The following is a 144,179-nucleotide window of genomic DNA, read 5'->3' on the forward strand; positions in this document are numbered from 1 at the left end:
CCAAATGCATTTACCTCACGACCCTCATCTTGGATAGACTCCCAGAGCTTTGGAATAACAACCAGGTCACTGTTCAACCACATTATATGATCTCCTGCTCCCTCATTAACATCACGTCGCAAGCCTTATTGTTGGGGTATCAGGGGTTGTGGACTGTTAAGATACTTTACTTTAATAAGTGTTCTTTAATGATGTGAAATGTACATTGTGTAAATGTTTTTTTTTAACAAAACGTAATGACGTTATTAATAATTTGCGGGGTTTGAAGGAAAGATTTTATTCCTGATGTAAATCTCACGTTGACCCGTGTGGCGTTTTGCCCAGCGGAAAACGGGACGGTCGGTAAAGCTGTTGCTTTCGGTATTTTTCTGACCTTTCCCGGATTAAACGGCAAGTTTTGTACTGCGAGCAGTGCGGAGGCAGCCTGCAAGCTCTAAACAGGTTATACATTGATGTACAGTTTGCACCAGTGATGCTTCATGAAATAAATACTGTAGCGCAATGCAGTGTCTGTCTGTCTGAGTGTCTGCCCCTACGTCAGTTGACTTAGAGCACCCCCCCACCCATGTTTCCTTACTCCACGTTCCTCTGCGTCCCACAAACAGTCATGGATTGACTGACCAAACGATCAAAAGATGTTACTCAGCGTTTAGGTCCAAAATACACCGCGTCATCACATATAATTACTCATTTACCACATCGTCCACATGCTCACAGACCAAGTCACAAGCATCACAAGTTTAGTTTAGTGTAGAACATCACCGTTTCCTTAGGTTCGACATAAAGGTGAGGTTATTTTCATTGTTAATGTTAAACTACTGTCAACCACTCCATCCTCATACACTGCCTCTCCTCCTTACGTAATCTTCGCAGACCTGCCGTTGCCTGGTTCGATTCCTATCTCTCTCACCGTCTCCACTTTGTTGTCTCTAAAGGTTTCTCCTCCAGCCCCCGCACTGTCACGTCTGGTGTCCCCCAGGGCTCTGTCCCTGTTTCCTCTTTAATATCTAATGCTCCCCCTCGGGGACATCATCTGCAGACATGGGGTCAACTTCCATATGTTGCGGATGACACCCAACTCTATCTTTCTGCCTCCACCCTCGACTCCAGGAGCACTGCTGTCCTGACAGACTGTCTGTCGGACATCAAGTCCTGGATGAGGGCAAACTTCTTACAGTTGAATGTGAACAAGACTGAGGCCATCCCGATTGGTTCACACCAGTGCCTCTGCACCTCAGGCTCTGGCACCATCAACCTCCATAGTTGCACACTTCAACTCACCAGCCAGTCAGGAACCTGCGGGTCTTGTTTGACTCTCAACTGTCTTTTCTCCCCCACATTCAAGCCATGACCCGCTCTGCCTTCCCTCACCTCCGTAACATCACCCGACTCCGCCACTACCTCACCCCTCAGGCGCTGAAACTCTTGTTCATGCCTTCATCACCTCCAGGCTCGACTATGCAAACCCCCTGCTTGTGGGCCTTCCCAACTCCTCCCTCCACAGACTGCAGATAATCCAGCACTCTGCAGCCCGTGTCCTCTCCCGCACCAAACTCCGTGACCCCATCTCCCCCACTCTCGCCCGACTCCATTGGCTCCCTATCCTTCAGAGGATCCAGTTCAAGATCCTGGTCCTCACCTACAAAGCCCTCCATGGCCTCGCCCCACCCTACCTCTGTGACCTCCTAAACCCCTACCAACCCGCCCACTCCCTCCGCTCAGCCGGCTCTGGCTGCTCCACATCCCCCGACCCACCCACCCCACCATTGGCGGGAGAGCCTTCAGCTGCTCTGCCCTCAACCTCTGGAACTCCGTCCCCCAATCACTCTGCCTCGCCCCCTCCTTAGCCTCCTTCAAGTCCCACCTCAAGACCCTCCTCTTCGACCACGCCATTGGTTACCCCCCTTCCCCTCCCCTCCCCCTGGCCCCAGCTCAGGTCTGAAATGCTGTCACTGTCCAGCGCCTTGGGACGTCCTCCCGATGTAATCTTGTTGTTGTTGTACTGAAGTGGAGGAACGAGGATTGTTACTATAAGGACAGGACGAGATTAGAAGCAATTTCTTCACTCAAGAGAACGTGACGTTCATCGCCACAAGTGGCAATTGTGCCTCGAAACATAAAACAAGGAGTTTAGGGAAACACAGGGAATAAAAGGGGGAATAATAAAGTGAGATACTTACACCCGTTGGCCTGTGAGTGTTGCTGAACCGTGGACTGGAAGATGATAATAATAATAATTCTTGTATTTGATATAGCGCTTTATCAGGTCGTTGAAACGTCTCAAAGCGCTTCACAGGATATACTGTAAAGCGAATTAACTGTATATTTTGTGGGCGAAACGCACAATAACCGTCACGTTGGCAGAGACACGATGGACAGAAGGACCTGCCCCTGAACTGAAAATTTGCTATGTTTCTCTGACGCTCAAGGACTTGTGTTCAGCTTGCGATGGTTGAAAGAAGATCTGCGGGAGACATTTCTGCTCGAGACGCTACGTTAGCAGCGACTGTCCTACATTGCGTTTGCGATCCAATCGCCCTTATTCTTGTCCGGCTTCCCCACACCCCCCAACCACCACCGGATCAAATTTGAGATCCTTGTGTCTGACATTCAAATCCCTGCACCACCTCGACTCCACCTTATTAGACTCCAGCAGTTACCCCAATGCACACTCTGGAGCCCCCAAACCGTGACTCTTGCCAACTTGTGCCTAATACTCTCTGGAATTAGGTAATCAGGATGTGTCCTTCCAGGGAGAGAGGGAGAGTGCATTCCATTCCAACAATCTATCTCTGGGATTTCCATGTGTAGGTGGGATGCAGGGAATTCCCAGCTTGGGTTGGAGACTCTTAAGCACGATGGTGGGTTTCCGCATGCGTCAGACACCCGGCTGATAAATGAGATACTACACAAGGATTGTTGACAGCTGTTATTGAGAGACGACTGAACCTGTTTGTCTGGGCTTCGCATTTGAACTTGGGTCCTGGAGTTAACAGAGCATTATTATTATTATCATTATTATTCCAGCTCCCTGGAGCATCTCAGTGTTATTCCAACACACCGCACCACTCCAGATCCCCTTCAGTTTATACCATCAGTTTATATCATTTGACCATCACATCAAATGTGACAATTTCCAACCCTATAGAAGCTGCGTTCTTCAAACCAATGCTCTTCTTGGGTAGAAAATACACAGTCACTACACTTTATAGTATATTTTGTGAAGCGCTTTGAGACAATTTGAAGTTGCGATCAGGCGCTACATCAAGCGCAAGAATCGTTATTATTAATAAAGAAAATCGCATTTACCGAGAAAACCTTTTTGTTTAAATACTTTATTTTGAAAATGCGTTAAGAACATGATTTCGAACATCGAAAAGCACAACACAAATATACACGGCAAGTCTCTACGAATGAATTATACACAAATGTATTATATACAGCTTTTTTTTTGTCTGCTTTCTCCTAATAACTTAATCACGCTCGCTACAGCAAAAAAAATTCCCATTTGTCACAAAAGGGTTTTCGTACATAAAAATCTCACACCCGTTTCTTGCTAAAAACGGTTAAGGCACTTCTCGGTGCAAATGACAGTGCAGAGGGTTGGTTCACTGGGCAATGGAACATGGATAGAAACTCAATCTGTGTTGATACATCAATACGGGGGGGTGGGCAGCTTTTGGATTAGTGGAATGTAGTGACAATTGATCCGAACATGAATATGCGTTAGGGTTAGGATTCCAGTGGTACAAGGTGCCACTATTTTGGATTGAGTGACCAGATTTTTTTTTGGAGGGATTATTACCCCCGGAAAGCGATCCAATTGCCTAAATCTTTTACAGATTGGGGGCAGGGGTCGAAGGGGCCAGCTCACACACTCAGACTAGATTCCTTGTTTTTTTTTTATTGTTGTTGCTGATATTAAAAGTTCTGGAAAGCAGGCCAGCTGCAGACTCACTCGTATACTTTGGCAACTGCGAATGGAACGGTCACATAAATCATTCTCCTGTCCATCAATATCAACTCCATCCACACCACTGGCCGTGTCAACTGCTCGATTTTCTCTGTTGCTGATTTTTCAAATGATCTGGATATTCTGGGGACGGGGGACGGAAGGAGAGAAACAACGCCACAGAGAATCACTACAGTTTTCTGCTCACTAGTTTTAATAAAATCTAATAATAATCCTGGCATTTGATATAGCGCCTGATCACGTCTTCGAGACGTCTCAAAACGCTTCACAGAATACTGTAAAGCGAATTGACTATATATTTTCTGGGCGAAACGTGGCAACCAACTGCACACAGCAGTGTCCCACAAACAGTCATGGATTGAGTGACCAAATTATTATTTATTCATTTATTTTGAAGGGATTATTACCCCTGGAAAAGTGATCTGCCAATCGTCCAGCAACCTGGTTCCTACTTACTACTAGGTAAACAGAGGCGTGCGGAGTAAGGAAACTTGCCCAACATTTCGCCCTCCCGGGAATCGAACCCGAGTCCTCTCTCTTGTGAGGCGTGTTCTCTAACCACTCAGCTACATGCTCTAGCCACTGAGTACAGGACACTAAGCTTTCTTCAGCTAAACCACTTGTGATTTCTTTGTGAAATTGAAGGATATGAGGTTTAATTATTAAGCAATCGCTGAATAAATATCCCTTTACCTGGAGAATGTCTAGAATTTCCTTACCTCAGTATGACTTCATCTAGATTTGATCCTTTAGTAGTCAGACAGCTCAGAGTCCCTGAAAACAACACAGAACAATTCAGTCTCATTACAGGTTTAAAATGCTCTTTGGGAGTCTTAAAATTGTACATCTGCAACAATCACACAGTTTCTGCAGCGTCCTCTATAAATATTCCAAATCAATCATCTTGGGTTCCTTTCTTCCGACCCATTCATTGCCTGACAGATATCTTTGCTGACTAGGACAAGGACGTCAGTCAGTAGCAAAGCGAGTACCTGGGTGAACCAGTCACGTGTCAAGACTTTAAGCTACGGTCACAGAAGAAGGAAACACACCACCAAAGCACAAGGTTAGGAGCCGTTCAGCCTGGGACACAGACAAGCAGCAATATAAGGGAGCTGATGGCAGGAGCCATGCAGTGAGGCTGGCGTCACCACGGTTAGTTCTCACTTAATCAGCTAACCTCAGACGTCCCACCATCGTCTTGAGTTCAAAGACTATTGTTCAGATGGTGAACCTGAAATATGTAACAAGCTGATTTCAGTCCAACAACGGTCTCGCTATTTAACAAGAGTTGTCAAAAGAAATCCAACTACCAAACAATAGTACTAAATGTTTTTGTGATTTCAGCCATGTTCCAACATTCAAGGTCATGGTATACTTTAGGTCTTGGTCAAGCATGAAAGCCACAGCGCATTATCCACAGAGGGTTATTAGGACATGAGGAACTATTAGCAGCAATTCAAGCAGAGGCCATAACATTTAAAAGGAATTGGGATAAAAGATAACTTGAATTTATATAGCATCCTTTATGTAACTTAACATCTCAGAATCCTATCATCATTTATTATAATAATGCTTATATTTGATACAGCACTTTTCACGTTGAGAGGAAATCTCGCGTTTCACAGGATATACAACAATAATAACTTGCATTTATATAGCGCCCAACACATGGGGTAGCGGCTGAGTACTGAGCAAAGGCGAAGATACACACCACACTGGGAGAAAGGGCAGGTGACCGTGGGTATGATTGATGAGGAAAGTCCTCAGGTGGGATGTGAAAGTGTAGTATAAAGTGTAGTGACTGTCCATTTTGTAGGCTCAGCAGTGTCCCACAAACAGGCATGAATCGAATAAGCTTTTTAAAACTAGGTGTACATTTTTTTTAATGTCTTTCCCCTCCCTTGATCCCCCTTATATTGTTCTTCATCAAAATGAAGGAGATTTCCCCCGATGTCCTGGTCAACAATCCCCCATATAAAATATAAAGTTTGTGGGACACTGCTGTGCACGAAACTCACTGTTGCATTCACTTACAAAATGCAGTCACTGCACTTAACAGTAAATCCTGCAAAATGTTTTGAAACAACCCCTCAACGTGAAAGTTGCTCCTCAACGTGAAAGTGTTATTGCATTATTATTGTATTAATAATAATCCTTGCATTTGATATAGCGCTTTTCACATCTTCTCGACGTCTCAAAGCGCTTCACAGGATACACTGTAAAGTGAATTGACTGTATATTTTGTGGGCGAAACGCGGCAGCCAATTGCGCACAGCAGCGTCCCACAAACAGTCATGGATTGAAGTGACCAAATTATTATTGTTTTTTTTTCTTGAGGGATTATTATTAGGCGTGTGGAGTAAGGAAACTTGCCCACGGTTTCACCCTGCCGGGAATCGAACCCAGGTCTCTCGTTTGCAAGGCGAGCGCTCTCACCACTGAGCTACAGGACTCCACGTATTATTAATTGATTGATTGCTTTAAGGGTTATGAAAGGATGGAAGAAGGAAAGGCCATTTGACTTATCAAAGCTGCTCATCCAGCCACAAAGCTACCTGATCATTTTCACGCAGAACTTCTAAAAGGCAGTAAAGAAGTGCGCGCAGCCCGCACAACATAATGTAACCCTGCAGCAACGTCAGTGGAATATTCCAGGCACTTTCTTGTACAGAAACAGCAGTATTGTCTCCGTTAGTACTATCTTACCAGCTAACATCTTCTCAACTTCAATAACAGTCACAGGCAGGCGAGGCTGTGGACAAGTCTCATTTACCAACATTAAGACAGCCATGGACAGCCTCTCCTTGCTATTCAAATTGGATTCAAATTGATCTCAACACAGAATGTGCCTACACTAGTTTTGCGAAACAACAGTCCCCGCCAAGGTCTAGATATTTTCTTATCCCAGAATATTTGTTGGAATTACGCAGAAGAAATGTCAAACTTAAAAGCAGATTAATTTTCAATAAGTAAAACCCTGGATCAGGCTTTATTATAAAGTAAGCTACACTTTGCTGCTTCCAATAGTAGGGACAGTCAAGGAGGAAACCATTTGCCTGAAGTTAGCACCACTTCAAGGAGAAAAAAAATGTCGTCACTCAATCCACAACTGTTTGTGGGACGCTACTGTGCACAATTGGCTGCCGCGTTTCGCCCACAAAATACACAGTCAATTCACTTTACAGTATATTCTGTGAAGCGCTTTGAGTCGTCTCAACGATGTGATAAGGCGCTATGTTAAATGCAAGGATTATTATTATAGACTGAAGTATAAAGTAGCAATTTTTTGGTTCTGTCTTTATAATATGACTGATTATATGACTGCAAACAGGCAATGGAAAAACCTACGTAAGTGTAATGAAACAATTTAGTGATCGGTATAGAAGACTCCAATTCGAATGCATGAACCTGTTTCACCTTTCACCATTTCTTCCCAAGTAGGGGATGTGAAAGGAAGGCAGAAAAATGACTGAGGAGTTAGAATGGAAAATTGAAGAAGAGTCTTTGGGCGATTAAATTCTTTTTGGTTTTTAAAGTACTTGTTTTGGGGTTTTAAGGTATTTACTGATCAAAACAAATGCAAAACAAACCGATCAATTCACTTACCCGTCATTCCACTGATCGTTGGCTGCTTCTTCAGCCACCAGGTTTTCATACTCAGTTGCAGCGAATCTCTCCCAGTCAGACAGCTCTGGGCCATCACTTTCTACGTCCTGCTGCACAGAAGAGGCAAAGCTTACACACAGCAACAACAGAAGCAAATTACATTTACACAGCGCCTTTGATGTCTGGAGGACGTCTCAAAGCGCTGGATAGTCAGGAATTTGGACCCGAGCTGTGGTTTAAGTATTAAGAGGGTTGGAGAGCAGGGAGGATTTTGACTGTATCCTCTGGGAGATGGCGAGCCAGTGGAGCTGGGTGAAGATGAGGGTGGTAGGGTCACAGATGGGGGTGGTAGGGTCCTGGTGCAGGAGAGACCAGCTGCAGAATTCTGGATGATCTGCAGTTTGTGGTGGGAAGAGTTGGGAAGGTCGACAAGCAGGGATTTAGCGTAGTCGAGCCTGAATGTGTTGAGTGTGTGGATGAGGGTCTCGGTGGTCTGAAGGGAGAGGCAGATTCCAAGTGTGGATTGGATCTTTTAAGACGCTGCATTTAGTTATGGCTGCACAAAACAATATTATTAGGTTGGTGAACTTTGCCCTACATTGCTTACATTTAACCTGTTAAACAAACCGTGGGAATCATTCAGTAATATTCCTCCAATCTCTGTCCTAATTTAGTAAGAGAGGGCATTAGTCCTTGCTGTGTTATGGGTGTATTGAGAACATAAGTCCCTTGAGTTCATGAAATCCTCAAAAGTGGTTGGACGACTGGTAGCATCTGATCAGTCATCAAAATAGGACTTGCACAAATAGATCTGGGAGATCTAGGCCCTGAGAGTAGCTCCAGTCAGCATTAGACCAGCTCCCATTCCATAAGCATCTGGGTAATCGGTTTCCCTAGTTAAGAGTTTGTCCCAGGATGGACAAGTTTCAAGATGGCTCTGAAATATGTGGTGTAACAGCCTTACGTCCATTGGGTTTATGCTGTGCAGATAAGCCAGGTGTAATGTGGGTGAAGGATTTTGCTGTAGCCCTCTTGAAGCACGCATTATGTTGATGTGCCAATAGATAGAAAATCTATCTGTCCTCTGTCTTGTTCCCACACAAGACACTTCTTTCGACATTTCTGTCCGTTCCCCTTTAAATCACAACCATTGCCCTCTATACCTATCAGTGTAATCAATCGGTTATCTACATCAGTGGATCACAGGGAACTAAATCATTTGGTGATCGAGACTCAAATAGAATATCTACTGCATTGAAGTGAAAACAATTTACATGTCCACTGCTTACACTTCAGTCGGTCAATTATAAGAAATCAATTAGAATTAGAAGCAGCAATTTAAAAAAAAATGTTTTTGGGGTCAGTCGTGTGTCTGACATTTGCTGAAAACCACCACCGGTGCTTAAGGGTATCCAACCCAAACTGAGCATTCCCTGAATCCCACCTACACATGGAAATCCCAGAGATAGTTTGTTGGAATGGAATGCGCTCTCCCTCTCTCTCTCTCCCTGGAGGGACACATCCTGATTACCCAATTCTGGAAAGTATTAGGCTCAGGTTGGCAAGAGCCAAGGCTTGGGGAGCCCAGAGTGTGCGTTGGGGTAACTGCTGGAGTCTAACCAGTTCAAATCACAGCTCAAAATCTGGATGAGTGTGGAATGTTTATACTCCACACAAGCCTCCACCTATCCTCATTTCCTCTCCCTATCTCCTTCCTCTCTTGTGCATGCATCTAGTTTCCTCTTAAATCCATTCACTTGCTCTACTTCAACCACAGCTTCTGGTAGTGAGTTCCATATGCTCACCACTCTCTGGGTTCCTCCTAAACTCTCAGATCTGCTAGTGACTGTTATATTTATACATTTATAATGATACATATACAGTGGGGGGAGCAGGTGTAGAATTTCAAGTTCTTTTGGATTAGGTAACTTCTTAAAAAGAATGTGGACTCCAATCGTGGAATCCTGTAGCTCAGTGGTAAGAGCACTCGCCTCACAAGCGAGAGGACCCGGGTTCGATTCCCAGCAGAGCGAAACCTTAGTCAAGTTGCCTTACTCCACACACCTCTGTTTACCCAGCAGTAAATAGGAAACCCGTTGTTAGTCAATTGGCGGATCACTTTTCTGGGGCTAATAACCCTTCAATAAAATAAATAAGATAAAAATATAATAATTCGGCCACTTAATCCACGACTGTTTGCGGGACACTGCTGTGTGCAATTGGCTGACATGTTTCGCCCACAAAATAGTCAATTCACTTTTCAGTATATTCTATGAAGCGCTCTGAGACGTCTTGAAGACATGATAAGGCATTATATCAAATGCGAGGATTAGTAATATTATTATTTGCCACTTCAGTTGAAACCCACTGTGGTGGTTTAACTAGGAAACAATTACCCGTTGGATAGAAAACGGATCCTTCTGCTCGTGCTCCAGATATTTGTCGATATTAAAAAGCGTATCGAAAAATACGTTCGCCATCTTACACTTCTTCAGGTCGTGCAGGGTGATTTTTCCTGTGTAAAAGATTTGCTTCAGTGAACGATTTGAGAGGAACAAAGTTATCATTCAGTGGCAGAGCGTGCAAAAGAATTTACAAAAACACACATGGATTTCATTTTGCCCTGCCTATGAAAACACTTAGCCTGTGCCACATGGGACAGCTGTAAGAGATGAGCGAAGACATTTATCAAAACAAAATGAATTGGCGGATGTGGGAAGGTAAGAGAAGGAGCCAAGATCCAGCACAAAACTAGTGCTGTAAATATAGAAACAGACGCACCACATTTAACTTGCTTCACATGAAGGAAAACAGTTACTCCATTCAAATTAACAACTTGCATTTATAGAGCGCCCTTCACGCCGGACGGCATCTCGGAGCGCTTAACAGTGGCGAAGCCCAGAGGGGGATGGTGACCATAGGCACAGTTGAAGAGGAAGGTCTTATTTGGGATACATTATATGAGTAACCTGAGACATGACATATGGTAAGTGTGATATGGCTTGGAAGAACCAGGCAACTTGTGATATAAGGCTCCCGAAGCTTTCACTGTGTTGCAGACTAATCCATACAGAATGAATTGCTATTAATTGCTCCAGTATTGTAGTATTCGACTACCATATTTCTAAAGTTACTCAAGCGCTACTAACAAATCGCAGCAAAAACAGAGATAGAGTATATCCTCTCACAAGCTGCCTCCGTCAGTATTAGGCTTGTGTATACTTTTGCAATGTTGGAAAGGTTTCTGAAAGTGACTTAGGAAGACGAATCATTTTAGAAATGATTGAAAATGTTATAAATCATTAAAAAAATAATACTTTAATATGAAAATAATAGAAAGTGAGATAAAAAGAATGATAAATCTCTACTTCCACCGGTCCATTTTTAGCAGGCAGGAGCGACCAAGTGGTGAAGGAAACCTATTAGAAAAGTGTTTGGTTAAACTTTCAGCACAAGAGGCAACAATTCAACTCATTGGGTCTTTGTTATTGCTGCTTCTGAATTAACCTTATAAACGTCCCAGCGTTTTCCTCAAATCTCTTAATATTTTTATTCAGCCACTGAGCCTCAACTCTCTGCCTCGCCCCATCATCACCTGTCTTCAGATCACCTATGGTCACCTTCCCCTTTCTCCATGCTCGACCTTTAATCGCTCTGAGATGCTACCCCATGTGAAGGGCACGATATAAATACAAGCTTCTGCTGTTGTTTATATTGCAGGTGTATATATTGCACTGATCCAGCCCCAAAAAGCACGTGTGGTAATGAACGCCACATCCCCAAACCCACAGGTTGCAAAATTTCTTCCGGACTCTCCCAATGGGTATAATCAATTCACTTTACAGTATATCCTATGAAGCGCTTTGAGATGTCGACGACGTGATAAGGCGCTGTATCAAATGCAAGGGTTATTATTAATTAAATTCTTAAATAAATTCTTAATAATCCTGAGTCTATGCTCCCTCATAACCATTTTCCCCAACAACGAGAAGTCTCTCACATTTAATTTGTTGCGTCCCTGAAAGGCCACTCCATATAAAATGATCCTTTGTGTTAATGTGCAACTGCAACTTCAATTTAGGAGTTTCTTTGTCAAGCCGGGCGTCTGACACATAAACACCCATCATCATGCAAGCCAACCGGGAGTATGTCATTTTCTGTTCGTCTGTATGTAATGTACATTCACTTCATGGCTGTTTGTGGGACTTTGCTGTGCACAAATTGGCTTCAGCATTCGCCTACAAAGAGACAGTCACTACACTTCACAGTAAAATCTTTTGATGCGCTTTGAGACATGTTGATGAGGCGCTACGCAATAATCCTTCCTTGTATTTGGTATAGCACCTTTCACATCCGGAGGACGTCTCAAAGCGTTTCACAGGATTTACTATGAGGTGGAGTGACTGTGTTTGTAGGTGAACGCAGCAGCTCAACTGCACACAAGAACGTCCCACAAGCAGCCATGAAACAAATGACCAATTTTATTCCTATTTTATATCAAATTCAATGATGATTATTAATATTGCTACGACATGAGCATCCCAAGACAGTAGAGCATTCATCATCTTCATTTTGTTTTAACTGCAAAACGAGATCAAAGATATTAATGACTGCTTAACCATGAACGAAGGGTATAAAAGAAGGCTTACCTTCACATACTGGCTTGACAAGATCAAGCAATTGGCAAAGGCAGTCCTCAAAAGGCAATGGCTCAATGGACATGCACTCTAGTTTTTTGCACTGGTCCTCATAGAAATAGTTCAGTTCATACATGGACAGCACCCCATCTCCATCGAGATCCATGCAACGGAACCAGTATTCAATACTTTTGAGAAGGGAGAGAATACAGGTAATGGTCACCACAAATTATCTAAATTTACTCGAAAAGTTTGCACAACACAAAACAGAAGCAAACTGAAGCAGTTGTCGGTATATAATCAATTTTACTATTCAAAATTTGTGTGCAAATTGGTTGCTGAGATCAGCTCGAAAAATACACAATCACTATACTAAATCATGTAAAACACCCTGAGGCGTCTTTTGATGTAATAAGGTGCTCTATCAAAGGCAAGGATTATTAAATGCAGGCAGATGTAACGGTATAGAAGACGTGATAAGCGCTATATCAAATACAAGGATTATTATTATTATTTTGTTATAATAATCATATAAAGTTACATTATTCCCTTAAAGACTCAAAAATATCACTATTCTCCCATTCAAAATGATGCAAAGCGAAATAAGATGATCAACTCCAATCCTGTGCGGATACAGGATTTTACCTTGTTTGTGTCGTTTTATCTTCTTCTGAAATCAAGAACCACACAAAGTCGGCATAACCGATTTTTCTCTCTTTGTGAGGTTTCTTGTCCCTGTAAATTAAAGAACAATCTGAAGGTCCTGGGAGTTAAACTTGTATAAACCTTATTTTCTACTACTGAGAATTTTAATAGCAGATCTCTTTCCAGGGGTAATAATCCCTCAAAAAAAATTGGTCACTCAATGCATGACTGTTTGTGGGACACTACTGTGTGCAAATCGCATTTTGCTCACAAAGTACAGTCAATTCATTTTACAATATATTCTGTAAAATGCTTTTGAGACATCTCAATGACATGATACATTAGATTACATTGGAATATACAGCACAGAAAAAGGCCATTTGGCCCAACTGGTCTATGCGGTGTTTATGTTCCACGTGAGTCTCCTCCTGCCCTTCCTCAACTAAGCCTTCAAGCATAACCTTCTATTTTTTTCTCCCTCATGCACCTATCTCGCTTCCCCTTAAATATATCAATGCTATTTGCCTCAACAACTCCTTGTGGTGGCAGCTTCCACATTCCCACTACTCTCTGTGTGAAGACATTTCTTCTAACTTCCCTATTTGATCTATTTGTGACTATTTTATATTGATGGCCCCCGGTTTTGGTCTCCCCCACACGTGGAAACATCTTCCTTATGTCAACCCTATCAAAACCTTTCAGCATTTTAAAGACCTCTATCAGGTCACCCCTTACCTTCCTCTTTTCAAGAGAAAAGAGTCCAAGCATGTTCAGCCTTTCCTGATAGGTATAACTTCTCAGGACATTGTGCAGTACTGTGTGCAGTTCTGGTCACCGCAATATAAAAAGGATATTGCAGTGATTGAGAGGATACAGAGGAGAGCAAACAGAATGATTGGGGGGGGTGGAGAGGCTGGACTATGAGGAGCGATTAGGTAGACTGGGCAGGTTCACACTGGAGAAGAGAAAGTTATCGGGGGATATGATTAGGGTCTTTAAAATTCTAAACGGAATAGTTAATGTAGACTATGAAAAGCTGTTTTATCTGGTATTGAGGACATGGCCTGCGATTGAAGTGGGGGAAATTCAGAACAAATCCGCAGAAACACTACTTCAGTGAGCAAGTAGTAAATGTATGGAACAGGCTCCCGAGGGAGATGGTGGAAGCAGAAAGTGTTGATTATTTCAAGAACAAATGAGATAGATGTGTTAGGAAATAATATCTTGGGATACAGTATGTAGTTTGGGACATGACACGTGCAAGCAACTGCCAGGATGGTGGAAGGCGAACTGGATAGACCTTGCAGCACAGAAGCCATTCTGTACACCTCATCTGTGCTCGTCTCCTTTACCCCCTCGTGACTGAGTCCGCTGGAGCAGTCTACATTAAATCGTATTAGGACTTGGAGCTCATAGTCTAGGCTGACACTACAATGCAGTGCTGGAGGGCGCTGCATTGACAGAGGTGCTGTTCTTCAGTTGAGGCATGCAACCAAAATCTCATCTGCCTGATCAGGTGGATGTAAAATAAGCAGCAACTTGCACTTACATAGTGGTGTAGAGTAGCACTTAACAGTGGCGGAACCAAGCAGGGGGAAGGTGACCTTAAGCGCAGTCGAAAAGCATAAACATTTCCAAGCACCATTTGGAAAGAGAAAATAATTTCTCCTGGCATCTTGACCAACAATCCCCAGAGGAAAAAAAATGATCGTTCACTTGATAGCTATAATGGGACATAAAGCTGTGTATAAATCGGCTGCTGTATTCACCTACTAATACACAGACACTGCACTTCGCAAAGACTCTGTGAAGTGATATGGTGTTTCAATGTGATGAGGTGCTATATTTAGGATCGTTATAAACTTTAAAAAGTTTTACCTTGTAACTGCTCCAGAGAAGATCCTCTCAACCATTCTATTGGATATAGCTGAAGGCAAAAGAGAAACAATTTATATTAAATAATATTCATTAAAATCTAGTTCTGGCCACTGAGGCTTCAGATCAGACATCAATCAAGAATACAAATCATAGGAATAAAGGAAAACAGGAAAAGGGGGAGAGCAATCAACTCATCGAGCTTGTTCTACCAATTTATTTGATGATGGCAGATGTATTAATCCCAATATTTCAGCCTGTCACCATACTTGCTGTGTGCAATTGGCTGCCATATTTCTCCCATAAAATATACAATCAAGTCACTTTACAGTATGTTCTGAAAAGGGCTTTGAGACGTCTAGAAGACATGAAAAGCGCTACATTAAATGCAAGGATTATTATTTGTTGTCCCTTTCAGTTCCTTCCTGGTTAAGTTCTGCCCGTCTGTGCAGTATATATTGGCAGGACATTGCATTTTATGCACCGAACTTCATTTGCCAGCAATCCATCCCTGCTGTGTTCTTTTGGTAATAATGTGATCTCCATATCCACCTTCTCCCTAGCTTCCCTCAAAGTACTAACAAGCGAGTACGGGAATGTAGTATAGAAACCATCACGAGTGAAATATAACAATAACAACATGTATTTATATAGCTCCCTTCACGCTGGACTATTTCTTGGGAGTGCTCCACAAAATACAGAGCACTCTGGCACACACATATAAGTGTGTGGGCCAGGAACAGAACAGAAATCAGCAGAATACATCATTTTACAACATCTGGTGAGTTAAACATTAAATTGGTGCTTAAGAGATTTCCTAGTTCAGTGAAGGTCAATCATATTGAACAAATATGCGTGTACACTTGAAGAGCCTTTTTAAGTTGAGATTTTGGAGCCATGTGCAAAGCAGCAAATTACATTTGTAAAGCACCTTTCACGTGGGGAAGACGTCCCAAGCCGCTGGACAGTCAGGAATTTGGCTGACTGTTTAACAAGACAAGCAAGTCTGATTGCCAATTTGAAATATATTGCAGAGAGCAAATTAATTTGAAATAGACAAGTGTCAACAAGGGTGAGTCACTGACACTCCAGTCCTCAACATGCTGTCACTATGTACCTCAGAGATGATTAAACGCCCTCCAGCGGGTTCAGTGACTGTTTTGAGACCGAGCAGGTTATAAACACTAGGAGCGCCAGCAATTCAAATCAGATCACTTTGGTCTTAACTGGAATCGTTGAATGTTACCAAAATAGGCTACTTGGCTCATCAAGTCTATGCTGGAGCTTTGATCCATGTTTGTGGTGTGCTGTAGCATAGTGGTTAGAGCATTCGTCTCACAAACAAGATGATCCAGGTTCGATTCCCAGCCAGGGTGAAACCTTAGGCAAATTGCCTTACTCCACACGCCCTCGCTTATCTAGCAGTAAGTAGGAATCGGATTGTTAGTCAATTGGCGGATCGCTTTCTGGGGGTAATGATCCTTCCAAAAAAAGTAATTCAATCCACAACTGTCTGTGGGACATTGCTGTGTGCAATTAGTTGCTGCGTCTCGCCCATAAAATATACAGCCAATCCTCTTTACAATATATTCTGTGAAGCACTTTGAGATTTCTCAACAACGTGATAAGGCGCTGTATCAACTGCAAGGATTATTATATTTGATTATCCGCTTAAGCTTATCGCACTCTCCCCTACACGTCACACTCCGTGGTGAATTGCCTTTGAAAAGGAGTTATGAACTCTGCTTTAACAACAGCTTGGGACAGAGAATTGCACATTCCAATCACCCTCTATGTGAAGTCACTTTACTTACAGAGGTAGCGTTGCATTTGACTTAAAATCAGCGCTGATCTTTTGAAAAGACAGTACAATATTGATTTTAGTTCATGTTCCAAAGAGTCAAAGAAGCTTTTTATAAAAAGGACTAGCTGCTCGCTATTCATTTATGCGTGGCATGTCATTCCAACCATCGACTCCCAATGATCTGCCACTTCATGCTACTTGTCTTACCGTCATCATTGTGTCTTGCCAGGTCTTTCTGATCAATGTAGAGGTCATGGTCGGTATCGAGTTCCCAGAATTTACAATAGATCACATAAAAGTGCTCATAGGAGAAGAATTCTGTGAGTTGATTGATGTCTTCTTCCTCTTCCAGCAAAGCTATGTTCTGCAGGAAAGCAATATCTACCTTACGTTAGCATTCAGAAAAATTATTCAAGCTAAATAAAACTCCACATTTAGTCAGGTCCATTGCTCAACTTGGAAAGATATTCATACCCAGACTTACAGAATCATCAATAAACATTAGTAATAAGTCTACTATTTGTTTCTTTGCTGTTGGTTTATGAAGGGATATATCTCTTCAGTACATCTCTTCATAAAGCGAATGCTTTGAAGAAATCTATCCTGCAGCCCAGTTATATCTTTACCATAATATAAATTTGCCTGTAACGGGGTTGCAAATGTGAACCCCATTCATTGCTCATGCTTGCAGCCGACCTGTTCACTTCCTGCATGCTAGCCGACTCTTGAGTCATTAGGTCATCGTCGACCTCACGTCCTGCTGCTTTGTGCCTCAAACCAGACCTGACATTGGTGGTGACCTGAAAGTCAACCATTTTTTCCTTTGAGCACCAAACTGACCAGCTGTGTGGGCTCACAGTCAAATCCACTAATTGTGTGGAGGTCTGGTAGCCTACTACAGCAAGGATATTGTATCAACGGAGAAAACACAGCGTAGATTTATTAGCATGTTCCTTGGGATACAGCTATCAAGAACGTGTTTCTCTCTGGAGAAGAGACCTCACAGAGGTGTTCAAAATTATAAAACGATAAAGCGGACATTTGAAAAGTGTTGTGAGTCCAAAACAAGGGGGCATCATTATTACTGTCACTAGTAGATCTAAAAGGGAGTTTAGGAACGCAGACAGTGGCGAGAATATATGTAAATCACTGCTGGGAGCTGTGGTTGAAGCAGAAACCATCAATGTAATTTAAGAGGAAATTTGATGCATGCGAGAGGGAGAAGGAAATGAGAGGCTCATGTAGATGGTAAACACTGACATGGATTAGTTGGGTCAGATGGCCTGGCCTGTTTCCTTGCTGTATAAGTCCATGTAATTCTATTCTATGCAGGTTGGGATTTTATGGATCACAAATGCTGAATGATACCAAGGCTTCACTGTACTGTGCACACATCAGCTGTAACTGTCAGACTGATCTCTGCGGTTTACAATCCAATTGTGGTTTGATATTGAACATCTTCAATGATTCTAAACACAATTCCAGCGACTTGATAAAATCCTACCTTTCAACTGATATAGAGGAAACCGCAGCTAGAACAGTGATCTATACTGAACCAATAACAAATTACATTTACACAGCGCCTTTCATGTCTGGAGGACGTCCCAAGGTGCTAGACAATCAGGAATTTGGAGGGTTGGGATCAGGAGGGGTGGACCAGGTGAGTTCGCAATCCTTCAGGGTATTTTTTGATGACAGACCAGCCACAGTCATCAGTAGGACTTGGAGGGCCAGATCCTTCGACTCAGCCACTGTTAATCCCGCAAGCCAAAGTCCTAATGGTAAGGTGGCCCGAGCTGGATAAGCAGCAGGAAGTTTGACAGTTAGCACTTTCGCTGGCATATTGACATGAAAGGTGCTAAATAAATTTAAATTGTATTGCATTTCCAATTGTTTTTTAAATAAGTTAAAAAATACAGAAATGTGGCAACAAATCTGCCCAGAATGAAAGATAAAAGGGTCAAACGAGCCGGCAGTGAGAAGCTCCCGAGCTCACAGGAGAGTTTACCTGAAGAAGGCAGCTTCTCTTAATTTCTGTACTAGTTATTCGTCCTGTCCATGATCTGTTCACTGTGTAAAATATCCTCTGGATGACCTGCACAATGACATAAGAGGTTCAGCCAATATACTGCACGTTTTCAAAGAACATTAACCCTGAAGGGGACTGCGCACGTGTGTGAGGTTAAAAAGCACGACTTTCCCCCAATCTATATTTGGTTGCAGGTCGATGGACTGCCCCTGAGATGTGACCCTCCCCTTCCTGTGACCATCCACCGTCTGCGATCCAGCCAGTTAAAAAAAATAATTTGAAAACGTTGCACCCGCACTCCCAAATGACTGCAGAGATTTGGAAGGAGAAAAAAACATGAATCAGGGTGACGTGCCACAATGCACTTTACAGCAATTACTGTCAAGGCTAAGCAGCAATGGGTTTGGTAGTCCTAGCTGGACAAGCAGCGGGAAAGCTTGCCAGACAGTACCGTCGATGCAGTAACTGCTGGTTAGACTCCAGCAGTTACCCCAACGCACGCTCTGGCCCCAAGCCTTGGCTCTTGCCAACCTGTGCCTCATACTCTCCGGAATTAGGTAACCCGGATGCATCCCTCCAGGGACAGAGAGAGAGAGAGAGCGCATTCCATTCCAATAATCTCTCTCTGGGATTTTCATGTGTAGGTGTAAAACAAAAGATTATATCTAAGCCTTTGGTGTTCGGAAATGTTTAAACATTTCATCTTTCAGTTTTTTATAGCAATTTTCAAGCTCACATATAATAATAATAATAATAATCCTTGCATTTGATATAGCGCTTTTCACGTCGGGAGGACGTCCCAAAGCGCTTCACAGAACACACTGTAAAGTGAACTGACTATATTTGTGGGCGAACGCGGCAGCCAATTGCGCACAGCAATGTCCCACAAACAGTCGTAGATTGAAAATGACCAATTTATCATTGTTTTTGGTTTTGGAGGATTATTATTAGGCTCTGTGTGGGGTAAGGAAACTTGCCCGAGGTTTCGCCCTCTGCCTGGAATTGAACTCAGGTCTCTCACTTGCAAAGCGAGTGCTCTAACCACTGAGCTACAGGACTCCACAAGAGAAGGAGCTCAATAACTGATTGACGTAGAAACATAACTTGTACCTCATTGGAAAGGTCTTGTAACTGGGAGTGACAGGGGCATATTTGTTTCGGGTATCTCTTATCGTTCATGACTTACGGCCTAAAATGTATTTCAGTTTTGTGATTTCTGCTGCAGTTACACCTGATGGCCAAAGTGCGCTGAGGTATTCAGCACCACAGAGCACGCATAACCAAGGGCCAGGAACAAAATAATGAACACGACGGAGCTAAGCCGCGGAAACAACAACAACATGACCTGTTTAAAGCGCCGAGTCCTCCCACTGAGTCCTCGCTCAGGAGTCCTCACAGATGCGTGAGATAAAGATGAAATGTGTCTGTGTATCTGTCTGTGGATCAATCTTCATTCCATATTGGATCATTTGGTTGCAAGTGAAGCTGCAACGGGTACAGCTAGTGTATATATATATATAATATAATAAAGAGGGTTTCAGGGCTTTCACTTTCTTGTAATGTGGCGTCCTGTAGCTCAGTGGTTAGAGCACTCGCCTTGCAAGCGAGACACCTGGGTTCAATTCCAGGCAGGGCGAAGCCTTGGGCAAGTTTCCTTACTCCTAATAATAATCCCTCCAAAACAAAATAATAATAAATTGGTCATTTTCAATCCACGGCTGTTTGTGGGACACTGCTCTGCGCAATTGGCTGCTGTGTTTTGCCCACAAATATACAGTTAATTCACTTTACAACACATTCTGTGAAGCTCTTTGAGGCGTCTAGAAGATGTGAAAAGCGCTATATCAAATGCAAGGATTATTATTATTATTATTATGATGATTCAGACTCACTTGCACACACAAAGGGGAGAGAGGTGCCCTCATGCATGTGCATTGCCTCTCTCCTCTCACAAACACGTCACCAGACACGCCTGCACACATGGAGGGTAGAGAGAAGCGTGGAGAGAGTGAGTAACACATGTGGAGTTGGTGTTAGGACAGGTAACTGTTCACAATTTTTTCTGGTGTTTATTGGATTAAAACTAATAAATTTTTTTTTATCGGGAGTGTTAAAACCAAAAATCCGAAATCCTAATTAAATCAAAGGATTGAAACCTGGCCAAGTCTTATTTCTCCCATTAAATTGTGTCTGAGAAAGGCTAAATGATTCACTGACTCAACAACTCGCACCAAGCAAGTGATGCATTCAACATATACAGTAATATATAGTAAGTTCCGTACACACACACACACAGAAATGCAACCTTTATAACAGAAACAATTGCATCTGCTCCTAACAGCCCTTTGCTGGGTCCTTAAATTAGAACCTCTTACACCTTTTTTTTAAATTGAAATGCTTTTGTTCTGAACACTGAGATCACTATCTTTCAATACACGTGGTGTGCAACACAAGATGTCTGTAAAATTCATTAAACACTCAAGAAGTGAGCCAAACAAGTGAGATGAGATGAACTCCATGTGGGAAAAGGATCATAATAAATGTATATAATTTTGTTTTATGTGCGAGGCCATTAGATGCCAATTCGTGACTGGCCAATTCGGACCGGCACTGCCTACCACCACCTCCGCAACATTGCCAGACTCCGCCACTGCCTCACCCCTCAGGCTGCCGAAACCCTCACCCACGCATTCGTCACTTCAAGGCTCAACTACGGGACCTCCCTCCCCATTGGCCTTCCCAACTCTTCCCTTCACAAGTTGCAGATCATCCAAAACTCTGCAGCTCGTGTATTCTCACGTACCAGACTCCATGACCCCATCACTCCCACCCTCGCCCGACTCCACTGACTCCCCATCCCCCAGAGGATCGAGTTCAAGATCCTCGTCCTCACCTTTAAGGCCATCCACGGTCTTGTCCCCTCCTACCTCTCTGACCTGCTGACTCCCTACCAACCTGCCCGCTCCCTCCGTTCAACGGGCTCCGGCTGCTCCATGTCTCCTGCCCGACCCGCCCTACCATCAGTGGCCGGGCTTTCAGCCTCTCTGCCCCCACACTCTGGAACTCCATCCCACGGGCCCCTCACCTCACTTCCTCCCTCGCCTCCTTCAAGGCCGGTCTGAAGACTCTATTCTTTGATCGTGCTTTTGGTCTCCCTCCCACCTCTCTGCGTTCCCTCACCCCTGCACCACCCCTCCCCCACGCTCGGGCCCCGACACCTGACTGTTCAGCGCTTTGGGACGTCCTCCCGATGTGAACGGCGCTCTATAAATGTAATTTTGTTGTTGTTGTTGTTAAATTTCAAGAGAAAAAGAGATTTACTCTTATGCCTCTCGCTCTGTCTTCCCTACACCCTCCCCTTGACAAGTGATGTCAATCGATGATTTCCACAGTAAGGTTTTCACTTAAAATCATTTCCAGTTCTTCCTTCCGTTATGCAACAGTTTAATACACAACTGCAATTCCTGTACATCTTTCACTCATCCTCTCGGTTTTGTTTTTCTTGCATTTCCGTAGGATTCAGAACGGTGGTTAGAAACAAAAGATAAGGTCCCACACAAAAAAAAGTAAAGACATTGGTTACAGGGTTAGGTTTGTCAGGCGGGGTTGTAGAAGCTAGGTCACTGAGGTTAGGAGTGAAGAGGAAGTGACAATACCTTTGTTAAAATCGGTTCTAGACTTACTGTGGTGACATATCTAGTGTGAAATTCTGCTGCTTCACGAAGAAACGTTAACCCAGGGTGTGTGTTCACCACATCCTGCAAAAGGAAACAAACAGCTGTTCAAGATACGAAGGCCCATTGCTATAGAATCATGGAATCTTACCGCACAGAAGGAGGCCATTCGGCCCATTGTGCCTGTGCAAGCTCTTTGAAAGAGTTACCAACTAGTCCCATCTAGTTACCAACTAGTCCTTCTCTAACCGCATAGCCCTGCAAATTTTTCCTTTTTAAGTATCTATCTAATTCCCTTTCGAAAGCTCCTATCGAATCTGCTTCCACCACTGTTCACACAGTGCATTCCAAACCGTAACAACCTTTTCCGTTTCACATTTTAAAACAGCGCTCGTCCAGCGTATGCCCGTGATGGATCAAACCGTACATTTCTTCCTAACCTTCCATAGAAATGGATTTGGATAAATTGCACTGCATGTTACCATGCTTCTACACCACAAGTAGATTCAACAAAATGCAAGACTTCTAGCTTTTGGGATTGTGCCAAACAGCTCTGGAAATCTAATTTTCTGGTTGATTAATATTAACCGTAATTTCAATCAGAAAATCAAACTCATACAATTACCAGCTCACACAGGAGCCCATTAGTTTAGTCCCAGTTTGTCATTGAAAATGTGCATGATTAGGTTCTCTTTAATGAATTAGAGACTCACCTGCTGGAAGGCGAGAGTCTAGTCTTCAGTAATGCAAACACACATTGACATACGTTTCAACCCCAATATAAATGTTTGCAGGGCTGATAGCAAGGAATGTTGCCTGGTTGAGTGGCTAAATCCCTTATGATCCTCCTTATACAGGGGAACATAGCTACGTCATTACACATAGCCCTTTGTGGAGGTTCCAGATATTTTGAAAAGACAAATGCAACCTATTAATATTTTACAAGGGCGAGTGCTATCTATGGTAAATATATATATTTTTGAAATCTCCAGTAATTTACCCAATTCCTGTGAAAAGAAGAGATGGTGAAAGTGCCTCATTCTCTAAAAAGGGACTATTCTAAGTGAGGGGTAAATGTGCACTTGATGTCAGTGTATTGCTTTCATGTCTGAACTCTGACAGCACGTTTAGTTTGCCGCTGCAGTCACAAGACAAGCGGTGTCCTGGAAAGTGCCTCCACATTTACTTTGCTGCATTCACTACCAGCTCTTGGCCTGATTATCCTTGCACACATGCTCATGGGGGCAAAGTCATCATGAAACACAGACAACCAATGGCTGGAATGGGGCTACACGGAAGGATGGTGGAGTCCAGGACAGCAGATGATAATAATATAATAATAATCCTTGCATTTGATACAGATCCTTATCACGTCATTGAGACATCTCAAAGCACTTCACAGAATACAGTGAAGTGAATTGACCGCATATTTTGTAGGCAAAACGTTGAAAAACTAAAAAAAACACTCACATTACTGTAATGGGGAGATAGTAGTGTGGGTATACTACAAGGAGGAGATAAATGGATCTTTTTTTTTTACTCGTGGTGTGCAGCAGAAGGCTAATAGCCACGCCTGACCCACTTACACAAGGCAAAACACATTAGATACTATCATCTTTTACAAATCAATTTTCTTCTCAACTCGCAATGCCTTTTTGTGGTTTGTTAAATAGTGCAGAGGAAATCAGAGTTACTGTTGGAATAAACAATAAACCCATGCCCACTCTCTCAGAACCATAAACCCTACCCTTCCCATCATGTCCCATAGCATTTTTACTCCCCAAAGATTTAACCACAAATCTTTTTGTGGAAGGCTCTGCTTTTATTGAAATGGCAAGTTATGCAGTTTAGCTGATTAGATTCCAGCAGTCACCCCAATGCACAGCACACTCGAGGGTCCCCAAGCCTTGGCTCTTGTCAGTCTGCGCCTAATACTCTCTGGGTTTAGATAAGCAGGATGCATCACCATTGCACATTCTAAATTATCTTGAAATCTACAAACCAGGTGGCCACGCACATCTCAGGAGCCATCACAGAAATACCAAGATTAAAACATTCCATAAATATGAGACTGACTGAATTAAAAATAAGTCCAGCCACTATGTCTTGGTAGAGACCAACTCAGGAATCCAAACCCTTGAATTAAACAAAAACTCAATACAAACAATGCTAGAGGTTTGTTGAGAGGATTACATTCAGTAATTATCTCGGGGTTCAGCCAACCACGTTGAGTTTTTTGCTTCATCTGAGCCCTATCCCCAATTGAATTGTTGCCTTGTGAGTAAAGTGCCTTGTAAAATGCTACCTGTCCTGGCAGTTTACCACAAGTCAAGAATCCAATTGAGGAAAAGGGTTTTGATGTCGCCACAAAAACAACGGTGGCTGTCTGAACCCTGAGATAACTTGCCTGGCCTGGCTGTTGGGGGCCACTTCTTGATGATGACCTGGACCTTACACATCTTAGCTTTCTGCACATAAAATAACTGAACTCCGGGTCACCAGCCACTACCAATGTCACTTCCGACTGCACTTTGTTTCTGAAGCACTGGATCGGGGAGTGATCTGACTGGCTGCATGTGTGTAATGAAACTATCAACATGTCTCGTTATACCTGCAAGTTGTTCTTACAGTTATTTAGCCTCTCCTCAGGTTTCCACCTATCATCAGTCTACATCTGCAAGCAAGCTTGTGCACTGTTTTTCACAGCTCGCAGGACCTCTGAGCTTTGTATGATCTGTAAATTTGGACATACTACCTTCCAACAACCAGGTTAAGAACACTGATGCATCTGAACATCTATGCATCTCGCAACAGTCTCTCTAAACTCCACTTGTTACAGCCACACCAACTGCAAATCTTTGACATCTTCCCGAGGCGAAAGGCGCTATACAAATGTAATTTGTTGATGTTGGTGACAGGCTTCTACCCTCCAGACAATCCGTACAAAGGGAGATGTTCCAATGGTATCCACAATTAACAGAATAAAAGGAGAAGCAATACAAAAAAAATTGGTCTGTTATGTAGTCAATAAATCATATTTACGCATCACAATGAAACGCAATCCTGGCATTTTTTGGCGTAAGAGTGCTTTTGAATGTACAACGCTAAACTGCACTTTCTGATGTCCTCCCGACATGAAAGGCGCTATAGCAAATGTAAGGATTAGTATTAATAAATTAGAATAAACATGATTTAAAGCAGATAATTCTGGGAAATGGGCTCCTCTGAAACTACATTAATGGAGAACAACAACAAAAAATTACATGAGAGAAATAAATTATATGAGAATGTTCCGTCTCTACCTCACTCCTCAGCCGCTGAAACTCTTGTTCATGCCTTCATCACCTCCAGGCTCGACTATGCAAATGCCCTGTTTGTCAGCCTCCCCAACTCCTCCCTCCACAGCTGCAGATAATCCAGAACTCTGCAGCCCGTGTCCTCTCCCGCACAAAACTCCGTGACCCCATCTCCCTCATTTTCGCCCGACTCCACTGGCTCCCTATCCTTTAGAGGATCCAATTCAAAATCCTGGTCCTCACCCAACCTCTGCATGAGAGCCTTCAGCCACTCTGCCCCCAACCTCTGGAATTCCATCTCTCAATCACTCCGCCTCACCCCCTCCTTAGCTTCCTTCAAGTCCCTCTTCTTCGACCATGCCATCGGCCACCCCCTTTCCCCTCCCCTCCCTTCTCCCACTCCTGACTCCAGCTCGGGTCTGAAGTGCTGTACACTGCCCAGTGCCTCCCGATGTGAAAGGCACTATACAAATGTAATCTTGTTGTTGTTGTTGTTTGGGAGATGATGAGAATAAAAATGTATTATATTCAGCTCATGTATTTCAGTACTTTGATCTAAATGGTTTCATCCATTGAGATTCCCCAAATACTTGATTAAAGGAATTGTTTTTTGATAAAAGGAACATTTAGTTTAAATAACGGAAATGAAACATGGAGCGATTTGTTACCTGAGCCTTATCAACATATAGGAACATAAGAATTGCTGGATGAAAGAAGACCAAGGTCCAGCCTGTTCGCCTTCCACCACCCTGGCAGTTGCATGCAAGTCATGTCCCAAACTATATACTGTATCCTGAGATATTATTTCCTAAAAGAAATCTATCTCATTTTGCTTTGGAAAGAATTGACACTTTCTGCTTCCACCATCTCCCTGGGGAGCCTGTTCCAAACATTTAATACTCGCTCACTGAAATAGTGTTTCTGCAGATTTGTTTTGAATTTACCGCTCCTTCAATCGCAGGCCGTGTCCTCTGCTTCATCACTTTCCAGAATTAATCTGGGGAATGAGGATCACCTGGTTCGATGTAGGTTTAGCCCTAGAATTCCTACGTCCATAAATTGTTTCATCTGCCAAAGAATAGAGACTAAACTCTAAATCTTACTAACCAACTCTTACACTCAAAAAACACACCTGGAGCAAGGCACCAGCTCAACATTGATTTACACAGTAGGTGTGATATTGATAAGAACAATAACCTTAGCCTACGTCACTCATTAATACACGTTAACAGTTTAAATAGTAAAAAATGACTGCAAACAAGCAGCTAAATTCAGCTCATCTTGCCAGCAATCTTCGGTGTGGATTAGTTTTACTGGCACAAATAAAAAAATACTTTTTTCCCTTTAAAAGATAGTGTAATTTGTGCAGCACTTACATAATGTTTTGTAAGGATGACTCATTGCCACTTCATCGCCTTCCAAAAAAACCCTGCTTTCTCACTAATTACAGGTTGATTTTACTAGAAAGACAACAATTTACAGCTCGGTTGGTCTTTGAAAGGTATATATTTAGTCTCACTCCCTGATCTTTTGCCTCAATAGATTTTCATTTTACATAGAATTGTTGAATTCTCTTTTAAACGCCATTATATAAAATCTGCTCCAACCTCCAATGTAGGGTATTTCTATTTCCTGATAAATCTCTGGCCTAAAACAAATGGCCCTGAACCTCTCCCCTTATTTTGGAGTCCCGTAGTGTAGTGATTAGAGCACTCGCTTCGCAAGCGAGAGGACCCAGGTTAGATTCCCGGGTGGGGTGAAACCTCAGGCAAGTTTCCTTATCCCACAAGTCTGTTTACTGAGCCGTAAATAAGAACCTGGTTGTTCGTCGATTAGTGGATCACTTTCCGGGGGTAATAATCCCTTCAAAATAAAAAAATAATTTGGTCACTCAATCCCACAATTGTTTGTGGGACACTGCTGTGTGTAATTGGCTGCCGTGTTTAATCCACAAAATGCACTTTTTCACCTTATCCACATTTTGTGAAGCGCTTTGAGACGTCTCAATGACGTGATAAGGTGCTATATCAAATGCAAGGATTATTATATTATTATTTTTGAATATTGAGGGTAGTTACCAAGCTGTTAACCAATTTATTCCCTTCCCTCTTTTGTACAGTACAACTTTAAACACTTTTATTCCTTTGGTATTCAAGCTGCTAAACTAAAAGTTTGCTTTAAGAATTGCCAAGGAAAATTTGACCTTGAAAGTGGCATTGATATTACAGACGATATGTTTACTTATAAACCGTTTCCATGCATTTTAAATGGGGAACCATTCAAAAGCCTAAGCACCTCGAATCAAGTAATATATAGAACACATAAATCAATGCTTTAAGGCATACAAGAAGGAATTGATTTCACTCTAAACACATTTTTATTTCATTTATCAAAACAGTCAGATCAAATGCCACTGTCGGATGATGCAAAAAGAAAGATCAAACGCCACAAGTGATTACTTCTATGTAATAACTCCACCTGGTTCACCATCAATTGGTCACATTGATGGAAACGTCTGGATCTAAATAATTTGGAAATGCAATGGCGAAAAGAAAAAGTAAAAAAGGATTTACAAGAGGGCAAATGAATTCATCTCGCAAAGCAGTCTGTATGTTATTAGTGTTGGCTCAGGGTCACCAACTTATAAGGAAACAAAACAAGTTGAAGGTAAAGGAAATAATTGCGAATGCTAGAAATCTGATATAGCAGTTACTTTCGGATGTAGAGCCCATATCAGAAATAACAATAATCCTTGCATTTGATATAGCTAGCTCCTGATCACGTCTTCAAAACGTTTCAAAAGCTCTTTACATAATATACTATACTATGAAATGAATTGAAACAGTCATGGATTAAGTGACCAAATTATTATTTAAAAAAAAAATTTTTTTTTGAAAGGATTATTCTCCCTGGAAAAGCGATCCGCCAATCGACGAACAACCGGGTTGTTACTCACTGCGAGGTAAACAGAGGCGTGTGGAGTAAGGAAAATTGTCTAATGTTCCCCTTGCCCTGGAATTGAACCCAAGTCCTCTCGCTTGCGAGTGCTCTAACCACTACGCTACAGGTCTCCAAAAATTAACCAGAGCAAACACTTCAGCATTGCTTCTGTGTATTTAAGCTCACTTGACAATATAGCCTAGTATCCCATTGGTGTGTTGCTGCCTTGAACTGGGGAACAACAAGTCAGCTGAGGTCCTCAGGTCTGTGAACGGTGCACAAAACAGGCAACAATTAGCACAAAGTACAGAATTTGTAGTAGTTATTGTTCAGTCCTGAGATGAGATCGAGACTGGTTACCACACTGATTTTCTGGAGAATGGTTTCTTCTCTCAAGCCTTGAGCACTAATTACTACATGACATACCACACATTTTATCTAACCGTACCAATAATAAGATTTCACCCACAAAATATATTATAAGATTAATTCTTGCATTTGATATAATGCCTTATCATGTTTTGGAGACGTCTCAAACGCTTCACAGAATATTATTGTACAGTGAATTGACTACATTTTGTGGGCGAAATAGTCAATTCACTTTGCAATTTATGCTGTGAAGGGCTTAGAGACATATCCAAGACGTGATAAGGCGCTATATGAAACGCAAGGATTATTACTATTATTACTCGAATATCTTAAGTGAACATGGGTGAATAGGTCAAAAATCTGAAATAATTAAGAAAGATTGTGGAAAATCTATAGGGGAAAACTGGGGAAGATAACTTTGAAATTAAAAGAGATGTTGAAAGTAAAAAAAGGACCCAACAGCATAGTTAAATACGCTAAGTATACAAAATTCTTCAGTAACTTGCTGTAAAAGCAGTTAGCAAGGACATTACACAGAGAGCCACAAGAGAGAGGCAATTAACTTATCAAATAATTTTTTTAAAAAACGTATTCACTTCACATCTAATTTCTGTACTTTACCCAATATCCTAGAGCACTTTACACTGCTGTGCGGAACTGGCTGCCGCATTTCGTCCACGAAATACATAGTCAATCCACTTTAAAGTATATTCTGTGAAGCGTTTTGAGACGTACATCAAATGCAAGGATTATTTTTAATTTTATGAAGTCAGTGTAGCACAATTATTTACTTTGTTTGCCCTGAGACGGCACACTAGATAGGCTAGGGTGTTAAGAACAACAATAAATTACACGTTGGGAGGATGTCCCAAGGCGCTGGACAGTCAGGGATTTGGACCCGAGCAGGGTGTTGGGATCAGGAGGGGTGGGGGGCAGGGAAGTAGCAATAGGAAGGTGGCTGAACAAAATAAAGATGAAGGGCAATGGCTTTCATCAAGAAAGAATCCATCCATTCCATAGCGTTTTTGCAAATGTTTTCAGTACAATAGCCAACATAAAACCAAGCAAATAATCAATGATACCTGTATCAATGGAATGAAATCCTCTTGCTCTACATAACTGCACCCAGGCTTCGCCAGAAGACGTAGGAATTTAGATGCATCGTCGTGGCAATTCTGCAAGATTCTGCAATTTATATAGACATTATCAAACATTTTGTAACTTAATAAATTGTGTGTTTTTTACTGTGCGGTTGCACGATGATTAGTTTCAGAATTAAATGAAAAAGGAAGTGGAAAGGCAGTGAACACAACACAAATTGAGACCCAAACTTCTGGTTTCCTAACTCACAACTGGAAAACACTGGGAACATTTTTACGGCAACAACAACTTGCATTTTATGTGGTGCCCTTCACATGGTGTTAGCATCTGAGTGCTTAGCAGTGATGGAGCTAGACATTGAATTGTGGAGAGAGGGGGGAAGTGACTGTAGGCACCGTCAAAGAGAAAGGTCTTCAGATACGATCTGAAGACGGGCAAAGAGGAGGCAAAATGGAAGGATTGAGGCAGGACATTCCAGATCCTAGTGGCTGAAAATATGGCTATCAATGGAGGAGTGGAGAGGACAAGAGACGTGCAGATGTCCGGAGCCGACTGAGCAAAGGGGCAAGTAGAGAAGTGGGGTATGAGCAAGTGTGACCTTGTGCAATGAGGGGGTAATAAAAAAAAAGTGGTCACTCAATCCACGTCTGTTTGTGGGACGCTGCTGTGCACAAGTGGCAGCCCCGTGTTTCGCCCACAAGATAAACAGTCAATTGACTTTATAGTACATTCTGTGAAGCACTTTAAGATGTGATAAGGTGCTGTATCAAATGCAAGGATTATTATGAACAAATCATTTTTGGGGAATCAGATAAATGCAGTGCCCCCATTATACGAGCTAATTTTAAAAGTGAACTTAAGAACCAATTTTAGAAGCAAAACATAAGAGAAAAAGAGGTGGGGGTGTGGGAGAGAGAGAAAAAAGTTAGCATTTCCCACAAATCTAAGTAGAAAAGGGTTTTTTCAATAGTTTTTCCTTGTGTAGTTTTTTTTTCCTGATGACTTAACTTTACTGGATGTCTAAATAAAGCAGAAAATGAGATAAGAGTATTATTCAGACTCTTTTCGACAGCTGTCTATAATTTGTACCATCACATACTCTCTAACATAGTTAACCTCAAGAGAGATGAATATTCACACACCTAGCTTTGTAAAAACACAAACCTCAACAGAAATCTCTTCTAGACTCCCTCACCTCCCAGGCAATCAAACAAGAAATGCCGGGCTATCAATCTAACATTACAACCTACAATAATGAAAGCTGACTAGATGCGTTCCACAGAGAAGTCCCATGGCAACACCCAAAATGGAGTCTATAATGTTTGATGGAGAATCTGATCAACTGTCCATACTTATGAATGTATTTTTAATCCAGGGATCCCTAATGGTTAACTGGGTAAATGCACAACCTGGCGTGTGGTACTTCACCATGCAGACCAGCAAGGTCAAACCTTTGATCAATAGAATGTGCTGATTTAACCAATTTGAGCTGGGGCAGAGAAACTGAGCTGTGTGTGCGTGTGTGTGTGTGTGTGTGTTGGGGTGGGGGGTTGAGAAAGAGTAGGGAAGAAAAAGGTGAGGAAAAAAAGCTTGGTGATTGGTGCGTGTGTAAGGACTATTACTGCATTAGTTTTTTTTAATTGATTTTCGAAACACTGACTGTCCAGCACCTTGGGACATCGTCGCGACGGGAAAGGCTGGTTAAACACAAGCAGTATCCCAAAGCAGTAACCCAACGCACACTCTGGGGGCCCCAAGTCTTAGCTGTTGCAAACCTGCACCTAATACTCTCTGGAATGAGGTAAGCAGGGTGCATCCCTCCAGGGAGAGAGTGCACTCCGTTCTAGACACAGGGAAATTTCCATTGTAGGTGTCATACATATGTGGAACTCTCAATATGATATGGACACTCTTAAGCACGGTGATGTTTTTGGCATCTTGTAAGACCACCCGGCTGACCAAAAAAAACATGCATATGTAGGAATGGCTCTGAAGATGCCATGGATGGTATAAAATCTGCCAATGCTCACTAGTTTGACTCACTTTGGTACTGGAAGGCTGCTGGCACATCTAGTGCCAAAGTATGAACTTTGAGAAGAAACAAGAGGAAAGTGAACAAGTCTTAAAAAACAGACCTATCCCAAGTTCCTCTTGCTCTTGAATGGAGAATTAGGAAGCACTATGCCATGAATAGACATTGCCTCTAATTTTTCCACTCATTATGTGGAAGTGACATTTAAGCTGGACATCTCCCAGATTGGACACATGAGAGCCATCAGCATGTTAAATTAGGTTAGCCAATTATATTTTTAGACATGGGGTGGGAAACGATGAAACCATCCAGTCTGCAAGTCAGCTGTCACAGCCAAGACATCAGCACGTATAAAGTGTTCAAGTAGCAATTATCTAGTCAGGAATAGATACAAGAAGTGTGGCATCACAGGGACTACTGACTTATATGGCCCAATAGGCCCAACTGTGCATAGGTCAACTGGCAGGGTGCAATGGAGGTCCGTCAATAGACTGGGACAAGTGTATTTGTGCACATAAGAAGTTGCTACATGAAAGAAAACCAAGGTCCATCTAGTTTACCTTCCACCAAACTATATAATGTATTCCCAGATATTGATTTCTATCAAAAATCTATCTAATTTGTTCTTGAAACAAGCAACACTTTCTGCTTCCACTATCTCGCTCTAGGGAGCCTATTCCATAAATTATTTGGTTAAGGCCCAAAAGCGCTCTGGGACTCTACCCTGTGTGAGGGACTCTATATAAATGCAAGTAGTTATTGTAAGAAAGCAGGTTGTTGATGTTGAATGCCTGAGTGTATTTCTAACTGTTTAAAGAGAAGCAATTATCAAACCAGACCACCATGCTAACAGCAAATCTGCTGCATTTGTTTCTGTAGCTGGGTAGGTAAGTTTTTATTTGAACAAAAAACACGATCGAAGCCTTCAGAATGGTTTTATAGGAAAAAGTAGGTCAAGCGTGCAAGCCTGGAAGTTTAAACTACTGCTCAAACAATGGGAAGTTTTTACACAAGTTGTGGCTTCTTAATACAGGCTGAATAATAATCCTTGCATTTTTTTTGATACAGCGCCTTATCACGTCTTCAAGGCGTCTCAAAGTTTGAACTCCTTATAACTCTCTCTGCACTACGGACCTGCTCTACACCTGCTTTAACCCTGACATGCTGTTTGAAGCCATAATCTTTCGATCCAGAAAGTGCTACTAATTGAGCCGGGCTGACACTTATAACAAACAGTGGTACTTGACAGCTCTGCTGATCACTAGTTAGGATTCTTCCTTCACTTCAAAGCACTGGAAAGGTTGATGTGTAAAACTTTATCCTGATGGGCAAATAAGACAACAATTTGCATTTATGTACCGCCTTTCACATCAGGAGATTATCCAAAAGCACTTCACACAGCTGACTGGGAGCTGGAGGTTTGGGGTGAGAGGGGGCGGAAGAGGAATGTTCTTACTGGATTTAGGTGAATGCTAAGCCACAGAATTTTCCACATAAGATTAAAAAAACATTGGTTTCATGAAAATTTGTGATCTCATAAATTCCAGTCTCCCCATACTGGCAACACAGTACAGCAACAGCGTAATGACTTGTATCGCAGGTTTTAACAAACTTTAACACAACTATGAAGCTGTTAATTCTCAGACTAAAGGTCCATTCATATATTTTTCTAAGAACAGTACCAAGTCCTGATTATTTTTTATTAAATAATTAAATGACAGAACAAACATAGATTAATGATATTGTGAATGCAATTTGTGCATATTCAATGACAGGTTTGTGTCAGAGAAAGGAGGTAAATGAAGCCATTGTAAAATGAGCAACTTTGGACCTGTGAAAATGGCCAAATGCTTACTTTCTCCACATTGCGATGAATTTATGAACAGACACACATCCTGTTCTTTCTCCACCAGCAGCACAGAACAAGGGGACTTTCCAATAAAAAGGACAGTCACACACCTGAGAATAAAGATAAACAGAAATCATAAACAATGTGTTAACAATTTATAATAATAATAATCCTTGCATTTGATATAGTGTCTTATCACATCTTTTAGACTCTCAAAGTGCTTCACAGAATGGACTGTAAAGTGAATTGACTGTATATTTGTGGGCGAAACCCGGTAGTCAATTGCGCACAGCAGTGTCCCACAAACAACCACGGATTGATGTGACCGTTATTGTTTTTTTTTCTTGAGGGATTATTATTAGGCGTGTGGAGTAAGGAAACTTGCCCAAAGTTTCACCCTGCCGGGAATCGAACCCAGGTCTCTCGCTTGCGAGGCGAGTGCTCTAACCACTGAGCTACAGGATTCCACGTGGACTCTGTCTCTGCAAACCCTTGGCTTGTCGGCCACCCCAACTCCTCCCTCCATAGGCTGCAGATCATCCAGAACTTGTCCTCTCCCGCACTAGGCTCCGTGACCCTATCACCCCCATCCTCGCCCGACTCCACTGGCTTCCCATCACACAGAGGATACAGTTCAAGATCCTGGTCCTCACCTTCAAAGCCCTCCACAGTCTTGCTCCTCCCTATCTCACTGATCTCCTAACCCCCTACCACCCTGCTCGCTCCCTTCGCTCAGCGGGATTTATATATTTGTATCGAACATTATTCATTGAAATGTGCAAGATCATTTTTTTTGATATTTCAGCAAGTAACCACTTTTATTGGACTAATTATTGTGACAATGTTGTACATTATAAATGATCAGAATAGGTGAATTGTTACCAATGATGTACATGTTGTCATAATTTTATAAATCATCCACATTCTTCCCAACTCTTTAATATAAGCGCTCTGGGATGCTACCCCGCGTGAAGGGTGCTATATAAATACAAGTTTATATAGCAAGTAGAATCAGTGGTTAGAGCACTTGCCTCGCAAGCGAGAGATCTGGGTTTGATTCCCAGCAGCGTGAAACCGCGTTTTGCCCACAAATATACAGCCAATTCACTTTACAGTATATTCTGTGAAGCGCTTTGAGACGTCGCGAAGACGTGATAAGGCGCTATATGAAATGCAAGGATTATTATCACTATTTATTATAAATTGTTGTTGTTAACGGACATGTATAACAAGTTTCTAGTCCGTTTCGCTCACAAAATAGTCACTCCACTTTACAATATATTCTGTGAAGCATTTTGAGAGTTTCAACAACCTGATAAGGTGCTATAGCAAATGCAACGATTATTATTATTTATATAGCACCCTTCATGCAGGATAGCATCTCGGTGGACAGCGAAGGATCAGAGGGCACAAAATATGAAATCCAATAGATGTTCTAGATATGCATGACACATTCATCAGGGATAAAGCCAAGGAACTCTTCATTGTGACTGGAAAGGCACTAACAAGTCCTTAGAAAAACCCTTTGAAGAGTTTCCTCGATAGCTTCAGTTGTTTTATTCAGCCGGTGGTAGTTTTGATATGATTCCAATCTAAATTCTCAGACACAACTTGTTGATGGTAAACTCTCAAGAAAAGATATTAGGATGGTCAACTTCATTTAAATCGCTTGTGGTGAAGAAGTACTTGTTTTCAAACACATATGATTCTGACCACAATGAGTACATCCAGTTGCTGAAGTTCAGGCCACCAGCCATCACAGAGTCGATCCAGTTTATTGCAGACTGTTTTAACACTGACCTTTTGTTATTAGTTGTGTACAGTCCAGTATCCATAAACCTCTGGATTCAGGTGACCTTCCTTTTGCTCGTCAAAGCTAATAGTAAACTTTGGGACAGTTATTGATGTTTAGTAGATTGGTTTTCCAGCAGGTCAATTGGCTGCCATGTTTCACCCACAAAATACACAGTCAATTCACTTTACAGTATATTGGGTGAAGTGCTTTGAGACGTCTCAACGACGTAAAAAGGCGCTATATCAAATGCAACGAATATTATTACATCACTGAATTTCGATCATATTTCTAATTGAGGCTCACATTTTTCACATTCTTTCATGAAAAACCCCCCATAAATTCGCAACTTTCTACTGATGCTCAGGTGGGAATGCTTGTGACAAGAGTACACTTAGCTGTCTATTCATAAATTCAACACCTAGGTTGAAAATCTGACCTTGAAACCCACAAGGTTTATCTCCATTAAATAGCGTGACTTGGGAGTAACCTATTGACTACTTATCATGTCGTTGAGACATCTCAAAGCACTTCACTGAATATACTGCAAAGTGAATTGATGTATTCTTGAGCAAAATGTGACAGGCAATTGCGCGCAGCAGTGTCCCACTAACAGTCGTAGATTGAGTGACTAAATTATTACTATATTTTTTGGAGGGATTATTACCCCGGAAAGCTATCCGCCAATCGACTAACAATCGGGTTCCTACTTACTGCTAGGTAAACAGAGGTATGTGGAGTAAGGAAATTTGGCTAGTTTCCTCCTGCCGGAATCAAACCCCAGCCCTCTCGTTTCATTATTGATTCCAATTCCCGATATAAAACAGTGCAATGCGGTAAAAAAACAAGATGACGGTATGCAGAGCCAACAAAGCCAGGAACAGAAAACCTGATATTATTATACTTTTGAGGTTGTAATTTGTTTAAACTATAATCCCTCGGGGGATAGTGTAATGTAAGGATACTAAGAACTGCTGAATGATGTAACTTGTATGATGTGGAAAAAGGATTTGCTGTACTTGACCAAGGACACGGACCAAATTGAAGACTAATGCCAAATTTTGAAAAGATTTGTTCACCTCATTTGAGAAATGAAATCGCAGTATTATGTATTAAGAGGGATGAAATAAACAAAATAACCTCCCTATCAATGAGTGGTAAGCTCTAGCAATGCTACTGGTGGAAATGCATTGCCTGACCCTGTATGCAAAGCACCAGTAACATGATTTTCAAAGCGAGAAGTTAAATCCTGTTAATTCACTTCTCGTTCCAACTCTTCAGTAAGTACTTTTAGCCCATTAGTACTCATCCTTCAGGTTACAAGTCACATGCAAATCTTAGAAAATACAATGGGGCTGAAATTCCTCCCATCTGCTCCCCGATTCTTCTAACAACCTTGAGCCTATACCATCCTCGAGCCTATACCATCCTCAACACTCCTCCCCTAACTAAAGGAAATCGTTTTTTCATATATCCTTCTAAATCCCCGTGTCTCACTGAGAAGAACCCCAACTTAGCCAGCCTGACTTTTCATCCGGAAAGATGTTTCATTCACACACTGTTGTAAACTCTGTTTATCTTCACAGCTGCATTTGTCTTCATCTTTAATTCAGATATGAAATGAAATACAGTATTTATTTATACATATATATATATATAGCCATCAGACTTTTGTGCTGGCATTATTTTCTCCCATGAAAGGGAGTATATCAGACAAACTGAATGCAAGTAACAGGCCATCCAATTTCCTCTCTCTTTCATGCAATAAGTGGGAGGAAATATGTATGTGTATGGAGACAGCACGAGAGCTGACTTGTATTAAATCCAATAGTTTAAAAACGTTTACACATTTTTGTAGCATTGAATTTACACAAAGGTTACCTGCCATTTTGTCTTGGACAAGTGATACAACAGAACAGATAGAGCCTGACTAAACATCAATTAGCGGAGTCCTGTAGTGGTTAGAGCACTTTTTTCGCAAGAACGAGGACCTGGGTTTGATTCCGGCAGGGTGAAACCCTGGGCAAGTTTCCTTACTCCACACGCCTCTGTTTACCTGGCAGTAAGTAGGAACCTTGTTCGGTGTCAAACTCTGCCACTGTCAAGCTCTCTGGGACGCTATCCTGAGTGAAGGGCACTATATAAAACAAGTTGTTGTTGTTATGTTTTGTGAAGTGCTTTGAGACATCTCAAAGATGTGATAAGGCACTATATCAAACACAAGGATTATTACTATTATTATAATTAATGTACAAAGAAAATATCAAGTTTACAACATTCAAAATATTTAACATTTTTGAATGTAACAAAAGAAATGGCTGATGCCAGATAGTAATTCAGACTGAAAAGAAATAGCTTGAAGTGAAGATTTATGGTTTAATAAAAGCAAACTTGCCTTCGCAACTTTTCCCATGTCTTCCAGAGTTGCCTTTTCATTCTCAAATTCGGTGAAAGCATTTTCTATCCTGGCAATGACAGCGTCTATGTTATAGTTTAGTTTTGGACAACCTCGGGGGAAATAAAACCTTGGAATAGTTTCCCTCAGTGCTGGTGGTAAGAGATCTTCTTTCTTTGCTTGAACCTACAAGAGATAAACATTTAAGTATTTAGGTTTAGAATGGAAGAAACCTGAGACTCAAGAAAAAAAAGCACAAGAAAAGGCATATCAACACTTTGCTGAATATGGATCATTTTGCCATTAGCTCCATCCTACTCATTTAATCAACTGAGATAAGTGCCGTCTATGTTCAATGTAGTTAATACTCTTTGGGGGAAAAGTACTGTCTCCAGTCTTGCAAATTAAAGTAATGGTCTTGAAGATAAGTATATAAAGTTTTCTTCATTGAGCTTCCCACTGGCTAAGTTGGTTAAGGAATTGTATAGTTTGGAACAGAGGCATATAGGTGAGTAAGATCCCTAGGTTCAATTCTTTGTGTACTTATGAATTATAATACTAATGCTTGCAATTATCACGTCTCAAAGTGCATCACAGAATATACTGTAAAGTGAATTGACTGTATTTTGTGGGTGAAATGTGGCAGCGAATCGTGCACAGCAAACAGTTGCGCATTCAGTGACCAAATTTTTTTAAAAAATTCTTTTAAAAGGGATTATTACCACCGGAAAAGCGATCCACCAATCAACTAACAACCTGATTCCTACTTACTGCTGGGTAAACAGGCGTGTGGAGTAACAACAACAACGTGCACTTATACAGCGCCCTCCACGCAGGGTAGCGTCTCAGAGCGCTGAGATGCCACCCTGAGTGTGTATGAGGAAACTTTGCCTAACTTTTCGCCCTGCCTGAGAATCAAAGCTAGGTCCTCTTGCTTGCGAGGTGAACGCTCTGATCAACACACTACAGGACGCCACAATTAGTTGCTAACAATCAGAAGGCAACAGGATATACAATATCTTTCAGAGAGATGGGAAGTTTTTTTTCAAAGAGGAAGCCAGGGTTCAAGTTAACAAGTCATCATACCAGTTTATACTGAAAGGTATCTGAATTACATTGGCATTGATGGCTATTCCTGATGTACTTTGTGTTTATGGCAGTGTTAATTCTAAGCTCTATTTTGGGAATGTTACGGCAGTTATCAGAGGTCAGATTTTGGGCTTCATTCTCTGTTTACGGCTATGAACATACTTTGGTTACCGTCTTTTCACCTCCCACAACCTTCTGACTCAGAGGTGTGAGTGCTATCAAGTGAACTAGTCTGACACCTGGCAGTTAGAAAGGCAGCCTGTCAGAACAGATATCAACCACTGGATCACCCTCAATGCCCTTCATTAAATGTCAACAAAATCTTACTTTCTCACCTCCAGTGTCAATTGTATCCTATCACCCTATTGTAATCCTATCAACCCCACCTCATCAGGCTCCATCGCCCAGGAGTTCAAAATCCTCGTCCTTGCCTTCAAGGCGCTCTCCATGGCTTTGCTCTTTCCTATCTCTGTAACCTGCTAACCCTATATCAACCTGTCCACTCCTTCCGCTTATCAGGCTCTGACCTGCTCCATGTCCCCCGCCCGCCCCGCCCGCCCTCAGCAGTTAGGCCTTCAGGATCTCTGCCCCACCCACTGAAACTCCATCCCAAATCCCTTCACCTCGCTCCCTCCCTCACCGCCTTCAAGGCACATCTCAAGACCTTCCTCTTCGACCGCACCTTCAACCATCCTCTTCCCTACCCTCCGGCCCTCCTGATCCCAACCCCTAGCTCGGACCCCAAATCCTGACTGTCCATCGCCTTGGGACAACATCCCAATGTGAAACTCGCTGCGTAAATGTAATTTGTAGTTGTTGTCTTTTGCACCTTTGATCGCTTCCCTCCTTCCCCTATCCATCTCCCTCCTTGCTCAGGCTACTGCCCAGGCTCTGTGAAGTACTTCCGAGACATTTTTCTACATGAAAGACCTTATAAAGTGTACAAGTTGTCTTAGAATTTTCCTTGTATTAAGGCGTAAATTCACTTCACATAAGCGGACACTAACTATAATCTGACGAAGGGTCGTGGACCCAAAACGTTGACTCACTTACCTTTCTCCATAGATGTTGCCTGACTTGTGTTTTTGTTTTCAGATTTCCAGCATCTGTGGTATTTTGTGTTTGTTTCTAACTATAATCTAACTTGAATCTAGAAATCCCGTAATGTTGCCATTCAAGGCTAGAAACTCACCCCCAGATTCCATTTAAACTGTAGTCTTATAATAATAATCCTTGCATTTCATATAGCGCCTTATCACATCTTCAAGACGTCTCAAAGCGCTTCACAGAATGTAAAGTGAGTTGGCTATATATTTTGTGTGCGAAACTTTAGTCATGAAGTATCCCAAGCTGATTTAGGCTTTTCCCAATTAAGCCAAGGTAGGTTTATTTGCAGGCTAAAGTAATTTACAGAATATCAGATGCAGGCAAAAAACATTAGCGCTTTGAGAGATCTTGCAAATAAAATTCCAAAAGCCGATTCAATGTGTAAAATTCTTGACAATGATACAGCTAACTCATGAATCGTTCAGTTACAGTTAAGTGCTATTTATTCTCCTCTATTTCGACATCCGACTCCTGGCCAACTGTTCTGCACATTTCAATCCATGGAACAATTGCACATTTGCAGAAAGATACACTGCAAGGCAGGCGGCCTTAAAGAAATCTCTCACTTTTGTGAATGTGCTAAACATTTTTTGTTTATAATACATTTTACTTATAAAAGTTCATCTCTAAAATCACAAAGCACCATTTTTAAAGCACCTCTCAATGATTCCGAGGCTAAGAATAGCCTTAAAAATACTGATTTTGACTGCATTTCACACTTGCATTAGGAGATGCATAATATAAATAATTTTATATCCTTGCATTTAATATAGCGCCTTATCACGTCTTCCAGACGCCTCAAAGGCGCTTCCAAAAATATGCTGTGAAGTGAATTAAGTGTTAGCTTTGTGAGCAAAAAAAATGCAGTGCCTTAGAAGTGATTTGCACAGTAGGACCTGAATGAGGTTATTCTTTGAAAGTTTTTGGTCAGTTTCTCCTTCCTCCCCATCTTCTGAAGGCACTGATCTTTGCGAGGATAAGATTCGAGCATTTTTTAAAAAAATCACTTTACGATATATTCTGTGTAGAGCTTTAAGACGCCTTAACAATGTGATAAGGTGCGGTATCAAATACAACTTTATTATTATTATTAACTGCAGAAAGCAGCAACGCTAATTCTGATCCAGGTATCACCACATGTGTACAGCCACATACTTTCCAGCATGGGTCATGGTAGGGATAGGGATCGCTGAAAATTTCAGACTCACTGCTTTCCTCTCGTTCACTGACTCCACAACCGACTTCAATCTTAACTGTTCTGCTGCCTCAGCTGAGATCGGCTAATTAGGCCCAAGTCAGCAACCGAACTTGCGAGCTTCAGCTCAGCTGCAAATAAATGAAGCAATATTTCTCTTTGCTCTATAGTTTACAGGATTTTTGCAGCATGGTTTCCCATGGTTTGGTACGAAAAAATGTTACCCTTGAGGTTCTTCACTTTTATTCACACGCCTGGGTTAAACCCAGAGCTCAGGAGCTAAAGTACACAAGCTGCTCGCTCACAGCTGCGAAAAATTCCTCAGCATACTTTATTTTTAAAAAAGTGTCTGGATATCGTAGTTGCAGGAAAATGGAAAGTGTTTTAAAATGGAACGCAAAGTAGACTGGCAAAGGACCATTACAAGACTTGGTTTAATTTACCATTGTTTGTGGGACGCTGCTGTGCGAAGTGGGCTGCTGCGTTTTGCCCACAAAATACACCGTCAATCCACTTTACAGTATATTCTGTGAAGCCTTTTGAGATGTTGCAACAACGTGATAGGGCTCCATATCAAATGCAAGGATTATTATTGTTAGTAGTAGTTTTGTGAAAAGGGTAACTTATAATGGAAATATGACCATTTATGGAACCAAAGAATGTTATAGCACAGAAAAAGTCCATTGTCCCATTTAGTCTATGCCAGCATTTTCCTCCACTTAAGCCACCTAACCTATTCTCTTGTGGTCTCTCTCTTTGTACCCTTTAACATTCCTCTTTTTAGGCTGTCCAATTCCGTTTTAAAAGAACATGGATTCTGCTTCAAGAAAATTCTACGTTCCAACTTCTGTCTGNTTTTTTCTAACCTCTCTTTTAAATTACTTATGTCTTATCTACAAATTGACATGTGAATGAAAACCTTCAGTAATGAATGCTTATCAGCCACAACTGACAGTTAAGTGTCAGTGGAATTTACACAGACTCATCATCACCTAAATGTTAACACCTTAGTGGGATTCATTTTGGGGTCTGTAAAGGGTGTGCAACATACTTTATCTGTGGTGAATGCTCTCCGCAGTAGTGTTGTATTATAGTGTAAGCCACATACATTTTAGCTTCCTGTTTACATACACCTTCAGTTCCCCCGCTAACAAGGCGAACGTTCTCAAGCCACTGAAAAACGTTTTTTTAAAAAAAAGAAAGCTAGGACTGTAATGTAGAACTGTTACTTAGTTGATTCAATTCATTTCTACAAATACTATTTTGGTTGTTTGGGAGGGAAAGGCATGTGAAGAGATAGTCAATAGCCAGGATTATTATTATTTTGTTATCAACTGCAAGGATTATTATAAATCATACCCCACACCCACAAATCCGCATGAGCTTAGTCTTAAAGCCATTTTATAATGGTTTTCTGCATGCGTGTGTCAGACACCCAGCTGACCAAAAAGCAAAAGGGGCCAATACAAAATGGTTTAGATATCAGTATCTTAGCTATAGCAGGGCTTCAAATCTTGAATGCACTTGGGCTTTATAGAGAATTATGATTTGTTGAATGGAAAGAAGAAGCAAGCAAGAAGGGCAAACCAAACTCGTCTGCACTATCTTGCACATTCTTCCTCTTCTGTAAATCCTCTACGCTGAAATAAAAAGTTATACCATCTGCGATTCAAACACATTCCTTTCCATTGACCTTGGCACAGGATGAGATGAGAGAATAATATGTTAAGGTTAATGGAAGGAAAATTGTGCGTCATCAATTCTTTTGCCATACACTGGATTTATATCATTTTATCTCTCAATTCTACGGAGAAGAAAAGACTCCACATCATGGCTTCTTTTGAAACTGGGGACGGAGGGAAGGGTTTCAGAAAAGAAAGGAAATGCAGTCAAACCTAGACAAGCAACCACCTCTATTCAGCAACCATCCCTTGTTAACAACCACCCTGAAATAGCTGGATCACACACCAATGAACCCTTACTCAGAGACCACCCTAATACAAAGACCACTTTGGCCCAGCCCCAAATTTGACAGCATTTGGAAAGGGTAATACAGTCAGAGTTCAATAATAATAACAACGATACTTGCATTTGATATAGTGCCTCATCATGTCTTCAAGATGTTTCTACTTATTGCTCGGTAAACAGAGGCGTGTGGAGTAAGGAAATCTGCCTAAGGTTTTGCCCTCCCCGGGAATCGAACCCAGGTCCTCTCACTTGTGAGGTGAGTGCTCTAACCATTGAGCTACAGGACTCCACAATGGAAAAGATGGATAAGTATTGGAAAGATTTAGTTTATCTTCGGGGATCAGCCAGCATTTACGTGCAACATCTGCCAGGAAACTTGAGTGGACTGCGGAGGGTTTATCTTTTCTGGAACATATTACCTTTTCTTGTTCCGTGCTTTATGTTCTAAAAGGCTGATTAGTAAGGAAAGAAAACCACAAGTACTAAATAGAAGTCTGGATCTTATATTACGCTGAATTAGCTGGCAAGTCAAGGAATGCAAGCAGGATCTTCTTGGAACTGAACTGGCTCCAGGATAACACGTTTTGGCAATGGAATGCCGGAATCGAGCCAACCCTCTGTGCCGGTCTCTAGTCTAGTTCCTGAGCCAGGTGGGTCCGCAGTATTCCTGGGCACTCACTTCTGATGACAGCACAGCCAGGCTGGCCCATCGGCAGGACCTGGAAGGGCAGACTAGTCACTGGGGGCAGGGAGTCCTCTCTCTCAGCTTCTGTTAACCCTGCAAACCAAAGCCGTAACGAGTAGGGCGATCCTAGCTGGACAAGCAGTGGGAAAGCTTGCCAGACAGTGCTATCAATGGAAATCTCAGATTGGTTTGGATACTTTTAAGCATGGTGATGGATTACCTCGTGTGTCAGCTACTCGGCTGACCCTCAAACAGCCCCCCAGCACTGCCCTGGAGCCTCAGTCTAAATGGTGATTTTTTTCCTGCCAAATGCCCCATCTTTTTCTCCTCCCTACAAATACACAGTCACTGCATTTCGCAGTAAAATATTGTGAAGTGCTTTTAGATGTCTCAACCACATGATGAGGCGCTATATCAAATGCAAAGATTATTATTTTATTATTAGCTTCTCAAATGGCCCCAGATTCAGTTGACAGCTGAAGGAGTCGTTCAAAACATTCTTTGAATCACACTGCGTTGACATTACAGCAAAGGGTTTACTGCAGCACTAACCACTCACAAAATAAAAACGTTTACCGCGCTTTTACAAAGCTCCCTTAGCAGTTCGTTACTGAATGTGAATTGCTGAAAGTAGAATTATTATGCGAGGCCTTAAATTTTTGTTTCCCTATAATATGCCGCACAAATTTACTGATTGAAAAATAAACGCTGTCTAGTGTTTTCTTGGGCCTTATGTACTATTTACCGGCAATGCAGTGGTTCAAACTGCTGAATTGAAGAAAGCTATTAAACCGTGAAATGAAGCTGGGCTCAAAACTAATTAGGTTGGCTTGAAGGTTCCTCGGTTGGTAGCTCCTGGCAGAAGTCGGGAGCAGCAGGCGTTAGCGCTGGAATGGTTTGCAGGGTGTTAATACACTATATTAAGACCCAGGTTTGAACAAGAGCTAATTTTAGTTCCGGCAAGTGAGTTTACAGGAATAACTGCCGATGAGCCAAGGGCAACTGGCTCTCAGCCCATTCTCATTCAGAGTCCTGGAAAGGATTTATTTTCTAGTCCTTCATCGTGCTTCCCCCCCCCCCACCACCGCAAAAAAGCATGCCATTCATACTGCTTATTTTATAGCTAAGAAATAGTAACATTTTTGCATCGAAAAAGATCCATAAAGATTATTACCGGAAAGGTATTGCATGATATTTATGAGCACAAATGCCTTAAAGCATTGGAATATTTGTGAAGCGAAGGTGGAATTTGCCATTTAAGTTCCAAGTACAGTGTAAAACAAAGTTAAACACTGTCCTGTGTAACTGTACAACCAACACATAAGATTACAGTCTCTCAGGAACACTGAGATGGTGGCGATCTCAAAATAGGTTTTCAAATTTAGCTTATGTTGGGGGAAAACGGTGACATCATGCATGTTTTTGGGTGAACAAATGTTTGAGATTGGCTCAGGTCCTTAATTCACCCAATTCTAAACACTCGTATACATTTGCCAGAAAAACAGACCTTTCACCATTCCACACGTACAAATTTCACGATGTGTCACTGAGTAAAGTACAGGCTAAGTGTTTACCTACCAAAGGAGGCAGAAAGAGATGGCTTACCTTGTAGGGTCTACATTCTTAACATCCTACAAATCACTGGGAGGCTGTGATCCCAGTGGCCACATTTGGCTGAGAAAGATATTGTGATATCCTGTGTCAAAGCGTTGGGGACATTACCCCATTTGCCCTATATCAAGCTCAGCCCCCAAGACATGTGATACCTTGTTTTCATGAACAACAACCTGCATTTATATAACGCTCTTCATGCAGGATAGTCTTAAGAGTGCTGCAAAGTGGTGGGGTTGCATTCTGAGCAACGGAAAAACAGGAGGTGCCCAAGGTGAGGTCAAAGAGGTAGAATTTCATCCATAATCTCCAAAGAGAAAAGGAAAATATTGAGACTTTCCTTTCTCCATTTGCTCTTTGCAATATTATTGCTGCACAAACTTGTTAATTGCAACTGTTTTCTCTTTGGGTGTCCAATAGTGTAAGATAATAGCACAGCCAACGCAAAGCAAAAGTTCCTATCTGTAGATCAACAACATACCTCAAATCCAATCTCAGCCGAACACTCTCTACTGCACCACTGTGAATTGATTTCTCACAGTAGCTTCTTTAAACAGTACTTTCAAATAGACCTGTCTGTTCCCTCCGCTCAGCAGGTTCCCGCCTGCTCCGTGACCCCCGCCCGGCCCATCGGCGGTCGAGCTTTCAGCCACTCTATCCCCTCGCTTTGGAACTCCATCCCACAGCCATGCTCCCTCCTTAGCCTCCTTAAAGGTCTGTCTCAAGACCCTCCTGTTTGACTGCACCTTTCAGTCACCCTCCCTGCCCTCCACCCCTCCTGTTCCCAACCCCCTGCTCGGGTCCAAATCCCTCCCTGTCCAGCGCCTTGGGACTTCCTCCCGACATGAAAGGCACTATACAACTGTAATTTGTTGTTGTTAAGTGCAACTAGTCAGAAAGCCCAAACCCATTTCCAACCTACAGTTGTCGGGCACAGAATCCTTTTCTATTCATCTGGACTATGAGTTTGTACTAAGATTCAAGAGATAACGTGACTGACTAAGCTATTGAACCAGCTCAATTTCTGCATGCTGTTGCTCGTTTAGTTGGTAACATTTTTGGCTCAAAATGAAAATTCAGCAATACAGTAAGCTCTTGGTCCACAAAATAGTCACTACACCCTACAGAAAATCTGACCCGCTTCAAGATGTCCTCCTGACCTAAGAGGCGTTATATCAAACACAAGGATTATTATTTTTATTACTCTGTCGTACACCTTCAGCACACTCCACGTTTGAAATACTGTGAATCCATATTGCAATCGGTAGGTAGAATGCTGTCTGACTGCAGAAATATTCAAGATTCTGAAGGGCTATAATGGGGTAAATAGTAATTGATTCCCACTGCTTGGTGAGTCTTCAAGTGCTCCGAGTGAAAGGCGCTATATAAATGCAAGCTGTTGTTGCGGCGGCTGAATCACAACATCAACTCGCACTTATATAGCACCCCCCAAGCTGGGTAGAGTCTTAGAGCACTTAACAGTGGTGGAGTCTGACTCCGAGCCGGGGGGATGTGGCCATAAGAACAGGAAAGTTTTCAGGCGGGACTTGAAAGAGGGGAGAGAGGGGGCAAGGCGGAGGGATTGGGGGAGAGTGTTCCAGAGTTTTGGGGTGTTGTGGCTGAAAGCACGACCTCCGATAGTGGGACGGAGGGTGCAAGGGATGAGCAGGAGTCGGTGCCAGTTGAGCGGAGGTGCCGGGTGGTGGATTGGAGAATGAGGAGGTCCGAGAGGGAGGGAGGTGCCAGAGAGTGAAGGGATTTGAACACAAGAGTGAGGATCTTGACGTCGATCCGATCGGTGATGGGGAGCCAGTGGAGCCTGGGCCGGAACTGATGAGATGTGGGTACCGAGATTGGTTCAGGTCAGTATACAGCCAGCAGAATTTTGAATGAGTTGATCTTGTGAATGGTGGAGCTGGGGGGGGGGGGGGAGACTGGTGAGAAGTGCGTTGGGAGTAATCCAAGCGGGAGGTGACAAAACACATGCTCGAGGGTTTCGGCTGCATTTGGGGTAAGGTACGGTCACAAATGGGCAATGTGTCGGAGCTGGAAGAAAGTGGTCCTGGTCAAGGACTGGATGTGGGGGAGGAAGGACAGTTGGGGGTCGAACCGGATGCCTAGGTTGCGTACTGGTTCGGTGAGTCTGAGGGAGAGCCTAGTGAGGTTGAGGAGTCCAGATCCACAGGAGTGAAGACATTGACGGGAGTCAAGGAATATGGCTTCCGTCTTGTCCATATTCAGCTGCAGGAAGTTTACACTCATCCAGGCGTTGATGACTGCCAGACAAGCTGATAGAACATCAGTAGACGTGGAGTTGTTACTGGAGTAGGCAAAGTAGATTTGTGTGTCATCCACATACATGTGGAAGTTTACCCCGTGTCTGTGGATGACATTGCCCAGAGGGAGCATATAGATAAGGAAAAGAAGAGGGCCAAGGATGGAGCCCTGGGGTATCCCACAGGTGACCGGGTGGGGGTGGGAGGAGAAACCATTTGCTGAGATGAAATGGAGGTGGTTGGTTAAGCAGGACTCGAACCATGCAAGTGCTGTCCCACTAAGTTAGATGAGAGAGGAGAGATGATGGAAGAGGATGGCGTGATTGACTGCGTTGAACGTAGCAGAGATCAAGGAGGACGAGGAGGCAGAGGGAGCCCTGGTCACAGAGAGAGAGAATGTCACTTGTTACTTTGGCAAGCGCTGTCTCTGTGCTGTGGGCAGGGTGAAAACCAGACTGCAGGGACTCGAGGAGGGAGTGGAGGGAGAGGTAAGACCGAAGTTGACCTGCAACAATGAGAAGGCACAAATTTAAGATAATCATAAAATGAACTAAAAAGGGAAAGAAAATAGAGCTTGGAGTGTGGCATTCTCTGTGACATACTGCTGAAAGATATGGGGTATGGCGAAAGAGGGGGGCATTGAAATGAAAACTCTGTCTGATAAACTTGTGGAAAAGACTTGATGGGCTGATTGGCATCCTCCTGTTCCTATTTTTCTATGTAAACAATGTTGAAGATGGGTATAGAGTATTTAAAAAAAAGAATTAAATAGATGCCTGTAAAGAATATTTAAGATGATATGGAGAGAGGAGAGTGAGGTTACATGAAAAAAACACCAGTGTAGACTTGATGGGCCAAATGGCCTGATGTTGGCCTGTGTTCTGTGCTATAACGTTCTATGATGTGATGCAATCATCTGAATTTTGTCAGGATTAAAAATCAGTAGTGCGTAAAAATTAGGTTCTGCAACAACAACGAGCCTTTGAACACCAAACCGATAAGAGTCATGAGTATTAGTCAACAGATCACTATTTCTTTCCAGCAACACAATTCATTCAATTAAATAGGAGTGAAAAATTAAGGTCAAATCTAAGAAAATTCGAAAGACCTAGCACTGAATTATAAACTACAGCTCCATATTCTCTCACGCATTTTCAAATCCCTTTCAAGCTCTCGCACCCACCCTCCCTATCCGGTTTGCATCTCCCCCCCCCACTCGTCCACCCACTGCCTCAGCTCGGCTGGCTCCGGCCTCCTGTTTGTCCATTCCACCATTGGTGGCCACGTCTTCAGCCACTACGCCCCAAAACTCTGGAACTCTCCCTCAGTCACTCCCCACTTTCAAATCATGCCTAAAGACCTTCCTTTTTGATAGTGCTTACGGTCACCTCCCCCTCCCTCCCGCTCGGGTCAGACTCCTCCATTGTCAAGTGCTCGGGTCACTACCCGGCGTGAAGCCCACTATATAAGTGCAAGTTATTGTTGATGTTATAAGATGGGAAAACAATTAGATGGGAAGACGCTATCTTAAAAAAAAATCATTCGCAGAAAGACAACACCAGCAATGTATTTCGTGAAGATGGGTTTGTGGCTATTGTGGTACTGCATCATCAGCGAGAATATGTAGGGTTCAAGGCCCATAACTTCTATATGATTGCACGCCAGACGTCCGCCTACCTGCAGATGACCACAAGTATCCAACCCACAAAACCCATCCTTGTGCTAAACATTTCAAAACCATTGAGAGACAACTCAAACATTTCCTCTCTCAAAAACATTAAAAGTGGGAGAAATGCAGTTCAGCCCATTCAGCTCATCCCGTTGTTTATATCCAGAAACAACATCTGCTTTTTCCTTTAATAAAAATAATCATAAATTGTTCACTCAACCCACGACTGTTTGTGGGACACTGCTGCGCGCAACTGGTTGCCGCGTTTTGCCGACAAAATATACAGTCAATTCTCTTCAAAGCGCTTCACAGCATATCCTGTGAAGCGCTTTGAGAAGTCTTGAAAACGAGATAAGACTCGACCTCAAATGCAATGATTATTATTATTAATAAAACTATTTACATTTTTAAATTAAAAATGTCCTGGGTTTGGTCAGGACGTGGGTGATGAGGCATACAAAGAAGCAGAAATAGACTAAAAAATGTGACCCAGCTTCAGTTAGCAGAACTAACTGAGTCTGAGTCAATTGGTTGTGGGTTCAAGCCCTACATCAGGATGTTGAACTCATATGGTCTAGGCTGACATGCCACTGCCGTGTTGAGGGTGTGCTGCATTGTTTGAGGTGCCGTCCTTTGGATGACACTGTAAACCAAGGTCCTTGCTGTCTGGCATTTCTCTTGGTATCCTGACCAACAATACCCACAGATAAAATTGATCGTTCACTTCAATGGGTGTTTGTGGGACATCACTGTGCACACATTGGCTGCCACATTTGCCTACAAAATACAGTTGCTTCAGTTTACAGTAAATCCTGTAAGGCACTTTGAGACATCCTCTCTCACTTTGCGATTTTCATTCCAGCACTGCATGCCTATCCCTTCCTTTCTAATATCCTTCCTGCTTAAGGGCATTTATTGAGGTTGGAAGTGGGAGTTGGCAGCAGAAATAAGTAAAAAGTGCCTGGATTGACTGGACTATTATAAGCTACACAACTACCAGTTCTTCAGACTTCTTGCAAGATTTGTGTTAAAAAAAATCAAAACAAATCTTTATGGACATTTTGAACTTTAGAGCAAAAATTACAGAATATTCTCAGACATTGATGAAACAGCAAAAACTGTAATTTAGGCAGAAGATAATCAATGACAATCATTTATAAATTTTATTTCTGGTCAATCATTTTCATTTGCAAGATTAAAACCTAAGACAAATAACCTTTCTTATGCAATTCACTTATATTAAAAGTCTGAATTCAACACGATTACCACTTACTGACCTGACCGGTTACTAATTACCGCTAAACAAATCAAGCCACTTACTCTGACCCTCGCCAAATTTCAGTTGATTAATCGCCGCGTTGCGAATCACTAGTGCACAGATTTACAAAGCTCACACTACTGCCTTTCCAGGCTTCAAAATAAACTGGTAGGAATACAGCACAACCTGCACTTGCTGAAAAGCTTTCAGCCTCTTCTTGAATCTTGATGGAAAAACAAGGTCACATCCCCGGGCCAGAAGAGCTAATTCTTTCCTGAGGTCTGGATCCTGACGCAGTGAAGTGTCCTTTATCATCATCGTCAAAGATAGAAACTGTGCACACACTCGGATCGAAGTGTTTTAACAAAACAAAATCCAGTTAGAAACAGGCCATGAGTTGTGGTTACGGAAAGCAGCTCCCTCGCTTGCAGTTTGAGCAAATCCACCCTTTAACTCGCCACTGCATCTGTGGATCTGTGCTGTGATATTCAGAGTAGGTTTAACATACTGTTCCATACATCACAAGGATCTTGGCTTATTCAACCACTGATCCTGGAAAGTCACTTTGGGGCCTGCCCTTTCTGCAGCCCACATTCCAAAGTCTTAATGGGTGGTTATGAAAAGAAACAAACCTGTTGTTTGGGACCGGGCCGAGCAAAGGCACAAGCGACAATCAATCCAGCCAGAAACTACAGGGATGTAAGAGAATGTTCAGAAGCTCAGCTTTCATAGCCGCTTCATTCACTCTTTCCTTCAGCCAGACTAAAGAGAGGAAAAGCTTGCTTGACTGAAATATCCAGCTGTGGGCCAATGGTTCGGCGAGGTCAATCAAATCAGCTTCACTCAGCGTATTTATTCACCCCTAAAACTGGCCCCTCGCACATTAGCAAAGAGTTCCAACTGCGTCATTCATTCGATCAATAGATCACCTGTTAATTACAGCCGTAGCAGCCCTTAGACGGCAGTTTTCTTTACTCACAATGCACACGGCACTACAACTTATAATAATAATAATCCTTGCCTTTGATATAGAGCCTTATCACGTCTTGGAGACGTCCCAAAGCGCTTCCCAGAACATACTGTAAAGTAAATTGACTGCATATTTTGTGCAAAAGACTGTAGCCAATTGCACACAGCAGCGTCCCCACAAACAGTTGTGATTGAGTGACAATTTTTTCTCAATTTTTGGAAGAGATTATTACCCTGGAAAAGCGATCTGCCGATTGACTAATAACCGGGTTCCTACTTCCTACTAAGTAAACAGAAGCGTGTGGAGTAAGGAAACTTGCCTAACGTTTCGCCCCCTGCCCGGGAATCAAACCCAGGTCCTGTTGCTTGCGAGGCGACAGCTCTAACCAATACACTACAGGACTCCACAACAAGACGCAGAATCAGATCCTGATATTCATTCTCTTTTTTTTGATTCTGTGCCTGGTTAGGCTGGCTTGGAGCTTTACGGTACTGTCCACAGTATTATGTATAAGTTCAATGTCAGGAGCATTTTTAAAAAATACAGCATGAAGGACTGCTGTCCCTTAAAGCAGCGAAAAAACACGAGAAGAAGATAAAAATAGACTGGAATAAATAGGACTGGACTGTGTGGGTGGGGTATTACTGCCTTTGTTAAATTTATACATATAAAATTCCTCCACGTTCAATTAAGCTAGCATATAGGTGTGTTCGAAACTATCCAGTGGGCCAACAGAAATGTAGTGCAGTCACATAGAACAGATGAATGCAGTTGCAATAAGTCTTGTGAAGAGGGTGCAACTGTCCTAAACAGTCATGTACTTTGAGAAGTATTGACGTACAGGGTGCTATAAAAATGCAAGTTCATTCTATCTATAGTATTTCCATTTGCGTCTCCAACACATGCTAACCATCCAGTTACTAGCGCATTCTGCAGGGTGATGAGTACTCATCGTGCAGCTTTTTGGCTGTGCTGCACTATCAAGGGGTAATGGGAAATGAGACCTGGCAAAAGTACAACAACAACTTGCACTTATATAGTGTCTCAGAGCGCTCAACAATGGCGGAGGCTGACTCTGAGCCGGGTAGGGAGGTGACCGTAAGCACGGTCAAAAAGGTCTTCAGGTGGGACTTGAAAGAGGGGGGAGAGGGGGCAAGGCGGAGGGATTGAGGGAGAGTGTTCCAGAGTTTCGGGGCGTAGTAGTTGAAAGCACGACCTCCAATGGTGGAGCGGAGGGTCCGAGGGACAAGGAGGAGGCCGCTACCAGTCAAGCTGAGGGGCAGGGTGGTGGATTAGGGAGCGAGGTGGTTGGGAGGTGCCAGGGAGTGAAGGGATTTGAACACGAGTGTGAGGATCTTGAAGTCGATCCATTGCAGTACAGATTGGAAACCCAAACTAAATTAACCAGAACATATTACGTCGTCGTCAATCACAAATTAAAATACGAGGAACAACGAGTGAGCAAAAAAAAAATGCGTACTTTTAAACTTTTAAGGAAAATGGGGGAGTAGACGGTCCTGGTGGCGGCCAAAAGCATAATCAACGTGATGTGTTTAGACATGTTTTCGAAGTAGAGGGGCAAATGTTGAAGCAAAGAGCTTTAGAAGAATGTTCAGGTGGGTGAGGATAGTAGGAGTCAGAGTTATTAAGTAGCTTCATATATACATTTGAGGAGCCAGAGGGGGAGATATTTGAAGAATTCGAGAATGTTTATAAAACCTTATATAGCTTTGATAGAGACAAGTGTAGTGAGTTTTTTTTTGTAAATAAATCTTTGCACACAGCAAAGTCCCACATAAAGCTATGAAATGCCCAACTTATCAGGCGGATTGTTCACTAGAACACCAAAATCTCCCTTTGTGAACGTCACGAGCATTAGCCTGAAGACCATGTAGATAACACTTTAGTTAACATTTCATCCTCTGTCAATGGATAACACTTAAGTTAACATTTCATCCAAAGGTCGGCACCTCTGACAATGTTCCTGTAAGTGCTTCCCAGGACTGAAGTGGAGTCAGTCCATGATATGAGCTCAGGTCTTAGCGTGGGATCCCACAAACCTCTGAACTAGTAGTTAGAATGCTTCCAACTAAATACTATTAATATTACTGTGTATGAATATCTTCACAGATAGGCTAATATTGCAGGTACACAACTTGCAATGCTTTACTGCTTAACATCTGTTTGGGGCAAGCTATTAGAATCTATAATAAAGGATGAAGTAACCAGTCATCTGAAGAAGCAGTATTAAGAGCAGCCAGCAGATGCTTTAAAAGCAGCAAATGCAGGTAACAACAATAACTTGCATTTATATAGCCTTGAAGTGCTTCGTATTGTGGAAAGAGGAGATCAAGTAGCCAAAGGACTTGTTTCAACCAAACCTCTCAGGCCACAGCTATACCCCATTGCCTTTTCCTTCAATGGATGCACTTTCCTTCATACCTCACATCCGTGCCATGATCCGCTCTGCCTTTCCCCACCTCCGCAACATCTCTCAGCTCCGCCACTGTCTCACATTGCAGGCCGCCGAGATCCTCATACACGCATTCATAACATACAGGCTCGATTACGCAAACTCCCTGCTTGTCGGCCTCCCCAACTTCTCCTCCACAGGCTGCAGAACATCCAAAACTCTGCAGCCCGTGTCCTCTGCCACACCAGGCTCTGCGACCCTATCACCCCCACCCTGGGCCGATTCCACTGGTTTCCCATTGCACAGAGGATATGGTTCTGGAGAAGATCCTGGTCCTCACTTTCAAAGCCTTCCATGGCCTTGCTCCCCCCTACCTCTGCGACCTCCTAAACCCTACCAACCTGCCCGCTTCCTCCACTCAGTGCTTCACATCCCCTGCCTCACCAGCCCCACCATTAACAGGTGGACGTTCAGCCACTCTGACCCCACCCTTTGGAACTCCATCCCACAGTCCCTCCACCTTGCCCCCTCCATTGCCTCCTTCAGGACCCGTCTTAAGACCCTCCTCTTTGACTGTACCTTCGGTCACCCTCCTTTCCCCCCACCCTCTAGGATCCTGACCGCCAGCTTGGGTCCGAAACACTGATTGTCCAGCACCTTGGGATCTCCCCCCAACATGAAAAGCGATATACAAATATAACTGTGTTGTTGTTGACCAATACAACTTCCCAGTCCTTGCATTTTTCAGGTCAGGAACAACAACAACTTGCACTTATATAACGCCCTCCACGCAGGGTAGTGTCTCAGAGCGCTTAACAGTGGCGGAGCAGGGTCGAAGAGGAAGATTTTCAGAAGGGCCTTGAAAAAGGGGAGAGAGAGGTGCAAGGCGGAGGGATTGAGGGAGAGTGTTCCAGAGTTTTGGGGCATAGGGTGCGAGGGACGAGCAGGAGGCTGGTGCCAGTTGAGCGGAGGCACCGGGCTGGTGGATTGGGTGCTAGAGAGTGAAGGGATTTGAACACAAGCGTGAGGACCTTGAAGTCGTTTCGTTCGGTGATGGGGAGCCAGAGGAGGCCGACCAGGACTGGTGAGATGACCAGAACTCATTTACCAATGGGCCTGTCTTGTGGTCCCATACAGATGGAAATTATTGCAGTGAATTGATGAGAATGACCTTAAAATTTTAATTACATTTTGGCAAATGAGTCTCAGTCTAAAATTGAAATAGGGGAATGAGAGAGATAAAAACAATTAGAGGGGGAAAAAAGAGCAGGAATCTAGATAATAATAGGAAAAAATGTAATTAAGAACCCGTAGCAATAAAGCTAGGGATTTTGAATACGAGATCAGTTGACAATCACAAAGATCTCAAACCGGTAAGCCAAAAACATAATTTGACCTGTGCTCAAGTTGTCAAATAGCTTATCCAGGACAAGATTTTGAAATTGAATAGTCCTCGAGATTTGAAACTGGAGTAAGCGTAAAATCAGATTTAACCATGGATCTATAAGAGTTCTCCTGAAAAGAATGATTTATATGGAATTTGCACTCTCCCATAATTTGGAATAGGTTTTTAATATCCATAAGAGGTTTTAAACCAAAAAACAGCAATTCTCAAAATTCCTGGAACAGTAATTGGAAGACAATCTACCATGCAATAAATTGAAATAGAGTATCATCTGCACTACAAAATTGAGTGGTACAGTACCTAAAATGTCAAGCTGGTCTCTCTAGCAATATTACAGTGCTTTGCAGCAATGAACATAAATATTTATTCCTGCCTGAATCTAATTTTCTGTTAGGTTTTGTTTTATTAAAATACATAGGAAGCATTTCACAATGCGATAAAATTGCTGAGCAGATATCATTTTCTAAAATGAAATGGTATTCTGTAAAGTATTGTACTGCACATGAACTGCTTACAATCTCTAGTTGCCATACTCAAAGGAGCTCAATTTGATATTTAGCAGGCGTTGAACTCCAGAGTAGTTTAACAGCATCAGGTTATCGCCCACAATTGATGGTATAATAAAAAAAATTAACAAAAAAGTCCCTTACAAAATTAAGATCTACTTCAAATTAACAAGTTTCAGCATTTGTACACAACAATCACAATGGATCCTGTAGCGTATTGGTTAAGCACTGGCATCGCAAGCGAGAGGACCCAGGCTTGATTGCCGGCCAGAACGAAATCTTAGGCAAGTTACTCCTTACTCCACACGTAATAATAATCTGTCAAAAAAATTTAAAAAATTGGTCGCTCAATCCACGACTGTTTGTGGGACACTGCTGTGCTCAATTGGCTACCGTGTTTAGTCCACAACTTAACAATAAATAAAAATACTTGCATTCGATATAGTGCCTTATCACGTCGTTGAGACTTCTCAAAGCTCTATAACTTATACAGTTAAATCATTTTACAAAATATTGAGATGTTTCAACGATGTAATAAGGTGCTATATCAAATGCAAGGATTATTATTAACAATCATTCATTGTCAATTTTACATTCAGTTTGAAAGACTGGTAATCCAGGACACCATTCTGTCCGATTACAAAAGCAAAGATGACCACCAGCACAATCATATCCACAGCTAGTGACTCGGCTGGATCTGGACTCAAGTGTCAAGGGAAACATCTTCTCAACTGCTAACCAGCCATATCAGTCTGGAATAGGAATATGGATCATAAGAACATATGAACATAAAAATTAGGAGCAGGAGTAGGCCATTCGGCCCTTGAGGCTGTGACCCGCCATTCGATAAGATCATGGCTGATCTTCAGACCTAACTCTGATTACCTGCCCTCTCCCCATATCCCCTAATCCCTCTGTTTTTTAAAAATCTACCAGTCTCAGCCTTGAAGATGTTCAAGGACTGACATCTACAGCCTTCTGGGGGAGTGAATTCCATAAATTCACTGCCCTCTGAGTGAAGAAATGTTTCCTCAACTCTGTTCTAAAAGGCTGACCATTAACTTTAAGACTGTGACCTCTGGTTATAGATTCTCCCACCGGGGAAACAGACCCTCTGTGTCTACTTTATCAGCCCTTTAAGAATCTTATATCTTAAGATCCCCCTAATCCTTATATACTCTGGAGAATACAGCCCCAGTTTATTCAGCCTATCCTCATAGGTCAGTCCCCTCATCCCAGGAACTAACCGAGTGAATCTACGCCGCACCCCCTCCAGGGCAAGTGTGTCCTTTTTTAAATAATGAGACCAAAACTGCACACAATACTCTCGGTGCGGTTTCACGAAGGCCCTATATAGTTGCAGCAAGACTTCCCTACTCTTGTACTCTAAACCTTTTGCAATGAACGCTAACATGCCGTTCGCCTTCTCAGTTGCTGCTGCACCTGCAAACTAACTTTTTGAGACTGGTGTACAAGGACACCCAAATCCCTCTGAACACTAACACTATCTAATCTCTCCCTCTCTAGAAAATAATCTGTTTTTCTATTTTTGCTACTTAGGTGAATAACTTCACACTTCCCCACATTAAATTCCATCTGCCACCTACTCGCCCACTCCTCTCGCCTATCTATATCCCATTGCAATCTTTTTGCATCATCCTCAGAGCTCACTCTCCCACCGAGTTTAGTGTCATTGCGAATTTAGATACGTTACATTCAATGTCCTCGTCCAGATCATTGATGTAAATTGTAAATAGCTGAGGCCCAGCACTGATCCTTGTGGCACTCACTAGTCACATCCTGCCAATTCGAGAATGACCCGTTTATCCCTACTCTCTGTTTTCTACCCGTTACCCACTCTTCAATCCATGCTAATATGTTCCCATTAATCCCGTGGGCCTTAACCTTGTGCAATAGCCTTTTGTGTGGCACTTTGTCAAATGCCTTCCTAAAATCTAAATATACTACATCTACTGGTTCCCCCCTATCTAACCTGCAGATACATCTTCAAAAAGCTCTAAAAGATTAGGAGCTCAAGTTCTACAACAAAAAAAAGTCACTTAATTTAATACAATCCAATTTACAAAGTGCTTTTCATGTTGGGAGGACATCCCAAAGTGCCCTTGATGCTCTTGATTTCCATGAATAGATAATCAAAATGGTATAACCTCATTGCTTACAAACACGAGCATGTTAGAATAATCATTGCATTTGATACACAGCCTTATCAAATGTTGGGACACTGGGAGAAACTCTCTTCCCTTTTCAAATAGAGGGATCTTCAACCTTGACAACTTCTGGCATTTCTGATAACACAGTACTGGACTGTGACTTCAACGTCTTGACATGGGGCATGAATTCTCACCCATTTGACTCTGAGGCAAGAGTTCAACCAACTGAACCAGGCTGACGTTAAATTTAAAACAAGCAATGTCGTAATATTGTAAGTATAATATTGTAAGTGTTCTTGATTGTACAATACAAATTTGATATGGTGATGGGAGATGGAGGTGGGGGAGGGAGAAGCACGGAGATTAAAGAGGTAGATTTACATTTACTGAAGTAGAAAGTAACCTCTTAAACTTTTTTATTAAGCTTGATATGATCACACAGTTGTTTTAATATCATAAAGGGTTGAATAAATAGCCAATTTATCTGGATGACTATTGGCCAGGGCACTGGGGGATTCTCTCTTTTTCAATTTCAATAGGGAGAGAGTTTATCCTAGTGTCCTGGCCATCAAACCACTAAATAAAACTGGTCAATTGTTTCATGACTGATTGTGGGATGCTGCTGTGGGTAAGTTATCTGCTGCTTTCACCTACAACAATAAACCTTGCATTTGATATAGCACTTTATAGTCTTCTAGTGTTAGCCAGAATTGTTAGATCAAATCTCTCGAAGCTGGCTTTGATACTATAACCTTGTCTCCCCCCCGAGAGGTAAGCAGACATGAGCTAAAATTAAAAACATTTCCACCTTAAGCCTCCAATTTTACAATGGATTGCCATTTATCCAAGTGGTTTGGGAAAACCTGTTTATCTAAGTGAATCATTTGAACAATCGATGACTTAATTTGAATGACTTCACTGTATTAAAAATGTTAATTCAGTCAGGAAACTGATGTACAGTATATTGAAATAATTACACGCAGACGTATTGAGATGTCTGGATGATTCAGATAACCTGTCTGTTCAGTTAAATGGGATTTAGATTAACAACTCTGCTTTGACTATTACAGTGAACGGCTTTAGTAAATGGTATTGGTTTCACACAAGCTTTATACTGAAGCTTTATACTTTATACTGAAGACTGATGAAATTCACATCTGGTACTATCATTATCGAAACCACAATCAACCAATGCTTTACGGGATGTAATTCTGTGTTCTACACAGGGAATAATTCATAACCAAACCATTCTTCTGAAATGTAGAAAACAGCTGAATCGTTCATTCTTTAACAAAAAGGAGCATTTAACACAATAAGTGAAAGCACATCTGTAGGGAATGAGAATTTGTCTCCAACTCAGATCTCGAAAACTAGGAAACGATGAAAGTCCAGCATAAGAGTGCGTCTTTGCAATCCTTACATACGTGTTTTTAGCAAATTAATTGATTGCTTTGATACATTATAGTTAATTCAATGAAAGAGCAGGGACGAGATTCACTGGCTATCTTCGTCAATGTCTCATGCATCTGTTACGCACATATACACACCAGCTGTTGTGAACTACATCAGTTGTGATGCAGTTTGTATTTTTAACTAATCCCTTCCAGAATGCACTAGTATTCTGGTATTTTACTGTTTCCTAAATTAGACCATTACTGTATGCAAGATCAGCACAGTATTAGGGTAAGCAACTGGATAGGCTGACCAGCAAGTGTTGTTGGAATGTGCAATAGCATGCCTTTTATTACAGCCTTTCAACCCACCAATGAATTTATAGTGTGAAATCGTATTCTTAATATCATTCAATTTTGTACAACTCACCGAGATCAATAAGGTATGTACTTATACCAACCAATAAGGTACATGTGACCAGATAACAATGCCCAGGCCTAAAACAGAGGCTGTGGAAAGAAATCCAGTTAACAAAGGAAAGAGTTTTTACCCTTTTTTATTCACACCATCCAACTGCAGACAATTGTTCTGAACCATGACCTCCGTGAAAGAAAAACTACATTGCAAAATCGATCCAGATGTTTAATGCCCAGCAAATACTTTTGTGGTACTTATTGATCTGTCGGGAAACTTGCGAAAGCTATTGTTTCACCAAGCCCGTACGCGCACGAAATGGCCGCGTCAATGGCAATGCTCTAATTCTCTTTAAAGTATGTGTATCAAAGAAAAATAGCCCAAATGTATTCCCATTCTATCATCAGCTCAGAGACGTGCAAACTTTGAATACAAATGTTTGCACTCATACACCCTTTACAAATACTCTAGGTGTGGTCTCACGAAAAATTGTATAGAATTCGTAAAAAAGGAGCAATGGGAACAAGATACAAGGTGCAATAATGCCTTTGAAACTATGATAGATAGATATCTAAAAAGGAATAATTATCTACATTTACCCACATAAGTGGATGCCAGGGAACCGAATCATTTGGTGATGGAGATTCAAATAGAATATTTACTGCATTGAAGTGAAAACAATTTACATGTCCACTGCTTACACTTCAGTCGGTCAATTATAAGACATCAATTAGAATTAGAAGCAACAATTTAAAAAAAAATGTTTTTGGGGTCAGCCGTGTGTCTGACATTTGCAGAAAACCATCACCATGCTTAAGGGTATCCAACCCAAACTGAGCATTCCCTGAATCCCACCTTCACATGGAAATCCCAGAGATAGACTGTGGAATGGAATGCGCTCTCTCTCTCTCTCTCTCTCTCACTGGAGGGACACATCCTATTTACCTAATTCCAGAAAGTATTAGGCTCAGGTTGTACAAGAGCCAAGGCTGGGCGACCCCAGAGTGTGTGTGTCGAGGTAACTGCTGGAAGCTAACCAGTTAAAACCACACAGCTTGCCATCGATATCGCTGTCTGGTTATAAATTTAATGCATTCAGTATTTTCTCTAACTTGCTCCCTACTGTCATGGTGCAGTTCCGCGGGCGCTGGTTGCCCTCTGGAAACCGCCTAAGTGACCACTGTTCATGTGTGATCCTTGGCAGTGAGTATTGGCAGCCAATAGACTGAGTGCATGACAGCTGAGCCAGGCTGCCATGCACATCTGTTACCAATGGAGGGGGCTGTCAACTTATGGCTCTTGACCCAAAATTGGGTCAAAGGGTCGCAAACAGATTTTTAAATTGTGCATTTTGCCTCTACAAGGCTCTGCGGGCAGTGATTTCTGACTCTCGACTCTCGACTGGTCATGGAGGCAATGTGGCAGCGACTCTGCTCCTTGGCCCGTCTGTCTCCCCCCCCACCCCAGTGGGATTTCAATCCACAAGCTTCTCACTTAGAGGCTACCACTGAGCCAAACTGATACTTCTCCCCAATCAACAAAAAAACGGGATGTGGCCAATGTTCCAGTGGCGGAACATGTTAAAGGGCCCCGGGGCAGGGAGGGGGCATCCCAATACCCAAGCGATGCTTTCCCTGGGACATTGCTGGGGTGGAGGAAAGCATGTGCGTGAGGGGAGGAAAGAGAGAACGAAAGAGAAAAGAGAGGGGAGAAAAGCATAGAGAGAGAATGTACTACATTTTAATATTTTCTGCATTTAGTACTTATTATGGAAATGTGTATCCAGTGAATTCATAAATGCTACAGCTCGGAAACAGTCCATTCGGCACATCCAGTCTGGCTGGGGTTTATACTCCACACAATTTTTTTAAAAACACACACAATTTAGCACACAATTCAAGTAGCTGGGTGCATCATATATGTAATGATCTAAAAAGAAAAAAAAACCCAGGAGTGGGCTATTTTAGCATGAGAGCTGGTCAATGGGTAGGAAGCAAGTGGTTCTGATCATGTAAACACACAGTTAATCCATCCACGGCTGTTTGTGGGACGCTGCTGTGCGCAATTGGCTGCCACGTTTCGCCCACAAAATATACAGTTATTCACTTTACAGTATATTCTGTGAAGCGCTTTGAGGTGTCTCAAAGAATAGAACAATTCAGTTTTCTATTTAAATAAATATATTCTACATTAAACTTTTCTCTAGTCACCCATTTTTTATTTCCACTTAAACCACTCTCAAGCTTAGTAATGCAAATCACTCAATTGATATATTATAACCTTTATAATACAGAACAAAATGATTATAAACAATCATTATAAACAAAATGATTGAGAAAGGATTAAGCACAATCTAACGAATGAAATTGCTGCAGCTTCAGCCTCATGATGTGACATCAGAACTTAAACTGGATTAGTCTTGGAATCCTTTCCCAGTGTTATCTACTTTACACAACAGTTCCATTAGAACAGCAAAACATTAACCTACTACATTCCTTCATCAAGGTTGAAACTGCATGAGAACAGAAGTGCAGAGGAATCATTCAAGGACAAATTCTAAATTGATTCTCCCTCTCCCAGCTCGCGCCCCATCCTGTTCACCCGAATTCTCATTTTAATTCCACATTCATAATAAAAATCCTTGCACTTGCTATCGCATCTTATCATGTCGTTGAGACTTCTCAAAGCGCTTCACAGAATATACTGTAAAGTCAAAAAATTGACTGTATATTTTATGGGCGAAATTCCAAATTCAACAGATTTCCTTTCGTTTTAATAATAATAATAATAATCCTTGCATTTGATATAGCGCTTTTCACGTCGGGAGGACGTCCCAAAGCGCTTCACAGAACACACTGTAAAGTGAATTGACTGTATATTTGTGGGCGAACGCGGCAGCCAATTGCGCACAGCAATGTCCCACAAACAGTCGTAGATTGAAAATGACCAATTTATTATTGGTTTTGGTTTTGGAGGGATTATTATTAGGCTCTGTGTGGAGTAAGGAAACTTGCCCAAGGTTTTGCCCTCTGCCTGGAATTGAACTCAGGTCTCTCACTTGCAAAGCGAGTGCTCTAACCACTGAGCTACAGGACTCCACTGTTGTGGAGTTCTGTGCAGTTCTGACCTAAGATGATTGCAACTGACAATACCAACCTTGAATTTAGAATTACTAAAGTTATTTTGAAAATGAGGTTAAAGTTTGGAATTATAAACCCAATAAAAAAAACTCCCCCCACCGCCCCCCCACCCCACCCCCGACCATGATCTTGAACTTCTACATTTGAAACAGACCCTGACTGCCATCACGGAGTCCAAAAGTAGCTGGGATCCAAATAACAGATGTAAATTAAAAGGAAAACTCCCATGGCAATTAAAAAGGCACATACTGACAATTTGATTATTGGCTATTCTGTGCATTGGAATCCTGATGAAAGGAAGTGGGTTGATTTTTAGGATGTGTTGGCATGGGTGAATAATTTCAAAACCTGCAAGAACAGTTTGATAGCACGCTGCTTTACACAATAAAATAAGAAGGCGATAAAATACTATAATAGCAAGATTCTAAAAAAAGATTGTATGTTGTTAATACGAGACAAATGGGATCCTTAGAGAAAAGAAACAGCCTCTATTATACATCTGCCTTGCCCCTCCCTCCCCATCATAAGATCCATCTATTCATCAGTGCTTTCAGACACCTTACCCTCCCCTCACCCCAACTCTCCCCCCACCCCCCACCCTTACAAACCCCAGGCAGTTACGTAAAGCACTTTAAGATTTCTTTCCAATTTGACAGCAAATTTTAATGTACTAAAACACTATAAATCGAATATTTTATACATTGCTAAGGGCCCAACTAAATTTTCAGACATATGCAGAAATGAGAAAGATTAAAATGTGCGGAATGGATTAATTGTTTCGCCCACAAAATATACAGTCAATTCACTTTACAGTATATTCTGTGAAGCACTTTGAGACATCTCAAATATGTGATAAGGCTCTATATCAAATGCAAGGACTTATTATTATCATCCTCTTGCCTTTGCTTATTTGATTGAAAAAAATGAGGGAACAGAAAAGTAAAAGAGTATTCCTTTACGTTCCTTAAACCTATCAGTACTTTTAAACGGCTGATGCCATCGATATCTAAACACTGATTGATGTTTCTTATACTGGTCTGGATAGCAATTCACACATCAAAAGGGATAATTCAAATCCAACTCCGATCAGCTGTTCCAACTTCTTTCTTCTTTATAGCAGTGCTTTTGCTCCAGCTCATCACAGTGCAAATATAGTTGAAATCTTGGATGCGTCTGCAGTTCAAATTCATAGAATCATAGAATTATACAGCACAGAAGGAGGCCATTCGGCCCATCGTGTCTGTGCCGACCTGGCACAGACACGGTAAACTCTCGGACTGTAACTTCCGAGTGAGCAGTTCAGGAGAGAGACTATAGATCAAATATAAAAAACAAATCTTACTTGATGAGGGTTACAGAGGTTAATTTTACAATCTTCTGTTCATTCCTCAGATTTAAATGATGGATTGGGGCTTCAATGCGACAGCAACAATTTACATTTTTACAGCGCCTTTCATGTAGATGGGGGGGGGGGAATAACGTCTCAAGGCACTGGACAGTCAGGGATTTAGATCGGAGCTGGGGGTTGGGATCAGGAGGGGTGGGTGGCGGGGAGGTTAGGGGTAGGAGGGTGACTGAAGGCCCGGTCGAATACCAGGGTCTTGAGATGGGCCTTGATGGGCAAAGGTACTGTGGGATGGAGTTCCAAAGGGTGGGGGCAGAGAGGTGGAAGGCCCGACCTCCTTACTGCAACAGAGTATTATGTACAAACTTCTCAGAAATGTTAAAATATAACTGTTTTGTGGTCACATTGATGCACAAGGTTATTATTTGATTAACCAGGTTAATAGAACTGCACAATTATATTGAACAAGTCAACTTTCCATTGGCAAACAATTGAGAGATGAAGAGAGAGGACACTAACAAAGCTGGCACAACAACCTCAATTTTCCACATGCAAGAGTATAAATTTCTCAAACCCATCAATTCTCTCCCTACGTGAGCAAACCTTTTGTGCTGCGACTTTACATGTGTGTTTACAATGATTTCTAAGCACTGTAAATCTCATAAGAACATAAGAATTAGGAGCAGGAGTAGGCCATTCGGCCCCTCTAACCTGCCCCGCCATTCAATAAGATCATGGCTGATCTATTCTAACTCCACCTACCTGCCTTATCCCCATATCCCTTAATCCCTTTATCCACATGAAACCTAACAGGTTCGATGTGTTCTGCAAACTTGATCCAGACTTCAAAGCCCTTAATGAGTGTTTTTTTTATTTGCCGTTTCCCTCCTTCCCCCATGCTTACTAATAATATAATAATCCCTCCAAAGATAATAATAATAGTTTGGTTACTCAATCCACGACTATCTTTGCGACACTGCTGTGCACAATTGGCTGCCGCGTTTCGCCCACAAAATATAGTCAATTATTATTATATACAATGGAGTGAGTGTGACTGCTTCCAGTATCTTAAATTACATCACACTTTACTTTGACTGAGGAAACGCAACTCCAAAAGGGATTCGAGTTGAAGTGATGTCCCACAGGTCAGCTTCAGAGATTTCTGGACTTCCTAATTGAGAAATATTTTTTAAAAATCGACTTCCTAAATGTACGGTGGGTCCACAAAGTCCTGTTACCTCCTGTTGCGAGACTATGGAGGAACTGAAACAGAGATCCATTTTGCCTCCTCACCCCATCATGTTACAGAAAGTATGGCACCGAACATGGTCGATCATTATCTGCCATGAAAATAAGATGGCACTCACACACACCGATCCTCTAGTGTCTAAGTACAGTTAAACACCTACACTGAATACAGTTAAGTCCTTCTAAATACATCATTCTTCCATTTTTCAGTTGTTGGTCAGTGCAGTAGAAAAAACACATGTGGGTTACAGAACTTTGTGGTCACCCTATACATATATATGTTGCTAAATGTTGGAACAAAATTTTTTTATATAGAAAAATTGAATTTCCAAGTAGGACTTACTGTTTTAGTGCCAGATGAGCGCCTTGTTGCTCGTGTATTTGATCCATTTCTGGGGCTTGAACATGTACCGGATGGAAGAGCTGAAGTAGGGTGAGAGGAAGGACTGGATGAGTGCTTTGAAGTCACTAAGGGGCATGTTGAGTGATCAAGAATATTCAGATTTGAATTGGAATGAAGGCTGTTTTTGCTTCCATTCAAAGGCTGGCTCCTTGCTGCATCTCCACTGCCAACTTCAATCCTCTCCCCGTTCTCAATTCGTTTCAAGTAATCTTTCAGCATCGACTGCGAGCTTGTCTCACTCAACCAGTATAGGAAGAGTTCGTCTACTTTCATTTTTAGAACAGGCTGTAGAACTGTTGCCACAGGCATTTTAAAAGTGTGAATAAAGAACCAAGATTGCAGTCAGACTTCACGTTTAGTTGATTATCTTCCAGATCCAAAATAGTCTTCAGTCTTTCTCAGTTTTACTGAAATTCCAATTCCTGAAAGGTATGAAAAATAATTATTAGCTTATAATTCTTGTATTTGATATAATAATAATCCTTGCATTTGATATAGCGCTTTTCACGTCGGGAGGACGTCCCAAAGCGCTTCACAGAACACACTGTAAAGTGAATTGACTGTATATTTGTGGGCGAATGCGGCAGCCAATTGTGCAAAGCTGTGTCCCACGAACAATTAGTTGTGGATTGAATGGCCAAATTTTTTTGAAAAGGATTGCCCCCGGAAAAGCCATCCGCCAATCAACTAACAAATGAGTTCCTACTTAATGTTAAATAAACAGAGGCATGTGGAGTAAGGAAACTTGTCTAAGGTTTCGCCCTGCCCGGGAATCAAACCTAGGTCATCTTGCTTGCGAGGTGAGTGCTCTAACTAATACGCTAAGGACTCCACAATTTTCCACTTTTTAAAATAAACGTTTTCCTGCTGTGCTTCCACCTTTGCCCAATTCATAGGATCTCCCAAAGCCTCGGCCAATTACACTTTAGAAGCAGCCATTTGGAAGAGGAACTTGGCTGACTCTATTGATATTGATGTGTTAGAGGGATGCCACCCCACGTGAAGGGCGCTCTATAAATACAAGTTGTTGTCGGCGTTAATGTTTTACAGCTTGAGTGGGGGATTGGATAGGGGCAGAAGCAAAGAATTACAGCACAGACAATCATTCAGACAATCAGGTCTGATGCTCGTGATAGCTCCCTCACGAGAGACACCTATTCTAATCCCATTTGCTTGCTCTTTTCCGCTCTCCATTATTATTGTTCCTCACGTATTTATTTAGCATCTTTTTAAATGCTATTTTTAGACTCTGGCTCATCTCGTTTGTGGTGGGATATTCCATGTTCTAACAATGCTGTTGTGGAATTTGATCTACTCCAGGTGTTTTTGGTCAAGACTGGAGAAATGGGAGGATCATGGCATAAACCAAGGTCCTCCCATTCTGACACAGCACATCTCAGTGGATTGCCCACCATACTGCATAGTTTCAAATAATTTGTTATCAGGCTTTGGGAGTGCCAGCTACATGTCAAGGGCAGACATATTGCAGCACTGAGTTTCGATTCATACATGGGTAATGTGATTCAAGATAATGGGTGGACTGATTGGACAGGATTAAATAGTCATACAGAATGAAATAAATGTAAGTAGCTTAATGGCATTTTAACTTCAGGCAACTTAATTCGGAAAAAAAATCTGAGCTGTTGGAAAGCCATTAATAATTAACAATTCTTATTTTAAAATGGTGTGAACAGAATTTTAAGGCAGTGTCAATGCTACACTGTACCAACAAGAGCAATACATCTTAAAAGCACTAAAGTACTTGAATTATTTGCTAAAGCAGTACATTCTTATTGTTTTAATACTTTAACATGCCATTTCATTGTACAGGATGATTATGCTATGATCTATCTCCAAGTACAGTTAGTTATAGCCAGTGAATTTATCAGTCAAGCAACACAATAGATCTATGAGTTGACAATACAAAATGAAAAGCTCGGTGTTTTTCATTACTTATGTATATGGCATTGTACAGGTTGTGACTGTATCTCAAATGCATCTTATTCTCAGATATAAAATCCTATAGAATATTGCTAATTCAGTCTCTGACTGCACTCTTGTGCCCTTTGCGTTTCACCATGCAATGCACAGTGTCAGCATGGCTTAGTTTGTTGTTGTTGTTGTCCTCGTCCCGAGTCCTCCGCTCCACCCTCGGCGGCTGTGCCTTAAGCCACTATGCCCCGAGGCTCTGGGACTCCCTCCCTCACTCACTTCGTCTCGCTCCCATTTTCAGGTCTTTGCTGAAGACCTTTCTTTTCGACCGCACCTTTGGTCACCTTCCTCCCCCTCCCCCCGGCTCCTCCCCCTCCCCCCGGCTCGGCCCCGGGATCCGTTACTGTGAAGCGCTCTGAGACGCCGTCCGGCGTGGAGGGCGCTATATAAATCCAAGTTGTTGTTGTTGTTAGTTGGTCATACTCTTGCCTCTGAGTCAGAAAATAGTGAATTCAAACTCTACATTGAGATTTTGAACTTTACACCGATACAACAAGCAGTGCCGGGGGTGGGGGGGCGTCCTTCAGACAAGACATTAAAGCAAGGTCCGTCTGCCTGTTCAGGTGGACGTTAAAAATCTCAGGGGATTATTCAAAACAAGGGGGTTTCTCCCAGTGTCTTGGACAATAATCCCCCAGATAACATTGATCATTCACTTCATGGATGTCTGTTGGCCCTTGCTATGCGCAAATCAGCTAAGACATTCAAAATATGCAGTCACAACACTTCACAGTGTATCCTGTGAAGAGCCCCAAGATGTCCTCCTGACATGAAAGGCGCTATATCAAATGCAAGAATAACTTATTAAAATCAGCAAGTTAAGTGTGCAATAATCCTGTGAGGTTTGACATTCATGATATTATCAATTGGACAATTCCTGGGAATTTACAGGAAAGCAACGAAGTCAAAGGACTTCATCCGTAGGTGTCACTATTATAATACCTTTTGTTTTGTTGCTTGTATGTCCCATTAATGCCCTCAAGAAAGAAAATATGGTCAATATAAATAGGACTTGCATACGGACGTTTTCATGGAGGGTAATGAATAGATCAGATGATAAAGAAAAACAGGCCTGGGACTATTTACATTATATTGTACTGCACAGAGCAGCATTGCAAGACCACATTTTTGAACTTTTGCTCAACTCTCTTGAGGTTTAAAGGTGCTTGAAAGCTCTTCATCCACCCACCTTGTTCCCTTTCGACCTCACCACATAAAAACAGGTTATTAGTATTTGCTGTCTACAGGTACTGAGCAAATACTCAGTCAGTAAATATTATGAGGCGATTTTAAATAACTCCAGAAAAGCCGCAGAAATTCTTGCCTAATTATCTATTTTGCCAATGAAGAGTCTGCGAACAGGGCACATTTTAAAAGGTAACAGTGGATAATCACCAGTGCATTTAGCTTCATTAGCCCTCTGTATAGCAATTGAAGGAAAAATGTTTGCAGCAGAATTTTATTTTAATTCTAAACAGTACACAGGCCACATTTGTAAAAGAACACCTACAATTATATAGTGCGCTTCATGTAGGGTAACTTGCGAATGCTTCACGGGGATCGTGACAGTTGCTGATGGAGGAAAGGAAAGTGGAAAATGGAAAAGAGGTAAGGAGCTGAGTGAGCCCTGCACTGTCAGAGATGCCGTCCTAGGCATGAGCTGGTAAACCAAGGTCCAGTCTGCCTGTTCAGTTGGATGTTAAAGATCCCACGGCACGAATAATAATACTTGGATTTGATATAGTGTCTTAGCAGGTCGTTGAGACATCTCAAAGCGCTTCACAGGATATACTGTAAAATAGATTAACTGTGTATTTTGTGGATGGAATGCGGCAGCCAATTGCACACAAATCAATAAGGGGAGATTCCCCTGAAGTCTTGACCATTTAGTTTAATGGCTTTTGGATGGATCCTGCCCGCTCCCTCTGCTCAGCGGGCTCTGGCCTGCTTCACGTCCCCCGCCATACCCGCCCCACCATTGGCAGGCAGTCCCTCCGCCTCACCCCCTCCCTTGCCTGCGTCAAGACCCTCCTTTTCGACAGTGCTTTCGATCACCCTGCTTCCCCCCCCTTGCCCTCCACCCTCCCCATTCCCGACCCCCTCCTCAGGTCCGAAACACTGACTGTCCAGCGCCTTGGGATGTCCTCCTCACGTATAAGGCGTGATAAGAATGTAATTTGTTGTTGTTGTCTGGGACACTGGTGTGCACAAGTTGGCTGCTTGTGCTCAATTACACATTATACAGTCACTACCCTCGATTGTAAATGCCGCAAAACACTTTGAGATGTCACAAAAATGTGATCAAGCATCCTGGCAAATGCAAGGATTCTTATCATTATAGCTGTAGAGCAGACCATCTTTGCAGCAATATAAGGTGTGCGACGATTTAATTAGAGAAACGATACAGATAGGAGGGGCCAGGTGCGTGTGGGCGCACAAGAAATAAAATAAAGAAAAATAAGAAAAACAGATACATAGGCATTAAGCAAATACCGCACTGAAATGCGAGTACATTTTGCAAAGAAAGCAATTTGGGAACACACACTTCATTGAAACACAAACCTCGGCAAATAAAACAGAACAAACAAAGCCCTACATTTAGAGGATTGTGAAAGTAAATGGACAGCGGTCTAAAGGGATACCTGAGTTGGCAAAAGGGGAAACAAAAAACAGCAGTCGTTTCACCAACTGGAATGAACAGAGATAACGGGACGAACTTTGGCCTCAACTCGTAACACTGGAGGGAAACATCACCCAAGCTTCAACAATAGCAAATTCCATTTATAAAGCACCTTTTACATTGGGAAGCCTTTGCAAGCCCCTGGACAGTCAAGGGTTTGCACCCGATATAGAATGGATTTGGAAGGGGTAATAGCCAAGGTGTATGTGTGTGTGTGTTGGGGAGGGGGCGGTCAGTTGAACAGAGGCACGGTCAGAGGGGAAGGTCTCGAGAAAGATCTTGAAGGAGTTCCAGAGTGGGACAGAAAGGCTGACTGCCAAGAGTGGGACGGGCAGTGTCTGCTGAGTGGAAGGGGTTGTTAGGGTTTTGGAAAGTCGCAGAGGGAGGGATTTAAAAGTGAGAACAAAGAGCTTGAGAGATCTCAATCTTCTGGAGGATGTGAATAATGAATAACAATCCCTGCATTTGACTTAGTACCTCAGCAAATTATCAAAATGTCTCAAAGCTAATCGCAGAACTTACTGAAACGTGTGACTATTTGTGGTCAAACAGTGACGTACCACAAACAGCCCTGACCAATTGCATGTGGGGAGATTGTCAGCCGGGAGAGGGGGAGATTGTCAGCCGGGAGAGGGGGAGATTGTCAGCCGGGAGAGGGGGAGATTGTCAGCCGGGAGAGGGGGAGATTGTCAGCCGGGAGAGGGGGAGATTGTCAGCCGGGAGAGGGGGAGATTGTCAGCCGGGAGAGGGGGAGATTGTCAGCCGAGACACGGGGGGGAGATTGTCAGCCGGGAGACGGGGAGATATGCCCTTCTCTTTTCGAATAGTACCATTGGACCTTTGAAGTCCACCTCAACAGGCAGATGGGCCAACTGTTTATCCAAAGGATGGCAAATCCGCATCAACGCAGTGCTCCTTCGGCCCCGCACTGGAGAGTCGGCCTGGACCCCGAGTTGAAAGTCTGACACAGGGCTTGAACCCTCACCGGACCTGACTCGAGGGCCGGGGAGGCGACCGGCTGAGCCGGGCTGACCGTAACATGACAATAAATCATAAACAAAACAAAAGAGACAATTGAAATAATATATGACAACGCACTGCCCGACCAGCCCGAGCCGACTGGCGGGCATGGAGAAAGGCTAAGGCTGCAGGGGCCACTCCTCCCTCCCTCCCTCCATCCATTCTCTCCTCTCCCTCCTTTTCTCTCTCTCTCCCCCCACAGCCCCCGGCTCTGCCCTCTCTCTATTCTCACCACTCCCCTTTTCTCTCTCTCTCATCTTCCCCCTCTCTTCCTCTCGCTCACCTTGCCCCTCTCTCGCTCCGCCTCCCGCGGTGGCGGGGTAAGACCTGGGTGTGTGTGTGGGGGTGTGTGTGTGTGGGGGGGGGTAAGACCTGTGTGTGTTTGTGGTGGGGGGGGGGGGTGTGTGGGGGGGTGTGTGTGTGTGGGGGAGGTGTGTGTGGGGTGTGTGTGTGGGGTGTGTGTGGGGTGTGTGTGTGTGTGGGGGGTGTGTGTGTGGGGGGGGTGTGTGTGTGGGGGTGTGTGTGTGTGGGGTGTGTGTGTGTGGGGTGGTGTGTGTGTGTGGGGGTGTGTGTGTGGGGGGCAGTGTGTGTGGGGGGTGTGTGTGGGGGGGGGGGTGGGTGGTGTGTGTGTGGGTGGTGTGGGTGTGTGTGTGTGTGGGGGGGTGTGGGGGTGTGTGCGGGGAGGTGGTGTGTGTGTGGGGGGGTGGGTGTGTGTGTGTGTGGGGGTGGGGGGTGGGTGTGTGTGTGTGTGTGTGGGTGTGTGTGGGGGGGGGTGTGGGGGCTTGTGGCCTAACTCAGCGCCTAGAAGCCTAACTCGGGTTGCTATGCCACCCAGAGCCGGGGCTGCCGGTAACACTGGGGAGGGGGGGGGGCTGGCGCTCTGTGTGGGGGTGGGAGTGCGGGCGGTGTGTGGGGGCTGTGTGTGTGGGGGGGGGCGTTGTGGGGGGGGGGCAGTGGGGGGGGGGGGGGTATGTGGGGGGGTGTGGGGTATGTGGGGCAGTGCGGGCGGTGCTGTACCTGTTCCCGGTGTCTCTCACTCTCTCTCCTGTTCCCGGGAAACCATCTGACTCCCGCCTCTCGGGCAACATCTCGCGAGCACAGCCACAGCGGCCCCTGGTTACCAGGGAGACAGGAGCCCCGCCCACAGCCCCGCCCCCACAGCCCCGCCCCCACTGACACCCCCAGCGCCCACGCCCACAGCCCCCCACATGAACCCAGCCGCCCCCACAGCCCGCCCCACTGACACCCCACAGACCCGCCCCCACGACACCCACAGCCCCGCCCCCACTGACACCCCACAGCCCCGCCCCACAGCCCCGCCCCACTGACACCCACAGACCGCCCCCACTGACACCCCACATAGCCCCTCCCACATTGACACCCCCCATAGCCCCTCCCACACTGACACCCCCCATAGCTCCTCCCACATTGACACCCACCCCCATAGCCCCTCCCACACTGACACCCCCATAGCTCCTCCCACATTGACACCCACCCCCATAGCCCCTCCCACACTAACACCCCCAAAGCCCCCCAACACACTGACACCCCCATGCCCCTCCACACTGACACTCCACCCCCATAGCCCCTCCCACATTGACACACCCCCATAGCCCCTCCCATATTGACACCCCCCCATAGCCCCCCACACTAACACCCCCATAGCCCCTCCCACACTGACACCCCCATAGCCCCCCACACTGACACCCCCATAGCCCCTCCACACTGACACCCCCCATAGCCCCTCCCACTTTGACACCCTCCCATAGCCCCCACACTGACACCCACCCAAGCCCCCCCACACACTGACACCCCCCAAAGCCCCCCCACACACTGACACCCCCCCAAAGCCCCCCCACACACTGACACCCCCCATGCCCCCCCTCCCACACTGACACTCCACCCCATAGCCCCCCACACTGATACCCCCATAGCCCCCCCCCACACTGACCCCCCCATTGCCCTCACGCACACATTGACACCCCCCCATAGCCCCCCACACTGACATCCCCCATAGCCCCCCGCCACACACTGACACCCCCCATAGTACCCCCCCACACACTGACACCACCACCCCCACTGACATCCCCCATAGTACCCCCCCACACTGACACCCCCCCATAGCCTTCATGCTCACACTAACACCACCCCCTCCCACACACACTGACATCCCTCCACACATACCCACTGACACCCCCCATAGCCCTCACACTCACACACACTCATCACCCCCCCCCCACACATACACTGACACCACCCCCCACACCACACACAGCCCTCCCCCCCCCCCCCCCCCCGATAGCCCTCACACTCTCACGCACTCCCCCCACACACACACAGCCCTCACCTCCCCCCCCCCCCACACACACACACACAGCCCTCATACTCACACACACAGCCCTCACCTCACACACACAGGCCCCCAACACACACACATACACACGTACATACACACACATACATACACATGCACACATATACACACAGACGTACACACATAGCACCCCCCCCACCACACACATATACACACACGCACACACAGTGATATTCGTAGAGTCTCACACGCGCACAGGGACGCACACATTCAGTCACACATAGTGATATACATAGCAGAGAGTGACACGTACAGACCAACACATGCCCCGGGAAGAATGAAGTCCCCTCCCTCTCAACCCCCCCCCCCCCCCCTCTCTCACCTTCCCCCTCTGCTTTTCTTCGGGAGACGAGGCAGGACCGGGAAGTTCCAACGGACTGGAACCAAACAGATGTTGTTCCTAAGAAGAGCTATGAAACTGAACCTGGCACTGTAGACCCGGCCTGACCTCAATCACGGAAAAAAATTACAGTCAGTCATCCGAAAGGAAGTGGGAGATTACCTGTACAAAAATAATTAATAATTTGGGTTCAGAAAGGGTAATTCTTGCCTGACTAATTTCATAGACCTTTTTGAGGAGGTGACAGCACAGATTAACCGCGGGAAGCCATATGACGTCGATCAGGGTGGTCCAATCTTTTGGCTGCCGAGGGCCGGATGACCTATTTGAGAAACGAGCTGCGTTAGCAATATTTTCAGGTTTCCCTTCCAGAAACATAACATTTACAGGTTATTGAGGGAGTGATGGGCCAGATGAGATGGAGGTGGGGTTGGAGGGAGGGGGGTGATGGAATCGGCCCGAGGGCCACCAGTTGGACCACCCTGATGTAGTATATCTAGACTTCCAAAAAGTATTCGACAAAGTACCAAATGTAAGACATGGCCAAGGATTCAGAATTGGCTGAAGGGATGGAAGCAGAAGGTCTTTGTTAGAGGAGTTAAGTCAAAACAGGGAGAGATACATCAGGGACTGTACTGGGACCCCTCCCCTTTCTCCTCTTCGACCATGCCTTTGGTCACCCTCCTACCTCTACCCTCCCCACCCTCCAACCAGCTCGGGTGCGGACCCCTGACTATCCAGCGCCTGGGGACGTCCTCCTGAGATGAAAGGCACTATACAAATGTAGTTTGTTGTTGTATATATTAATGACCTGGATTCTCAGACCCCAGTGTAAAATAGTTAGCTTTGCAGAAGACACCAATTTGGTAGGAACTGTGGAATCAAAGGAAGTAGTGTAAGGAACTCTATATATATATAATAATATTAATCCTTGCATTTGATGAGCATCTTATCATGTCTTTGAGACGTCTCAAAGAGCTTCTATTATTATTTCTGTTAGTTTTCATGTGAAAGGTTGCTTGAGTTTGTGAAATCCCGCGATAAACCAAGACAGACAACAATATCCATATTATTACATTTCTTCACTAAACTAAAGCAGCATAGTATAACAGCTCCAATATGCTTACAATCAGACCATCAGATGATCATATCCGCTTGCTTGTAGTAACCCTTTAACTGACAAGGTTTTCTTGCTTGCAGTTTGCTCTTCTGACTTCTTGCCAGAGATTCGATCCTTTATACTTCTGGGCAAGCACACCAGTCTGATCTCATCAATTCCAGTCTCTCTGAAACAATGCAGATCCTTTGGGACTGATCTACTCAATCCTGGCTACCAATACCAGACACAATCCAACGCACACTCTGGGGTCCCCAAGACTTGGCTATTGCCGACCTACGCCTAATACTTTCCGGAATTAAGTAAACAGGATACGTCTCTCCAGGGAGAGAGTGTGTATCCCATTCCAACAATCTATCTCTGGGATTTCCATGTGGAGGTGGGATGCATAAAAATCTCAGCTTGGTTTGGAGACTCTTAAGCAATTTTGATGGGTTTCCACATGTGTCAAACACCCAGCTGACCCCCCAAAAAACACAGTCAAGATCCCTAGGGACTGATCTCGTCAATGGTAGATTAACCTTGTTGCCTTCAATCACCATTGTTTTCTGTCCTTGAAGGATCCCGCAAAAAGAGCTTGATAAGATATGCACATGGACTGATAACTGGCAAATGAAGTTTAATACTAATAAATGCAAGGCCCTACATATAGGATCCCAGAATAGGAAACACAAGTACTCCATGGATGGGATTGAACTTGCCAAGAGGGGAAGCTGAAAGAGATCTTGTCCCAGCGCCTTGGGACGTCCTCCCGATGTGAAAGGCACTCTATAAATGTAATTTTGTTTTTGTCGTTGTGGTCTTAGTTGACTCATTGCTCATTAGCTCAAAACAGTGTGAGGCAGCAATACACAAGGCAAACAGGATGCTGGGCTATATTACTAAATCAGTTGAGTTTAGATCCTCAGATGCTATTCTCAGGCTATACAGTGCTTTGGTCAGACCAACAACAAAATAACAACAAAATCACATTTGTAAAGCGCCTTTCACGTCGGGAGGGGGTCCCAAGGTGCCGAATACTGCATACAGTCCTGGTCACCGAGACATCAGGGGCTACCCAGGGTCTAGAAGCAGTGCTGAGGAGAGCAATGAGGATGATTTGCAGTGTTAAAGGAATAAGCTATGAATAGTTAAGCTGTGGGCTCTTTAGTCTTTAGAGAAGATGACTCAAAGGGGACCTCATAGAGGCGTATAACATTTTAAATAGGATTGAAAAGGTAAACCCAGACGTCTCAGCAATGTGTTCAGGCGCTCTATCAAATGCAAGTATTATTATACAGTATGATTATTAAAAAGCAGCTTGATGCTGTGATGGAGGGAATGGTAGGGTGTGTGTTTGGAGGAATGAGATCGGAGGGGCCGAAGAGAATTCTTCATCCAGACTGATCTTGTGATCTTGTGATAAGCGCCATATCAAATGCAGAGATTATTATTTTAGAGGTGACTTTTAAAAGTACGCCATAAGGTTACCGAAATTTATCCATGAGATCGACAGCAGCTAATTATTTAACTCCCAAGTGAGTGTGTGTGTGTGTGTGAGTGTGTTTCAGCTGTTCCTGTAAAAAAAAATCAAGTTGCCCACATTTTGCTTTACATCATTAAAGGAGTCAGGTTTTAATCCCCCCACCCCACAAAAAAATCAATAATATGATCTTGTTAAACAGCTGACTCAAGAGTTAAAATGCCACAGTGATATTCATAGATCCCTCTGGGAATGGGAGCAACATTTTTAGTACTGGCAAAGGTGCTGGCAGACAGATTGAGTCATCTGCGCCTTCAAAGCGGACAGTGTTTTGAACAGAGATCTGTTGGTAAAGTCTTTTTTTTGTTGGAAGGACTGTCAGAGGTGTGTACAATTTTAAATGGGATTGAAAAAGTAAACCGGAACATTACTTTATGAAGCAACAAGATAGTAGAACAAAGTGGAATCCTGCAGCCTAGCGGTTAGAGAACACTCGCCTTGCAAACGAGAGCACTCAGGTTTCAGCGCCTTGGGATGTCCTCCCGATGTGAAAGGCTCTACTCAAATGTAATTTGCTGCTGTTGTTGTTCTATACCCGTCGTTCTATAAGCGCAGCTTATTGTGAAACCCGCGGCAGAATCTGGTTGTCTGTTGCTACTTTAGCGCTGGCTTAAAATAAATATGCTTCTCTTACACAGCAAGGGCGTCCCACTGCGAATGTGTGCCAGGAGGAATTTCCTGCTTCAAAGCAAGAACTTCCTGAGAATGCGTTGGCCATATCACATGCCCCTGCTGCGTGTCAGGTCTTGACTGTCAGTTTGAAGGTCTTTCCAGAGTGACCCTGCATCAAGTTAAAATGTTACACCGACAAATAGACCGAGTCACTTTGGAAACCAGTGCCAGAGTTTTCATCATTCCGAAAGCCTGAAGTATAATTGGGGATAATTCAGTGTCAGCCTGGCTTGGTTGGTAGCCTCCTTCCTCCCCACCGCAGTACTGATCCCTTCCACAATCAGTGGAGTCCTGTAGGGTAGTAATTAACACTCTCGCCTCGAAAGCGAGAGGATCCAGGTTTGAAACGTTGGGCAAGTGTCCTTACTCCATACTCCTCCGTTTATCCAGCAGTAAATAGGAACCTGGTTGTCAGTCGATTGGCAGATCGCTTTTCCGGGGGTAATAATCCCTTCAAAAATAAATAAATACTAATTTTTAAAAAAATGTGGTCACTCAATCCACGGCTGTTTGTGGGACGCTGCTGTGCACAATTGGCTGCTGCGTTTCGCCCACAAAATATACAGTCAATTCACTTTACAGTATATTCTGTGAAGCGCTTTGAGACGTCCCAATGACGTGATAAAGTGCCATATCAAATGCAAGTTTAAAGTCCCTATGGTATTGGGGCTTGAACCCACATCCTTTAACTCTGAAAGCGAGAGTGGTATCAATTTAAAGAGAGTTGCCCTAGATAATAAAAATAATAATCCTTGCATTTGATATAACGCCTTATCATGTCTCAAAGCGCTTCACAGAATATACTGCAAATTGAATTGACTGTATATTTTGTGGGTGAAACGTATCTCGGCATGGTGAACGGTCTACTCCTGTTCTTGTCTTTATAAATTAGCTGGAATTATATATGTTGAACACAATTCTCCTGATTTAATTTCCGTGTGAATGCATGATACATAAATTGCATTGAAACAATCACCATGGGGGCTATTTGCTTGCTGTGGCAAATATTTTGTCATAAGATTGTAATAGGATTTTCGATTTTAATCAGGCAATGAAAAGTAGAACTGACAAAACTGCAAATGATTATTCCCCATATCACTTACATCAGAACACTCGCCCCACATGAGAGAGCACCCGGCTTTGATTCCCGGGAAGGGTGAAACCTCAGGCAAGTTTCCTTGCTCCACACGCCTCTGTTTACTTGCAAATTGCCTGCCGCTTCTCACCCACAAAATATCCAGTCAATTCACTTTACGGTATATTCTGTGAAGCACTTTGAGACGTCTGAATGACGTGATAAGGCGCTATATGAAATGCAAGGATTATTATTATTATATTACCGTAATCCTTCAATTTGATATTGTGCCTTATAACGCAATCAAAGTACTTCACAGGATGTTAACTGCAAAGTGCAGTGACTGTGTATTTGTATGCAAATGAAGCATACAATTTGCGCACAGCAAAGTGCCACAAACCGCCATAAAGTGAGTGACCAATTTAATCTGGAGGATTATCGGTCAGATCGCCAGAAGAAACTCCCTTCTCTTTTTGAATAGCGCCATCTATAATGTCTACTTGACCCGTGGTTTAATGTCTCACCTGAAGGTCGGCATCTCCCGCAATGTAAGCAATAATTGGCTCACTCTTCAATTAACCTCTGAGTAAACAAAACTTCCTGGTGTCCGTCCTGAAATTGCCCTTTACAACTCTAAACCCGTATCCTCCTCTTCTACTGTCTTGATGCATCTGAAAGTATTATTTGGCTTTACTTTTTCAATCCTGTTTAAAATGTTATGCACCTCTATGGTTTCACTCTGAATTATCTTCTCTCAAGACTGAAGAGCCCAGCTTGTCTACTAGTTGCTCAGAGCTCATTCCTCTAACGTTGCCAGCTTTCACCTCAGGAGGACGTCTCAAAGCACTTTGCGTATCAAAGCTGCTATGAAACATTACATTTTTCACTTCCGTTATTACTGGTGCTAGCGGGGGTAAACATCTAAATTCAGTTTATTTTTTTAGGTGTGAATCTTCACCCGACAAGGGAAGAGATCAAAATACATTTCATCACAGAAGGTTGCAAGAATGTGTGAAATGCACTGCCCTGGAGTCAAAGTCAAAGGGTTATAGATGATCACATCTACCTACCTACCTACCTACCTACCTACCGACCAACCTTTTCAGTCAGTTGGGAAAAAGGGAGGTGGATTGGTATTTGGGGAAGCTATTAAGAAAGCATAATAATAATAATAATAATCCTTGCATTTGATATAGCGCTTTTCACGTCGGGAGGACGTCCCAAAGCGCTTCACAGAACATACTGTAAAGTGAATTGACTGTATATTTGTGGGCGAACGCGGCAGCCAATTGCGCACAGCAATGTCCCACAAACAGTCGTAGATTGAAAATGACCAATTTAATTATTGTTTGTGGTTTTGGAGGGAGTATTATTAGGCTCTGTGTGGAGTAAGGAAACTTGCCCAAGGTTTCGCCCTCTGCCTGGAATTGAACTCAGGTCTCTCATTTGCAAAGCGAGTGCTCTAACCACTGAGCTACAGGACTCCACAAACATAAACGAAAGTGAAAAATTAGATGAAAAGATCTGTACCTATTGCGGAGTCCTGTAGCTCAGTGGTTAGAGCACTCGCCCCACAAGCGAGAGGACCCAGGTTCAATTCCCGGGCAGGGCGAAACCTTAGGCAAGTTTCCATACTCCACACGCCTCTGTGTACATAGCAGTAAGTAGGAACCCAGTTGTTAGTCGGTTTGGGGATCGCTTTTCTGGGGGTAATAATTTCTTCGAAATAAAATTAATAATAATGAATCGGTCACTCAATTCACGACTGTTTGTGGGACGCTGCTGTGTGCAATCGGCTGCCGCGTTTCACCCACAACTTATAAAGTCAATTCACTTTAAAGTATATTCTGTGAAGAGTGTTGAGACGTCAAGAATTATTATTATATCTGTACCATGACAATAAATGGATGGAGCAGGCTCGCTGGGCTACAATGCCTCCACCTGTTAACCACCCCGGGACTCGGAACCACATTATCTAAGCTGACAGCCCAATGCGGGGCTCGGTCGGGGGTGTTGCATTGTCGGATGTCCTGTGAAGCGCTTTGAAACGTCTCGATGACGTGACAAGGCGCTGTATCAAACGGAAGGATTATTATTATTAATAACGATAGAACTGAGGCTCAGCTCCAACTTCCAAAAGAGACATTTTCCCATTCCCCACACCGCCCCCTTGTGGCCTCCCCCTGAGTGAGCCGCACAAATCAGTGCTCCGCAACAACAATAATCCTTGCATTTGATATAGCGCCTTATCCCATTGCTGAGATGTCTCAAAGCGCCTCATAGGATATACCGTAGAGTGGTGTGACTGGATGTATTTTGTCGGCGAACACGGCAGCCAATTTGCACTCACATTGGAGCGAATGACCGATTTAATTTGGGGGGATTGCTGGCCAGGACTTTGGGAGACACTCCCCTTTCGAGCAGTGCCACAGGAACTTTAAAGACCACTTGGACAAGCACACGGCGACTTGGTTTAACATCTCATCCGAAGGGGGTGGGGGGAGGTACTCCTGATAATGTAGCACACCCGGAGCACTGATACAGAGCGTCACCATAGATGATATAAATTCCAGGTACTGACGTGAGGCTTGAACTCCCAACCTTCTCGCTCAGAACACTTCACAGGATTTTCCTGTAAAGTGAATTGAATGTATATTTTGTGGACAAAACACACAATATTGCCTTCAACTCTGTGTGCCCCAATTTTATCTTCTAATCTTATTGGCACTTTATCAAAGGCTTTCTAGACATTCATACAACTGACATTCTTGAACAGACCTAAACCCCTGACTGTTCAGTGCCTTGGGACGTCTTCCCGACGTGAAAGACGCTTTACAAATGTAATTTTGCATTGTATTGTATACACTGATTTTCCCCTTTTATCTCTCACCATCTCTGTGGTTCCGTCAAAGAATTTTACTGGATTTGTGAGACAAAATCTACCCTTCACAAACCCACGTTCACTCTCCCTGATCCGTGGCATATTTACCTCGATGCTCAATTATTCTGACTATTCATTTATTTATACAGGAGCCTTTCACATTTAATAACGCTTTGTAAATCTGATAAATTCTATGGCACGCTCGATATTTTAGAAATGTGATAAGTACACTTTTATCATTAGGAAATCTATTAAGCAACAGTGCAAACTAGACCCCATTATTGAAGACTAAATTTGACATGCCGATACTGATTTTATTGGATTGTGGAGTTTAATTTTAGGTTTGTGACTGAATTACCTTTTCCGCTGAATGAGAGGCAAGCCAAACACATGTCCTGAATTGGTTATTGCTTTGTAAGAAAGTAGAAAAAAAACCACAGCCCTGAGCAGTCGCTGTTGTTTTTTTTTTCTCTTTATGCTCATCAGCTCGAACAACCACAGCATTTTAGGTGAAAATGACACGGGTTTGATAGAGTCTTTCAAGTTCAGCTCCAGGGGAAATTCAAGCCATTCAATCCGCACATTAAATAAAATCCCCCTTCTCTACTCAAAGTCTTGTAGCTGAGTGGTTAGCGCGCTCGCCTCGCAAGCGAGGGGACCCGGGTTTGATTCCCGGGTGGGATGAAATCTTTAGGCAAGTTTCCTTACTCCACACGCCTCGGTTTTCCCAGCAGTAAGTAGGAACCCAGTTGTTAATCAATTCGCGGATCACTTTCTGGGGATAATAATCCCTACCGAAAAAAAAATTAATCACTCAGTTCACGACTGTTTGTGGGACACTGCCGTGCGCAGTTGGCCGCTGTGTTTCACCCCCCACAGCACTGGAATGGAGTGTCAGCCAAGACTATTTGAGTTTAAAGTCTCGGCGAGGGGCACTCCAGGACGCTGCCCAGTGTGAAGAGCGCTATATAAATGCAAGCTGTTGAAGTTGAACTCAACCGTATGACTCAGAGGCAAGAGTGCTGCCAACTGGACCAGTCTAACACTGCAAACGGCACCTCAAACAATGCAGCACATCCTCACTTACTTTTTTTGAAAGAAAAGGTATTAAGTTTCGCTTCGACCTTCCTCCCCTCCTCCTCCCACCCCCGGCTTGGCTCCGCCACCGTTAAGGGCTGCCCCACACGCAGGCCGCTATATAAATGCAAGTTGTTGTGAATTTTATTTTAAAACAAGACTTCTCTTGATGATAAACTCTGAGTCTGTTGCAGTTAGTTTGCAATTCCACAGCCTTGAACAAAAAGTGCTGCAAATTCCCTCTGCAGGGAACAGAGATATTTAGAATTGGCCTCAATAAATTGCTGGAAGTACAGAACTTTGCTCATCTGAAAACCGCAGGCTGATAATACGCTCTCAAACTAAGTGCTGTAACATATGTCAAGCGCAATGAGGAGTAAAATTCATTTGGCTTGTCAGGGAGATCACTGCATCTCTGCCAGTTTTAGTCATGATGAGTTCTGCAGCGACCCTTAATCATGTATCAGAATTGCACTAAACACTTCTGCATGTGTTATCCTCCATTCGAATACAGTCACGTGTCTTGTGGTAACTGCACCTCCCAATGTGTGCCAGTCTGGCTCAGTTGGTAGGACTCTTCACCACTAGGTCAGAAGGTTGTGGGTTGAATCTCCGCCTTGAGGACTTGGAACTCATATGGTCTATTCTGATACTCCATTGCAATGCTGGGGGAGCGCTCTGTGACGCTTCCCTGTGCGAGGGGCACCATATAAATGCAAATTGTCGTTTCGTTGTTCGAATGAGAAGTTAAACTGAGGTTCCTTCTGCCTGTTCAAGTGGCTGTTAAATATCCCGTGGCACTATTTGAAAAGAGAAGGAAGCTTCTCCCGGTGTTGTTGCCAATGATCCTCCTTTGATCTCATCATCGCCTGTCCTCCACCTAATTTTTTACTTTGTCTTTCTTTCCCTGCATCCCTCTCTACTTTTCATTATAATCTGCTCCCTTTCCAACATCCCCAAGTTTTGACGGAAGGTCACTGACCTGAAACAATAACTCATTTTCCTCTCTCCATAGATGCTGCCTGACCTGCTGTGTGGTCCTGGTGACTTCTGCTTTTAATCCCCCAAATAGAATTGGTCACTCACTCCATGGCTGTTTGTGGGACATTGCTGTGCCCCAATTGGTTGCCTACAAAATTCACAGTCACTACGCTTTCCAGTAAATCCTGTAAAGTGCTTTGTGACATCTTCTTGACGTGAAAGATGCGAAAGGCGCTAAATTAAATGAAGGATTACAATTATGAATAAGGTGCGGTGGGTTAAGAGTGCAATGATGTTGCCCTGTTACAGATTGTACTTGCAACTAAAAGTGCTTGATTCGTGCGAGGGTACAGTAGATACCAGGATGGATAAAGTAGGTACCATGGGAATGGACTTCCACCTACTCTTAGCCTGTGAGACCATTCTACCTTAAAATTTAAGAAAATACACGATTGTGGAAAATTCTTCAATTCAACCCCAATTACGAAGCTGATTTCGTGCAGTTCCAAAAAAGAAGTGGAGTCCAAATTCAGAGAGAATTTGAGACTAAGTGGAATTTCAACCTCTGTTCTTTTAAACCTTTGGCAAATGGGATCAATTTCATCGCAGTTCTGATCAGCAGCTTGTACTTTTATTAATCATAATCCTTATTTTTTTTGGGTCGTGCTGGAAACTGTCTGACATTTGCAGGAACCCATCATTGTGCTTAAGAGTTTCCAAATCAAACTGAGAATTCCATACATCCCACCTACACGTGGAAATCCCAGCGATAGACTGTTGGAATGGAGTGCGCTCTCTCTCCCTGGAGGAACACATCCTGCTTACCTTATTCCGGAAAGTATTAGGCGCAGAGCCAAGGCTTGGGGACCCCTGAGTGTGCATTGGGGTAACTGCTGGAGTCCAACCAGCTAAAAGCACATAACTTGTCATTGACAAAATACTGCAGATGCTGCAAATCTGAAAACAAAAGCAGAAGTCGCTAGAAACACTGAGCAGGTCAGGCAGCATCTATGGAGAAAGGAAAGTGAGTCAACGTTTCTATGTAGAAAGGAGAGTGAGTCAACGTTAACAGAGAAAAGAAAGTGAGTCAATGTTTATGGTGAAAGGAAAGTGAGTCAACATTGTCTTAACTTGTCATTGATATTGCTGTCTGGCAAGCTTTCCTGCTGCTTGTCCAGCTAGGTCCACCCTGCCCATTAGGCTTTCAATATGGTGGCTTTCACATCAGGAGGACATCTCAAAGGGCTCCATAGCATAGACGTTAAAAGGGCTGTGCACTGTGCATTTTATGGATGGATGTGACTGAATTTGCACACAGTAATGTTTCACAAACAGCCTGGAATAAGTGACAAATTTTATTTGGGGGATTATTGGCCAGGACACCGGGAGAGAGAAACTCCCTTCCCCTTTCGAATAGTAGGATCTTAAACGGCAACCTGAACAGACAGATGGGAGTTTGATTTAACGTCTCATCCCACCACAGCATTGCATTGGAGTGTCAGCCTAGACTATGTGATTCCAAGTCCCAACGTGAGGCTTGAACCCACAACCTTCTGAGTCAGAGGTGAGAGTGCTACCACTGAGCCAGGCTGACACCTAAATAATGCTGACTGCCCTGAAACAAATCATAGATCTTTAAGCACCAAACCAGACACTTAAGGTTAAAGCAGAAGTAATACAGTACTGCTAACAGTGAACTTTCATTTCCTGCAGTACAATGTGGGTTACAAACTAACCCAGGTGTCCCCTCAAAGAAAACAGACATTAAGCTCTCCAACTGGTGATTGTGGAGGTGGGTGGGGAGGGGGGGAGGGAATCACTTTGGAAGAGTAACATGAAAGTATTATAAGAGTAATATGTTTGTAAACACACATTACATGTTAGTCTGCTCATAAGGTTAACTTAGATAATTACCCCACAAAGTAATCTTCTCTTTACAGTTCCAATATTGTGATCCTTAATACTGTAATGATCATCCTTGTATTTGATACTCTCTTGGGCCGTTTGCATTGGGAGGACGTCTCAAAGTGCTTCATACTATTTACAAAGTCTTGGGCTGATGCTAATCCAACGCTGAGAGTGCGCTCCTTTGTCGGAGATGCCATCCTTTGGATGAGATGTTAAACGGAAGCCCAATTTGCCTGTTCAGGTGGACGTTAAAGACCCCATTATTCGAAAAGAGAATGGTGTTCTCCCAGTATCCTGACCATTATTCCACCAAATAAAATTGGTCATTCATTCCATGGCTGTTTGTGGGACATTGCTGTGCGCAAATTGGCTGCCCTGTTTGCCTGCAAAACACAGTCACTCCACTTTTCAAGATAAATCCTGTGAAGTGCTCCTGGTGTGAAAATGTGCTACACCAAATGCAAGGGTTATTATTATTATTAATACAGCAATCCTCTGAAACACTTTGAGACGTCCACCTGAAGTGAAAGGTATTTTCAGCTGAAACGTTGCAATAAATCCTGTGAAGATTGAAGAGACTTCTTCTTGCTGTGAAAGGTGATAAATCAATTGCGAGGATTATTATTAACTATCCATTAATATCTCAGTCACCTCATGGCTGTTTGTGAGAGGTTGATGTGTCCATTTGGCTGTTGCATTTGTCTAAAATACTTAAAATGCTTAAGTGGGGGCCTCTTCCCACTCAGTTCCTGTTAACCCTGCAAACCAAACCCTAAAGGGTAGGGTGGTCCAAGCTAGACAAGCAGTGGGAAAGCTTGGCCAGATAGTGCTTTCAATGGCAAGCTATGCAGTTACCCCAACAGACACTCTGGGGTCCCCAAGCCTTAGCTCTTGCCAACCTGCGCCTAATACTTTCCAGAATTAGATAAGCAGGATGAAAACTTCCAGGGAGAGACAGCGCATGGCATTCCAATAAATATCTCGGGAATTTTCATGTGTAGATGGGATGCATGGAATTCTCAGTTTGGTTTGGATACTCTTGAACACGGTGGTGGGTTTCCACATGTTTCAGACCCCCAAAAATGCAGTTACTACATTTAATACGCTTTGAGACTTCTCGAAGATGTGATACGGCGTTATATCAAATGCAAGGATTCTTATTCTTATCCTTGATAGCAATCACCTCTGATTGTCTGTGAGACAGCTTGACGTGATAGGTACTATCAAATGTATTATTGATTGCAACCTTCCTTCCAACCGCTGTAGCAAATGCCCCGAATCGCTGCCCCTCATGAAATGCATTGTATAAATACAGGTTGTTGTTGTTCAGCTCGGGGCTGCTCAACGATTCAAGTCACATTAATTCTAAAGAAGTGTTGCAGTAGATAGGAAACGGTGCTCTAGACTCCGTGCAGGGACGGTTTCTACCACATCCTGAAGTGCCTCCTCATTTCGCCTCTGGAGACAACTTCACTTGAGCACACCCACACACCCCATTCTTATGTGTGTGTGTGGTAAATTGCCTGGTAACCTGTTGCAAAATTGAAAACAGTAAGAGCAAGATTTGTTATCAGTATAAATATTGTTCATTTGCTGGACTCACAGGGCAACAGCTAGGAATAGAAAGTCCTGTAGCTCAGTGGTTAGAGCACTCACCTCACAAGCGAGAGGACCTGGTTCGATTCCTAGTTGGGGCAAAACCTTAGGCAAGATTCCTTGCAGGTATGGGATTCCATACCATATACATCAGGCTGACTACTAATACAAATGCAAGGATTATTATTATTATTATTGCCAGGGCACCAGCAAAAGCTCCCGTCTATTTTCAAATAAAGTCATCAGGATATTTAGCGTCCACCTGAGCAGGTAGAAGGGACCTTGGTTTAAATGCCTCATTCATAGCGTAACAAAACAACAACTTACTTTGGTAAAGCGCTTTTTACGTCGGGACGACGTCCAAAAGCCCCGGACAGTCAAGGATTTGCACCCAACGATGCAGCGCTCCAACATTCTGGAGCTCACAGTCTTGTTTGGGGCTTGAACCAACAATCATCTGACACATATGAGACAGCGTCAACAACTGAGCCAAGCAGATACAGTTGACAAATCGAGCCTGAGGCAGCAGGCTATATTCTCTGTCTCCGGCTGTGCTGATCTGTGCTGTGTGTGCATGGAGGCAATTGAACTATCCACTGGAGTCAATGAACACATAAGACTCGAATTGAATTTACAATTTGAACCAACTGTTTCCTCAAGAATAATTGATGCCTTCTGCAACCCAATGGGCAGCTGCTTTGTCTTATGTTACAGTCATTGAAGAAGCTATCCAAGTAACTAATAGCTACAATAATATACCTTGCATTTGGTAATAATAATTCTTGCATTTGGTATTGCGCCTTATCACGTCATTGAGACGTCTCAATGCGCGTCACTTAATATATAGTAAAGTATATTGAATATATTGTGATTCACTGTATATTTTGTGGGCAAATCATGGCAGACAATTGCGCACAGCAGTGTCACACAAACAGTTGTGGATTGATTTACCGATTTTTTTTAAAGGGATTATTACCTCCAGAAAGCGATCTGCCAATTGACTAACAATTGATTGCACTTTTCACATGAGGAGGTTGTCTCAAAGCACTTCATAAGATTTACTGTAAAGTGTAGTGACTGCATTTTTGTAGGCAAACACAGAAGTCAGTTTGTGCACAGCAATGTCCTATGAACAGCCATTAAGTGAATGACCAATTTTGTTTCTCTCTGGGGCAGGATAATAATAATAATAATAATAATCCTTGCATTTGATATAGCGCTTTTCACGTCGGGAGGACGTCCCAAAGCGCTTCACAGAACACACTGTAAAGTGAATTGACTGTATATTTGTGGGCGAACGCGCACAGCAATGTCCACAATGTCCCACAAACAGTCGTAGATTGAAAATGACCAATTTATTATTGTTTTTGGTTTTCGGAGGGATTATTATTAGGCTCTGTGTGGAGTAAGGAAACTTGCCCATATACTCAGGATACTGAGAGAAGCTCCCTTCCCTTTTCAACTAGTGTCCCAGGATCTTCAATGTTCACCTGAACATTAAAGGGGATCACAGTTCAACATCTCATCTGAAGGAAGGCACCTCCAACAATGCAGTGTTTCCCCAGCACTGCACTGACTGAGGACTTGAACCCACAACCTTCTCATTCAGGGGGGTCTGTAGCACAGCCCAGTCTGGCTCATCAGCAGGACCTGTAAGGGCAGACCAGTCACTGGGGGCAGGGAATCATCCCACTCAGCTCCTGTTAACCCTGCAAGCCAAAACCCTATCGGGTAGGGTGGTCCAATGACATCCTGACCATCTGCGAGCAGGGCTCCCTCTGCCTCCTCGTCCTCCTTGACCTATTGGCAGCATTCGATACGGTCGACTACGCTATCCTCCTCCACCGCTTGTCCTCCCACCTCAACCTTCAAGGCCCTGTCCTTGAGTGGTTTAGGTCGTACCTCTCCCACCGTCTTCATTTTGTTTCCACAAATGGTTTTTCCTCCACCCCCCGCACTGTCTCGTGTGGTGTCCCTCAGGGCTCTGTCCTCGGTCCCCTCCTCTTCACCCTCTATATGCTCCCCCTGTGGTGACATCATCCGCAGACATGGGGTTAACTTCCACATGTATGCGGATGACACCCAACTCTACCTTTCCTCTTCTACCTTCAACTCCACGACCACCGATGTCCTGACAGCTGTCTGTCCGACATCGAGTCCTGGACGAGAGACAACTTTCTTCAGCTCAATGTGCGCCAAACTGAGGCCCTCCTGATTGGCTCACGTCAGCGCCTCCGCACCTCAGGCGCTGACAGCATCAGCATCCAAGGCCGCACTCTCCACCTCTCAAAGCCAGTCAGGAACCTCGGTGTTCTGTTCGACCCTGAGCTGTCCTTTCTCCCTCATATCCGCGGCACAACTGGCACCGCCTTCCATCACCTCTGGAACATCGCCAGACTACGGCACTACCTCACCCCTCACGCTGCTGAAACCCTGGTCCACGCCTTTGTCACCTCAAGGCTGGACTATGGGAACTCTCTCCTCGCCGGCCTTCCCGCCACCTCCCTCCACACTGCAGGTCATTCAGAACTCTGCAGCTCGTGTACTGTCCCGCACCAGACACCGCGACCACATCACTCCCACCCTCGCCCTCACCCTCACCCTCGCTCGCCTCCACTGGTTCCCCATCCTCCAGAGGATCAAATTCAAGATCCTCATCCTCACCTACAAGGCCATTCACGGCCTCGCTCCCTCCTACCTCTCCGACCTACTATCCCCCTACCTACCTGCCCGTACCCTCCGTTCCTCTGGCTCCGGTCTGCTCCACATCCCCTGCCCCAACCGCCCTACCATCGGTGGCCGGGCCTTCAGCCTCTCAGCCCCGAGGCTCTGGAACTCCATCCCCCAGTGCCTTCGCCGCCTCCTCCCTTTCCTCCTTCAAGGCCGGTCTCAAGACCCTTCTCTTTGACCGTGCCTTCAGCTCCCCTCTCGACTCTCTACCCCCTCCTCGCTCCCTCCCTTCCCTCCCCTCACCCTGACCATTTCCCCACTGCTCGGGTCCTCACCCAACTGTCCAGCGCTTTGGGACGTCCTCCCGACGTGAAAGGCGCTCTATAAATGGAATCTTGTTGTTGTTGTTGTTGTGGTAGCTGGACAAGCAGCAGGAAAGCTTGCCAGTCAGTGCTCTCAATGACAAGCGATAAGGTTCTAGTGTTTAAACTCCATCAATCTCCCAAACCACACTCTGGTGTCCCCACACCTTAGCTCTTGCCAGCCTGCATCTAAATTCTCCTGAATTAGCCAGCCAGTGGCCCGCGGGCTGGAACCGCCATAGCCCTCACCCCCCCAACCCCAACCCCAACCGCCCCCCCGAACATTTGCACAAATCTATGTCATGCTGCTTTCCATTTTTCCCGGCCAAGAAAATGTCTTTTTTATTCATTACTTACATTTATTTCACCACTGCTCGAGGGAGAGAGTGCACATTCCATTCCAGCGCACAGTAATTTCCATGTTTGGGTGGGATGCACGGACCTCTCAGTTTGGTTTGGATACTCTTAAAGGATGGCGTTGGGTTTCTGCATGTGTCAGGGAACCGGCTGACCACAACAGTATGACTCAGAGATGACAGTGTTATGAACTGAGCCAGACTGACACCAACTCTTCATCCACACATACCTTATACATTTAGTACAATTATTCCCTGTTTTTTATCTGGGTCATGCCACAAGGGGTCCTCACTCTCTTTTGCTGTGGATCTGCATCACTTGCCAACACTGGGCAACCCTCAACAACTGGATGGGTGCGTCAAATCCAGAACCTCAACAACGTGGGTCCTCACTCCACACACTTCTGTTTACCTAGCAGTAAGTAGGAACCCTGTTTTAGTTGATCGGCGGATCACTTTACAGGGGTTTAATCGTCCCTTCGATGAAATAAATAAAATCGATCGCTCACTTCACGGCTGTGTGTGGGACGCTGCTGTGCGCAATTGGCTGCCGCGTTTCGCCCACAAAATATACAGTCAATTCACTTTACAATGTATTCTGTGAAGAGCTTTGAGACGTCTCTGATGAGGCACTGTATCAAATGCAAGAATGATGATGATTATGGTGATTATTATCACCCAGGTCACACATTCGCTCTGCAAACTCTCTCTCACACACAGCCACTTTTTGTACAATAATCTACCCCTCTCTAATACAAACGCAGCTAAAACAATCTTGTGACATCAAAGCACCGGGTCAAGCAATGATCGAATGTTGCAACAGTTGACTCCAATCTTGGGTTGCTCAATGCTTCACAATAAGAACGACAACAAACACAAGAGGCGAGGCTGCGGAAAGTGAGAATCAACAGTTTAGTCTCAGTGTTGATCCAAATAGGTGGAGTACTGTAACACATGTGAACATATCTCACCATACGCCACTGTTAATGCAAATGTGGCTCATCTTTATTCACTTTTGTTTCTGGTTTTGTTATAATAATAATCCTTGCATTCGATAACACCCTCAACTGCCCTTGCTCCCCCACCATACCCCTGCCTTGACCCGCTCTGCCTTTCCCCACCTCCGCAACATTGCCCAACTCCGCAACTGCCTCACCTCTCAGGCTGCCGACACCCTCATACACACATTCGTCACCTCAAGGTTCGTCTATGGAAACTNCCCCCTTGTCGGCCTCCCCAACTCTTCCCTCCACAAGCTGCAGATCATCCAGAACTCTGCAGCTCGTGTCCTCTCCCGCACCAGTCTCCGTGACCCCATCACCCCCACCCTCTCCCGGCTCCTCTCCCCTCAGAGGATAGAATTCAAAGGCCCTCCACGGCGTTGCCCCCTCCTACATCTCTGACCTGTTGATCCCCTATCAGGCTGTCCGCTCCCTCCGCCCAGCAGGCTCTGGCCTGCATCAGCGGCCGGGCTTTCAGCCTCTCTGCCCCCACTCTTTGGAACTCCATCCCACAGTCCCTTCCCCTCGCTCCCTCTCTTGCCTCCTTCAAGGCACAACTCAAGACCCTCCTTTTTAACAGTGCCTTCAGCCGCCCTCCTACCCCCTCTGCCCTCCCTCATCCCAACCCTGTACCACCACCCCCACCCTCACGCTCGGGTCCTGATCCCTGACTGTTCAGCGCCTTGGGACGTCCTCCCGACGTGAAAGGCGCATCACAAATGTAATTTTGTTGTTGTTGTGGTTATTGTTGTTGTTACGTCTCAAAGCGCTTCAGAAAATAGACTGTAAAGTGAATTGACTGTGTGTTTTGGGGCGAGACTTGGCAGCCATTTGCACACTGCAGCGTCCCATAAATAACAACAACAACAACAATAACAACAAGATTACATTTGTATAGCACCTTTCACATCGGGAGAACGTCCCAGTGGATTGAGTGACCAATGTTGTTATTTTATTTATTTATTGGAGGGATTGCTTTACACACACACATTGCACCCAAGAAAAAATAGCACAGACTCACATACACGTGTGTGTGCGTGTGTAAAGACAAAAACACACAACTCCCCCTTCCCCTTTCAAGTGCCTATAATTTGTCGACTGCAGCAGAAAAGGCAGAGAAAAGATAGCAAAGGCAGGAAAGTGTATTGTGATCGTTCAGATTGGGTGGAGAGATAAAAAAGATGAACTTTAGCTATGATTACCATAAAGTTTGCAAAAAAAAACCTTTATTTCTTTCCCTTTATATACAAACATAAAACCCCTACCCCGCTCTAACGTAAATGCAGCTAAAACAAACTTGTGGCATTAAGCATTGAGCAACTTTGTCAAACAATAATCCAAATGACTCATGTGTTGATTGTGCAAGGCGTCTTGAACCAGTGCCATGCACACTCACTCACACACTCTTTAACAGCCACATAAAACAGGGGCGTTTCATTACATCCCTCTGTGTGTGTGTGTAGGTGTAGGTGTTAGGAAGGACACGTGTAGAATAGTCAAAAGAAAACCACACACACACATACAGAGCAGACACACACACACACACACACACAGAGCAGACACACACACACACACAGAGCAGACACACACACACACAGAGAGCAGACACACACACACACACATCCCAGGGCAGTGACACTGACTGCGAGGCATCACCATGAAGTTTAGACGATTTGGAGCAAAAAAGAGCATGAAATCGCTTGCTTACCACGGGCGCATCAACCAGAAAGACACCCAAAACCTCCTGGCTCTCTCTGGCAAAGATGGGAGCTACCTGATACGAGACAGCGAGACTGTTCCTGACACCTATTGTCTGTGTGTGCTGTAAGTAAAGTGAGAGAGACCCAGAGACAGGGGCGAGAGAAGCTCCTCCATAAAATGGACCGGGCAGAAGTGGTGCTCATTTCGGGGGCTTAGGTTTTAAATTGTCTTGACAGACATTTGATGCAGTCAACACTTTCTTCCATTCATTTGATTTGAGCTCTTCCAACTGCAAAGATTATTATTGTCATTAGCATTATCGTTATCAATAGTATTATGACTTATTATCATCATTATTGCTATTATATTATTGTTACTGTATTGTTATCATCATTAATATTATCAATATTAATCTGACTTATTATCATCGTTATTGTTATATTTATTATTGTTATTATTTTTATCATTAATATCGCGATTGTTATTATTATATTATGATTTATTTTTATTTCATTGTTATAAGGCGCCTTTATTTTGCAGTGGATTTCATCGTTTCTTTTGAACGAAATATGCAACGGATGGAAAGAGATGATGAAAGCAAGAGTAAGCCAGAGGGGGGGGGCGGGGGAGAAAAAAAGGTGTTTTTTAATTAAATTTTTGATAAAATGCATTCAATTAAATAAGTTTGGAAACACTTGGCCAAGGGAATGAAGCACTAAGTTGCAGTTAAGAGCTATTGCTTGTCCTATGAAGGGTACATTGGTAAGACTGAGTTGGTTCATGTTAGTGAGCAACCGAGCTACTCTTCTTGGCTTATTGTTTGACAGGACAATATAGTAGTCTAGTAAAATACTTGGGGGTAAAATAGTAATTATTCGCTGTTTTTAATACAATATCGCACAATAAGAACAAGTAGCATACATCTGCATCAGCCAAGGCACGACCTCTTATAGACAAAACCCAAAGAAAAGCCTTTAAAACCACATCTATCTGATGATTTTCATTTTATTTCACACATATATATTGTATCTCTAACCGTGTATCTCACGCCATTGCTCCATTTCCGAGAGGTCGCTTCTGGTTCCATCTGCAAACAGACCATCAGCAATAACAATCTTGAGATGGGTTTGGGCTCAGATCTGGGAGGTTTTGAAGGAAAATTATTGGCATTGCTTTCTAAACGGGGAGACGAAAACGCGACCTTTCGTAATGGTTTAGACGTCAAGAAAACCCCTCATTTCGACCCCCCCCCCAAATATGTGCCCGATTTTTGTAATAAATCGTTAATATTTTTGCAATTGAGTGATTTTGCAAGAGAGAAAAAAATAAGGGGAAGCGAGTCGGGAGAGGACATAGGTTTTAATCCGTTTCGTTATTATTTTAGTTCAAATAGAAACCAAATCCTTGACAATTGCAGAGCAATTTATTTTCCCCATCAGCCTCTTTAATCTTTTAATCGTGGCGAGAAAAACAAAGTGAAGGCAAAAGTTAGTCCAACTTTTCGGCAACTTTTAGTCTTAACTTTTGCCCCAACTTTTGTTCCCACGATTGGAAAATAAAATCGACATGACTAACTTCCCAGTGAAATAGACAAGACTCCAAACCCTTAACTCAACTAGTGACACAAAGCACTTGACAATAAGAACAGAGAGAGAGAGAGAGAGAGAGAAAGATCAAAGTCATTTATATATACTGTACGTATCTATCTTGCACCTTCCAGTCGTGACCTGCGAACCAAAACCTCGTCAAAATGCGACTTTGGGGAAGTTCTTGAAGCAAATCGAATCCAAAAGAGAAGGGCACTTTTCATCGTTTTTCATCCTTTTTTGACTCTTCCCACAAAATACACAGACAATTCACTTTGCAGCATATTCTGTGAAGCGCTTTGAGATGTCTCGAAGACGTGATAAGGGGCTATATCAAGGATTATTATTATTAGTAATTGTCCATAACACCTTGCGTTATATACATAGCGCCTTTGCGGATCTGGAGGTCGCATCACATAATTAAGCATTGAAGTGTAGTGACTGTGGGATTGTAGGAGGCTAGGAAAAAGTGTGGTGATTTATGGACTTTGTAGGTGGGTCATAACCAAAATATTATTTTCTAGAAATATTATTTTTCAAAATGTACCAAAATTAAGGATTTTTTTTGCTCCGCATCCTACCTTATCTTATCTTATCTTATTTGTGGCATAATTTGATCTATAATATGGAGAGGGTCAAGTGGTAATAATAATAATCCTTGCATTATTGAGATGTCTCAAAGCGCTTCACAGAACATACGGTAAACTGTGTATTTTGCGGGTGAAACGCGGCAGCCAATTGCGCACAGCAGTGTCCCACAAACAGTCGTGGATTGTTTGACCAAATTATTACTATGTTTTTGGAGGGATTACTACCCCTGGAAAACAATCCGCCAATTGACTAACAACTGGGCTCCTACATACCACTAGGTGAACAGAGGCATGTGGAGTAAAGAAACTTGGCTAAGGTTTCGTCCTGCCCGGGAATCGAACCTGAGTTCTCACGCTTGCGAGGCGAGTGCTCTAACCACACGTCCTTTCAGCTTGGTCTAAAGCACTGTGCCCCCCCTCTCTCTCCTTCACCTCGCTCCCCTCAACCCCGTATAATGCGTTACAATAATGAAGATGGGGTTTCTGGGAGGATATATGAACTAGAATGTCCCTTTAAGGATATCATAGAAAATGTGCACAGAAAAGCACAGTATTATATTCCTTGCCTTTAGGATCCTGTGGATGGCCACAGGGGGAATAAATGTCCAGAGAGAAAGTAATAAAAATGATTTTTTTTAAAAAAAAACAATTTCACAACTGTTTTCACAAAGCAACAGAGCAAATGCGAGCGAGTGGTGAGAGCGTGTGTGTATTAATAACAATAATGATCCTCGTAGTTGATACAGCGCCTTATCACGTCGTTGAGACGTCTCAAAGCGCTTCACAGAATATACTGTAAAATAAATTGACTTGGTATTTTGTTAGCGAAATAAGAGGAAGGGGTTAGGGGGTATATTTGATATCAGCACGCCCGCCCCTCACAAAAAAAATAAAAAAATCAATAACGCTAATAATAATTGCAACAACCATCAAAAATAGTGATTTAATAATAATCAAAAATAATGTTTTATAATAAGAATCTAAAAAAGTTTATTTTACAAAAAGAACATACTAAATACCAGTAAATCCCCCACGGAGAATTCCTCTTGAAAAGTATCAACATCTTTTTTTAAACGATAAAAAGAGCATTGTTTTCTCTCTCTCTCTCTCTCTCTCTTCTCCACTGACGATTATCTTATCCGATGGTTTCTCTTTCCCCCTCTCTGTCTTCCTACCTCTCTCTGCGCTGAAGGACGTCTCGTGGTTTCAATTATATTTGCTTTTGGTGTATGTTTATGTGCATGTTTAGTCCTGTAGCATATTGGTTAGATCGCTCGCTTCGCAATCAGAGGACCTGGATTCAATTCCCGGGAGGGCAAAATGTTAGGCAAATTTTCTTACGCTACCCGTTCAGTTTACCTCGCAGTAATAGGAACCTGGTTGTTAGTAAGTTGGCTGATCGTTTGTCCCGGGGTAATAATCCCTTCAAAAATAAAATATATATATTTTTAATAATCTTGTGACTCAATTCACAACTGTTTGTGGGACACTGCTGAGCGGAATTGGCTGCCGTATGTCGCCCACGAAATACACTTTACCGTATATTTAGTTTACAGTATATTCTGTGAAGCTCTTTGAGACATCTCAAAGATGTGATAAAGCGCTATATTGGAGTTTAGTAGCTCAGTGGTTAGAGCATTCGCCTCGCAAGCGAGAGATCTGGGTTCGATTTCCGGCAGGGCGAAACCTTGGGCAAGCTTATTGACTCCACACGCCTGATAATAATCCTTCAAAAAAAATAAATAGAATTGGTCACTTCAATCCATGACTGTTTGTGGGACGCTGCTGTGCGCAATTAGCTGTCGAATTTCACCCACAAATATACAGACAATTCACTTTATAGTCTGCTCTGTGAAGCGCTTTGAGACGTCCAGAAGACACGAAAAAGCACTATATCAAATAGAAGGATTATTATTGTTATTATATCAAATGCAAGATAAATATTATTAAGGTGGTGTGATACACAGGTGCACATACAATCCAGAGAGAGAGATAGAGAGAGAGAGAGAGAGGGAGAAAAAAGGCCTTGTTTTATTCAATTTATTGAATTCCCCCAAATTTTGCCGAACAGAAACAATCATTGAGAGGTGAGATGTTTCTCTGTTAAGTCTTAAGCTGCAGTAAATTCAGGTGCGAGTGTATGTATGTGGGAGTGAGGAGAGATTAAAGTAAGCAGTATTCACAGTTTGCAGATATAACGATTGACTTAAGCTATTTTTTTGAAGCGCCTCTTATTTGTTATTCACAAGCAAATTCATTTCAAAATCCTGTCTCTCTCTCTCTCTCTCTCTCTCTCCCTCTCTCTCTGTCTCTTCTTCCCCGAGGTTTAATGGGAACAATAATATGAGTCCAGCTAAAAAAAATTAGAAGGATCTTGAACGAAAAAATTGCGTCTTGCTCTTTCAGTGCAACATCTATTGCAGGGGTGTGCGCAAAGTTGGGGAAATATTTCTTGTCGAGCAGATGCCTTGGAATTGTGTTAATCCTGGATTTAGGGGAACTGACTGAACTCGTGTGAAACATTTATCTCGAGTTTTGGCATCAGAAGGTTCTGTGCACACCTGACCGAGTAGATCAGTGGCTGACTCAGTTTTGGCAAGGTTTTCAGTTTTTGCATCATCCACCCTCATCGCTGTAAACGTCCCCCCCCCCTCCCCCCACCACCACCTTTTGAATGATCGTTCCGATCTTTAGAAATTGCCTTGTGTGTAAAAAACACACTCGCCCCTTGTCCTTGCCTCAAATCTGTCAGCGAGACAGAGAGAGGAAGGGTAGAAGAGACCAGATAATAATAATAATAATCCTTGCATTTGATACAGCGCCTTATCACGTCTTCGAGACGTCTCAAAGCGTTTCACAAAATATACCGTAAAGTGGATTGACTGTGTATTTTGTGGGCGAAACTCGGCACCCGTGGAAGTGGAAGGCGCTAAAAAAATTGTGGCTGTGTCGGCTCTTTGAAAGATCTACCCAACTCGTCCCACTCCCCTGTTCTTTCTCCATAGCCTTGCAAATATTTCCCTTGCAAGTATATTTTCAATTCCCTTTTGAAAGTTACTATTAAATGTGCCTCCATCAGCCTTTCAGGAGATGCATTTCAGATCATTGTTGTTGTTGGTGATGTTTAGAAGTCTGAAATAAAACGTTTGCTAGAGGACCGCACGGCATTTTCCCTCGTGGTTTGTGACAAAACCTGTGCCTTGTAAACTATTTTGAACGATGGGTACACTACCCCCCCTCTCTCTCTATATATATATTTATACTGCACGTGCAAACTTGTGCAGCTGGGCAAGCTTTTTGTCCTCTCTTGTGGGAATCTCTCACGTGTGTGTGTGTCTGTGTGGTTGTGTGTGTATATCTGTCTGTGTGCGCGTTATGAAAAGCGACTTGAGTCAAAGCAAAGGAAAGTTAGAGACTATCAAGCAGACGCCTGCTGTGCAAACAGAAAGACAAGGCGAGGTTTAAGGCCGTTTCAACAATAACATTTATTATGATTCATAATGCAGTGTAGGAGAACAGAGAACCGTTTGTGCCCTAACATTATATTTAGGTCACCCGGGTGTCTGAAACGTGTGGAAATTTTTTCGAGTATCCAAACCAAACTGAGTTCTATGCATCCCACCTACACATGGAAATTGTCAGCTTGGCTCAGTTGGAAGCACCTCTCACCTGAGTCAGAAGTTCATGCTATGAATCATGGATCAAGCCCCACGTCGGGACCTGAACTCACAGAGTCTAAGCTGACGTTCCAAAGCAGTGCTGGTGGGGTATATCATTGCTGGAGGTGCCGTCCTTCTGATGAGATGTTAAACCGAGGTCCCTTCTGCCTGTTCAGGTGGACGTTAAAGATCCAACGGCACTATTGGAAAAGAGAGGGGAGTTTCTCTCTCCCGGTGTCCTGGCCAACAATCCCCCAAATAAAATTGGTCGCTCACTCCATGGCTGTTTGTGGTATGTTACTGTGCACAATTGGGCTGCCAGGTTTGCCTACAAACACACATGTCAGGTGAAGCGCTATGGGACATCCAGGTGCAATACTAAATGTGGTATTCGGCCCAGACACCAGGAGAGACTCCTGTCCCTTTTTGAATAGCTCCCCAGGATCTTTAATGTCCTCCTGCACGGGCACAGATGGGACCTTAGTTTTATGTCTCTTCGAAAGGACCGCACCTTTGTCAATGCAGCGCTCCCTCCGGAGTGTCTGTGTGTTCAAAGCCCCGATGTGGGATTTGAACCCACAACCCACAACCTTTTGATGCAGAGGCGAGAGTGTCAGCACCTGACCCCTGGCTAACACACTTTGCACAGTCACTATACTTTACAGCAGATCCTGTGGAGCGCTTTGCGATTTCCTCACGATGTGAAAGGCGCTATAACAAATGTAAAGATTATTGTTATGGATCATTATTATTAATATGATTCATAATGCAGTGCAGTGTCACCAGAATTATATTTAGGTCCGTGGCTGAAACGTGGGGAAATACATCACCATATTTTTGAGTTATTAATATTATTAATAGTAATAGGGGGATGATATCATCCCCATTGATAAAATAATTCATACTAAATAATAATTAATGTAAATACAATAATAATTATTAATAAGTAATGACATTTCCATTCCAGTCACTGGGAAAATGTCTTATGTATGTAATACTCTCAGTCTAGTTGCGATACTCTTCAGCCCGCTGATGGGTTCCCACATGTATCAGGCACCGCACCCCCACCCCCCACCCCAACAATAACATTAATTTGCCTATAACTGCACAGTCACTACACTTGACAGCAATTACCCGTGAAGCGCTTTGAGTATGGTGAAACCGCAGCGACTTACGGTCTAATCATTACAACAGTAATAATATTAACGGTCTGATTATTAGAATAATAATATGATCACAATTATAATAATAATTATTATTGTTAATAGTGGAGGCCCCACTGTGGGCAGTCTTTGTTCTGAGATCTGTGTTGTAACTTGTGTAACTGAAATATGACTCCTGGTTTCGTTAATACAATAATCTTTTTCTCTCTCTCCCTCCCGCCCCTCACCCCCCGCCTTTCAGGAACAAAACATTCGTCCATACCTACCGAATTTCCCAAACATCCCGAAAATGGTCTGTTCAGGTAAGGATTCGATACTATCCACATCATTAGATAATAATTAATTATTACTAATTATATAATAAACACAGTATATAGTGGCACAGAATATACAGGATAATGAATGTCCCCGCGTTTGATGTAGTGACCGTCACACGAAACGTCACAAGGTGATTCTCAGGGAATTGTGGTAAGTGTAGTGACTGTGGAGTCCTGTAGTGTATTGGTGAGAGCAGTCGCCTCGCAGGTGAGAGGACCTGGGTTTGATTCCTGGGCAGGGCGAAACGTTAGGCAATTTTCCTCACTCCACACGCCTGTTTACTGAGCAGTAAGTAGGAACCCGGTTATTAGTTGGCAGATTGCTTCTCCGGGGGTAATAATTTGGTCACTCAATCCACGACTGTGGGACCCTACTGTGCACAATTGGCTGCCACTCTTGGCCTATAAAATACACAGTGGGTGGCTAATTTGCGCAGAGGAATGAAACCTTGAACAAACTTAGTTTAAGGTCTCATCCGAATGACAGCAACAAGGCATCAAAGGTTCCCCCAGCACTGCGCTGGAGTGTCGGCCTAACTACACGAGTTCAAAACCCTGACGTTGCACCTTCTGACTCAGTGGCCTCTGACTCAGTGTTACCAACTGAGAACAAGACTCACAGAGCTGGGCAGTACTAAGCTCTGGTGACATGCTAACCTTTGTACTGAAAGGCAGAAAGACTGTTTAAGCTGGACCTGAAACTAACTGAATTAACAGGTTATGGGGAACCTGCAAACTCTCGAGGTGAACAATCTTGCTGTCATGCAAATTTACACTCCACTGTTACAAATAAAAGCGTTTCCCACCACACGAGCGAGAGATGGCAGGCAAGATGCTCCAGTAGATTAGAAACGTTAGACGGCGAGACACTTAACCACATCAATTCACTGTAGATAATGAAGAGTAAACAATTTTTGTTGTTGTGAAACGTGTTTACCAGCGAAGTGCCAAGAAGTGCCTTTCTCCTGCCAATCCTGAGGGCAAAATCTTGGGAAGAACTCATCTTCTTACGTCCACAAAATATACAGTCACTATACTTTACAGCGTATTCTCTTTGAGATGTCTCGATGATGTGAAAAGGCACTATGTAAATGCAAGAATTGCAACAACAAAACAGACAGAGTTACGGACCTGAGCTGGGGGTCGGGATTGAGGAGGGTGGAGAGCAGGGAGATTGAAAGCACGGGAAGCGAGCAGGATGGTAGGGGGTTAGGAGGTGGCAGAGGTTGGGGGGAGTGAGGCCATGGAGGGCTTTGAAGTTGAGGACCGGAATCTTAAACTGCATCCTCTCTGTGATGGGAAGCAGTGGAGTCGGGCAAGGATGGAGGATGGTGTTGGGGTGCGGAGCCTGGTCTGGGAGAGGATACAAGCTGCAGAGTTCTGGATGATCTGCAGCCTGTGAGGGGAGGAGTTGGGGCGGCCGACAGGCAGGGAGTTTGCATAGTTGAGCCTCGATGTAATGAAAGCGTGTATGAGGGTTTCGGTGGCCTGCGGCGTGAGACAGTGGCGGAGGCAGGCGATGTTTCGGAGGTGGGGAAGGCAGAGCGGGTCATGGCGCAGATGTGAGGTAGAAAGTATAGTTGAGGGTCAAACAAGACCCCAAGGTTCCGGACTGGCTCAGTGAGGGGGAGTGAGCCCCATGGAGGGTGATGCTGTCAGCGCCTGAGGTGAGGAGGCGCTGACGGGAGCCAATCAGGAGAGCCTCGGTCTTGTTGACGTTTAACTGAAGAAAGTTACTCATCCAGGACTTGATGTCTGACACACATTCTGTCTGGACAGCAGTGGTCCTGGAGTCAAGGCTGGAGGCAGAGAGATAGAGTTGGATGTCATCCGCATACATGTGGAAGTTCACCCTATGTCTGCGGATGATGGGGTCAATGATTATTATTATTATACTGGTCTAGATTTATGTCAAAGCTTTAAGCTTTCGCCCACAAAATATACCATCCATTCACTTTACAGTATATTCTGTGAAGCATTTTGAGGCGTCTCAATGATGTGATAAGGCGCTGTATCAAATGCAAGGATTATTATTTTTGACTTTGGTGCTTCAAGCGTAAGGTGTAAAGTACTTTAAAGTACTTTATTTCAACTTCACGTAACTTTCTGCTAAAGTGAAACTCCTAAACTCCACAGCTTTACACAAGGGTTGAAATCTCTGCTGCACTGCTGTCCAACCTCCAGAAAATGTCTGACGCTCCAGTGCAGTGCTGGGGACGGGCGCTGCATTGTCAGAGGTGCCGTCACTGAGATGAAATGTTAAAGCAAGTCCCGTCTGCCTGTTCGGACGGATGTGAAAGATCGCACGGCGCTAAATCGAAAAGAGAATGGAGTTTCTCGCTCCTGGTGTCCTGGCTGGCAATCCCCAAGATAGCATTGGTCACTCACTTCAGGGCTGTTTGTGGGACATTTCTGGTTGACAAAATACACAGTCACTGCACTCCACAACGCATGAAGCACTTTCAGGCGTCCCGACATGAAAGGCACAATATCAAAGCAAGATAGTGCTCTCACTTCTGAGTCAAAAGGTCGAGCATTCAAGGCCCACGTCGGGACTTTGAACTCACACTTATGGTTGAGGTTGACACTGTGATGTAGTGATGGAGATGTGTTCCTATTCCTCTCACCCACACATCTCCGTTCTCTTCTCCAACAATGACACACTCTCCCATCGCTGCACTGGAGTGTGGATGAAAGTCCCAATGTGGGGGAGTTGAAACCACGGCCTTCTGACTGAGACCTGAGAGGACTTCCTACCTCCCAGCACTGCATTCGAGTGTAGTTAAAGCGTAGTGACTGTGTATTGTGTCAACCAGCTTGTGCCGGGTTTTATACATTCTATTCCTAAAATTATATTTTTGGAAAGCTTTTCGTGTCAGGTGTGTTTTGCATGTCAAGTGCTACATAATTATTATTATTATTATTATTACATCAATCCAATTCATTATCATATTCCATCCATCTTTATGTAAATACAATTATTCCAATCTACTCCCACGACGTGAATAATAATAACAATAATCATTGCTTTTGATATAGTGCTTTTCACGTCTTCTCGACGTCTCAAAGCACTTCACAGAATAGACTGTAAAGTGAATTGACTGTATATTTGTGGGCGAAACGCGGCAGCCAATTGCGCACAGCAGCGTCCCACAAACAGTCGTGAATTGAAGTGACCAATTTATTATTATTTCTTTTTTCGAGGGATTATTATCAGGCCTGTGGAGTAAGGAAACTTGCCCGAGCTTTCACCCTGCCGGGAATCGAACCCAGGTCTCTCGCTTGCGAGGCGAGTGCTCTAATCACTGAGCTACAGGACTCCACATGTACGATAAAATTTGTTCCATCTCATTACTGACTCACTGACAAGTGGAAAGAACCTATAACCCTGTTATAGCCGTTGGCCACTCCTTTGGTTTGTGTGTCTAAGGGTTGTACAAGCAGAATTATAAGAAGCCCAAAGACCAGGTTAATTCTGTTTTGCCAGCGAGACTGTGGCGGATGTGGGGAGTTGATGGTGGCTTTAAGAGTGTTTGGCTTGTTTTAGATCATGGTCTCTTGCCACGTAGCCTCAATTATTTTAATTGCACTGTATGAGATAAAAACAACAAGATTACATTTGCGTAAGGCGCTGAAAAACAACATCGCTCTCAAGAACGATTTTAAAAACAATCACGACGGCGGATGAAACATTTGAGCTCACCTTGCTCCTTCTCGCGGAATATCCTCGAGACGTCTCAAAAAGCACTTCACGGGATGAACTGTGTGCTTGTAATCGAACGAGTTACCCGTTGTGTGTGTCAGCCTGGCTCAGTCATAGCCCTCTCGCTTCTGAGTCAGAAGGTTGTGGGTTCGAGCCCCTCGTTGGGATTTGGAATCGCGTAATCTCAGATCACGCTCCTGTGTAAAGATGGGCCGGGGGGTGTTGTTGCATTGTCGGAGGTGCTGTGGTTCGGATGAGTCATTAAACTAGGTTCCCTGTTCAGGTGGATGTTAAAGATCCCACATTGCTGTGTGCAAACTAATTGTGTTTACCCACAAACACACAATCAATGTCCTTCACATTATATCCTATGTAACCCTGGGGGACGTCTTTCCGACATGAAAGGTGCTATACCACTGTCGGGGGATTATTTCTTTTATTATTTTATTATGTTACATTGATAGTCTATAATATTTTATTTCATTTATGTGATAGAGTATCATTATATTATATAACATTTATTATATTAAGTAATGTATATTATTTACACACCTCAGTATGTCCTGTGAAGCGCTTTGAGACATCTCGATGATGTGATAACACTCTATAGGCAAGGTTTTTATTATCATTGTGTATACGTATACGATACTCATTGTATGCAAATCACTCTGGGACACTACCCTCTGTGAAGGGCGCCATATAAATGCAAGTTGTTGCTGTTGTTGTAAATAAACACCTGAGTTTATAAACAAACTTAATTACAAAGCTTGAATGTTTGAAATCTGATGTATGAATTTCATGCCAATCAACATCTAAAAATGATCAGTAGATCAATAGATGATAGAAGATTTGTGAGGAAAGAATAGATTGGAGAAAGTAAAGCTCTCTCAGGCAGTAAATAGACTTTTCGTGGCTTTCCACTGTTCATCTGTTTGTATCTGTAGGGCTGTTCAAAGGCTTCTGTGTTCGAACCATGAAACACAAGTAGATTTCCTGTGGATATATTTTGAGACAAACATACCAATAAAGAAATAATTCACCAGGTCTCTACTAATTTTATAATACAACAACAACAAAATTACTTTTATAGAGTGCTCCTTTCACATCGGGAGGACATCCCAAAGTGCTTAGTAACAATACTACTACTAAGGATCGCTTTCCGGGGGCGATGATCCCTTTAAAACAATAATTAAATAAATAATAAAATAACAAGAATTTTATCACTCGACCCACGACTGTTTGTGAGACACTGCTGTGTGCAACATGCTGGCGCGTTTCACCCACAAAATACACAGTCACTACACTTTACAATATTGCAATATTATTATTAAGAAGTAAGCGAAATGTTTGAGCCAAACTGTTGCTTTGAAGCTGGATTGGTGGTGAGGAGAGGAGAGGTGTGAGGGGTGAGGGGGAGCCAAGGGTTGGTGTTGGTAGGAAGCAAATTTAGATGTGGGAGCAAAAGAGAAGGTGATAAGATAAGACTTGTCTATGTGAGCAGATTGACCGCCAGTTATTTCACTTGACCACACGTATAAGACGTCCAGTAAGCACGGTGGAAAACAATGTGTTTATTGATAGCTCAGTAACTTGCTTACGTCTGACCTTTTACTCTCTGTTCCTCTAAATATAACTGCTGGAGTTCAACTAGTTTAAACCACATAGCTTGCTGTTAAAAGCACAGTCTTGCCAGCTTGTCCCTGCTTGTCCAGCAAATCTGTTGGGCCATTGACTTGCACGGTTAATAGGGGCAGAGTGGGAAGAATTCCTGCTCTCGGTGACTGGTCCTTGGAGCTGACAAATCCCTACATAATCCCTGACTATCCAACGCCTTTGGACGTCCTCCCGACGTGAAAGACGCTGTACGAATGTAATTTTGTATTGTATTGTATAAATACAAGTCATTATTATTGCTTATAAATGTGCAGGGATTACAACACAATGCAAAAGTCCTATTTTTAACCCAGCTCGATAAGACTTATTACAATTCATTTTTCAGTGTGCCATCAATTAACTAAACTTAGTTCATTTTTTACAAGGCCACTGTTAACCACGCAGAGAGAAACCACAATGGTTTCTACCAGGCTTTTACATTCCTATGTTACTACGATATAATGAGAGTGATATGATTCATATTATGTGTAGGTGTCAGCCTAGCTATGTTGGCAGTGCTCCTACCTCTGAGTCACAAGGTTGTGGGTTCAAGCTCCACGTCGGGGCTTTACGCTCACAGTCTAGGAGGCTGATCCAGTGCAGTGTCAGGGGAGCACTGTATTGTCAGGGGCACTGTCCTTTGGATGAGACATTAAATGGGCTCCCGTCTGCCTGTCCAGGTGGACGTTAAAGATCCCATGGGCACCACTCGGAAATAGGAAGGAGGTTCCTCCCTGTCTCCTGACCCAGATAAAATCGATCATTCACTTCATGGCTTGTTGGCGGGACATTGCTGTGCTCTTAAGCATAGGGGGGTGAGTTTCCTCATGTGTACGACACCCAAAAAATCCTATTTCCGCAATCACACACACGCACGCACGCACACGTTTCCTGATCCCTGGGCTCAAGGATTGTCCTGAATGCTTTCTGCTGGTTTTTATTTGAATTGCATTTATTCTGGATGTCGCCTGCAGCAAAACCTTTCACTTCCCCGCAACTGCATTCATCTACATGTTTTGTGATGTGGTTTTCGGACGGAAGATCTTCTGAGTCCCCACAATCACATGGTAGCAATTGTTCTCCTAAATCAGAAGGTCATGGGTTTGAGGTGTCCTCACGGCCAACTGAACCCAGAGTCCAGGCAGACATTCCAAAGTAACTATCAGAGGTGACATCCCTTGGACGCAAAATTGGTCAACACTCGGGGGTTTGGTGGATTTGAAAGCATCTCCTCAGCTGCAGAATATTTTGTGGTGAAATAAGGAACCCAGTTAAGAAATGTCGCCGACTAAATCCGCATAGAAAACGATGTAGAATTACTTAAATCGAATGAGAATACAGTGATTAATACAGGGGGAAGATCGTACAATAATAATCCTTGCATTTGATTTGGGCCCTAAACACTTGTTTTACCATTTCAAAGAGTTTCTCAGGACTTGCTGCTCAGTGCAGTGACTGTGTATTTTGTAGGTGAAAGCAGCGCTCGTTTTGTTCAAAGCAATAATAATAATAATAATAATAATAATAATCCTTGCATTTGATATAGCGCTTTTCACGTCGGGAGGACGTCCCAAAGCGCTTCACAGAACACACTGTAAAGTGAATTGACTGTATATTTGTGGGCGAACGCGGCAGCCAATTGCGCACAGCAATGTCCCACAAACAGTCATATGGATTGAAAATGACCAATTTATTATTGTTTTTGGTTTTGGAGGGATTATTATTAGGCTCTGTGTGGAGTAAGGAAACTTGCCCAAGGTTTCGCCCTCTGCCTGGAATTGAACTCAGGTCTCTCACTTGCAAAGCGAGTGCTCTAACCACTGAGCTACAGGACTCCACAATGTCCCACAAACAGCCAATTTTATTGAGTGACACAATTGAGTGACCAATTTTATTTGAGGGATTGTCGGCCAGGACACTGAGAGAGAGAAACTCACTTCTCTTTTCGAATAGAGCCACGGGATCTTTAACGCCACCCAAACAGGCAGATAGGACCCCAATATAACATCTTATCTGAAGGACAGCACCTATGACAATGTACTGCTCCCCCCGGCAATGGCAATCACTCGCTTTGCAAGTGAGAGACCTGAGTTCAATTCCAGGCAGGGCGAAACCTTGGGCAAGTTTCCTTACTCCACACGCCTAATAATAATCCCTCCAAAACCAAAAACAATAATTAAATTGGTCATTTTTCAATCTACGACTGTTTGTGGGACATTGCTGTGCGCAATTGGCTGCCGCGTTCGCCCACAAATATACAGTCAATTCACTTTACAGTGTGTTCTGTGAAGCGCTTTGGGACGTCCTCCCGACGTGAAAAGCGCTATATCAAATGCAAGGATTATTATTATTATTAATCAGCCTAGACTGAATGTGTGAGCTTGAAGTCCCGATGTGGGGCTTGAACACACAACTGTCTGACTCAAGGGTGAGGCAGAGTCGTTGAATACATTGAATGTTTATACCGCATTATTCTGATTTTCTCTCACCTTTAACACCACACAGACATCTAAAGGAATTCCCCTTCGTCTTTTCAACAACATAGAAGAACTCATAGCGACTCACCAAAGGCCAGGTCAAGGCACAGTCGTTCCATTACAGCATCCAGTGTTCATCGGAACCTATAACTCCCAAGCCAGAACGCAGGTGAGAATGGTATCTGTGTATGTTTTTGTGCTAATGAGCCAAGTCTATAGTCTAGCTGTGGACAGGTAGCGTTAGCTGTGGAAAGATGGAAATGTCCCTGAACAGATTGAGTTACCTGTGGACAGAGAGGTTATCTATGGACCATGAGAGATACCTGTAGTGAGACAGAGGCGCATGGAGTAAGGAAATTTGCCTACGGTTTTGCCCAAGGTCAGGCAGAGAGATACCTGTGGCAGATAGAGATACCTGAGGACTGATGAAGCTAAAGATAAAGGGATGATAGACTTATAAATCATAAAGGAGGCAATTCGGCCCATTGTGCTTGTGCTGGCACTTTGAAAGAGATCTCCAATTAGTCCCACTCCCCTGATCTTTCTCCATTGCCTTGCAATGTTTGATTTTCAAATAAATACCCAATTCCCTTTTGAAATGGTCCATTGTGGACTGGTAAGCACTGGATGACCATTAATTTCATTGGGATGGGGGAGGATATTGCAGTATACGGCTATGTGTTATCCTTGCTCAGCTCACAGTCCACATCATCTGATTATCTGACATTCAGGCAGCTTTTTTTCAAGCTTCAATGAATGAAACTGATGGAGAATTGCACAATCTCCCTCAGGTCATCTTACAATTCCTATAGTATTGTGCGGCAAATATAGATTTCATATTTATTTAGTATTAATATTTAATATATATATTTGGGACGTATGCTGTATTCTCCTGTGGGATTTTGATAATTATTATGGGATTAGATTACACGGCACTTCAAGAAGAGAGAAAGGAGTTTATTCCTGGTGTCCTGGCCGACAATTCCTCCAAATAAAATTGCATCAAGGCCGTTTGTGGGACGATGCTGTGTGCAAACTGGCTGCTACCCACAGTTACTCCACATTGCAAGCAATCTGTGAAGCCAAATGAAATTTAAGAATTATAATAATAATTTAATAATCCTTCCATTTGATATAGCACCTTATCAGGCCTTCGAGACACCTCAAAGCGCTTCACAGGATATACGTTAAGTGAATTGGCTGCATATTTTGTGGGCGAAACAAGGCAGCCGATTGCGCACAGCAGCGTCCCACAGACAGCCGTGGATTGAGTGACCAAACTGTCATTATTTCATTTCTTTGAAGGGATTATTCCCCTCTGAAAGTGATCCACCAATTGACTAGCAACCGGTTTCATACTGAACTGCTGGGTAAACAGAGGCGCGTGGAGTAAGGAAACTTGCCTACGATTTTGCCCTGCCCTGAAATCGAACCCAGGTCCTCTTGCTTGCGAGGCGAGCGCTCTAACCACTGAGCTACAGGACTGTTGTTGTTGTTGTTGTTGTTGTTGCCTGGTGGAGCCCTGGCCAGACAAGTGTAGGTTAATCTTCTGACTGATCTGGTTTCATTCACAGTAAATAAAAAAACCCTCCAATTCATTTCTCATATCAACTTACATGATTCGTTTAACACAGGGGCTGCTTCTGTGGCCTCACACTCACCTCAGCCTTCGATCTTTAAAAAATATAGTCAATCGATCGGGTCTCCATTTAAGCTTACACATCCAGAGACTTTGCGGTTGAATATCTTACCTGTCTCTGTTTTATAATTGCTGTGGATGTACAAATTTCATGTGTTCCTGCAGGGAGTCAATCACATTAGAGATCATTGGTGTTTGTCAGGATTGCCCTGGCTCTGCACAAGTCAGCATCAGTCAGATCAATTTAATTTGTCAATATTTTTTTATTGCATTGATTTTCTTTTGCTGTTATGAATTACATCAGGAAGAGAAAATCCTCGCCAGCCCAGTCAGCTCAGAGCACTCTCCCCGCACCTCCTCCCCTCTTCGTGTTTGTAGGTGACGGCCTGGCTCAGTTGCTAGTGCTCTTGCCTCCGAGTCAGACGGTCGTGGGTTCAAGTCTCGTGTCGGAGACTTTGAATGTGGAGTCAAGCCTGGCACTCCAGTGCAGTGCTGGGGTTAGCATTGCTTTATTGGAGATGCCGTCCTTCAGATGAGATGTTAAACCAAGATCTGACTTGCCTATTCAGATAGACGTTAAAATTCCCATGGCACTGTTGGATAGTCCATGTCCATGGCTCCACGTCTCTCACCCGACCCGCCCTATCATCAGCGGCCGGGCTTTCAGCCCCACCCTTTGGAACTCCATCCCACAATCCCTTCCCCTCGCTCCCTCTCTTGCCTCCTTCAAGGCACAACTCAGGAAACTCCTTTTCGACCGTGCCTTCAGCCTTCCTTCTACCCCCTCTGCCCTCCCTCATCCCAACCCCACTCCCCCACCCCCTGCTCAGGTCCTGATCCCTGACTGTTCAGCGCCTTGGGATGCCCTCCCGATGTGAAAGGCGCTTTACAAGTGTAATTTTGTGGTTGTTGTTGGATAAGAGAAGGAAGGTTTATCGGGTGTCCTGACCAATAATCTCCCAGGGAAAATTGGTCACTCACTTTATGGCTCTTTATCAGATATTGCTGTTTGCAAATTAGCTTCCACATTTGCCTATAAATTAGTCACCACACTTTGCAGAAAAAAAACTTGTCTAAAATTGCTAGATTTTATAGTAAATCCTGTGAAAAGCTTTGAGATGTATCGCTGATGTGATAAGAGATTCTATCATACACAAGTATTATTATTATTTATTGTTATTCTCATTTTCTCCAATATATCTCCTTGCTTTGTACCCTGGCTACAGACTACTTTTAAAGCCCGCCTTAAGTCCTATCTTTTCGACTATGCTTTCAGTCACCTTTGCGTTGTGAATCATATGATGATACTAAGAATATAATAAGAATATAAGAACATAAAAATTTGCTGGCGAAGAAGACCCAGGTCTATCAAGTTCGCCTTCCGCCATCCTGGCAGTCGCTTGACATGTCGTGTCCCAAACTATACACTGTATTCCCAGATATTATTTCCTACCAGAAATCTATCTAATTTGTTCTTGAAACAAACAACGTTTTCTGCTTCCGTCATCTACTGTAAGGTGCGGTGATTGCGTATTTTGTGGCAGCCAATTTATAATAATAATCCTTGAAGTTGATATAGCGCTTTTCACATTTTCTAGATGTCTCAAAGTGCTTCACAGAATATACTGTAAAGTGAATTGACTGCATTTTTGTGGGCGAAACGTGGCATCCAATTCCGCACAGCAATGTCCCACAAACAGTCGTGAATTGGAGTGACCAAATTATTATTGTTTTTTTTTCTTGAGGGATTATTATCAGGCGTGTGGTGTAAGGAAACTTGCCCAGGGTTTCGCGCTGCCGGGAATCAAACCCAGGTCTCTCGCTTACGAGGCGAGTGCTCTAACCACTGAGCTACAGGACTCCACTAATTTGAGCTCAGCAATGTCTCACATACAGACATGAAGTAAATGACCGATTTTATTTTGTCGTTCAGGACATCGGGAGAAACTCCTTTCTCTTTCGAACAGTGCCCACGGGAGATTTAACGTCCACCTGAACAGGTAGACGGGACCTCGGTTTAACATTTCATCTGAAGGATGGCACCTCTGACAATGCAACACTGCATTGGAGTGTCAGCTTAGACTAAGTGTTTCCAAGTGATCCCGACATGGGGTTTGAACCCACAACCTTCTGACTCAGAGGTGAGAGTGCTACCACTGAGCCAGGCTGACACACGTAGATTATGAAGAATTCCAGGTCCTATGAATGTCAGTCTGATCATCTTCTAACCTATTTATTGCTCCCTGTCCCACAGGTTTGAAGGGGAGCCAGACTACGTGCAACTCACGTCTAGCTGAGCCCTCCTAGAATGGAAAGAGTAATTCAGGCTTCGAGTCAAGAAAGGATTGCCCGATAGCTAACTGTTGTATTTGTCTTAGTTTGTACTTGTTTGTAGTATTTCAACAATGTCTTGTTCATTCTCACCCGGGATTCTGCAATTTATCCTGTCATTATGAAAGCTGTAGTGTGTAAGGTAAACACAGGAAAGTGTAATCCTGGATGAATTTCTGCACCTTATTCTTCACTTATTGTTAACTGAGAACCTGATATTGTTTGGGTGCATAAGTCTCTGTTGGCAACTTATCTAAATGTGCAATTAAATAAATTTTTTGTTGAATAAAAATCACAATTTCTACCTGTAGTGTAAACTTATAGAGAACCATAGAAATTGATGACAAAGCAGGAGCCCACTATGTTAATGTTGGTCTTTGCTCATCCAAAGAAGCCATCAATCCTAATCCCAATTCCCTCTGAGGGTAAATATTAATCCGTGCATTTGATATTGTACCTTTCATGTGAGGAAGACAATTGTCCCTCAAGCCATGAGGTGAGTGAGTGACCAATTTTATTTGGCGTATTGTTGTTTATAGCACTTTTCACATCAGTAGGACATGTCAAAGTGCTTCACGTGATATCCTATAAAGTTTAGTAACAGTGTGTTTTGTTGGTGAAAGCGGCAGTCAGTTTGTCTACAGCAATGTCCCACAAACAGCCATGAAGTGAATAATTATATTTATTTGGGGGATTGTTGGTCAGGACATCTGAGAGAGAAACTCCCTTCTCTTTTTGAATAGTGCCAAGGAATCCTTAATGTCCATCTGAACAGGCAGACAGCACTTTGATTTAACTTCTCATTTGAAGGACTGCTCCTTCAGCAAATAATATTATCTTTAAAGTCCATCAGAGGAAGATGGACCTTGGTTTTAGTGTCTCATCTAAAGAATGACATCTCTGACAGTAATAATAATAATAATCCTTGCATTTACATTGCACCTTATCATGTTGTTGAGACATCTCAAAGTGGCTCACAGGATTTACTGTAAAGTGGAGTCACTGTGTGATTTGTGAGCCAATGTGGCAGTCAATTGACACAAACCAATGTCCCTCAAACAGCCACAAAGTGAATGACCAATTTTATATATAATTTGGTATAATAAATAAATAATAATAAATGGGTCACTCAATCCACGACTGTTTGTGAGACACTGATTTGCGCAATTGGCTGCCGCGTTTCGCCCACAAAATATGCAGTCAATGCACTTTAAAGTATATTCTGTGAAGGCTTTGAGGCGTCTCAACGACCCGATAAGGTGCTATATCAAATGCAAGAATTATTATTATGTAGGGATTGGCCAGGAGAGAATCAATGAAAGGCTCATCCAGAACCTCCCCCACCCCTGTCTCTCCCCAGCTTCCAACCTAGAGGTAGGAGTGCTACTCCTAAGCCAAGTTGAGACCATTAAATATTTCTCGGGCTCTTTCCTTCCTTGAAAGTGTATTACCCTCTGCCCATAATTGCTACAGACAGTTTTATCTCTTTGGATGCTTGAAGCCCAAACCAACCTAAATGAGATCAAATCAAAACCAGAAGTAAGATTGGAAAAGTCCATCTGCAATCACTTGTCAGCCATAATTCACAATTGCAATCATTAGTGAAACTTTTGCTCACTGAACTCAGCCTTAAAGCTGGTGTGCAGTGTTACACAAGCAATAAGGCACTCCTGGCTTCATCCACGGTACAGTTCAAGCGATATTTCGCAATTGCGGAGTCCTGTAGCTCAGTGGTTAGAGAACTCGCCTCGAAAGCGAGAGGACCCGGGTTTCTCCCGGGCAGGGCGAAACCTTGGTCAAGTTTCCTTACTCCAGACACCTCTGTTTACCTAGCAGTAAGTAGGAACCCAGTTGTTAGTCAATTGGCGGATTGCTTTCCAGGTTAATAATTCTTTCAATCACTCAATCCACGACTGTTTGTGGGACGCTGCTGTGCGCAATTGGCTGCCGCATTTCACCCACGAAATACACAGTCAATCCAATATATTCTGTGAAACGCTTTGAGATGTCTCAACGATGTGATAAGGCGCTATATCAAATACAAGGATTATTAATATTATAACCACTTAAAATGCTGTCAATATGTGTGAGCCTAACAATCAATATTGTTGGTGGTAACTTGCTTATTGTAACTATGTTTATTGAATGAATGCAACTTTCCTGTCTTACTAAGTAAACGGAGAGCTTTAAATAGAAAGTACAAGTGGCTTTGGTTCATCTGTTCACGTTTCCTGATACATAAATTCTCGCAAACAGAAGAAACTGGTTTCAACAGATTGGTTACAACAACAGCAACAACTTGCATTTATATAGCGCCCTTCATCGGCTTAGGGGCCACTATTAGCGTTTCTTTCGAACCCAACATTTTGGCACTCAACATGGGAAACACCAACTGCAGTTAAAAATAGAAAAAGAGTAGGAACAGGATAAAAACTCCTTGTGTCAGGTGGATGACACATTGCTTAAAAGTGGTAACGTGCCCGATTATAGACTCTGTTACTTAAATGTGGGAATAAGCCAACAGATGTACCGAAACTAAAAGGTGTGGGACTTTATGCACCTATGGTTACAGGCTATTGCTTTAAGCGCTCTGAGATGCTGCCCCGAGTGAAGGGCCCTGTGTAAATGAAAGTTGTTGTTGTTGATTCACCAGTTGTCATAGGGTTAAAGAGCGCTGAGCTCATGGAGTGTTATTAATTTGTAAACTAGATTAAAGAAGTTACTTTTTCCGTTAGGAAGTGGTGGGAAGAGGAAAAATCGCAGCTAAAACAGAAGTAAGAAAAAATTCAAACAGAAGTAAAATTGAAGTAAAATAAAAGGGAAGCAGAAGCTAAACAATTGCAAGATAAGGCTGCAGACGTAGCCTCAACAACAACAATTTGCGGTTATACAGCGCCCTTCAAGTGGGACAGTGTCCCGGAGTGCTTAACAGTGGCGGAGCCTGACTCTGAGCTGGGGGTGGAGGGGAGGTGACCATAAGCCTGGTCAAAGAGGAAGGTCTTCAATTGTGATCTAAAGGAGGGATGGAGAGTTTGAAAGCTTCGGGGAGTAGTGGCTAAAAGTGCGGCTGTCGACAGTGGAGCGGAGGGCACGAGGGACAAGCAGGAGGCCAGAGTTAAGGCTGGAAAGGTCCGAAAATAGGGCTATATTCTCAAGAATACAGAAGAATTAGGGGAGATCTTATTGAAACATATAAGATTATTAAAGGGCTGATAAAGTAGACACTGAGGGTCCGTTTCCCCGGTGGGAGAATCTATAACCAGGGATTACAGTCTTAAAGTTAATGGTCAGCCTTTTAGAACAGAGTTGAGGAAACATTTCTTCACTCAGAGGGCAGTGAATTTATGGAATTCACTCCCCCAGAAGGCTGTAGATGTCAGTCCTTGAACATCTTCAAGGCTGAGACTGGTAGATTTTTAACAAAACAGAGGGATTAGGGGATATGGGGAGAGGGCAGGTAATCAGAGTTAGGTCTGAAGATCAGCCATGATCTTATCAAATGGCGGGGCACAGGCTCAAGGGCCGAATGGCCTACTCCTGCTCCTAATTCCTATGTTCTTATGAAAAGATCCCCAATGGGTCAGAAATACCTACACCAGATGCTGTTGGGTCAGTTACACCACACAGAGCAAAATAGAGATCCCGCAGTCAAAATGGAGGCAGAGGAAATTTTAATAGTTATTTCTGTGGATTCCCGATTAACATTCAGTTTGGTTTGACACCACAACCCGTTGCGTTATGGATTAAGTAGGTTTCTCTTTACACATTTATAGTCCTTGCATTTGATTAGCACCTTATCACGTCTTTGAGACGCCTCAAAGCGCTTCACAGAATGCACTGTAAACTACCCTGCAATCCTGCAAAGTGCCCACAACTTGATAAGGCGCTGTATCAAACACTTATTATTATTATACAAATGCAACATTTTTCACCCTCACTAAACCTTGCATTTGATATAAGGCCTTGTCATGTCATCGAAACCTCTCAGGATTTCACGCCAGGATTTTACAGGGGAATTTTGAAGCGTTTCAGCATTATAGGATTGTTATTATCGGGATCAGAATTTTTGTCTGCTTTTTTGGGGGTGATTTTTAAAATCAAATTTCACGTCGAATCTGGTCAATTTCCTTCTGAGCTGGGAAATCCTTTTCTTGCACAGTGACTGACATTTTGCGAATGCCCCATTTTCAACCACAAAACACACAGTCACTACAGTTTACCCTTAAATCCTCTGAGGCCCTGTCTGTGCCTGTTCAAGGTGGATGATAAAGATCCCATTGCACCATTGAAAACGAGGAGGAAGTTTCTTTTGATGGCCTGGCCAACAATTCCCCAAATAAAATTGGTCGCTCGTTTCACCGCTGTTTGTGGGACATCGCTGGGTGCAAATTAATGATATGAATTTGCCTGCAAAATACACAGTCACTACACGCTACAATACATCCTGCAAAGGAGTTGAGACGCTTAAATGACGTGATAAGACGGCATATCAAATGTAAGGATTATTAAAATATAAATCCAACTTTTTTCCTTCCACAAACCTACACTGGTGGCCAGACCACCACTGACCACTAGATGGCACCACCACCTGCATATTAACCTCGTCCATTTGTAGAACACTGAGTCTAATTCAAGGGCTCGCAATGGATCTGAAATTCCAGTCAGTCGGAGCCTGTGAGACCATATTGTCCTAAGATTAAAGCCTGCAGAGAAATGTTAAACTCTGCCTTAATCTGGAAGCCTTCTCTCCCGCAATTCTTTTAAGAAAATTGTTTTCCAAATGAATTTAAAAATTCTAATAATAATATAATAATCCCTGCATTTGACATCGCGCCTTATCAGGCCTTTGAGACGCCTCAAAGCGCTTCACAGGACATGCCGTTAAGTCAATTGGCTGTATGTTTTGCGGGCGAAACCCGGCAGCCAACTGCGCGCAGCAGCGTCCCACAAACAGCCGTGGATTGAGCGACCAAATTATTATTTTTAAAAACATTTATTTGTATTTTTTTAAGGGGTTATTACCTCCAGAAGTGATCCGCCAATCAACCAACCACTGTAATCCTACTTACTGCTGAGTGAACAGAGGAGTGTGGAAACTTGCCTAAAGTTTCGCTCTGCCCGGGAATCAAACCCATGTCCTCCTGCTTGCAAGGCGAGTGCTCTAACCACGACGCTACAGGATCCACTATTTTCTGCGGTTCTGTGGTACTTCAAATATTAAGACTAACTGGTCATACAGGCTAAGATTGTGTGGAATTTCAGGCCTCGTGTGTGTGAATTTGGACTTTAAAGTGATTCAGTGCATCAGTGATACAATCTTCTGTTGCTTTTCGCAAATTGGCTGCTGTGTTTGCCTACAAAAATACACAGTTGTATTCAATAATAATAACAATCCTTACATTTGGTACATTCCAAACACCTTTTACATTGGGAAGGCGCTTCACAGGATTTACTGTAAAGTGTAGTGACTGTGTATTTTGTGGGCGAACTCAGTAGCTAATTGCCCCAATCATTGTTTCCACAAACAGCCATGAGGTGAATACCTGATTTTGTTTGGGGGATTGTTGGCCAGGACACTGCGAGAGAGAAACCCTCTTCACTACATTTTACGTTGAATCCAAGTCCGATGGGTCCGCAGTATTCCAGGGCACAGCCAGAGTGGCTCATCGGCAGGACCTGAAAGGGCAGGGAATCCTCCCACTCAGCTCCTGTTAATACTGCAGCCAAATCCAAATGGGTAGGGTGGTCCTAACTGGACAAGCATCGGGAAACCTGGCCAGACAGTGATATCAATGTGGTTTTAGCGGGTTAGACTCCAGCAGTTACCCCAACGCACACTCTGGGGTCCTCAAGCCTTGGCTCTTGCCAACCTGCGCCTAATACTCTCCAGAATTAGGTAACCAGGATGCATCCCTTTAGAGAGAGAGAGAGAGAGAGAGAGAGAGCGCATTCCATTCCAACAGTCTATCTCTGGGATTCCCATGTGTAGATGGGAGGCCTGGGATTCTCAGTTTGGTTTGGAGAGTCTTAAGCAACGGGGATGGGTTTCCGCATCTGTCAGACACCCGGCTGTCCAAGAAAAAAATGACATCGTCGAGATGTCTCAAAGAATTTCACAGAATTGAAGTGTAGTGACAAATGTAGAGTGGGAAAGGAGTTTGCTGACATTTTTCGAGTGCGCTCCCCACATAATAATAATAATAATCATTTCATTTGATATCAGCGCCTTATCACATTATTGAGACGTCTCAAAGCGATTCACAGAATATATTGCAGAGTGGATTGACTGTGTATTTGTGGGCAAAACCGGCAGCCAATTGCGCACAGCAGCGTCCCACAAACAGTCACAAATTTTTGGGGGAGGATTATTGCTCCGGGAAAGTGAATCAACTAACAACCAGGTTCCTACTTTCTGCGAGGTAAACAGAGGCGTTTGCAGTAAGGAAAGTTGCCTGAAGTTTCGCCATGCATGGGAAGTGAACCCAGGTCCTCTCGCTTGCGAGGCGAGTGCTCTAACCGCCGAACTACGGGACTCCACAACATTCCCCGCACCCCCGCCTGACCCTCACCGGCTTCATACCCTGTCTGTGTGACATTGCCCAATTCGTGTCAATCATTACAAATTTGAGGGCAGTTTTGTGCTGTGAGCTCACGTCCACAGGGAATTGAGCTGAAATTGTCTTAACTCATTTCACTTAGAACCCTTAGCAGCTGTCAGGGTTAGAGAGATAGAGAGAGGGAATGAGGGATGGTGGGGGAGGGGGGACAAGACTGTTATTCTTGTGACCGGGTCCCAGAGGTAAAGAAAGGCTGCAAAGCCAACTACTAAGCCATGTAATTCCATGCCAGGCCTCACCACTCTATTATATGGTGTAACAAAATCATTTCCATGTCTTGGTATAGAGCAAGATCATCATTATAATAATAATAACAATAATTATTATCAATTTACGTTTGGGCTAGCATCTTTCGCATTGGGAGGATAATGTTAATTATAGTCCTTGCATTTGATATGGCACCTGGTCACGTCGTAGAGACGTCTCAAAGTGCTCCGTAAGATATACTGTTTTGTTGGTGGTTGATTTGCACACAGCAATGCCCCTCAAACAGCCATGAAGTGAGTGACCAATTTTTATCTGGGGAATGTTGGCCAGGATATAGGGGGAAACTCCTTTCTCTTTGAATAGCGCCACTGAATCTTTAAGGCAGTGTGTCAGTCCGGCCTCAGCAGGTAGCACTCATCTCTGAATCCAAATGTTGTGGGTTCAAGCCCCACGTCGGGAGTTGGAATCGCATAGGGGTACCAATTATTACCCCAGGAAGCGAACCACCAATCGACTAACAACCAGGTTCCTTTTTACTGCTTGATAAACAGAGATGAGTGGAGTAAGGAAACTTGCCGAAGGTTTCACCCCGCCAGGAATCAAACCAGGGCCCTCTGGTAAGCGAGGTAACCAATACGCTATGGGAGTCCACAATACTAAAGTGCTGAAGAATATAATCTGCAAAGGGATTAAGATAGCGATGGAAATTCCATCTTCACGGTAGGAGTGTGTCAAAAACTTACCTTTTCAACTACACCTTCAGTCAGTGGCTCCATTGGCTCCCCATCCCCTTGTGGATCAAGTTCAAGATCCTCGTTCTCACCTTTACATCCCTTCACGGTCTCGCTCCCACATTACCCATGTGATCTCCTCCAACTCTAACAACCCTATTAACCCTAATAATAAAACAAATTTATTATTACTATTTTTTGAAGGGATTATTACTCCCGGAAAGCGATCCGGCAATCGACTAACAACCGGGTTAGTCGACTAACAACCGGTTACTGCTCGGTAAACAGATACATGTGGAATAAGAAAACTTGCCCAATATTTCTTCCTGCTTGGGAATCGAACCCAGGTCTCTTGCTTGAGACGCAAGTGCTCTAACCACTGAGCTACAGGGCTCCACAGGACTACCATCCTGGCAGTCGCATGACATGTCATGTCCCAAGCTATCTATTGTATCTATATATTATTTCCAAACTGAAATCTATCTCATTTGTTGCAGCATTGTGAAACAGTTTGAGAAGTCCTCCCCATGTGAGAGGTGCTATATAATTTAAATGGTTCTGTATTGTATCGTAGGGTTGTTTTATACATCATTTGCACGCAGCATCTTTACTTATCCCCGAGGATCCTCCCCGCAGACTTAATTGTGCCATTAAATCACATTAGACACAGGGCACTGAGGATATCCTCCAGATGGTGTGAGGATAGTCAACAGCTGGAATAGGTTACCAGCTCAGGACACTGATACAGAGCGATGATGTAACGACAAGACCCTAGGGTAATAATAACCCATGTATTTGATATAGGGCCTTTCATGTTGGGATGATGTCTCAAAGTGCTTCACAGGATTCACTGTAAAGTGCAGTGACTGTGTTTGTTGGAGGAGAATTCAACAGCCAATTTGAACAGCGCAATGTCCCACAAACAGCCATTTAGAGAATCAATTTTATCTGTGGCCGGGACACCGGGAGAAACTCCCTTCTCTTTTCTAATAAAACCATATGATCTTTAACCTGAACAGGCAGGTGGGACCTCAGTCTAACCTCTGAAAGATGGTTGCTATAAAGCAGGACGTCCCCCCCACCACCACGCTGTGGCACTGGATTGGAGTGTCATCTTAGACTGCACGTTCCTGAAATTCCACTTAATTTTGGCCTGAAGATCATTGCCTCAGAATTTAGCATTGTTCAGTAATTTGGCAAATTCTATAGTGCGATATTTATTTATTTATTTATTTACTTATCCCTCCACCTTGCTCACTCCTAACCATCTTCAGATCTCACCTGAAAACCTTCTTCCCCGTCCGTGCCTACGGTCACCTCCCCTTCTCCCCAGCTCGGTGTCAAGCTCTGCCACCGTTAAGAGCTCCGAGACTCTATCCCACACGTCATGTCCCAAACTATATGCTGTGTCCTGAGATATTATTTCCTAACAGAAATCTATCTAATTTGTTCTTGAAAGATTCAACACTTTCTGCTTCCACCGTCTCTCTAGGGAGCCTGTTCCTGTACATTTACTACTCGCTCACTGAAGTAGTGTTTGCGTATTAGAGTTGGGGGTTGGGGGGGGTTGGTTGAGGAGGGAATAGTAGGGGGGGGGTGGGCTCTTGTGGAGTATAAACACAAGTGTAGACTAGTTGGTCAGAATAGTGATAGCTGGCGGAACAGTGATAGGCCTTGGAAACATAGCTCAACTAGTTGAACTATCCATGGCCTATTGCTCTGGGTAACCCTATGAATTCCAACGTTTGCAGATAAGCGGAGATAATAATAATAATAATAATCCTTGCATTTGATATAGCGCTTTTCACGTCGGGAGGACGTCCCAAAGCGCTTCACAGAATAGACTGTAAAGTGAATTGACTGTATATTTGTGGGCGGACGCGGCAGCCAATTGCGCACAGCAATGTCCCACAAACAGTCGTAGATTGAAAATGACCAATTTATTATTGTTTTTTGTTTTGGAGGATTATTATTAGGCTCTGTGTGGAGTAAGGAAACTTGCCCGAGGTTTCACCCTCTGCCTGGAATTGAACTCAGGTCTCTCACTTGCAAAGTGAGTGCTCTAACCACTGAGCTACAGGACTCCACAACGATACAACGACGATGACACCAACAACTTGCACTTATAGAGTGCCCTCCATGCAGGGCAGCGTGTCAGAGCGCTTGGATGGTACAGAGCGAGATGGAACAGTATTGCAGTACTGTGGGGGGGTAGCGAGCCCCAGCTGCGATCTTGACTCTTCCTTTAATTAAATTAGATAACATTACGTACCACCTTCCAGCAGTATTAGATCCATAATTATAATAAGCTTTTAATTACAATGACCTTCTTTAAAAACACAGCTTCTTTTGTTTAATCCTTTCTTCTATCATTTCAATTTTTCTGCTCTACGATTGAATTATTTGCAAGGATATGCTGGATTGGTACCTTTGGTTTGCAATATAATCCTTGTACTTGATACAGGGCATTATCACGTCTTCGAGACGTCTCAAAGCGCTTCACAGCATATACCATAAAGTGAATTGACTGTGTATTTTGTGGATGAAACATGGCTGCCGATTGCACTTAGCAGTGTCCCACAAACCATCGTGGATTGAGCGACCAAATTATTATTTTTTAAAAAGTTATTTTGAACAAGTTATTACCCCCAGAAAGCGATCCACCAATCGACTAACAACAGGCTTCCTACTTACTGCAAGGTAAAGTGTGGAGTAAGGAAAGCTGCTAAGGTTTCACCTTCTGGCCGGGAATCAGACCCAGGTCCTCTTGCTTGCAAGGTGAGTGCTCCAACCAATATGCCTCAGGATTCCACAAAAGTACAATTAATGGATTGGGATATATTTTTCTTTTCTCGAAAAGAGAAGGAAGTTTCTCCCAATGTCCTGACCAATGATGCCTCAAATAAAATTGACCTCTCACGTCGTGGCTGGTTGCGGGATATTGGGTTGCTGTTTTCACTTACAATAAACATAGACACTTCACAGTAAATCCTGTGAGACCTCAGTCTTGAAAATTTCAATTGAACTCCTTCATTGGAAAGTGTGGGAAGAATATGGAACTCATTGATGGAGGGATGGAGGCTTGTGTAGAGTATAAACATGGCATGGGCTAATTGGGCCAAATGACCTATTTCCATATCGTATCATTCTACATAATTCTGTATGAGTATTTTCCTTTAATGATTATCCTTGCATTTCACGCAGAGCTTTATCATGTCATCGAGCCATCTCAAAGCGCTTCACAGGGTGTACAGTACCGTAAAGTTTAATGATTGTGGATTTTGTAAGCAACATAGCAGCTAATTTACGCCTAACAATGTTTCACAAACAGCCATGATCAGTTTCATCTGGAGATGGGAGATGGGATTGCAAAGGGAATAAGCCCTGCTCTTCACACATACACACACACACCCTCCTCAACACATATACACACACATACACACCGCTCACCCTGGCCTTGATAAAAGAGTGAATTAACTCTAGTTGATGTGACGTGCCCAAGATCAGTGAGTGTCCAGAGACACTGTACTTCATGAGGAGACTGTACACAGCGCACGGATGTCTACCTAGCTTTCTGCAACATCCATCTGCATATATTTTGCATGCCTTCAACATTTCCATTCAACCCCTTAAAATATACATTATACGATTTCATCTCACGCTCCCCCTTGATGCATAACTTTACAGCGATGTCGACATGGGCTGATCAATCTCGCAGAGCCCGCCGCTAATTTTCAGTGTGACAATTTATTATTTAAAGTACTGTTAGTTGTGATTTCGAGCCTGCAACATGCGGCTTTGATCTGTGCCGCTGATATCCACACAATTTAGTCCACACTGCCCGAGAAGGAAGAAACTCAAGACGAAACTTAATTGAACCTAACATAAAAGGAAGTGTCTGGGAATAATTGGGCCTGATTCTAAATGTAATTCAAGGCTTCGAGAGCCCCTGTTCTCCCCTTTCCACCCCTCCACACCCCCCCCACCTCACGCCCACAGCACCTTTCCCCCCTCCTTCCCTCCCCCCACTTCTCCCCATCTTCACCTTCGCCATCACTGTCGCCACCCCCTGTTGTGCTATCAGGTTGGTTGCCTTTGGTTCATGAGGACAATTACTTAGCTTACATTAAAAAATTGGCCTCAGAATAATTTCAGGAAGAACAGCTCCAGCCGACTGCACTTGTGGTGGGTTGAAGCCTTTTATGAGGGTGAGAGCACTTGAGTTACATTCCATTCCAACAATCTGTCTCTGGGATTTCCATGTGTAGGTGGGACGCCTGGAATCCTCTGCTTGGGTTGGATAGTCTTAAGCAACGGTGATGGGTTTCCCCGTGTGTAAGACACCCGGCTGACCAAAACCCCCCAAAATAAATAAGGGTGAGAGTGAGTGATTCTTAATTTAGTGGCAAAGATCTGGATGAGTTCATTGGGGCACATGCAATGCTGATGATTGTAGCAATAAGCTCAGCATTTTGATTCAGTGCCTTTCACGTCGGGAGGATGTCATAGGATTTACCATGAAGTGCAGTTGGACTGTGTATTTGTGGGCAGCTAATTTGCACACAGCAATCTCCCCAGAAACAGCCACAAAGTGAATGACGAATTCTTGGGCAGGATACACTGGAAAAGACTCCCTTCACCTCACTCCCTGATGTTTTTAGAATCACAGCAAGTTTACAGGGGACAAGGTAACCATTCAGCCCTTGGTGTAGGAGAGTATAAGGCAGAGGGAATAGGGTGGGTTGGGGTTGGGTGGAGGATAAACGCTAGAATGGACTAACTGGGCCAAAAGGCTTTTCAGTGACATATCATTCTTTGGCCAAACCTCCCACAAAAATTTCCTGTTCACCACTTTTTTTTGTAAGCTCTTTTACAGCGGTAAAAGTCTGGCCTTAGTCTGTAGCCCTTTCTAGACAAATAATGATTTTATTTTCTGTGGCAGTATTGCCATATCATTCACCAGTTCAGGTATCAAACACAATAGAATCATAGGAATTTACGGAGAAGGAGGCCATTCTGCCCATTGATTCCCAGGCAGAGCGAAACCTTAGGCAAATTTCCTTACTCCACACGCCTCTGTCTACCTAACAGTAAACAGGAGCCTGGCTGTTAGTCGATTGGCAGATTGCTTTCCAGGGGTAATAATCCCTTAAAAAAACTAATAAATTTGGTCAATCAATTATTAAAAATACTTGCCACTTCTAAATAATCTTTAAAACTCTTAGTGGCTTCCTGAGATTTTTGATTGCTTCCTGAGAGACGGCTTAATGATGCGATAAGCCGCTATATCAAATGCGAGAATTATTATTATTGTTGTTATTAGAGGAAAGACAGGGAATTGGATGGCATCTTGATGGAGCAAGCAGTCAGTCTAAAAAATGGGTCAAATGACCTCCTACTCCTCATAAAGCATTTATTTTGACTCCACAGCTATAACATTGCTCACAATCATTTTGCTGTCACTTTTTGATGCCTCAAATCCAGGTACAACATTGCATCAGAGACAGATAATATCCTCTGCCTTTGCTGCAGTGCCTTAGAACGTCAAAATGCCTCAACCTGCTTCACAGGTAAGTGCTGTCACATTTAGTGACAGTCTATTTGTAGGCAATTTTTTGCACAGCAAGATCTCCTGACGTGAATGCATCAGCATCTTATTAGTGTAATAACAACAATAATAATCATTGCATTCAATATTTTGCCTTATCACATTCTTGAAATGCCTTAAAAAGCTTCACAGAACTTACTGCAGGTTCCAGTGACTGTGTATTTTGTAGGTGAATCCCGTCGCCAATTTGCACATAGCAATGTCCTGCAAACAGCTACGAAAAGAATGAGCAAATTTTATCTGTTAGGATCTTGGGCAGGGCACGAGGAGAAACAAAATAATAATAATGTAATACAATGCAAATTACGTTTGTACGGCGCCTGTCACATTGGGAGGACGTCTCAAGGTGCTGAATAATCCTTACCTTTGGCATAGTGACTTGTCACCTCATTGAGATGTCTCAAAGCGCTTCACATAATATACTGTACAGTGAATTGACTGTATATTTTGTGGGCGAAAAGTATGCAGCCAATTGCGCACAGCAGCGTCCCACAAACAGCCGTGGATTGAAGTGACTAAATTATTATTATGATTTTTTTTTGAGGGGATTATTACCCCCAGAAAGTGATTCGCCAATCGACGAACAACTGTGTTCCTATTTACTGCTAGGTAAAAGGAGGCTATGTGGAGTAAGGAAACTTGCTTAAAGTTTCGCCCTGTTTGGGAATCGAACCCAGGTCCTCCCGTTTATGAGATGAGTACTCTCACCAATAGGCCGCAGGACTCCAAATAGTGTCATGGGATCTTTTAAAATTTATCTGAATAGGCAGATGGGACCTCAGTTTAATATGTCATCTAAAGGACCACACATACTGCAATGGACTAACAGTTTAGACTGTGAGCTTGAACCCATAATCTTCTGATCCAGAGATAAGGTGAGAATTCCTCCAGATGTAAGGGGCTAAGGGTGTTCAAAGTCCTATAACCCCCGTGTTTTTTCTCTACAAGGTACTGACAAACAACTGAAACTTGGAAGAATGATTATAATTATATTTAGAAGTGGGGGTGGGGGTGAGACTCTTGGGGGATTTAAGTGGTGAGAACTAAGATTTTGAACTCGATCTGTTGGGGTATAGGGAGCCAGGAGAAGCCGAGGAAGGATAATAATAATAATAATCCTTGCATTTGATATAGTGCCTTATCATGTCATTGAGACGTTTCAAAACACTTCACAGAATATACTGTAAAATGAATTGACTGTATTTTGTGGGCAAAATGTGGCAGCCAATTGCGCGCAGCAGCGTCCCACAAACAGTCACGGATTGAGTAACTAATTTTTAATTTTTTGGAGGGATTATTATCCCTGGAAAGTGATCCGCCAATTGACTAACAACTGGGTTTCTATTTACTGCTCGGTAAACAGAGGCGTGTGGAATAAGGAAACTTTCCCGGTCGGGAATTGAACCCGGATCCTCTCACTTGCAAAGCAAGTGCTCTAACCAATACGCTACAGGAAGGGGGTGATGGGTCCATGGAGCTAAATGCGGGGGAGGACACGGTCTGCAGAGTTCTGTATAGCCTGCAGCCTGTGTAGGGAAGAGCTGGGACATAGAGCATTAGCTTATTAAAACTTGGACTGTTCCCCAGAGTGAAGGCAGGTTCCACTAAAATGATGTTATCTCTTACCCAAGACCTTTGTAGCCTTTCTGAGAAATTGTTCACCGGCTGATCAGCTCACTGTAACCCAAATCCCCAACACATAATAATTATAATAATCCTTGAGTTGATACCGTGCCTTATCACGTCATTGAGATGTCTCAAAACGCTTCACAGAATATATTATAAAGTGGATTGACGGTGTATGTTGCGGGCAAAACATTTTAACTCCGATATTGTGGAGTCCTGTAGCTCAGTGGTTAGAGCACTCGCTTTGCAAGTGAGAGACCTGATTTCAATTCCAGGCAGAGGGCGAAACCTTGGGCAAGTTTCCTTACTCCACACAGAGCCTAATAATAATCCCTCCAAAACCAAAAACAATAATAAATTGGTCATTTTCAATCTATGACTGTTTGTGGGACATTGCTGTGCGCAATTGGCTGCCGCGTTCGCCCACAAATATACAGTCAATTCACTTTACAGTGTGTTCTGTGAAGCACTTTGGGACCTCGAGAAGATGTGAAAAGTGCTATATCAAATGCAAGGATTATTATTATTATATTTCATTCTATTGATAGTCTAAATTATTAGTGTTACGGATGGAGACACATACAACCAAACCTAACTGATGTATTTGCCTGGAAGAATCACATCTTGTTCTTGCAAATTTATGGGACCAGCAAATCAGCCCTTTGGGACGCCTCTTATTGATGTTTAAGCCCTCTATTTGTATTAATGGAGTTTCCATTGGGACTGCGGAATGGGTTTGCGGTGAAGCTTTGCTGTGCTGAACTGAGCACTGCATTGCCGGAGATGCCACCTTTCGGTTGAGACGTTAAAGCAAGGTTCCATCTGGACCTGTTCAGTTGGACGTTAAAGATACCGCTGGGGGCAATTCGAAAAGAGAAGAACATTTCTTCTCTTTTGCCAACAATCTCCCAGATAAAATTGGTCATTCATGTCAGGACTGTTTGTGGGACACTGCTGTGCGCAAATTGGCTGCCACTTAAAATAATAGTAATACGTTCATAATAATAAGATTGACTTGAATAATTTAATAATCTAATAATTCAATAACAATAATAAACTTTGCATTTGAAATAGTGCCTTATCATGTCGCTGAAATGCTTCACAGGACACTCTGTTAAGTGGATTGATTGTGTATTTTGTGGGAGAAATGTGGCAGCGAGAAACGCACAGCAATGTTGCACAAACAGCCATGGAGCAAATGATCAATTTTATTTGGGGGATCGTTGGACAGGACACCGGGAGAGAGGAATTCACTTCTCTTTTTGGATAGCGCCATGGGATCTTTAACATTCACCTGAACAGGCAGACGGGACCTCGGTTTAACATCTCATCCAAAGGACGGCCCTTCCGACAATAATAATGATGGTGAACTAAAGTTACAATTGGTTGACTAATGGGGATTTAAAAGCTGAAACCGAAGCTCTCATAACACCAGCAAAAAACCTATTACCACCAGTCATTACGAAAATAAGATCTTAAATAGAAACACTGATCTATAATGCTGATTATGTCACATCAAGCACCAGAAACGGCAATATTTGTTAACATTGATATTCATGTAAAAATCAGCTGGTATGAACATCAAGCAGTAAAAGTGGCATCAAAAAATAACCTCACAATGATCTGGGACTCCCAAGTACATACAGATAGAACATTAATCTGCAACACACTAGATATTATCATAATAAAAACAACTAGATTGTACATCTGGTATGATTATGTGGCTATCCCAAATGATTACAAAGTGAGAAATAAGGAACTAGAGAAGACCAAGACATATACTGATCTGTAAATTAAATGTAGACGTCTGTAGCAATGTAAAATAAGCTCAGTTCCTATAATCATTCGTGCAGTTGGGACTGTTAAGAAGTCAATTCAAAAATGGCTTAACAAAATACCTGGTGAACAGGATATCAACCTCCTGAAAAAAGTAGCTGGTTTAGGATGTTCAAACATACCGAGAAAAGTAACGTATGGGATGTGGGATGTGGCAGTGTTATTTGTTTGACTGACCATCACTGAAAACCACTTAGAAACTGCTTCTGCCGAGTGATTTACATTGCAATAAACATAACAATAAAAATAGGCCTTTCAAGTCAGGAGGAAGTCTCAAAGCTCTTCACAGGATTTACTGCAAAGTGTAGTGGCTGTGTATTTTGTAGGTGCACGTGGCAGCCAAACTGCACTCAGCAATGTCCCTCAAAACAGTCAGAATGACCAACTTTATCTTGGCCGGGAGACTGAGGAGAAACTTCCTTCTCTTTTTGAGGCCACAGGATCTTCAATGTCCACCTGAACGTATAGACGGGACTTTGGTTTAAGGTCTCATCCAAAAAACGGCACCATCTGCCAGTGCAGTGGAGAGTCAGGTTGGCAGACTGTTGGCTGCATGAGATCAAAGTCCCAACAAGAGACTTGAACCCACAAGCTCCTTATTCCAAGTTGAGAATACTGCCAACTGAGCCAGACTGACACCCAGTAAAGAATTGGTGATTGAACAGCACCGGGTGCATGTGGTTTCAATGCTTGCCTCTTGACCGTCTCTCTGGTCACCTCTCCTTCCTCCCCCCCACCGCTCACCTCTCCTCTGAGCCATCTGTGAAGCTGTGAGACGTTATCCTACGTGAAGAGTGTTCAAGACTATTTGGAAGTGGCAACTATCTATAATAATAATAATCCTTGCATTTGATATAGCGCCTTATCATGTTGTTGAAACGTCTCAAAGCGTTTCACAGAATATACTGTAGTGTAGTGACTGTGCATTTTGTGGGCGAAACACGGCAGTCCAATTGCGCATGGCAGAATCCCACAAAGAGTCGTGGATTGAGTGACCACATGATTTTTTTATTGAAGAAATCATTACCTCTGGAAAAATGATGTGCCAATTGACTAACAATTCCTACTTTACTGCTAGTCAAACAGAGCGTGTGGAGCAAGGAAACTTGCCTAAGGTTTTGTTAATTGCCTAACGAAATATTAATTCAGCCCAGTTCTCCTCGCCATCCCTGGAACTGAATCCCCTTCGCTGGGAGCTTGCTGACTCCAGAAGATGCCTGTCAGATAATAACTCAATTACCGATTTAATTATTTTGCGTGCGTGCGATTGTGTGTGTGAGCGGTGCACACACAAGCAGAACAGTGCAGTAACACGTCTAGTACCTGAGATTTTTTTTTGTGTTCCCCCACCCATCCAGTATCTGTATGTGTACCCTGTGTGTCTGGCTGGAACTCTGCAAGGTATTTTTATTTTTTGGGGGGGAAGGAGGACATTGTTTTTAAAAAAAAGTCCTATTTGCATATTTTCCCGCACCAGGTCTCTATGCCGCAGTTCCTGTAATTATTATTCATTATTATTCATTAGTGCTAGGTTTTGCCTGGTGTGCAGTTCATGTTGAATGAGCTGTACTGTAACATTTTTGATAAGGGCAAGGCAGAGGTCAGAGTAAAGTCTGTAATTAGGACTTCTTAGTCAGTTGCCGTCTTCACTAAGCTTGTTCTCTTTTTCTTCCGCTCTGAAGCTTCGAGCCGGACAGCGAAATAATAACAGCGACGGCAATAATCCTTGCGATTTTTGGTACAGAGTCTTATCACCTTGTCCCAACGTCTCAGAGCGCCTCACACAGGGACGCTTTTTTCAGAAAACGTATAAGCAGTGGAACTGTGTGTTTCGTGGGGCCTTTCTTGTTTTTTTTATTGTGCGTGGGCAAAATCAAACGAGATGTGTGACTTGCAGGTTCCTCCGGCAATTTCACTTTTTTTGTTTCGCCCACAAAATACACAGTCAATTCACTTTACAGTATATTCCGTGAAGCACTTTGAGACGTCTCGAAGACGTGATCAGGCGCTATATCAAATGCAAGGATTATTATTAATGCAATGAATGCAATCTTCCTCCCTCTCTTTCGCTCTCTCTCGAACGTGTCCTAAAGGGAAATTAACGACAATTAACATATTTATACCTTCTTCAAGTCAAAGAGGCGCCTTTTATTTTTCGCCGTCTTCCTATTTCGAATCATTTTACATTGGAAAAAGTCCCAAAACACACTATGTGTGTGTGTGTGTAAAAAAAATCCAAGACCTTTTTTTGATATCTCCAGCATGAGGATTTTATCTGTGATTTATGACATGACTATATATGTAGGCTTGACAGCTTTCAGATTGTTGCAAAGGGTTGCAGAACTTTTATGTGAACTGGGCTATCTGGAAAATCTATTGAGAAACCTGTCCTGGGAGAACGTGGAGATAGACTTTGTATTGGACCTGCTGTGCAGGCAAGACTGCATGCTGAGCACATCCGCACTTGCCTGACAGTTGTGCTCACATTCACTGTATTAAGGAATAAAAGGCAGCTCCCTGTAGATTACACATCTTCCATGTTTTGACATTGACCTTAATACATAATTTAACCACAAAAGCCTGAGAAGTGTGTAACAAGATAAGAAGAGACCAGAGAACTCGCAAACAGAGTGATGTTTAATCAGAAATCATATTTGTTCATGACTGCGGAGATATGGGCAAGAAGAGGGTTGAAGGACACCAGTCTTTTTTTTTTCTAAAGATTTATGGGTCTGCACGTCAGAATATAATATTCCGGGTAAAATCTCACAGCTAATACGAGCTGAAGGAGCTCAAATTGGCCAAGTGGATCCAAACAAGATGCTTATGTCCTCACACCCAGGGCGTTATGTCAATACAAAAGTGTACGCACCGCCATGTGATGATTCTGTGTAGGAGCGAGGGTGGGGGATGGGGTTTTCAATAATCCTCGGAGTCCTGTAGCGCAGTGGCTAGAGCGCTCGCCTCGCAAGCGAGAGGTCCCGAGTTCGATTCGATTCCCGGGCAGGGCAAAACCTTAGGCAAGTTGCCTTCCTCCACATGCCTCTGTTTACCTCGCAGTAAGTAGGAACCAACCAGGTTGTTAGTCGATTGGCGGATCCCTTTCAAGCCCTACGTCAGGCACTTTGATCTCACAGTCCCGGCTGACACTCCAAACTGGTGCTGGAGGGAGACTGCACTGCCATCCTTCAGATGAAACGTTAACCCGTGTTCCCGTCTAGCTGTTTGGGTGGATGTTAAAGATCATAGAATCATAGAATATTACAGCACAAGAGGCCATTCATCCCATTGTGCCTGTGTGGGCTCTTTGGAAGAGCTACCCAATCAATCCCACTCCCCCGATCTTTCCCCATATCCTTGCCAATTGTTCCTCTCATTCCCTTTTGAAATGTCGCTATTTGAAAAGAGTTTCTCCTGGTGTCCTGGCCAACAATCCTCCAGATGAAATCAATAATAATAATAATAATAATAATAATAATAATAATAATAATAATAATAATCCTTGCATTCGCAACCATTCACTTCATGGCTGTTTGTGGGACATTGCTTTGTGCAAATCGGCTGCTGTTCATCAACAAACACACAGTCACTGCACTTCACAGTAAAATCGTGTCATGCGCTTTTGATGACATGATAAGGCACTATACCAAATGCAAGAATCATTATTATTATTATAGACATAGCATAACTCCTGATGGAAGCTGTTTTGGTTTGTACTTTGCACAATGACCAATTACCTGCACAGTTTTGGTATCCACAATGGTCTGGGTCCCAATTTATGTGGCCATCAAGTTCTTTAACCGTTAAAACCAAATTTCCAAAGTGTGGAATTATTGACACCTCTCCTCACCTGGTGAAGCCTGGTTTAACGTCACCCTTTAACTTCAATTAGAATAACTCGTCATCTACATGAATCGAATTGAAATAAATGGAAAGTCAAGGTTGACCAAACCCTTTCCTCTCTGGTTGCCTTGTGTCCTCACAGAATATTGTCTGTAGCAATTTTGCCCAGAGAGTCAAAGGAGCCACAGCTGGTAACTCAGTGACCTCTGGGCTAATGATGTGCTCCAATACAGTGGCCTGAGTCAGGAAGCTAATGGCCCACCTGATGAACAGATGGACTATCACAGAGAATCTCCCCTAAATATTCAGGCATGTCCTTCCGAAACAAGAGTTAGCAAACTACAGGACAACCTCGGCTACAGGGTAGTAGTTGGGGTTTACAAAGTGCCAGCCCTCTCCCATCACCATCGTTAGCTGTGCCTTCAGTCACTACACCCCTAGTCTTTTTCTCTTTGTTTCAATGAAGGCCCTTCTATATTCACACGGACGTTAACAAGGGCGAGTGGATCAAGCTGTCAGGAAAAATTCGACAGGTCAGTGATGTTTAGATAACTGAGAGGGGACCTGATGGAGGGGTTTAGGATTGTGAAGAGAACCCAATTGTTAGTCGATTGGTGGATCGCTTTTCCGGGGGTAATAATCCCTTGAAAAAAAAATAATAATTTGGTCACTCAATTCATGGCTGTTTGTGGGACACTGCTGTGCGCAATTGGCTGCTGTCATACAATGGCATTTCCCCCCCACCCCAAGATGTGAGAAGGCACTACATCAAATGCAATGATTATTATCATTATCATAATCATAACTGGCTTCTAGGCTAAGTCCAAGGTTGAGCATTTAGCTCCAAAATTGCCAAAAAAACATCCTTAAAGTGTAAGATTGCAATCTGAAGGCTAAAAGCATGAGAAATTTCAGGCCTTCTAATAATAATATAATCCTTGCATTTGATATAGAGCCTTATCATGTCTTCGAGACGTCTCAAAGCATCTTACAGAATATATTGTGAAGTGAATTAACTGTATATTTCATGGGCCAAACACAGCAGCCAATTGCACACAGCAGCGTCCCACAAACAGTGGAGGGTTGAGTGACCAAATTATTTTTATTTATTTTGAAGGGATAATTACCCCCGGAAAAGCGATCCACCAATTGACTAACAACCAAGTTCCTACTTACCGCGAGGTAAACAGAGGCGTGTGGAGTAAGGAAACTTGCCCAATGCTTCGCCCTGACGGGGAATCAAACCCAGGTCTCTCGCTTGCGAGGCGAGTGCTCTAACCCCTGAGCCACAGGACTCCACAATGCACTTGCTCTGTGACATTTCTGTTTCCCAGGCCCAGTCTGTCCTCGTGACCATTCTAAGTTTGATGCCAATTTAATGCTGCACTGTATTGTGGTCGAGTGCGCTATAGGAAGCTGGTTTGAGGTTGGAAGTGAGACTGGCGTGGTTTTGAAAGCGTGGTCGTCGATATAAATTTTTAAGCAGCGCTTTGAACGCGACAATTTCTAACCAACCGCTCAGGTTCACAAGCTGCAACCAAATTCAGATCCGTAGACACGACCTTCAGACGCAGGAGATGGCCACAAAGCAATTTTACAACTGGCGGAGAAAGAAACTGCTTTCTTTTTCATATATATATAATATATATATAAAAAAAGTTAATAAAAACGCCCACACCGCTAAACGCAATTGAGTCTCGAGCAAATAAATGCCTTCAGATACTGTGGATTTGGCTTGTGGAATCTATTGTGGAATTTTGCTAGTCACTTGTGGTTAACAGTGATGCATTCTGTCACAGAGCTGTTTCCCGCAGATTTTTTGTTGTCTGCAAATCCACAGTCACGACACTTGACAGCAATTCCCAGGGAAACGCTTTGAGATGCTTTGACTTTACAGGCGCCGTGTCAAACACAAGGACTACACGGGTACAAATTCCACCTGGGTCTTGTTTTGCTCTATTCTCTCAGCAATTCAGAACTTGGCAAATTCTTAAATGCAGCCTTAATTCTGAAGCGGTTTTTTTCTGTGTTTTTTTACGCATCGAAGGACTACAGAAAACTGACTTCGCGGTTCAGACTGAATTCAACAAGTTGCCAAAATCTGAGCGTGGATTCCGAGGAGTCGGGAATTACACGTGTTTCTTACACCTTTATTTTTTCTTTTAGTTATTTGGGTGTCTGGCAAGTAGGGGAAAACATCACCGTGCTTAAGAGTATCCGAACCAGACCGGTGTAAGGTCAAAGTATCTCAAAGTATCTCAGAGCACTCGCCTCGCAAGCGAGAGCACCCGGGTTTGATTCCCAGGCAGGTCGAAACCTTAGGCGAGTTTCCTTAGTCCACACGCCTCTGCTTATCTCGCAGTAAGAAGGAACCTGGTTGTTAGTCGATTAGCGGATCGCTTTCCAGGGGTAATAATTCCTCCATAAAAAAAGAATAATTTGGTCACTCACTCAATCCATGGCTGTTTGTGAGATGTTGCTGTGCGCAATTGGCTGCAGATTTTCGCCCATAAATATACAGTCAATTCATTTTACAGTATATCCTACGAAGCGCTTTGAAACGTCTCGACGATGTAATAGGTGCTATATCAAATGTAAGGATTATTATTATTATCTTATGTACCAACACTTGGAAGCAACCCATCAACATTGATGTCTCGTGTGCTCTGGGTTCTCCCATGAGAGGAAAAACGTTCTCTCTTCCCTGATTCTAAATTCTCGTGTCAAATTTCCCCATTCTTTTCTCCAACAATGTCAGCTAAGTCTTTCTTCATGACTTATGAAGATAAGGAACATAGGATCATAAGAGAGCCCGTCAAGCCTGTTATACCATCTTATTAGATCAGGACAGATTTTCTAGTCCCATTTTCCCATCATTCCTCCAGTTGCCTTAATGCCCAAGTTCTTTCTTTCTTTCTTTCTTTCTTTCTTTCTTTCTTTCTTTCTTTCTTTCTTTCTTTCTTTCTTTCTTTCTTTCTTTCTTTCTTTCTTTCTTTCTTTCTTTCTTTCTTTCTTTCTTTCTTTCTTTCTGTCTGTCTGTCTGTCTGTCTGTCTGTCTGTCTGTCTGTCTGTCTGTCTGTCTGTCTGTCTGTCTTTTAAACACTGAAATAGATTCTGAATCTATGGCTTTCTGGGGCAGGGAATTGCACATTCTCACAACCCTCCTCTGTGTGAAGAAATGTTTTCTGATCTCACTTCTAACCAGTTAAACTCTAATTTTAAACCTAAATCTCCTTCCCTTGGATCATTCCCTAACTAGAGTGAGGAATCGCTCCCCATCTAGCTTGTCAATTCCGCTCATTATTTCAAACGTCCCTTGAAGCTTGGAATCATTCCTGATACTCTGAACCTACACCAAATGCACTGCTGTAGTTTTAAGGCTAGAAGATCAAAACTGGGCATCTTTACGCTCCAGAATCGACTTTAATTATGATCTATAGAGGCGCAAATCGATAAGGATAATTGAAAGACAGATGGACAGATACTTGGGTGGGAACCTTCCACCCCTCTTGATTCCAACCCCCAGGTCGGGTGCAAACTCTTAGAAACATAGAAACAAGAAAAGGCCATTCAGCCCCTCGAGCCTGTTCTGCCATTCTATAAGATCATGGCTGATCTGTACCTCAATTTCCGCCTTGTTCCATAATCTCTTAATACCCTGACCTAACAATTATACTTTACTGTGCAGAGCCTTGTGAAGGGCACTTTATCAATGTAAATTTACTGGTTTTTTTTGCTGCGGGTATGAAGATGTTTGGTGAAAGATCTGATAAAACTGGTGGAATAGGCTCGAATGGCTGTCCTCCTGTACTCCTATACATTAGTTTCCATCCTTTGGGTGACTTGATATAACGAGGGCTTGTCCTCTGGTACCTTTCATGTTGGGAGGACATCTCGAGGCACTTTACAGGATATAATAATAATAATTATCCTTGTATTTGTTACAGCGCCTTCAAGACATCTCAAAACGCTTCACAGGATATACTGTAAAGTGTAGTGACTGTGTATTTTGTGGGAGAAACACTGTGGCCTATTGCGCACAGCAGCGTCCCACAAGCAATCGTGGATTGAGGTGACCAATTTATTATTATTATTTATTTCTTGAGGGATTATTACCCTCGGAAAAGCGATCTGCCAATAGACTAACAACCGGGTTCCTACTCACTGCTGGTAAACAGGTGTGTGGATTAAGGAAACTTGCCCAACGTTTCGCCCGTCCCGGGAATCGAACCCGGGTCCACTCGCTTGCGAGGCGAGTGCTCCAACCACTGAGCTGCAAGACTTCACTTGGTCTTTGTGTCACTTGCAGATTTAATGTGACTACTCAACTACAAGTATGTTGTTATTTAGTTTTCACGGCCTGTAAGCAGCAGGGACTGTGGACAGATCCCTGTGGAGTAGTATTGCTTACTGCCTCCCAGACAGAGCAATTGATCACCACTTTCTGTCTCCTTTAGCGAAGCCAATTTTAATTCAATTAGATAATCTATCATCTTCTCCACAGCCCTCAACCTTCTTAAAGAGTCTCTCTCCCCCCCCCCCCCCCTCTCTCTCTCTCTCACAAGAGAATACTGCTTCTGAAACCATGTCGAACTCCCCTTTTCACAACAGCGCTCTTCGGAATAATTACTGATAGCATCTTGTGTAACTTGCTCAAGCTTTCCTCACCATCAGTGCTACCCTAACTAGCTTGTCATTAAGAGCTTTGTGCCTGTCTCTGTTTCTAAATATCTCATTAACTCAAGCCTCCAGATCTTTCTTTTCAACATCCTGCGCTGAAATGGAGTCTCAGACAAGATTGCGTGAGTACAATTGGCTGCCGTGTATCGCCCGCAAAATACACAGTCAATTCACTTTACAGCATATCCTGTGAAGCGCTTTGAGACGTCTCGAAGACGCGATCATGCGCTATAGCAAATGCAAGGATTATTATTATTACAAAGTCGCCCAACATGAGGGCTTGAACCCATAAACCTTAGACTCAGAGGCAAGAGTTCTACCAATCAAGCCTCTTTCTGAGCCACTTCATATTCTGTGAAGCGCTTTGAGACGTCTCAACGACGTGATAAGGTGCCATATCAAATGCAAGGATTATTATTTTTATAAGCTTTTCCGCTGAATGCTGCATTCGCCCACAAAACCCACAGTCACTACACTTTATAGAATATCCTGTGAAGAGCTTTGAGATGTCCTTCTGACGTGAAAGGCGCTGTAACCAAACATTAGGAGTATAATAATCTATGACTCTGTGGTCATGTTCATGTCTTTCTCCACTCTGTGCAGCAAAGATTAAAAAAGACAGGAGGAGAGAGAGGGCTGATGGTGGCGACAGACCGACAGATAATAATAATAATCCTTGCATTTGATACAGCGCCTTATCACATCATTGAGACGTCTAAAGCCCTTCACAGAATATACTGTAAATTGAATGTATATTTTGTGGGCGAAAATCAGTCAGTCGTGGTTTGAGTGTGACCAAATTATTATTATTTTTATCACCCCCGGAAAAGCGATCAGCCAACCGACTAACAACCGGAGTACCAGCCAGCGAAACAGAGGCGTGTGGAGTAAGGAAACTTGCCTAAGGTTTTGCCCGGTCCGGCAAGCGAACCCGGGTTCTCCCTCGCTTGCCAGGCGAGCGCTCTAACCAATACGCTACAGGGCTCCACGGTGGGTGGGTGGAAGGGAGAAGACACTCAATGGACATATTAATTTTGCCATTACCATTTTAATAATAATAAATCATAATCCAGTCCAATTTTGAAATGGCACTGGGCTAAAGAGCCAGTCAGGTTCAGGATGGAGGTGTGCAGCAATATTTTGAAGCCTACCTTAGTAATTAAGGTCTTTCGTTTCAGGGGATCTCTGTCTAATGAATGTTCAGCGTACTGCACTGGAATTTCAACTAATTCCAACTTTACATGCGGAGCTGTGATTTTAATATGTATTTCCTTTTCTTAACAGACATTCATTCAGCCCAGCGACTGTGTCTTATAATTTGGCATAGAAATCTTTGACAGCTTTCCTTGACTTGGGCATTAAATTGTTGCCCCAAGGAATTCTAGTGCTTACCATTCCTTGCTCAAGCACTGTCATCACTCTTTCGCATTAACTATCAGTCTTGACATAATTGAATCAAAATTAATCATCACATGCAAACATAAATTCTCAGACAGTGCAGAAGAATAATGAGTTGTAAAATAAAATGATGCCGAAATGTCATAATAACAGCCTGGCACCCTCTCTCTCTCTCTCTCTCTCTCCATCTCTCTCTTTCTCACTCTTTCTCTCTCTCTCTCACTCTCTCTCCCACGATCCTCATTGCAATGATAAGCATTTATTACAATATTAATCCTTGCATTTGGTACAACAGCTCGTTGCTTCATCGAGACGTCTCAAAGCGCTTCATGGGATTTTACTGGGAAGCGCAGTGACTGGGTGTTTTGTAGGCAAACATGGCAGTCAATTTAGACAGAGCAACATCCCAACAAAACAGCCACAAACAATTTTATTTGAGGGTATTGTTGGCCAGGACACCACAAGAAATTACCATCGCTTTTTGTATAGTACCTTGGGATCTGTAGGGTCCACCTGAACTGGTAGACAGGACCTCAGGTAGATGTCACACAGGTAACTGTCCTGTCTATCTGTTTGAGTGGATGATAAAGTTTAATGTCTCAGCAAGAATTCTAGGGAAGAAGGAAAGAACTTGTGTTTTCATTATAGGTCAAAGTGATTTACAATAATTGACAAGAGACTTTTTTTCTTGTTGGAAAATATCCGTCATTTTGTACTTAGCGACGACTCCCAAACAGACATAAAGTGACTTAACCGTTCACCTGGCAGATTGTTGGCAGTGGGAGAAACTCACTCTCTTTTCCGATTGAGTCACCTGATCTTTACCGTACACCTGAGGACGGACGGACAGGCCCTCTGTCTAACAGCTCAGCCAAGAGACATCACCTCCGTTGTTGGAAGAAGATTGATCACGTCTTTGAGACGGCTCAAAGCGCTTCACAGAATCCACTGTAAAGTGGATTAACTGTATATTTTGTGGGCGAAACGTGTAGTGACTGCCTCTCTGTCGGCAGCCAATTGGATGATTATTACAGTCCGTGCACCCTTTGTATGCCTCACACATCTTGGCTGAAAGTGGTTTAGGATTTGACACCTGATTGGTTTCACCGCTAATCATATTCGTTGTCACTTTTGATCCTGAGCTGGGTTTTGGGTCTCGACGCAAGTCTCAAGCTGTGCTCAGCACAAATCCCTCATCTTCCTATTGTGATCCTTTTGTCTCCCTCAGTGCTCTTCATATGGGGTTAATATCATCCATTAAAGTATCTGGTGGTGGTGGGAGTGCACGAGAGAGAGAGAGAGAAAGAGAGAGAGTGTGTGTGTGTGTGTGAAATGTCAAAGCACAGATGATCTGTTTTTAAAAGGGATTGATTTGGAGAAAACATCCTCAATAATAATAATAGCTGTACTTGACATCGCATTTTATCACGTCATTGACATGTCTCAAAGCGCTTCACCGAATATATTGTAAAGTGGATTGACTGTGTATTTTGTGGGCGAAACGCAGCAGCCAATTGCGCACAGCAGCGTCCCACAAACAGCCGTGGATTGAGTGACCAAATTGTTTGGGGGTGGGGGGGGGATTATAACCCCGAACGGTTATGGGCAAAGAGCAATGTAATGGGGTTAGAAGAGAGAGCTCCGGTGGGGGAGCGAGCACCAGCACAGACACAATCGGGGGGGAGAGAGCAGGGAATGGAATTAGAGTAGATCTCCAGTGGGGGAGCGAGCACTAGCACAGACACGATGGGGAAAGACGAGGGTAATGTAATTAGAGTACAGAACTCCAAAGGAGGAGCCAGCAGCAGCACAGACACAGCGGGCTGAATGGCCTCCTTCTGTGCTGTTAATATTGTATGATTCTGTGCTTAACACACCATAAATTAATTATCCTAACATATTAAATCAGCGTATCTATCTGACTAATGAGTGAAATATTTAAATATAAATTAATTAAATTATAGATGTCTGGGATTAACTAACATGCTCACCCTTTATATATCAATATATTTTTATTTTTTAAATTTACGTACCATTTAACAACTCTGTTTCCTTTTAGTCCTTTCCTGTACTGTTACAGTAATATTAATTATAACAATAATCCTTGCATTTGACACAGCGCCTTATCAGATCAGACGCCATCTCGAAGTGCTTCACAGGATATTACTGCGAAGGTTAATGACTGTCTTTTGCAGGGGAACACGGCATCCCATTTGCACATAGCAACGTCCCACAAACCGCCTTGAAGCGAATGAACAATTTGATCTGGGGGTTCGTCGTCCAGGACACTGGGGGAAAAAAAACTGCTCTTTTTGAATAATAATTAGAACAATCCTTGCATTTTACATAGCGCCTTCTCACATTGTTCAGACGCCTCAAAACGCTTCACAGAATATACTGTGACGTGAATTGACCGTGTATTTTGTGGGCAAATAGTGCCAATGGGAGCTTTAAACGTCCATCTGAACAGGTATCGATGGGAATTCAGTTTAAGGTCTCATCCGGAGGACAGTACCTCCGACAATGCGACACCCCCATCCCCCCCCCAGTGCTGCATTGGAGCGACAGCTTAGATGATGTGATTCCAAGTCCCGGAGTGGGGCTCGAACCCGGGACCTTCTGACTCAAATTCGAGAGTGTGACACACTGAACCAGTCCTCCTCCCCACGCACACGCACACGCACATTGGCGAAAAGAAAACTGCTTGGCAATTACAGCTCATTTACGAATCATCAAGACTCCAACTTTTCGAAAACATCTTTTCAAAAATAAAATCCCCCAAATCTTAGGTTTTTAGCCGAAAAGATTGGGGACCCAGCTGCTGCAGCTATGATGTGACAAGTGCGGAGGCTGGATGGAGTAAGCAAAGAAATCCCACTCCTTATGCTCAACAGCTGTGCGAGCGTTCTCCTGTTTTTCCGTGACAAGTATTAATCACTCCAGTGTAAAGAGCCCCAGAAATTAAACACGACTGCAATTTCTCGACATTAAGCAGGGAAAATGTAGAATTCCCATTACCGCACTTTACCTCATTAGTTTTAATTTGCTTGAAGCAGAAATACACAGTGTTTATCTTGGTAATTGCCAATAAGTTGAATTGCCCATTTACTGGGACAGTGTGGGTTTTGTTAGTGGTTAATGGGAGTCACAGATTGCAGTCTTGCTATTTGTTTGGGATGGAGAGGAGGGGGGATTTTTCACTGATTGGGGAGGGGGGTATATGGGGAGATTGTCCACTGATGGGTGGGTGGGAGGCAATTTATCCATTATTGGCGATAAACAAATATTTATCAATATTTCACCCACAAAATGCACAGGCAGTCCGCTTTAAATTATATCCTGTGAAGCGCTTTGAGGCATCTCAACAACGTGATAAGGCGCTATATCAAATAATCAAGGATTATTATTGCATGATTATAAAGGATTTCTCTTTCTAAATTCATAATAAATAATCCTTGCATTTAGCGCAACGCCTTTCACGTCCGGAACACGTCTCAAAGCATTTGGTGCTATTTTACTGTAAATGTTTTGTAGGCTTTGTAGCCAATTTGTGCACAGCAAAGCCCTGAAAACAGCCCTGAAGGGAATGACCATATTTTATTTGGGGGAATTGTTAGCCAGGACAACCGGAGAGATTCTCTTAGACCTTCAACATCCACCTCAACAAACTGAACGCCCTCTCCCCTCCCCTCCCCTCCCCAGCCGGGGACACTGCCCACATTCACATGCAATCAGTAGAGGGGGTGGTGAAGGAACCAAGAGCAGGAACTCTGGCTGCTTTCCCTCTTACTAACCCTGAGAATGCTGAGATCAGCAAAACACATTGTGACTGAGTTCAATTCGAGGCTGACACTCTAATGCTGCGGTTGGAGATGTGTTGCAGGTGCTGTCCTTCAGATGAGACCGTTCTTTGGTCCAGCAACCCTTATGTTCTTACAGGAAGCAGTATCTTGGGATACAGTATATAGTTTGGGACATGACATGTGCAAGCGACTGCCAGGATGGTGGAAGGCAAACTGGATGGACCTTGATCTTTTGTCTAGCAAATACTTATGTTCTTATGAGATGTGAAACCGAGGTCCTGTCTGTGCCTGTTCAGGTGAACGTTGGAAGATCCCACCCAATAAACTAAGTCACTCAGTTCATGGCTGTTTGTGGGATGTTGAGTTGCACAAATTAGCTGCTGAGTTTGCCTACAAATCCCACAGTCATCACATGTTACAGTTAAAAACCTGCAAAAAGCGCCTTGCGACACGATAAGACGCTCTCTCAAAATGTAAGGATTATTCTAGTTGTAATTTCTTCTCGCGCTGTATACAAAGACTGTACAATCTTACGGAATCCCGGACGGCAGAATCAGGACTGCAATTGTGATTCCTTTCTGCAGATTCTCATTCCCGAATCGTATTTCTCTCAACGATATCAACAATAAATTACACAGCGGCTTTCCTGTCGGGAGGACGTCCCAAGGCGCTGGACAATCGGGGTTTGGACTCAAACTGGTGGTTGGGATCAGAAGGGGTGGAGGTCGGGGAGGGTACGAGGATAGGAGGTTGTACAAAGGTATGGTCGAAGGGGAGGGTCTTGAGATGGGCCTTGAAGGAGGCAAGGAGCGAGGAGGGGAGCGAGGCAAAGGGACTGACTGTGGGGTGGAGGTGCAAAGGGTGGGGGCAGAGAGGCTGAAGGCCTGACAACTGATGGTGGGGTGGTCTGGGTGGGGGACATGGGGCAGGCCGAGCCCAGCCTCTCAGAGAAGGATGTCTTTGTTTGCACGTGGTTTTAGGGCGTAAGAGAAAAGAAACCATTACATTTTCCACAACCATAATCTGTTTAAGACAATTATATTACAGCAGATGCTTGTGCTAATGAGCAAAGCCAGCCTGTCTCTGATAAATAACCACTGAG

General features: G+C 43.3%; 2 protein-coding genes and 1 non-coding gene across 6 annotated transcripts; 1 reads left to right on the forward strand and 2 right to left on the reverse strand.

Annotated features, from left to right (window-relative positions):
* Window positions 1-3,319: 3,319 nt before the first annotated feature.
* Window positions 3,320-73,115, reverse strand: ppp2r3b (protein phosphatase 2, regulatory subunit B'', beta). 4 transcript variants are annotated; one of them, XM_042334284.1, is made up of 15 exons: window positions 72,995-73,115; window positions 66,226-66,707; window positions 38,021-38,206; window positions 33,840-33,943; window positions 29,934-30,036; window positions 22,256-22,330; window positions 18,552-18,638; window positions 16,751-16,907; window positions 14,743-14,791; window positions 12,865-12,954; window positions 12,232-12,407; window positions 9,979-10,097; window positions 7,583-7,689; window positions 4,693-4,747; window positions 3,320-4,096 (listed from the first exon to the last, which is right to left on the reverse strand). In XM_042334284.1, exons 2-14 carry the CDS (start codon window positions 66,592-66,594, stop codon window positions 4,723-4,725), a joined length of 1,647 nt encoding a protein of 548 aa, XP_042190218.1. In that variant the 5' UTR covers window positions 66,595-66,707; window positions 72,995-73,115; the 3' UTR covers window positions 3,320-4,096; window positions 4,693-4,722. The 4 variants fall into 4 exon arrangements, with proteins under 4 accessions (XP_042190218.1, XP_042190217.1, XP_042190219.1 ...); XM_042334283.1 differs by having other exon boundaries at window positions 7,583-7,692; XM_042334285.1 differs by lacking the exon at window positions 22,256-22,330 and having other exon boundaries at window positions 7,583-7,692.
* Window positions 73,116-93,493: 20,378 nt separating this feature from the next.
* Window positions 93,494-113,020, forward strand: LOC103177105 (SH2 domain-containing protein 1A). The gene is made up of 4 exons (XM_007891079.2): window positions 93,494-93,733; window positions 100,850-100,910; window positions 108,787-108,927; window positions 112,652-113,020. Exons 1-4 carry the CDS (start codon window positions 93,567-93,569, stop codon window positions 112,655-112,657), a joined length of 375 nt encoding a protein of 124 aa, XP_007889270.2. The 5' UTR covers window positions 93,494-93,566; the 3' UTR covers window positions 112,658-113,020.
* Window positions 112,187-112,255, reverse strand: trnat-cgu. Its single transcript has one exon. It is a non-coding gene; the product is annotated as a tRNA-Thr (tRNA).
* Window positions 113,021-144,179: the final 31,159 nt, after the last annotated feature.

Source organism: Callorhinchus milii, unplaced genomic scaffold, assembly GCF_018977255.1.
Source record: "Callorhinchus milii isolate IMCB2004 unplaced genomic scaffold, IMCB_Cmil_1.0 Scaffold4, whole genome shotgun sequence".
Classification (NCBI taxonomy): domain Eukaryota; kingdom Metazoa; phylum Chordata; class Chondrichthyes; order Chimaeriformes; family Callorhinchidae; genus Callorhinchus; species Callorhinchus milii.

Excerpts from the sequence above, each read along its gene's own strand:
- ppp2r3b (XM_042334283.1), bottom strand. The coding sequence starts at position 66,594 with ATGCCTGTGGCAACAGTTCTACAGCCTGTTCTAAAAATGAAAGTAGAC. Across the intron at positions 33,944-38,020 it reads ACATGGGAAAAGTTGCGAAG|GTGTGTGACTGTCCTTTTTA; the intron begins GCAAGTTTGCTT and ends CTTTATTCTCAG. Across the intron at positions 22,331-29,933 it reads ATTTCATTCCATTGATACAG|GATGTGGTGAACACACACCC; the intron begins GTATCATTGATT and ends TTCCTTTTGCAG.
- LOC103177105 (XM_007891079.2), top strand. The coding sequence starts at position 93,567 with ATGAAGTTTAGACGATTTGGAGCAAAAAAGAGCATGAAATCGCTTGCT. Across the intron at positions 93,734-100,849 it reads ACCTATTGTCTGTGTGTGCT|GAACAAAACATTCGTCCATA; the intron begins GTAAGTAAAGTG and ends CCCGCCTTTCAG. Across the intron at positions 100,911-108,786 it reads CCCGAAAATGGTCTGTTCAG|ACATCTAAAGGAATTCCCCT; the intron begins GTAAGGATTCGA and ends AACACCACACAG.